This window comes from Plectropomus leopardus, chromosome 21 (assembly GCF_026936395.1).
Source record: "Plectropomus leopardus strain MGB_pleo_1.0 chromosome 21, ASM2693639v1, whole genome shotgun sequence".
In the NCBI taxonomy this organism is placed as follows: Eukaryota; Metazoa; Chordata; class Actinopteri; order Perciformes; family Serranidae; genus Plectropomus; species Plectropomus leopardus.
Genome location: NC_142196.1, coordinates 2434401 through 2578579, shown reverse-complemented (window position 1 = coordinate 2578579; position 144179 = coordinate 2434401).

The window sequence follows — 144179 nt, the reverse complement described above, 5'->3', positions numbered from 1 at the left end:
CTTGTTAAAGGCAGTCACATAGACAGAGACAAGGTGAGGTATTGATGAGTAAAGGGCACAGGGACACTTTGTGACTCTGAATGCTATTTACGTATATTCAAGCGGACGAGGAGTGTGTGTGTGTGTGTGTGTGTGCGTGTGTGTGTATGGTGTGTGTGCGTGCTCTCCTGTTTTTAACTCCACAAAATTTACAGTTTTAATGCTGTGAGACAAGCAGAAGAAATTATATGTTAATTAAGTAACAATACCTAAACTATTGATAGAATTATTTAGACTGTCACAAATTGATAAAAAATACTGTAAAATTCCAACAGTATATATACATATATATATGTGTGTGTGTGTTTGTGTGTATATATATATATATATATATGTATTTATATATATATATATATATATATATATAAACATTACATCTTGATGTTTTGGAGCCAAAATTACTGCTTTTAAAATACATCCATATTTAACAGTTACGTAGTTATTTCAAAATACAGTCAAATACTTTACAAAATCATGCTTTTGGATCCGATATTACACTGTAAACCTCAAATTCTACTTTAGAAAATGGTACTGACACTGCAAAATGATGGTAGGATGCTGGAAACTACAGCTGCACGTAGTTTACCAGAATTGTACAGGAAAATTTGTGAAAAATTATCCTCTTCTCATTCCGAATTCAAAAATAGACACTTTTGGCGTAAGTGCACAAATCCAAAAGGCAAATTTCGTGTGCACATAAAATGCCGCTGGACGGTGTCTGCTGAGAATGCAGTCGAACAGAACCAGTTGTGTTGTTATTATAGACCTGCAGATGGCCAGCTTGCACCAGCCAGGTCCACGAAATACATGCAGGGGCAGCATCACTTAAGAACACAGCCAGAAGGAATTTGTCTCATGTGTATAGCAAGACAGCATCTGAAATGCTACCAGTAAAGATGTAATATAGTGTGAACAGGTGCCACCAAATTAGCCAAGACTGAAATCCCATAGGTCACAACTTTAAAAAACAGTTGCTATCTGAGTCTAAACTGACCAGTTGGCGAGGGGTGGACTGGCTTCTGAGGGTTGGGCTGCATCACAGAGCTGCTATAAAGTGTATGGAAAGGTGAAATATTTGTGTCAGTTAGTAAGCACAGAGGGAGCACCACAACCAAGAGACAACTGATGGCATCAATTGACTACGTTTTAGTATCCTTGTTCCTTGAACTCCAAGGCATTGTCAGTGAAGAAGTGCAAACACGATTGTCTTCCAAAAAACTGTTTTTGTATTACGTACAATTGGTTTGTATTTTTATACAAAGCTTATAAGTTGTACTTTTTACCAAGAATGTACAGAATTCAACAAAAGAGCTATATTTCAGTTGACTCTGCAAAAAGTAATGAAGCAGCCTGAGGCATTGTATCGCAGTGAAATCGATAAATTGATTTTATTCTTAAAATGTAATGAAGGAAAAAATAATCAAAGTAACCAAATAAACTAACCAGACATGCTGTCAAATGCAAGACAAAAGGTTAAACCAATAATATGAATATGAAATCAGTCCTCCACAGTGGGACAACAGCAGCAACAAAAGGCAGAAGTGATTCGACGGAAGAATCGACACAACCTGCTCAGCCTTTATCTGGTGCGACCCATGGAGACTGAGGTAGTGGTGGGGTCTGCTGATTTTGCTCCATCAGAAGACAAGGCATCTTGATCTTCACCATAAGAGCACTGAGGTATCTTCCCATCATAAGACAAGGCACCTTGATCTTCGTCATAAGAGCACTGAGGTATCTTCCCATCATCAGACAAGGCACCTTGATCTTCGTCATTAGAGCAGTGAGATATCTCTCCATCAGAAGACAAGGCACCTTGATCTTTGTCATAGGAGCAGGTCATTTGTCATTTGAGGAACATTCCTTCACAAGTTGCTGATTGTTTTTTTCCCATGTTTGTAAAAAAAATAAATCCAATTTTCTTTGAGTTCAAAGTTTAAATACACTTAAAAGGCATCTGAAAGTAGAACAAGAAAACTGATGTTCATCCTGGTTTCAAAGAGTTAGTGAATGTTATCAGGTTAATCATATCTAGATTAAATCTAGATATGACAGACATTTTATTCCAAAGTGTAAAGGGTGTCACTGATTGGTTCTCCTGATCGATCACAATGCAGTAGCTTCTTTTTGGCATTAAAACAACCAACAAATAGAAACATTCACACAATTACGACATGACTTTAGATCTATCTTATTCCCAATATGTTCCTTTCAGAAAATGGTTTCACACTCTCCTTCTGCTATGGAGAGTATCACCATGCACCAGTGCTGTATATAACTTATTGCTTCATGTTGCCTCACACACAACATCTCCATCAAATATAGCAGCAGCAGAGCAAAGAAGAAGAAGAAGGCATACTTTATTAATTCAGCAAGAGGAAATGGATTTTTCCCAACTCTTGTTATTTATATCCACACATATACACAAGAGCTACACTATGCATAGTGTATGGAGAGATGTCAAAACGAGGAGGCTGTCTCACAGGAAGGCATCCTCAGCAGTTCAATTTAGTGCCTTGCTCAAGGACACCACATTAGGCGAACTGGAAGCTCACAAGCTGCTAGTCCACACTGACTACTTGGCTGAGGATATTTAATATTGAGAAAAGAGAAAAATCAAAGAGAAAATTCAAAGTACACACCAAATACATTTTTTCCAAAAACGGTTTCTGCCACTGAAGGTAGTTCTCATCACCCTGATGTTTGCTCAAGTGTTTGTTTTCATGATAAGTTTGGTTTTAATGAGTTATTAAATTATACAAAAGAGGGCTTTTCCGCCATGATTGACAGCCGTGACAGCCAATCTGCGGCTCGCAATTTATGGAGCTGCTCGCAACTGGTTGGATGGGTGTTTTGGTGGGAACTCCCCTACCACGGATATCGCTACTGCATGAATTCAGGCTTTCAATGACATCACCCTTGCAAGATGGTAACGCCCGTATCTCACATAACCTCACTTCAGCATAGTAAGTGGTAAGTGGGGGCATGTCATCAATCTGTATATACAGTCTATGGTTGGGTCGACCCGCTGCCCCTCCTGCCTACCCTGTAGGAGCCTTTGTGCTCCTTATATTATGCCAGTATCATATAATATAAGCATTATTACCAGCAGCGTTTCAACCAGACGCCATCTGTGGGTTTATCACGAGAACACAGCAGGTGCCCAACTTTCCACTTGCGTACGATAACACCCCTAAACAGTTCTATCCGGCTATGTTCTCACCTGATGCCATCCATCTGTGTTTCATGTGTACACGAATGGTATATTTGACGTTGCAATCTTACGCCAAAAACAATGGTTCAGAATACGTTAAGAACAAGAACAGGATGAATTTTCAGACTGATGCCTCCAACATTACGTCCACATGTAGAGCTGGTCTGGAGGCAGGATGGTTTCCTAGCATTTATCAATTTGATAAACTTAAAATTGAGCTCAGGTTGTTTTGAAGTAAAAACTGTTTAACAAGAACTTATTGTACCTATCAAAAACATTTCCAAACTTAGGAGCTTCCTGTCCCAGTCTGACTCAGAAAAACTGGTCCATGCATTTATTTTCAGCAGATTAGATTATTGTAATGTCCTCTTTGCTGGTCTTCCCAAAAAGACAGTGGGTAGGCTCCAGATCATTCAAAATGCAGCAGCCAGAGTGCTAACTGGGACTAGAAAAGTGGAACACATTACACCTGTAATGAAAACACTCTACTGGCTGCCGGTACAGTACTGCTGATCTACAAGGCCTTAAATGGTATGGCTCCCCAATATATTACCGACCTTATCACTACTTATAGCCCAACCAGATCCCTCAGATCATCAAACATGGGTCACCTAAATTTACCCAGGATAAAACCAAATCATTTAGTCACTATGGTGCTGTTCTGTCGAACAAACTGCCTTACAACCTAAGATCTTCAGCAACTGTATACTCCTTTAAAAGCAATCTCAAAACATTGCTCTTTTCTCAGGCTTATGTTAATTAGTCCGTGTGCGCGCACGTGTGTGTGTGTGTGTGCGTGCGTGCGTGTGTGTGTGTATGTGTTTGCCTTTGTGTGTGCCTGTTGTCAACTGTTATGGCTAACGACATTCTGTGTACAGTATGTGTGCGCATTACATGGTTTGTTGAGAGGCTATTTTATTTATGCTTTTTATCACATCGTATAATGTTTTCTGTTTTTCTGTAAAGCACATTGGGTTTACCTATGTATGAAGTGTGCATGTGTGCAGCAGTTACCTATAAATACCTCTCAGCTGTCATGGCATCACGGAAATGGATCATCTGCAGTTGGCCGGTGTGTAATTTCTTTCATTACTGTCTCATCTGATCTTAGTAACTGGCCTTACTTAATCTCCCTATGGGGTCATGACGATTAGATCATACACAGTCTCAATAAAAGCACTAAGGTCAGGAAGCAAAATACTACTGGGCTTGAACTGATTTTTATCACTGCTCTACTAATTACTTTGCAGGAGCAAAGTACTCTTAGATTTTTATATTTTCATTTGGAATGTAAGAATGAAATGGGAGCAGAGGAGGCCACTTTTGGAAAAAAAATTAAGTAAATATTGCGATTTGTCTTGATAATGCAGGATCTTTAGGGGATAACGTTTTATTGTCAGTGCAACAGCACTTTCTTGTTGGTAATTAAAGTGACTGTGGAGCAGAGTACGGTGGCTCGAAAAGCTGCATGACTTCTCTTCATCCTCAGAGATTGTTCATACAAACATGAAATGCTAATTAGCTTAAACATAAAAGTATGTGTCGATAATTAGGGCAATGGGAGGAATGCTAATTAGCGGACCGGGAAGTGACAAAGCTATGGTGACAGAGGTTGCTCTGCTGCCTCTACACTGCATCATGGACCTGCCTTCACTTTATGAAAATATTAATACTTTTGTACAAGAGGCGCTGATTTGTTGAGACCTCAGTAATGATGGATTAATATGTGCTGATGCTGGGTTAACACTCTCCACACTTGAACATGAATCGTGGTGGCAATGATTTCAGTTCATGCACAGAAATGCATGCCAATAATTTATTGCTGGTTAGAGTATATATCCGTATGTGTGTGTCTAAACAAACGTAATATGAATTACAAATGAAACACAATTAGAAAAATCAAATTGACATTAGAAATATAATGACACAGCAAAATGCCCCCACACTCTAAAGGAACATCTACAAATTACAACTCTCAATTTAGCTTATTGGCCTCTGCCTTTATGCTGTTAAGAGGGCCGACAGCAAGTTGTGAATGGTCCCTAAATGCGTGAGGCACAGAGCTCACTGTGCTCCTCCAAACAAACAAAGAAAATGATGACGAAGGCACAGTATAATGGCTAATTAACATAAACAGTGCATAAGGGAATGCTACTACTAAGAACAGCCGACAACAGCTTCGACAACAGTCCACCACAACATCTGCACGTCAGCCAACAACAGAAACGGGAGCTATGACCATAATTAAGTTTTTTTTTTTTGATGGCTATGCAACGAAACACTAAAATGAGCATTACAGTGAGTCAGTACTTACATTCTCAAGGACACACAGGATATGAACCAAGAGAGAACAAAGTGAAACAGAGTCCGAAATGTTGCTGTGAGGAGAGACTTCTCTGCTCAGGCCACATGCCTTCTTACTGTTGCAGTCTGTGGAAAGGAGACTTGTGATTGGCGATGTCCGCTGTGGACAGGGCTTCACACTAGGCAGGTGGGGCTGACCTTCTGAACAGCTGCCTCCAATTTTGTGGAGCAAAATTAAAGAAATTTAAGGTGGGCCGGGAATGTCTTGTGGAAGTGCTGGGAGTCTGATGAGTCGAGCAACCCGCCATGTGTACATCCTTTCTCTGACTTGGATTTGGGCGGTCTGTACTCTGCCATCTGCACTGGAAATGACTGCTGTAACACTTCCAACTTGCCAGAGGGCACGTGGAAGCTGCGGGTCAACAATAAGAATGATTATTTGGAGGGGGGACAGATAGTTCCTGATGAAGTGGATCCAGAACTGCCAAAGCTTGGCAATACCTCCATCTGCGCCAGCTGAGGAGCTCTATGTCTGAGCAGTTGACCTGCGATGTTGATGTGTCAGGCCACCCCATCAACAGCATATTAGGAGTGACTGCATTTGGATCTGCGACATATGATGAGGTGTAACCCAGGGGTTTGGAGTTGATGATGTTCTCCACTTCAACGAGGACTGTTCTCAAGACCTCTGTGATGGTCTGTGATCCCAGCATAGTGTGCAGAGCGGATTTGATGGAGCAGATCTCCTAAGAGTCACCAAAGTGTGACTCTTAGGAGATCTCCCCCCCTCCCATGGATCAACTCAGCCTCTTGGTCATACTCAGGAGCCAAGGTAAGTAATCTACTACTTGTCGGGATGGGCTTCTGGGATGACAAGAAGGTAAACTAAAGTCTCTCTGTACTTTTCTGAAGAGGACCTGTTTGGCTTGCTTGTAGTTTCTGCTTGGACTGAAGCTTCTAGAAGCTCATTGAAGTTGGTGAAGGCACTGGCATCAGGCAGACATGGGCCAGGAGTCACAGACAGATGGCCACAGAAGTTGACTTTCCACAGTTCGACTAGGTCGTCAGATGAGGAGATGTCTGGAAATGTAGGCCAAGATGATTCATCTCGCCACAAGAATGAAGGTCTGTGGCTCCAACAGTTATGACCAAGGAGTTGTAACAGAAACAGCTCTCGGGTTATGTCATCAACAGGAAGGTCACTTGAGTTGACATATCGCCAGGGGCTACCCTCTGTCAGCTCCTGAATTTCTGTGACTCTGGCACCAACAAATTCCTTATAGAGGCAACATAGTGACAGCAGCCAGTTCAGGACTGTTGTGGAGTCAGTCCACCAGTATGTGATGTTGACAATGTGAAGGGTGAGCTCCTTCTTTAGGACAGCTGTGAGCTGGGCACCAATGTGAGCAGCACAGAGTTCCAGCCTTGGGATAGATTGCTGACGGACCGGAGCAACTCGTGATCTTGCTACAAGGAATGCCACTTGGATTCCACCTGCCTGGTCCACTGTACGAAGGTAGGCTACAGACCCATATGCTTTCTCCGACACATCTGAAAAGATGTGAATGCTTTGAGTGCAGGCTGAGGACTCTGGATAAACATAACATCGAGGGAAAGAAATGGCAGGACGTTGTTATAGTTCATTTTCCCAGGCATGCCACAGCTGGAGAATGGTAGCTGTGGGTCATCCCAGTCCCTTTTCTTACTCCATAGATGCTACACCAGTTTTTGGCTCTGGTAGTGTAGGGGATGAGCAGGCCAAGCGGGTCATACTGTCTGGCTAGGACCCGATAGACACTACACATAGTGGTCTCGGGATGCTCTGTGTGACGGAGCTGATAGGTGATGGTGTTGGACGTGCAGTGCCACAACCGCCCCAGAGTGAGCTCCATTGGATCAGCTGCGTTCAGTGATAACCACAGTTCACTGCTCTCCGAACTGGATTCTGATGGCAAGTGACTTATGATGTCTGGAGCATCGGTAGCCTACTGGCGAAAGTCAAATCCATCTGAGAGAAGGAGCTGCTGGAGTTTGTTGACAAGTTGTTTGGCTTCTGATATGGAGGTATAGCTCTAAAGGAGGTTGTCAACATAGAAGCAGTTCACTACTGAGTGGTGGGTGTCTTTGCCTGGGTTACTGTGATCCAGGATGTGCCTTTGCAGAGCAACGATGTCACAACACAGACTGCAGAACCTGCCATTCATAAGTGCCGGGTGACTTGCTGTGATCCATGTCTCTCCAGAGAAATCAGAGTAAGGGTTTGTCCTCAGGCAGGAGGTGGACCTGGTGAAACATCCCCTTTATGTCACTGCTCACCACAATGGGATACTCCCTGAAACAGAGCAGTATTGAATTGAACACGCCAATTGAACACGATGTGGTCTTTGCCGTTATGCTGCACCATATGATGAGGTATGTACCAGGAGTTGAAACTAGCTTGCGATTCAGCAGGGATGAGTTTTTTGATGTAGCCAGCATCCAGCAACTTCTTGATCTCGTTGTAGATATCTGCACTAGCAGGGTCCTTGGAAAGACATTTTTCAGTCCCACGCAGGTGACCCAGCACTGACTCCTTCAGCAAATGGAGAGGAAGGCCATCTTCCTTCCATAGCAGGGGTGTCGCATACCTTTGAACACCATGCACTCTGATGGTCATCTCTTACAACATCCTGGCTGCTGCTGTGCCCTGCTTCGGCTGAGTGATGAGTTCATTTCAATAAGGCAGGACATCCATCTGCCATACTTTTGACACATGATTGAGAAGCTCAGCAGATGGTGTCAGGGTGTTGGTGAGCAGGCACTGAAGAATGGAGGACTGGTGCAGAAGGACTTTGGCAGGGCCATGAAGGGTCAAACCAAGCTGCGTCTTGAGTGCTTCTGGCCCACCTGAGGGTCCTAAGTGCACAGGCTCAGTGGGCGTAACCAAATGAGGATAGTCAGAACCAATAAGTAGCAGCGGTTGTGCGTAACAGAAGGAGTGAAGGGGCAGACCTCTGAGGTGACGATAAGTCTTCTGAAGGCCTTCAACAAGATGAGAAAATTTGGAGAGACCAAGCTCTGTTGCTGTGAATGCTCTATGAATCCTGAAACATTTCTGTGGGTGAATGGCACAGAACACAGAAAAAGAGACTGATCTTCCTGCCACGGTCGTGATATCTCAGATGGTTCTGAGTGCCAATTTCTCGCACTGTCCCTGGAGTCCAAGCTCTTGGGCAGCACTGTGGAGGAGGATCATTCTCTCTGACGTGTCGTCCAAGATGGCATAATTCTCAATCCTCTTCTTCCCATTGTAGAACCATCGTGCATCGTGCCACTTAGTGATCTCTCCCACACCTCCAACACCACTTTCCTGTCTGGTCCAGGCTACTTTCTGCTCTTTTGTGAGTTGCCTGAATTCTGAGCCCTGGTTGAAGTATTGCTGAAGGTTGTTGCAAAAGGAGCAATATTTCTTAGGGTTCTCTGTTTTATTGACTTTGGACTGTGCTTCCTTAGAGGGCTCCGGTTCCTTTGCGGTGGACTTCTACTTGACCTTGACATCTTTCCGACGGTTGGACCGTTCCTCTTGCTTTAAACGGGAGTGATAGGTCTGTATGTCATCATCTTGAATACGGCTTTGGTACTCCAACCACTCAGAAAAGTTGAGCAAGGTTGGTATAGGTGTGCAAAGGGGGTTGATGAAATGCTTGAATTGTGCTCTCAGGTCACGTGCCCTACATTTTTAATGAACAGTTTCATAATTACTGTACAGTTACAGAGGTTAGGTTTGGGCAATAAACATCACTACTGTTAGGTTTAGGAAAATAAACATGGCGAGGACTTAAAATGACTCAAAGTTCACACAGTTTCACACAGTTTCAAATATATGTCTCAAGAGAAAAGTACAGATTTTTGTGACCCGTCCACCAACCTTACCTGCCTCTTTACAAGACCGCTCAGGATTGCTTCCTTATTTACAACCATCAGTTCATTGGTCCCAGCCTTTCAAAACACAAAAGTACAAAAAGATTGTGAAAGCTGTCTGAAAAAAACACACCTCCAAGCACCTCTACAGCTCCCTGTGACAGCAGCTGCTTAATTCATAAGAGATGAACCTGGAACTTTTATAAATGGAAATGGGAGAGGAGCTCAGAATCAGAGCCAAACTGTTTAATCTCATTTGGTAGAATTCTGTGTTCTCTCGCTTAATTGCTGGTCTTGGAGGTAAACATTTGACAATGGAGTCCTTCATAACTCACCCACCCACACAGCCCATGGATCTAACTTACTAATATCTAGTTATCAGATAAAATTCCACTCAGAAGTTCTCTTTTTGTAAAATTGTCTCTTCCCGTAACTCTTTCATCATCACTGCAGAACATCTTCAAAATTGATGTCCCTCAAGCAATCTTGTTCAAAGAGAGAAAAGGAACATATACTGTAACTAAGGAAGAGAGACAGACCATCTTTATACAGCAAGTCTATTAAAAACATGTCAATCAAATCTGATGGATAACCTGGTGACATGCAGGGTGATGCTCAGCAGTGTGTGTGTGCACTGCTTGGAAATAAAGTTGTCAGTCAACAAGATTACAAAGACCTCTGTAATATTGTGGCAGACGGCTGTAGCATGTGTGTGTGCAGGAGATATAGGAGATATGCAGGGTGATGCCCCTGTAATGTTTCTGTGGATATTCTCCACTGTTATTGATGCTGGCTGCACAGTGACCCTTCTTTATTACTGCCTGACTCCCGGCCCATACAACTCCTTCTTCTATCTTTTTTCTCTTGCTCTTATTATCTGTTTCAGTCTCTTCCTGTCTCCATCCTTCTCCTGTCCTCTTCTTTCTCTCCTGTGTGTTTCTCTCCCCAAAGATGGCTCCCCTTAAAATGACCATGAGATTGTCCCGAGCGCTTCCCAAGGACTGAAGGTAAGAATGTTTGAAAAATGAGGTGCTGGACAAAGGAGAGCTGCGGGGGTCCATTTCAACACGCCGGCTGGCTCTGCTATTTGGACCGGGAGCTTTGCAGGAGAACAGGGGCAATGTGGAGAATAGGACAGGCGAAGGCAATAAACACTTTGTGAAATTGATGTGGAAGTAGGAAATTTAGGAAGCGCTGCAAGGGCAAACAGTATTGTATAATGTATTTGCTGACTTACCATGTATTGCTCGGCTTGCCGGGGATGATAAAATGAAATGCTTTGGTGTTCCTTTCTACTTCTGATTTCTTTCTTTCTTTTTTTCCATTTGGCCATAAGCCATTCGTGGCCAGTTTGGTATGTAACAGCTGTTTTTTTGTTGTTTACCTGTTTGTCAGAGATAAGTTGCTATGTTTGATGAGGCACATGAGTGTTTTGCAGGAAAATGAGATGTAGCACATCGAATGATGGCGGTAAATATGTTCCCTGCTCCTGTCTCTCTAATTACAGGCCAGGTACAGAGCGGTGTCAGTCAGGGAGGCAGATGATTTAGGGGTTGTAACTCTCACTGAAAACCTCTTTCCCACTTCTCAATCCTCTTCTGTCTTTCTCTGAAGCCTGGCCCCAAAATATTTCATAAAATGACTGCATTGTCATAACATGGTGATTGATTGCTGATACACAATATTATTATTGGATAATTTTTTACCATAAAATGACTTGTTTCGCCAATTTCTTGTCTTTAACCTTTGAAACCTGAGTGAATTGTTCTTTCAAGAACATGGGAAAGAAGAAATGACCCAAAAGATAAGAAATAAATTAGTAAAAAGTACAAGAAAGTTGTGAAAATTAGTTTTTTTAAAGAAAAAAAAAAGTGTGGAAACCTGGAAAAGTGCTTAAAATATTTAATAATTTTGTAACATAATGTCATATTTAATCATGGCAATTAGCTATGAATATAGTTTTTTTCTTAGCCTTTTCCCTAGACATTTTCCCCAATTTTTTTATGTGATTTAATAAATCTACTTATTTCTTGCAATTTGTGGAACATTTCTTTCCAAGTTCCTCATCTCTTCGTTTCTTATGTTTATGGAAATAATCACACCAGTCTGCTCGAGGTTTAAAGATTTAAATACTTGTGACAGTAAAGTCAGCACAAGAAAAGCAGCACAAGAAAACTGATGTTGATCTGGGTTTCAAAGGGTTAACCACACATTGTTATGATATGCAAAATGAATTCTAATTTACAGCAAATAGACACAGTTAGAGCCTGTGTCCACATAACTTTTTTTTATTTTAATCCCCAGTCTCTTTTTAAATAGTTCCAATTGAGGAGGACACAGTGTGTGCAGCCACATGAAGTTGCACCAGGAAAAAGATAAACACCCAAACACTGTAAAACATAAAGGCCACAGCTACCGTGACATCACACACTGGTTTATGGGCTGTTAGTTTGAAGTCTCGTGTTGGCATTTTGTCCTCCAACATTGGAGCTGTGGAGGAGTGAGAGATGGATCTGACTCATGGTCTGTAGTGATGTCTCACAGACAGCCTGTCACTCAAAGCAGCACCGCCCTTAAATATGCATAACTTGGGCCTTATGTTGCATTCATGTGATGTTGGAAAGTTGCAGTTTCCGAGGTGGGAAGTCGTTCCTCTGACTTTGTTGTGTTTATGAGCTTTGAGGTCATAAAGTGGTGACAACATGGAAGCTGCTAAGATGATATGCTGCATTTTAATGCTAAGAGTGTTTAAACAAGACGTTCAGTACAGTTTATTTTTATATATATTATATTATATTTATTATATTTTTTATATTTTATGTTATTATTTTATATAATATATTTGAATATATATTTTTATATCTTATCTAGGGGTGGCATGGTGGCGTCGTGGTTAGCACTGTTGCTTCATAGCAAGAGGGTCCTTGGTTCGATCGTGGGTTGGAACGGGGTTCGGTCCGTGGGCGGGGGCCCTTCTGTGCGGAGTTTACATGTACTCCCTGTGCCTGCATGGTTTCTCTCTGGGGTCTCTGGCTTCCTCCCACATTCTAAAGACATGCAGGTCAGCTCAGGTTGACTGGCGACTCTAAATTGCCCTTAGGTGTGACTGTGAGCGTGTATGGTTGTCTGCCTATATGTGTCGACTCTGCAATAGTCTGGCAACCTGTCCAGAGTTTACCCTGCCTTCCGCCCGATTACAGCTGGGATTGGCTCCAGCACCCCCCACCCCCTGCGACCCTTGCAAGGACAAGCAGTTACGGACAATGAATAAATTGCTATCTTATCTAGGTCACTCTTGATATTTAATACATAAAATATTTAAAATTCATACCATTGGGGCGTCCAGTGGCTTAGTGGATTGAGCAGGCGCCCCATGTATAATGGCACTGCTGTGCCGCAGCGGTCGCGGGTTCGAGTCCGGCTTGCGGCCCCTTGCTGCATGTCGTCCCCTCTCTCTCCCCCTTTCGCACTGCTGATCTGTCTTATCTAATAAAGGCAAAAATGCCAAAAAATAATCTTTAAAAAAAAAATTCATACCATTGACCAAACATTGACTTTTGCCCACCATGTGTATTAATTTTAAGACATCAAGTTGGCAACTCGTGTGATAACATAACATTATGGTATGCTTAATAGTTAAAAAGTTTGCTTGCTTGCTGCAGCTAATAGATGCATATACTAAAAGTAAATGATAGCTACTGAGAACAAAATATCAAAATGTCTAATAATTTTCTGTTAATCATTGACACTGTTTCCATGCTTTCCACCATTTCTGCTTCCCTGAAATGCCAAGCAAACATCACAACTCGATAACTTGAGTATCATCAAAATGTCCCAATTTTCTAATTGTAATAGGCCTCAGCAATACATTGCTGACCTTTAGTGCCACTGTTGTGTTACGGACTGTTTCCCCTCGATATGTGTTACAACTACCTGAACCTGATCCAATACCTCGCAGGGACTATACTTTACTTATCAGGGGTCTTCACCATGACTCTACCTGAAGCTACTAATGTTGTTGTTGGGTTTTTTTTCCCATCCAATCACCCTCCCTCCACAATAGCCCATTACATTAACAGGTGGGAAACACTATTTGGTGGAAGAACACATGTCGACGCAAAATCTGTAGATGTGTTTTATCCGACGTTCGCAAAGCAACACATAAAATAAGCACAACAGAAACATGTTAAACTCTATATCTTTATATGTTAGAAATAAACAAGTTTGCTGACTTTACATATCTCTAAAATTGTAGCCAGTTTCCTACCTGGAAGTGACTTTTGTTGCTAGCATGATGTCACTGCGATTCAGCCTATACAGTCTCATAAGTGATGGATTTTATCATTTTCATGTAGGTTCTGGCCGTTGTACCCCTGCGTCAATAATCTTTTTATTCTTTATCCTGAATTGTGAAGCACTTTTAGAGTCTGTGTCATTTGAGCTCTGTAGATGAATCATTGATCATCCCTCTGAGTGGTTTACAGATACATGCGATGAATTAGCGGGATGGGCACTTTAAATAGCCACAGCCATGTATAATTATAGCTGATGAAACACAATCATCTTTGCTGTCTTCTTATTGACAGCTCTGATGAGTGCTGGAGTAGGCAGAAGTATCAATATGCAAACAGATGTTTAACAGTGTTTTTTTATATCCATTTAGTGGTCTGAGCAACACCGCATGTGTGCAATGGTGGGTAACATAATCAAATCCATGTCAAAATAAATAAATAGATAAATAAATAAAACAAGTAAGAATGATCAAAGTAAAAAAGCTTTTTTTTCACAAACAACATAACCAGTAACTGCAACGTGTCATGTAATGCAGAGCAGGTGGACCCAAATAAACGAGACAGTTGGCAAGAAGAACTCAAAAAGAGCATGCTTTATTCTGAGGACTCAGTAACTCAACATTACACAAACAAATCAAGTCCAGGTGAGGGGAATAAGCTGATGAGGCAGAAGAGCAGGCAGAGAGCTGATTGGCTGGGAGCCACTGAGGAGCAGGATGGACTAATGAGGCTGATGCAGGACAGGTGTCAGAAAACAGGCAGGAAACAGAGAAAGGCGGGAAGTGACATGCAACTTGACACATGAGGAGATAACCTACAGAATAAATCAGAAAACACACTGATTAATACACGAAACAAGGAAAAACAGAAACAAAAAAACAAAAACAGAATGACAACAGAATATAGACAAAAATCCAGGATCACATAACAGCAGAGAATAGAGTACACTATTTCCCTCTGGTATTTAGTGGAATAGAAAAAAATATAACATGGAACTACTTCGGAGGGCCTCAATTTAGTACTCAACTTCAGAACATGAGTAAATGTGTTAAGTTACTTTTCAGCACTGCATGTGGGAGACTGGATAGACACCCAGTCTCATGGGACAATCCTGTGTTGTCCTATGATATTTCCTTGTGGTGAAGGAAAATCACACTTCCAGCATTTCAGAGCACCATTCAAAGTGTTAATCTGGGCAGTAAATTATGATTTCCTAAAAAAGTGTATTTGGTGGTGACAGGGTTTTTAATTTTACCAGTTTTTATTAGTGATTATTAATGATATATTGAATTTCATGATTTAAAAAAAAGGCAAAAAATATTACTCAATACCAGGGATACTCAACTTGCTTTGCTTGAGGGCCCCTTCTGCAAAATGACATGAGGGCAGTGGCCAGTCGCAGCAGCCCAATACATGAGTGCTTCTCAGATTTTAGGAAATTTTTAGGATTTAAGAACATTTGTAGGATTTTAGGACATTTTCAGGATTTTAGTATGTTTCTCAGATTTCAAGATATTTCCTAAGTAGGACATTTCCAGGATTTTAGGACTTTTCTAGGATTTTTGGGGCATTTCTTGTGTTTTGCTACATTTCTTGGATTGTAGGACAGTTTTCTGATTTTAGGACATTTCTAGGATGTTTTTCAGTTTTCATGATCTGAAAAGCACGTTGTATTTTGATGATGTTTTATGCACTTTGGTGGGTGGGGGGGGTTTGGCCTGCAGGCTTCAAGTTAAGTATCACTGCTCTACACCTTCTTGGGACTGTGACAAAATCTGCAACAATATGACAAAGTTAATTCATCTTGTTGTTTTCTCTCCTTGTTGAAAATTGTCAGGTCCCAACATTAATCCTTGCCCGGGGTCAGTAAACTCTGTGTTCAGGCAGGTGGAATGCCACATGCAGTTCTCTCATTGGGCAAAAAAGAAGTGACTTTCAATGTAACGTTATCTGCAAATGAACTGCATATTGTATCACGAAAGCAGACCATCTCTATCTGAGCTGTGTGCATGAGGCTCACCACCAAGGATTGAACAGGACTGTTTTATTGAAAATCTGCTGCTTACATTAAATATATCTGGAATATTGCATGTGAAAGACTTACTATATTACACAGACACTAACATTATCTGCTCTGCCTTTCCAGCGCAGAGTGCAATCATAATCTGACCATATGAAAATGTGAAGGAAAAATAAATCAATACATAAAAAAAAACTAGATATAAAAAATGTATGAAACAAGGCTCAGACCCAAATTTCTTCTTTTTTTGAAATGTCATGTCTTGGACTATTTATTGTTATAATTTACCATGACTTTTGTAAAAACCTTATTTTTTAAATATAAGCTTTATCATTTTTGATCATTATTATCATTTACGATCAAAACATAATAAATTAGTCTGTCAGCTGAAATACTGGAATTAACTCCTGACATTCTTGAATAGCTACCACTTTGACAAAAATTGCTCTCAAGATGATCCCCCAGAATAAGTTGCCATGGACTGTGGAGAGGAGAGTGTTTCATCAGAGCGGTAACACTCACTGCACTCGTTCCCTTCACTGGTAAACACCGTAAGTGTGCATATGGGGAGCTAAAGGATCTGAGAGGGGGAGCAATGAGGAGTCACGATTGAGAGAAAAAGCTTCTCAATCTCTCCACCTGGGACAGTAATTCCCTATGAGTGTGTGTGTGTGTGTGTGTGTGTGTGTGTGTGTATGTGTGTGTGTGATGTGAGCGAGGCAGCTGGGCAGCCAGGCGACAGAAAGACAGAACAGAGCCGGAGTGTGTTGCCATGAAAGAGAAGGCACATGGGTCATTTTGATGGTTATTTCTGAATATCTCCATAAGGCATGTGTCAGATGGACTATTAGGCCAGAGCATATGCGCAAACATGCATCCACGCACACATACACATGCACATACACACACATCAATGTCCTCATGCTCACACGCACACACACGTGGGATGTGTAAATGGCCCATGCTATGGGGTTCTGTCCTATGGGGTCTTCTTAAGTGGGTGATTATGTGTAAATGGTCATGTAATGACGTGTTGCCTTTCGCTAATGTCCCCATCAAATGTTCATGGCTTCGACAGAGCCGTGTCCCCAAAGACACCATAATGGACACTCTAAGCTCATATCGGTCCTTGGAAACAGAAGGGTAATGTGGATGAGCAGCAGTAGGAGGTGAGTCATCAAGCTTGGTAAGCAATCATCTCTGGTATGCCTGAATCATCCGGGGGATTGAAAATTGAATGGAGGTGCTGTCTGTAGTCCAGTTTTGGACCAGTTTCACTGACCATCATCAAGTTTGTTGAGGTTCGACTTAACAGCTATTTCCAGGCGGCACTTTTGGTCACGTGGTGAAAAAACTCTGATGAAGACCATATTATGTGGTCTAAAGCCGCCTTCCCCATAAGAAAGGTTAGTAAGTGGATCTTAAGTGAGATTATTTGATAAATTATTCTATTCAGAAGGTCAAGAATACCTTTTCATGCATATCTCTCTTAAACTGTTTAATCTAATGCAAAATTCAGAGGGTATTCAGTAGTGCTGGGTGTCATTTAAAAGTATGATACACGTACCAGCACCAATAGAGTACTTCATTGTTATACCTATAAAGTGAGTGTAGTGGCAGATGTATTGTAAAGCATTTAGTGCTAATGCAGAAAGTTATGTGTCCTTTATGCAGTGCATGCCTGAGCAGCACGGGACGGCTACTATGTGATGGCTACTTCACTGCGGCTTGCACTCTTGTGGTGTACACCGACAGCATTGTTGCAGCACTGCCTGCTGCTGTAATTACTGTATTTCCATAATTAAAAGCAGATATTCCACTCAATTATGAAGCTTGCTGACCTCTCAATAACATGTTTCTTCACATATTTCACAATTGAAAAGCCTTGTGTCAACAACTGAAGGGATTTTGTCGACAGAAACATCGTCAGCTTTTATTTTGAAATGGAAACAGAGCATGATTGAGTGTTTTTCTCCATGGCTTTAAAAGATGAAGACATTAAAACTGTGGTAACAGGTGATATAATGTGAAGGTGATTATCAAAAGACCATTTTCACTTTCTATTTTTGCAGAAAAACTCATGCGTCACACTGACAAAATCGTCAAGACCTCTTTCTCTCTGATGGGCCACAGCTGAGCAGCAGCTGTGCCATGTATGAGCAAGCGCTGCTCATGCCAGCAGTGTTGCTGCACTAAACTGTTATTACATGCACTGAAGTGAAAAACAACAGGTTCCGTGACATTGGTCACGCAGGCAGTGCGGCCCAGGCATTGAGCTGCTCATGTTTTAGGGGGAATGGGTTATGTAGCATACGTCAGACTTTCATACAGAATTTCAGAATTAAAGCTATATTTTTTAATTGTAACCACAATCTTTCCCTTATCTTAACCACATGTTTAACTATATTACCTCTGATCTTTGTGCTATAACCACATTATTACCCTAACCTTATATATATATTTGCAGTAGTGTCAATGCACATACATTGTATAAAAAAGGTTCAAATCAACACACTGCTGAGTATAACCCGGATTTTGCAGAATTTTCAAAAACAATGTTCTTGTCTTTTTGTCAAAATTAGCTTATCTAGACCCAATGGTCAAATCTTCAAATGTCACTAAAAATGCTGATTGTTTTTAGATATCCTATTAACTACATTACCAGAGAGACAGATACAATTAACTTACTCTCATAAGTAAGATGTAGTGTTGAGTGATAAATTAGATCATCCTATAGGAAAACGGTAAAATCTAAAAGGCCCTTTACACACCTGAACCTCAGTGTCTTGCATATAATGCTATTGCTCCAGGATTTAGAGGTCCCTCTGTACACTCTGGCTGCTCCTAAATGTAAAGTGTCAATGAGAATTAGACAGTGAAGACCAGGGGATGACAAGTACATGACTCCGTTTCTTAATATGACTGAAATAACCAGCACGTCAATTGTCTCATATTCCATGTTGAAAAGACAAGAGAGGCAAGGTTTGACTATTTTTGTATTCATGAAAAATGTGCCTTTAGCATGTTCACAAATTCACACCCTGACAGTCTGTTCATGCATCTGTTGAGACCGAAACCACTCACCTAATCAGCCTGCTGGCAGTTACTTTTAAACATGCTGAATTATTCACAGCCTGCAGACCGGATGGGGCCTTTCCTGTGTGGAGTTTGCATGTTCTCCGCATGGGTCCCCCTCTCATTGTCCAAAAACATGCTGGTTAGCTTGGCGACTCCAAATTGTCTGTAGGTGTGTGTGTGAATGACTGTCTGTCTCTATGTGTCAGCCCTGTGATGGCCTGGCGATCTGTGCAGAGTGTATTCCCGCTCTCGCCCAAAGTCAGCCGGGACTGACAGCAGCAACCATTGAGGATAAGTGGCCACAGTAAATGTATGGATAGATGCATTATTCAGTCATATAGGAAAGAGATATATGTTAACATGATACATACAGCTAGAAGCAAAGCAGTCAGGTGTGTGTATAAAATAGTTGAGTATAAAAGTTTATGCAAGTTAAGAAGGTTCCAAGTGCAAAGGGTTTTTTGAAGACTAACATTTTAATATAAAGTAATGACAGGTGGCCACAAAAATGATTAACATCATAAAAAAGGCTAAAAAAACAAAAAAAGATTCAGTGGTTATCTACTCCCTGTCATGCTGATGGAAAGTCGGGTGAAGTTTTATTGTCCATAAAACACTGCTGGAGGTTCAAAGGCTTTGCACTCAACTCCCAAACAGTTGAAGCAAATGGTAACCAGGATTCAAACATAAAAAAAAAATAATAAAAGCAAAAAATCAATTTACAAGTAGCAGTGTAATACAGTGCATGACACAGTTGGATTTCTGCGTAGGAATACCAAAGTTATACAGTTGAGAAAATATAGTGGCAGTAAGATAAAACATTGAAAACACTCTGAATGTGTATCTAAGTGTCCACTTAGACTGATACTGATTTTTGTTTTAGGTAGGCCTCTTTTAAATTGACTGCATTTTGCTTTCACCCACCTTCATGGCCTTGCAATGCTAAGCTTTGGAGTGCAAGTCCTGTGTGTTTTTGCAAATGGACTGAGCTGACCGCCAGCCACTGTATGTAATACACTCACTATAGATAACTATCTGCCACTTTAATAAAAAATAAATTAAAAAGGGAATGTTTTACACAGATACATTCAGCATTAACCTTTTTGTAACTTCATTCATTAAAACAAAGTTCAGTATGTTGTTTAAAAATGGCAATCTGGGCTGCATTAAATATTTCTCAGAATCTTATTAGTGTATAAATGTGTTGAAAATTAAACATTTTAAGAAAATCTAGCCTCAAAGGTTATTTAACCCCTTGATACCCAAGCAAATTGGCTTCATTTCTATCCAAAAGAGGAAAAGGGCAATGAGTAACTTAAAAAGAAATAGCCCAAAAAATGGCAAGAAATTAGACTAAAAGTTACAAGAAAATCACCTAAAAATAACAAAGAAAAAACTATGAAAAAAAGTTTAAAAAAATAAATACAACAAAACACTAAAAAGACCTTGGCATCATGATAACACCTTGATATGTGAATCTGTATTAACCATTTGAAACCTGAGCAAATCTTTTTCAAAAACATGGAAAGAAGGCAATGAGCAGCTTAACAAGAAATGACCCTAAAATTAGCAAGAAATTTGTTAAAAAGTTACCTGAATATAGCCAAAAAAACAGAGAAGTACCACATCAAAACCTGCCAAATTTAAATAGATATACTAAATATTAATAGCAATAATAATTTTTCTTTAACACAGTTTTTAACATATAGTTTAACATTTAATTATAATTAAAATGTTTGTTTTCTCTATATTTTTCTCAAGTTATTTGATAGTTTTGTCATGATTTTCTCTCTCTGTCCTTTTATAAATTCTTTAATTCCAATTAATTTGAATTTTTGGCACTTTTTGCCCCCTCCCCCTTTTTTTCTGTTGTTGTCTTTTTTAAATGCAATTTCAGTGACATTTCATGACAAATTGCAGATTGCCTTTTTATAAGAATTTTTTTATTTAAAAAAATAAATAAAATGAAGTTGTTTATGTTTCAAAGCAAGAAAACTGATGTCAATCTGGGTTTTAAATGGTTACAGACTGCTCAAGATACAGGCAAACAAATAGTTCAGAGATCAGTAGTGAAAAAGAAAAAGTGGTACAGCTTGTTTCGTGTTGATCCTTTAGAACCCAATGTCATTGACAGTGCGAGGAGCCTCCAGGCCAGCCGACGCCATCGACCCCACCCCTCGCTCAGTGTCGTGCCGGCTGCCGATGCCATTTTAACTGTCACACTTGGAAAGGTCAACTTTACCTCTCTTGGGCTGCACACGCTCACTGGGCTGAGCTTTAATTACGAACAGTCACACGTGCACACACTCAGAAATATTAGCATGCTCTGCGCCCTCTCTCTTGTTCTCTCTCCCACTCAGAGCCACACACTGAGCGGCGGCGGCTCCCCTTTACACCATCCACAACACCACTGATTGCTGCTAACTCATTAAAACAAATTGAGCTCTTTGCAAAGAACATGTTGAGCTGCCTTCATCTCATCCCTCTGCCACATATAGCAGTCTCTACACTCACTGACATCCAGCCTGACGTCACGCCACTTTACTTCAAAGTACATGCTCAGTGAGGAACAAATGTTTTTCTACCCGGAGATGCAGAGACGGAGGAAACCTGACTGGAAACGCACAGTTGGATGGTGAGCTAATGTGTTGCATGGACAGATACACGCGTGGCAATATTATTTCATATTGAGGAAATGTGTATTTTTAGCAGGTTCTGTCCTTTACAAAAACTACTTATAAAAGGATGCAGATAAAATTACTTGAAATTTAGCATGCACTTTTGGCAACAATCACAAAACGGTAATAAATAAATAAATACATAAATAAACAAAAAGTTTATAATAATAATAATGTTTTTAGTTTTCTGGATATAGATATATTTATTTATAATGTGAGGTAGTTTTTTGTCAAACCTAATTTGGTTTAATTCCTCATTTCTCAGGTCTGCTTTTTATGTCACCTTTGGCATGTTTCAGTCTTAGTGGTTTAAGTCCTGGCAGCATTTCTTTTTTTGATTGTTTATTTGTTTGTTTGTTTGTTTTTTAAAATGAAGAGAAACATCTTGCACTTTTAGTACAGTCATTACGATAAACCACACATTTCACATTACACAAAGTCATTTTATCTGTTGTAAATAGAAACATATTGATTAGAGCAGCTTTAACCCCTATGGAACTGAATCCTTGAATTATTGCATCCTTGAGTCCTTTGAGTGTGTTTATTTGAATAGTTTACTTAAGTACTGAAGTAGAATATATTTTTAGTGTGAGTTAGAGCAGCTTTAAGTAAAGGTTTTTTACAGAGGTTAATGCTTTATATTATGTCTATTTAAAAAAAAAAAAAAAAACTTTGGTCAACCTGACTGCTCCGAGTATAGCACTGTATGCTCACTCACTACTTTTACAAACATGATACAGTCACGGGTTAACTTAGGTCTTCCTACACTAACTAAAGCCAGACTAATGGTACCGGTCCTCAGAGGCAGGTGTTGAAACTAAAAAATATCAACCAGGCAGCAGCCAAGAAAACACCTGCGGTCACTAAAATACCTCTTCACTGATGCACAGCCTCCACCATTTCTCTCACTGGATGTCTGAAGGTATAAGATGATGGTCCAACTCTGCATTTATTCATAAGAACTTTAAGTTTACAGGCAGAGATCGAGGTAATTATTCTCTTTCTTTTCAGCAGAAAACTCTTCACTTTAGCATTATCAGTCTCAAATGAGATAATCCTATGATGCGAAATAAATCAGCAATATACTTTCGGCGAAGAGGCTTTTCACTTTAAGTGAGCGCTGCACTCATGAATATGTATAATGATGTTGTGTCACGTTTCATTTACACTTCATCACAATTTCCCTCAAAATGTGATTTTTTTTGGCTTTTCAAACACTGTCAAATGAATGACAAAAGCCGGTGTGCTCTAACAAGGCTAACCTTGTGCTCATTCTTAGAAGTCTTCTCTTCCTGAAGGTATTCAGGGACTTGGCCTCCGTCTCTCTGGGGCTTCATTATCAGGCGTGACTTTTGTGCTTGTTGAGGAGCTTCGACTGTGATGTGCAGCAATATTCAAATTGTAATAAGGTGTTTTTGAATTTAAATTCCCCCCATCTGTCTCTCTCTTCATCTTCTATCAGCGTTCATTTTTTCCAGCCAGTTGCTCAGTCGTCCTGCTGTCTCCTGGGCTCAGGTGTACTTACCATCAGCAGCACCTGGTCATCTTTAATTACGACCCCGGCTCTGATCAGCTGCTAATGGGGCTGGATGAGGAGGAGAAAGAGGGATCTCTGGAGAGAAGTGCTCCTCTTCTATCTGCTCCTCCCAGTGACAATGAAGCGCTTATAGTGATGACAGTTACAATGATTTATATGGATCAAAAAGTGCAGGAAAGAATCATTATTAGCTTAAAGTAATCAAGGAATCTGCTGACGGTCAGTACATTTCTATACACAGTTAAGTGAGCTATGGTTACCCAGCTAGCAGGGAACATTCCCACAACACTGATTAACGTTATCTACAAGTTGCAACAACATTTTAAAGGAAACATTCTATTCTAATGTTCAAAGAAGGTTTTAAGGATGTTCCTGTAAGGCTAAATGCTGACTAAGATGTAACACTACAACTGCAACATTCTGAGGATGTTTTGGTGATGTTGAGAGGTGTCAGATCATAGAATGTTCTTTTATAAATGTTTCCACAATGTTACATTAGAACCAAGGAATAACGTTTTCAAAACAACATTCAGAAACTGTCATTAAGGACTGAGTTCAGGATCTTAAAAAAAAAAAAAATCAGAATGTTATGTAATGTGATATAATAACAGTATTTTTGTTTTCTTTTTTAACATAAAGAAAACTTGCCGCTGAAATTGTAACTAAAACATTCAGTGGTTACACGGCACCATTCTCACAACATTTTTAGAACCAAAAATTGCTAGCTGGTTATAGCTTGGTTAGACCATTAAGTTGGACTACTGTCCTTGTCCCAGTATACAAGCACAAGGAGAGAATCCATTTATTGATGGAGGTTCGTCTGACTCTGTGAAAACATGAAAAACTTTTCTGCACTGTACATTTTGTGTGTACTCTACACTTTTACTTTTGACCTCAGTCTTGTTTCGTTTTCTCCCCTTCTTCTTCTTCTGTTGTTTTGCCTGGCTTTCTTCTACGAATTTTTGCTGTCCACTTCCGGGTTAAAGTGCAGTGCAGCTTATTGTCTTTCAATTCACTTCAAATACGTGCTACACTCTGACAGAAACTTGATTTCAAACCGCTGGGAAGAATCTAGAAATAGCACTAGAACAATACACGTAATTTATCATTTATACTTGCACAAAAAATAAAAAAATAACAGTTTATGAACTTGGGTCCTCACAGCTGATGACCTTGCTGACAACCTGATCAAATATCATCTTGCAGGTACCAGATGTGCTGCTGTTTTCACCACGAGTTTATTTCTGTTTTTGTTGTCTCTCTCTTAACTTCCAGCTTCCACTGCTTCATCTACCTTGTTCTTCTCATCTCTCTTAATCGTCCTGCTTCATCCTTTACTCTTTCACTTTGTATTCATTTCTCCTTTTCATCCTCTCTCCTTTACTGTCTTCCCCTCTGATCATCTGGCACAACAACACTTGGCACATGGCTTCTCTGTCTCTCTGTCTCTTTCCTTTAAATGCATATATGCATCAACACATTTTTCCAAAGTGTAGCTATTAAGACCCCCCAACAACATAAAGTAACCAATGTAAACCCTCCTTTGATTACAGTTTCTCTGTCCACACACACAACCACACACACACACACACACACACACACACACACACACACACACACACACACACACACACACGGATGTTCCTTTATCTGGTGCCCTGCGATCAGCTGTGTGAAGAAGGCCCAAATCTTTGATCTGTCTTTATTGTGTGATAAATCAGCTCAGCACATAAGCATGCTGGGAACACAGACAGAGTGTTGGTAGGTATATGTGTGTGTGTGTGTGTGTGTGTGTGTGTGATCTTGTGCATCAAGCTCTATTTTTGGGTTTCCTATCATTACCCATTGCCACCTGTATAGACATCATAATTCCATGATGCCATCTTTGCACCAACTCAACAAAGTAACTTGTGTTTTGGATAGACTGATGCTGTGCCCATTTAAAACATGCGGTAGAACTTGTTTTGCTATTTGTTAAAAAAATAACTATGGTGTTCAATGTTTAGATACAAAAATACTAAACACTATTAGTAGTATTCTATAATTAGTACTCTTAGTATCTAAACTTATTGTACATCAAAATAACCACAGAGAAAAAGACTGTAGCACTACATTTACCTGACAGATAAATGTTTTAACTCACAAAGTAAAACAATTTACTAATAGTTGCATCATTATTATTAACATTACATACAAATGACAAGCTCTGTCTTGAACAAGCTGTAGGTAAATTTAAGCTCATTTTGTGGATAATAGGCTTACCTCTCCTAACGGCAGACTTCTGACTTGAACTTTCGCTGTGTGCTGTGAAGAGCTTTACTTAAAAAAAAATAAAATAATAAAAAATAAAGTTTTGAGTAGGTTGCTGGATAACAGGGAGGCACGGAGTGATAGGTCTTAGCATTTATAAATAATTCCGTCCAACTATAACTGAAACTGAAACAGTCTGTAGAAATCTGAAGAAGTCCCTTTCCACTGCTGAACATGTGACTGTTTGTTAATTGAGGCACTTTGGAGCTGTGAGGAAAAGCTCTGCTCTGTGTCTCTCTCAATGCTGTCAGACAATCAGCTGTGTGATCATATCAACAATGCTCATTTTGTGGCGTGGCGTGCAACATGTCATCATCTTTTACCCATGTGGAGCATCTTAACCGCTCTGTAACATGTTTACAACAGCCAAGATATTTAATGAGATGATGTTCAAAGTATATTTGCCATTATTGTTCTGTAAGCACAAAGTACATCTACTCATCAACAACTGAGTCATGGCACTCAGTCGTTGAGCTCAGATCACATATTTCATCCTCTTTGCTGTAGCAGCATATATCATCGGCAATGTGCAGAAACCATTGCATATTACAGACTCTCAAAGTTGAAAGCAAAGATATGCTGAGGGGTGCAATGGAATAGGAAAGAAGGCTGTACAAAAGTCAAGCAGTGTAAACTGTTAAGAATTGTGTGGACCAAAATGGAGTTGACATTAAGAACACTGGCTGCTGTAAGAACACTTCTTGTGCTAAATTACATTTGCTCTCTGCAGATGGTTTTAAAGCCGCTCTATGCGAACGAGCTGAACTCACCAAACCAACATCAGTTTACAGTCTTGCTTACTTTTGTTGTTTTAGTAATGTTTTTTTATTTTTTATTTTTTTTGTTTTCACCTTTTTTTAGGGTCTTTTTTTTAACAGTTGTACTTCTGGAGAAGGCAAGGTGCTTTATTAACTCATTGAGTGCCAGCGCTGTTATATAATGGAAAGTTTCTTGTGCCAGCTTTTCTGGCCATTTAGAGTCATTTTTCAAGACCCACAGAATATTTTGTACAAAGACTCTGAAAACACTGAATAGTGCAAATGAAAGAAGAAACTCTTTTTTTTGCCATGGACAAAAAAAAACAAACTTTAAAAGCTGTACCAGAAGAAGTATTTAATCAGTATGAAGAGGGTAATCACATAAAACTAGTCCATCTCTACAGTACAATACAATACTTTCAATGTCTAGATCCACTCCAGGCAGCAGAAGAGGATTAATTAATGTGGATTCTTCTTATGCACTGTATCTGCAGTATAGCTCCTTGTCCTCTCATCCAGTGATCCACGATAGATGCACACAACTAAAACATGTTGAATTTTGCACTTTGCACATAGATAAGGCACTGCGCACCATGCACTTTATACCATACAGTCTGCATTGCTACTGTTAGTGCACCCACTTCCTGTCACAAGTAATTCAAATATCTCTTTCAAAACATTTTAAGAGATGAATAAGCAGTGCAGCAACATAGTCTTAGTTTATATTTGATAATCTCTGCCCAATTTCCCAGTTTTACCTGAGTTTGGGAGAGAAAGAGAGAGAGGGAGAGAGAAGGAGGAGTGGGTGTGTCTCTTGATCTGATTCTACACTCTTTGTGTCTTTGTGTCGGTGGTGGCTGCATGGTTGGTAGATAATATGAAAATGCCAAAGTACAGTCTGTACTTCGAGCAACAGCCCAAGAGCCAATGCTGAAGTTTACAACAGCTTATCTGCACATACTACCCATATTGTTTTAATACAACTCTGGTTAAAAAGTGGCAAAGTATCCCTTTAAGGCTGGAACTGATTTTTTTTTCAAAGTTTGAATCAACAAGGAATACAATTGATCAGATTGAACTGGCTCTTATATATTGTGGCCTGATTCTTGTGTAACATGCACCAGGCATTGTGCACTGTTCAGCCAGAGTCCAGTTTTTCAACTGATGGACTGAGAGCTTCTCCTGACTTTGCTCTCTGAAGTTATCTAGTACCAGTTTACCTCAGTAAACTCAGTAGGCATATCTTGAGCCACTTTCTGGCACAAATAAAACTTTTAGAAATAATTGCTGCACATTTCCTCCCATTGAAAACAATTTCTCAGTCTGAAACACAGCCAGGATTTGCTGGCAAGGTTTCAGCATCAACCAACACAGACTAGAAAAAAAAACGGGGTCGGTCATCTTTTCAAAATATTTTCAAAACAAGTGCATGAAATTTTCTATTATAATCTAAGACAAAAACCTCCTATTGTTATTTTTGGTTTCATTGATTGGAGCATGTGTTTACAATGGGCACATGAACTCTGATAATACTTATATTTGAGTGTGCATATATCTGTGCAGGGTTTAACTGTTATACAAGTGTGTATTGGGGTGCGTGTGTGTTGGTTGTGTTAGCATGTCACTCTGGCAGCGTGCCGGGGATGAGCTGCCACCTGTGTGAGTTTCCTAGCCATATGGGTTTTGGTGTAGCTCGATGATTGGGCCAGCGAGTGCAGGTTAAGAAGAGTTGCAGTGAAAGCCAGAGATTAATTGGAAGCGAATAGTGTGTGAGCCATCTGCTCAATCTGTCTGTCTGTAACCACCATCCCCGCCCCCTTTGTCACTTTGCCGCCGAAGAAAAGAGGAGCAGACAATGCAGATGGTCCTACGAAATGGATTTGCATTGTTCCATAATAGATTTGAAGCTTTGACCTTTTTCGCTCTGACAGAAGTGAGAGCTGACTGGGAGGCAGCACAGTGTTTCAGTGGTTCAACTTTCTCCGTGTCTCTAAGGTATAATTTACTGCTACGGAAAACAATAAAGTCCAAAAACACAGACCTAGAGAAGAGTGTGCCATTTACTGAGACCCTGCAGAGTTCACGTGTCCAAAGTCTGCTCAGCGTTGTCAAGTGAGAAATGTTCTGACAGAAAGTGACTTGTTAAATTCACTCAAATAAAAAATAAAGCATACCCTTTTGTATCTAGAAATTAAAAACATGAAAGTACACAAGTGATGCATTCTAAACCAGTCTGGTGATATTCCATTTTATCTTGTGGTCAACAAATCCCAGGAGAAATATCATGTGTATATCCAAAGCCTGTCATAAAGTACAAATTCCTGCATGAAAAATAAAAATTCCCTTTGTTTTTATCAATCTAAACTCGCAACACTTACTGGGCTATCACATTTGACAGTGGCAGTCAGGTTACTTTGCAGATTTACATAAAAAATACATGATCAACTTTGAAGATGTGATACGTACATTATTAGAGGAAGAGTAGAAAGTACAATATTTGAAAGTATGAAAGGTAAAAAAATGAAAAAGTCAAGTAAATAACAACAGCACTACCCAAAAACTGCACCTATACAGTACCTGAATAAATGTACTTTGGGTGGCTGTGGTCCAGGAGGTAGTGCGGGTTGTCCACCAATCTGAACAATGGCAGTTTAATCCCTTGGTCCTTCAGTCTACATGTCAAAGTGTCCTTGGGCAAGACGCTGAATTCCAAATGGCTCTTGATGGCTGTGCAATCAGTGTGTGTGTGTGTGTGTGAAGGTTTAAAGATTTAGTATCTCAAAATAATGACTTTATATAGAAAAATAATGAAATACTTGAAATTTGAAATAATGACTTAGTATTTTTTTGGGGATGCATAGTCATTATTTTGAGTAGTATCTAAAAAAAGAATGACTTAGTATCTCAAAATAATTACTATGTATTTGAAAAAAATGACTGTCTCAAAAATAATAACAATAAGAAAATAACCCTGTCCAACAGTTTATTTATTGTTGTTGTTAAACATTTTATTTTCTATGGTTATGATTGCACTCATGACTTGGGTATTTGGCCTGTAAGTAGAATCCTGTGTGTTGCTGTTCTTGCTCGGGTTGACCATCTGTTAATCTTTCACCACTGACATGTTGATGAGCATTGTTGATGTTTTAATGCTGCTGCTGATTGTGTTTGTCCTGTTTTATGTGACTGGTTGAAACTGAATTGCCGTTCTGGGATAAATCAAGCTGTCTGCAGCTGAATCTGTATCTAATGACTAAGTAGCTCAAAATAATAACTTATTTTTCAAAACGATGACTATCTCAATATAATGACTTAGTGTCTTATTATAATGACTATTTCAAAATAAATGCCTCAAAAAATGAAAAATTTATTCTTCAAAATAACGACTAAGTATCTCAAAGTAATGACTAGCTATCTCATTATCTGACTTAGTATTTCAAAATAATGAATACGTATTTCAAATGACTATCTTAAAAAAGACTTACTATGTCATAATAATGCTTATATCAAAATAATACTCACCAAGTATTTCATAATGACAGAAAACTTGAAATATTGACATTATATCTTAAAATAGTCCACATCATAATATTGAGAACATTTATTATTGTGAAAAACTCATCATTTAGAAACTAAGTCAATTCGAAATTATAGGTCATAGCAGGTGGCACCTTGTACCGTAGCCTTGGGCATCATTGAATACATGTGTGCATGGGTGAATATGACATGTAGTGTCAAGGTGCTATAAGTAGTAGGAAAACAAGAAAAAAAAGATGCACATCCCTTTACCATTTCTGTCACTGTACATCTCTGCCTTCACCCCAATCATGGAAATGAAAGTGAAGGAAATTCAGTTCTTTTTGAGTGAACTGACCCTTTAAAATCAGTGGGTAGGAACTTTGCAGATCAATTGAGGACACCTGGGTACTCATGGTCATAGTAGCATGTTTTTGTTTAATTATTATTATGAAGAATGTCCACTTTCCATGTAATATTATCCTGTCCTGTTAGCCTCCTACTGGTCCTCATTCATTTGCTGTATCTTTGTACCCTCACTGCACCTCTGTTCTTATATCTGTTTGTATGTCTCCGTTCAGTTCAGAGCTCCTTTATAGCATGAAAAGTGGTAAAGTTCCTTCAGTAAAGGTAAAACTTTCTCCAGGGAAACTAATTCTTGTGCAACAGATGGAGGCAGTGGTGTGGGTGTTACTTACAAAAAAAGATTTATTGGTGAAGCAAAAATAGTAATTTTAATATTTCAGGCAGCAGTCAAGAAAATGGCAAACAATCCAACAGTGTCATATTCTAACTAGTGTACTAAGCAAAACATATCAAGGCAGCACGTTATAAAAGAGTGATCCGTAGATGGATGGATGGATGGATGGATGGAGTCAATGGTGGGAGCAGACAACTGGTAGATCTTTGAAATAATGGCATGGGTGCTGACAGCTGATGAGAATCTGATAAAGGCAAACAGTGGGCAAAGTGTGTGGCCACCAGCACTGTGATGTTTTTTTTTTCTTTTTCATTCAATCATTCTCTTTTTTTCTGCCTGTGGGTCTTGGTTGAAAGTGAAGCAAAGAAGGGGTGTCAGATCGGCAGGCGCTGTACCTCGCTGTTGTGGTGAAACAAGGTGAGTCTGAAGACGAAACTCTCAACTTAGATGTGATGAGTGTTTAAACCCTCACAGTGTCATGAGATTTGACTCAGACCAGCTCTTGTTGGCTGGGTTTATTAGTTAAGAGAAGGTGGACTGTTGATTTGTCACGTCAAAAGCAAACAGTGAAGATGTTCTCATGAATGCTTCCCTTTAGAGGTATTTTAAGATTGTGCACAGATGTTCGGGCAGATGTTTCTGAGTGTTTGTGGGTGACAAAACAATGCAAAACCTCTTGTAAAGTGGGAGCAGCATCTCAGGGAGAAATTTCAGTTCTGGTACTGATCTTCATATGGCTGGTGCAGACCAACAAACCTCCACAATTGTGCATTTGCATTTGGTGCAAAAACCTGACACATGGCCATCGTCACACATGTTCTTAGAAAACTCCCAAAGAGCTCTTAAATTAGCCTAAAAAGCAAGAAGCCCAAATTTAGAATTGATTTAGAAAATTTTCAGAGCAACTCTGAGCAGAACAACTGAATGCTGCTCTTTGTGATTAAGTTACAAGGTACATTTAATAAATTCAAATTTGTCCCTTCATTCTGCTACATATTTTGGAGTCAAAGGAGGGGGTTAGGAGATTAAAGCATTCGACGTGCTTGTCTTCAGTGACAACAATAGTGATATGACTCCTGTCATCTCCTTGAGCTGGTTTAATGTAGTCAGACATGAGGACTGTTGCATGGCTTAATAAAACTCATGGACAATCAAGCACACAGAGAACTTTGCAATACCAGTGATCAAAGCCTATCACATACCTTTTCAGGATGTTCCTAAAAAACAGACCCCAACAACACCCAACATTCAGACATATCCCACAAATTTTGAAAGGCTACCATCAAATGACTAATGTGCTGACGGAAGTAAACAAGGAAGCAATCCAGAGGAATCCGGACTTTCCTCCGGTACTTCCCGTGTTTGGAACATGTGAACTTTGAGACATTTCAAGATACACCCTCACCATGCTTCTTCTCCTGAATCAAAGTACTGAACCTCCTCGACCAAAGTAACTCATTGCCTAAACCTAACTGAATATAAACTGTGTAACTCTACGTTAAGGACGTAACATCATTTATGGGGTGATAATTTGAAGGATATCATATGAACTGTTGTGTGCACATTTTATAGGATATGATACAGAAAGTTCTATGAGGACACATTGACTTTTTAGCCTGTCCTGTGCCTCCCCTGCAGCTTCCATGAAATGTTTGTAGAATTAAACCTTCAACCTGCAATAATTTGGTGCAACAGTTTCATCTCTCACACAGAAAATCGTTGTCACCCATCCCGAAAGTTCAGGGTCATTCATAAGCCACTGAAGCCCTTCAAACTGGTAATGCCGCAGCTTCATCTTTCCTTGTGTCAGTGTGCGACTTTGTTCCCCTCCTCTCTGCTGTCTCCTTGAGCCTCTCATCTCTCTTTTAATTGTCCTCCCCTTTAAGCAATCATTGTGTTGTAAAGGGGCAGAGATGACACATTCTTCTTTCTTCGGCATAAATTAAAAAACCTGCCTGTCTTTTTTTCCCCCTGCAGGAACAGGATTTCAGTGGAATTATTCATAAAGATTGATTTTTCACTGGGAAGTCAAAGGCTGAAAAGAAAAAGCACGTGTTTCTGCTAATCTGTTTCTGACAATTTGATATCTGTGCTACACAATCTTACATCTCAGTTCCACCTGGAAAGCGCTTCAGAAGGATTTCTGTGACCTTAATACGCATTAATGCCGAGGTCATAATGAATCACTGACAAACTTGACTTACTTTAGAATTTAACTTGTTGAATTCAGTTGAAAAGGTATTGACAGAAGAGAGGAAACATTTTATAAACCACCCATATGCATCGTACTTCCATTATTTCTTTCTGCCTTTCAGGTATCGCCTCTGTCAAGAATCTGCTCTGCTCTGTTACATGACACCTGGGAAGGTTACCCACAGACACTTTTAAGCGCTTCATACTATAACGGCATGTTAACATGTTTTTCCAAAACTCGGTACAGAAACAGAAAACATTGACTCGCACCATCAATATCACTCATTTTCCACAACTCTAACAGGACTACTTGGTTAAAGTTAGGGAAAGATCATGGTCATGGTTGGAAAAAAGTCTTCTTGGGTAATCTACACAAAAATGAAACAAGTGCATGGGGCTGACGTCACCCCCACCCCATCCATTTGAGACCCCAGGTTAAGGTGAATGATTTCTAATGCATATTGGGAATTATACTTATAGATGAATATGGTGTTTAGACAATGTTACATGTATTGCCTATTGGTTCTGTTCTGTCAGTGACCTGGACTATTAGAAATATTTTGACTCTAGTTAATATTGCACTTCACTGTAATCATTATATACATCAATAATGAGGTAGATGAATAATATTCAGAGACATTGTGTTGAAGATTTATATTTAGAAAAACAAAAATTGCTCCACATTGTTTGGCTTCAGTCGGCTTCTGCGCTTCTGTACTACCTCACCTTTGACCTAGGTCTCTTAATCCCTCAACCCTCCATATTCTATATACTATATTCTATATATCCATAATAATGTATATCTATCTATCTATCTATCTATCTATCTATCTATCTATCCATCCATCTTCATTGCAGGGCAGACCCAAAAAAAAGGTTGTCTGTAAAACAAGGCTCTTAGAACTTTGATAAAGTTTCTCTGGTCTCAAAACGCTTACTGTGTGTGAGCTGGCTGCCTTAGTAATGTACATATATGGATTATATTCTTAGGGATGATTAGCTTGTTACACAATAAAAACAATTATACATAATATTAATAAGGAAAGTGGACTGTGTGTTATAGTGTAACTAACCAGATGTGTCTCCACTGTGACTGTGGTGCCACTGATCCACCTCCTTTGGTTAGTTCTCAGTATGTAAAGCACAAAGAGAACACAGTAAAGCTCTGTCACCCCCACAGCAGGTCAGGGACCTCCTGTGGCTTCAGCTCAGCTCTGCTCCATGGAAGCAGCCCAGTTATGTCTTGATAGCTTCAGACTGGAGCCCAGTGTTTCCAGTGTTCCCACTTCCAGTTCTGTGTGTTTTGGCATGGTCGGAATAATGCATATTTATCATGCTGGAGTAGAATGTGTGTGTTTGTGTTTTTGGGTCTGTGTCAGAGTGTGCTCACTGGGCGTGACTAGTGTGTGTGTGTGAGTGAGTGTGTGTGTGTGTGCGTGTGCATGCCAAGCAGTGTTTAATGAGAGGCTGAATCACAAAGTATCAACATGAGCTCTGTTTTCCATAGTGCCAGAAGTAGCCTTTTCCAAGCACACACACGCATGAATGCACACACAGTCGCACACACGCACAAACAGACACACACACAGACAGACACACACACACACACACATAAGGGTGGGTGGGGCTGATTGCTGTTCATAATGGCAATGTGTTGGACTCCCTAAAGTTAGCGGGTGGGTGTTCAGGAGTTTGTGATGCCTAACCCAGGAGAAGAGCTCTAATCCGACCTCTCAGGAGCAAACACACACACACACACACACACACACACACACACACACACACACACACGCACACAGTAGTTTTACCTCAAACACATTTACAACATACACCATGAAAGTTAAAGGACAGGATTAAATGACTTCACATTGTCATCCACACAAACACACACACACAAACACACACACACACACACACACACACACACACACACACACACAATCCCACACTTTACTCCACCCCCTCCTCCACCTGTTTAAGTGGCTCCTAACATGATGAATGGATTCTGATTCATAATATCTCACTGCCCACCAACCACTAACACCAGCTGACTGTCTCTGTCTGCCTGTCTCTGTAACACACCCACAGTCACAAAGACCACTCTCACTGCGTGCGTCCATCCATGCGTCCATCTGTGCGTGTGGTTACAGAAGGCTAACACACCAGGCCAGACACCACTTACCCCTACCTGTCATCTTCAAACACTGATGAATGGACCCAGCTACCAGCTGACAAGCACAAACACAAACACAAACATACACACACACACATTTTAAATTTCAAAAGAACACACCTCAACACACAAAATTCAATAAATTCAAAAGTGGAATCTGACCAAAACATCTGCATGTATTGGCATTAGCACAATTGTCAATAATAAGAGGTTGTAGAACAAAAATAACAAAGATATGATTGCATTTAGTTAACTTGAGATAAAAGCTCAATCAAATCTCTCATATGCAATTTTGAGCCACTGTTGGTGTAGCATCACAGCTTAAGCTGAGTTAGAAAACTGTTATAATGCTGTTACAATAATGTTTTAAAGAAAACATTTTAATCTAATGTTCTAATCCAATGTTTAAGGATGTGAATCATTCCAAATAATGTTCCTCTATAGTTAAATGCTGACAAAGATGTAATGTTACAACTGCAACACTCAAAGAATGTTATGGTGGTGTTGAGAGGTGACAGATTATTTAAAGTTCTTTTACAAAATTCCCACAATGTTACTTGAGAACAAAGGAAGAAAATTTGAAGAGCAACATTAAGAACATGTTATGGAGGATGAAAAGGTAATAAATTGTAATATTTTTAAAAAAAGTATTTAAAAAAAATGTTTATGGAGAATATTTTCCTAACTTTAAGAAGAACTTTCTGGGAACTAAAGAAAACTTGCCGCTGGAAAAGTTACCAAAATATTGCACTAGTTGCAGAGTACCATTCTCAGAACGTTTTTTAGAACCAATAATTGCACTATGTCACCTTCAGTACAAAAATGCATGGTGACGCCAGAGGAATGAATGATAAATCCATCATAATACCTTTGCATTCAGCTGATAACAACGAGTACATTTCAGAAACTCAATAATGAATATAGTTCAAATAATTTATGGGGTGTTTATTGACTTACAAAGCCTTTTAGCTTAGACTGTATGGATTTAAGTGATATGACATATTTAAAAATGTGGTGTAAGGGTTTTTGTGTTCTCGACCCAAAATGGCTGAGACAGACATGGGAGACACCAGAGTTTTAATTAAGAATGAATTCACAAAAAAATAAATAAATAAAAATGGTGGTACTGGCGAGGATTTCTGGAAGATGTTGGCAACTGAACAGGTGAGTCTCCAGGTGAAACACACAAAAAAAATCACTGAGGCACAAGGAAAACAACGGCCGGCAAAGCAGTTATGCACACTCTGAAAAAACTAATACAAAAAAAACAAAAACACTGATTCAAGAATGTTGTGAACTCTGAATTCAAGGAACAAGTGCTGAAAAACACTTGCTACAAACAAGCAGCAAAACAATGGAAACACTGAAAGGAACACTGAGAATCACTATGGAATGACATGGAATGATCTGGCAGAGGAGAGGAGTGAAGAGCAGCTTTTATGGAGGAGTTGATTGCTGAAGATTCAGAGCAGGTGTGTCTCAATGCCAGCTCAGGACAGAGAGGGAGGCAGCCACGCCTCCTGCCACACACTGCAGGGAGTGAAACACAACAGGGAGGGGAAGGGAAAGAGAACACACACAGCAAAAAAACAAACACAAAAACCCTAACCATAACAGAATATATGTGTGTGTGTGTATATATATATATATATATATATATATATATATATATATATATATATATATATATATATAGAGAGAGAGAGAGAGAGAGATACATACATACGTATGTATGTATGTATGTATGTATGTGTGTGTTTAAACTTTTGTCAATATGGGCATGCTGCACACAAGCTTGTTACTAACTTGGTAAGATTCTCTTTAATTTTACATTACCAGTGAGCACCAAATAATATCTGATAATTATCATAATTGTATATTGAATTATTAGATTTTCAGTATTTATTTCAGTTAATTTCTCACATTGTATTTTTTATTTCTATTTTTTAACTTTTTAAAAAAATTTTATGGGGGCCTTTCTGGACACTCAAGGTCACCTTACATCATAAAAAACAAACACAGAGTTTAAGAAACAAATAAGAATAACAGTAAAATACAATTTAAAAAGATTTAAGAGAAAAAAAAGAAAGAGAGGAAAATGGACAGTGGTGGTGGTCAGATGGAGTACGCTAGTCTCAACAGATGAGTTTTGAGTTTGGATTTAAAATGTGGGAGTGAGTCAGTATTACGGAGGTCAGGTGGGAGAGAGTTCCAGAGCTGGGGAGCAGAGTGGTTGAATGCTCTGCTCCCCATGGTAACAAGGCGAGCAGGGGGGACAGTGAGATGGATAGAGGAGGAGGATCTGAGGGTATGGACGGGTGTGGCAATATGGAGGAGGTCAGAGAGATATGGAGGGGCGAGGTTGTTTATGGCTTTAAAGGTGAGGAGAAGTATTTTGTAGTTGATACTGTGTGTGATGAGGAGCCAGTGGAGCTGTTGTAGAATGAGTGTGATGTGGTGGATGGAGGGTGTGTGTGTGATGATACAGGCGGCTGAATTACAAAATAGTTGTAATTTATGGAGAGTTTTGTGTGAGATGCCAAACAGAAGAGAGTTGCAATAGTCTAAACAGGAGGTGACAAGGCTGTAGACAAGAATGGCAGTGGTGTGCGGAGTGAGGAAAGGACGGAGACGGTTAATATTACGTAAGTGGAAATAGGCGTACCGGGTGACATGGTTAATATGGGAGGTGAGGGAGAGGGTGCTGTTGAGGAGGACACCCAGACTCTTTACCTGAAGGGAGGGGGAGATGGACGAGTTATCGATGGGGATAGAGAAGTTATGGAGTTTGTTTAATGTAGATTTTGTGCCAATTAAAAGAAGTTCTGTCTTATTGCTGTTTAATTTGAGGAAGTTTGAAGTTAACCAGGATTTTATTTCTAGGAGGCAATTGGGAAGGAATGAGGGTGGAGGTGAGGAATCGAGTTTTGATGAGAGGTAGAGCAAGTAGTCATCCACGTAGCAGTGAAAGTGAATATGATGCTTACGGAAAATATGACCAAGTGTAAATGATGAACAGCAGGGGCCCCAGGTCAGAGCCCTGGGGCACACCTGCGGTGATGGGGACTTGATGGGAACTGAATGATTTTTACTGAATGAACTGCGGCCTGAAAGGTATGAATGAAACCAGTTGAGAAGTGTGTTGGTGATACCAATGGAAGAAAGTCTATTCAGAAGAATGACGTGTGAAATAGTGTCGAAGGCCACACTCAGATCAAGCAGGAGTAGAATGAATAGTGAACCAAAGTCAGCAGCAAGGAAGAGGTCATTTGTGATTTTAAGAAGTGCCGTTTCAGTGCTATGCAGGGGATGGAAACCAGACTGGAATTGTTCATATAGATTATTGCAAGATAGATGGGTATGGAGTTGAGCAACAACTGTTTTTCTAAGAATTTTGGAGATGAATGGAAGATTTGAAATGGGATGAAAATTATTGAGGTTGTTGGGGTCTGAACCAGGTTTCTTGAGTCTTGGAGTTACAGCAGATGGAGGGAAGAAGGAACAATTCCAGTGGTAAGGGAGGAGTGAATGATGTATGTAATGAGAGGGGAGTAGTAGATGGATTTATGGTTGAATATAGTTTGAATACATGTCTTTGTGCACAGTGTGACCAGTTTTCCTGTAGAGTCTTTCAAGTTGATATCCGTTTGCTTTTAACTGTCTGTTGTTTCAGTCAAACACAAAAAGTCAAGCTTATGGTCAATGAGGAGATCCTGCACAAGTGACCCTTACTCGTGAGTGAGCGAATGTTGAGGAGACCGAAGTTGACAGTAGTGCTGCTGAGTTTGACAGCCATGTTAGCTGACCTAGCTAGGCGGGCTAACACACTGTGATCAGCGCGGTGACCAGTGTTCCTCGGTGGACGTCGAGCAGTAGACCAGAATGACTTGATGGAGTTGGATTTGTCGTGTTGGAAGTTCTGACAGGAGACGTGGTGGATGTATTTCCAACGAGGCAGGTGTAGGATGTCTGGGTGCAGGAGCAGAGCTGGTGGTGGTGGCTTGTGCAGAAGGAAGCGGAGCTTATGAAGCTCAGCAGCTGAGTACTGGAGCAGTGCTGTTGATAGATGATGGACAAAAGACAGGACAGTTCAGGTGAGCACAAGCCACACATAGTTAATCCACATGGTTGTCAAAAGCTGTGACAACGGCAGAGGCAACAGGTAGGCTAATCTTGGCCCAAACACACACAGACATGGATGTCAGTTCATATGGTTCCACACACAGACAACAAAACGCGCCAGTTTTCTTTTTTTTTTTTTGTTGTTTTTTGTTTGTTCATGTTTTTCAGCAAATTTTGATGTAATTTCTTGTACTTTTCACAGATTTCTTGTTAACTTTTGGGTCATTTCTTTTGTTGCTCACTACCTTCCCATGTTTGAAATAAAATAAAGCTACTTTGATTTCCATCTTTGCTGAGCAAGGTTTTTGTGAAAGGAATGAAGTCTGTCCCATATAGTCGCCTGTCCCAAATACAAACCTTTTGAGTTCACTGATTTAAGCAAATTATAACCCCGGCTATTTATTGAAGTTTTACGGTATACACCTTGATCATAAAACCAAAACAAAAGATGAAAAAAAAACCCCACTATTCCAGGCTTCAAAGTTGTAACAAATGCTTTAACCTCATCCTTTACTGCTATGATATAAGCGCAGCATTTTCACCGAAGCAATTGAGCAAATCCTCTAAATCCATATGACAGGACTTTGGTCACTTTGGTCAGACATCCAAAATATAAAATACAAAAAAATATTGGAATGCTATATACTTTACTGTAGCTGCAGTCAAGGAGGAACAACCTCAGAATGCCATCAGCAAACTGTCCAACTCCCCCTTACTGTCTCACTGTGAGCACGCACTAACTCAGATAGAAAACAGAGCCTCATGAATATTCACTCAGCTGCATCCCTGTTCCTGAGGGCGTATATATGTGTGTTTTTAGAGAGGATGCAATGGTGTGTGAATACGTTAGTCAGCAAGACAGACCTACTGTATATGCTCCTGTCAGGACAGAAAAGGGAGGTTGAGAACCCATTTGTCAAACATGAGATTGGTCCCCAGATGTCCTAGCAGACCCCCAGACCCCCACATAACAGGAAAACACTGATGTGAATATATGCAATTGCTCATAAATACAGATGAACACACACACACATCACAGTGTATCAGGACAAGGTTCAGCTTAGCTCCTGGTCTGTGAGAATCATCATCAAAATCCATCATCTCCACATGCAGGGCAGCAGAGCGAGAGGGACTAGCTGACGGCCAATCTGTGTGTGTGTGCGCGTGTGTCTGTATGTGTGTGAATAGGAAGGTCTTTTCTCTGGTATTTCCTGAGGTGAAAGTGCCAATCTGCTGCAATGCTGCTGCAGGTCCATCATTTGGTTTTATGGTATCGAGGTTCTGTGTGTGTGTGAGAGAGAGAGAGAAGAGAACATCTACAACAGCAGCTTGAAGCAACAAATAAGAAGATGTGGATTGTTTTCAGAGTCCCTCAGTGTATGGGTTGGTATTTAAATTGAACTGCAAATACTGGTGAGGTGAATCACATTCTAATGACAGGGAATTAAATGTAATTTCAGTAAAATTATATCACTCATCATAAAGCCAAAAGTGTCATGAGTAAATCCACAGATGATTTAGTGTAGGAAACATGATGGAACTTTTGTGTATTTCTCTTGTGTGTACGTGTACATACTGGGTCATTCTATGAAATACATTATATGCAAAACAAAACAAAAGACCACCTCAATAATGCAAATGACTTCAAGGCAACACACAAAACTAATGCAACAAATGGCTGAGGTTGCTTGGCAACAGCGGCTAATTAACCATTCCATGTACTCCATCTGCAGTGTGTACAGTGTTCCTTTAAATGGCTGAAGCCTCAATGTGTAGATCTAATCACAATGTCTATTCACAATAACTTCCAGGTAGAAAAACCTTGACACATACATTAAAATCAAACAGCACTGAGCAAATGATACCTCAAACGATTAAGATCAATACTTTCTTTAGAATATTTTCACCATGTTACCTTGCCGTCAGACAACCTTTTCTAACTGGGGGATCTAAAGCCAATATTAAAGAAATAAATAAGAACATGTCTGGAGTTCGCCAAAAGGCATGTGGAAGAACTTTCAAACATATGGAAGAAGGCACTAGGTTTTCAACATGAGCCCAAATTGTCCCTATGGGCCCTGAGGAGCCCAATGGTCTGGGCCAGATTTGGGCCAAATGTTTGCACTGATTAAAGAAGGGAGAGGTTAGTCAAAAACCCCAAAACTTTCAAGACACACTGTTTTACAAAGTCTAAAAAGCCTTTAATAAATGGGCTTGACGCCTCTGCATTTCAGCTTACAGAGCATGCCCTAAATGTAGAAGCGCGTAGCCGTCAAGCCCATTTACTAAAGGCTTTAACTTTTGTGAAACAGTGTGTCCTGGGATTTTTTGGTTTTGTCCTTGAATCCAAATAGTACCTGTTTATGAAACCTACACAGGGAAGAATCCCTGCTCAGGCAAACTTTTTAAGAAATGTGCGCTGATTGAATGGGTCAGGTGGGGCTCGGCCTGTGGGGAAAAAAAAATAGGAAGAAAAACAAAATCTTTTTTTAAAAATCAATAAATAATAATAGAAAGTGTGCTTAATTTATATAATCTAACATTATCAACATATATTATAGATATTATTTATTTATTGATTGACTCCCGTTTTTGCTGTAACTTGGTGGCTTTTGACCAATGACCAGCCTAGTGAAACAACAGAGGAGGCGGGGCTAAGGAGCCGTCAGTATTCTGCAGGCAGAGAGAGGAGCAGAGGGAGCAACCCGACTCCGTGCCAGGCTCTCCGGAGCAGGTAGCTTCTGTGGCGGGGAAATACAATGTGGAGAGTCACTGATCCACCGAACTGGTACATTTCGCTGCATGGTTTGTGATGCCATACAGGCGGTGTGTCCAGGGCGTTAGAAGCTGACGTGCTTTCTGAGGGGGTCTGGCTTGGTCAGGCTCAGGCTCAGTATTATAAGTGATGATCTCAGACGGGGCAGGTTCAGGCCTCAACTCAAACAGGTTGGTTTGGTTAGGGTTGTAATTTTTTCAGCTCATTGAGAACTCAAACTCTGGTCATATGAGACTGCAGCTCAAATTGCTCCTGTGGTCAGATACTCGTCTCCGTTGTATGCTTTCCTTTCCTTTGCTCTCTTGGTTTTTTCTCCAATTGATGCCGTTCTTGCCAGGTCTGTGAGTTCTGGTTGCCGGCCCTCAGTTGGCAGGCTTGTTGTGGTTTGCTGTTGTGTGTTGCTGTGTTTTTTACAGTTCAGTGGTACTCTGTCCAGAACTACTCTCCCTGACCTGTTCAGAGAGCTCCTTGGTCTTCATGGTGCTGCTTGCTTGGCGGAAAGAACAGGTGCATATATACTAAGGCCATGTGACTCTTAAGATTGCTCACAGGTGGACTTAATTTAACTAATTAACTGACCTCTAAAGGTTATTGATAGCAGCAGGTCTTATTTAGGGGTGTCACAGTAGTTCTGTTGGGTACCAGCACACATTAGAGTAGAAGGAAATGAGGTTGTAGATAAACTAGTGAAAAGTGCATTAAATGATAATCATATTTTGGAGATTAGTTTTGGGAAAATAGCAAAATCCCTAATTCAGCAGGAAATACTATAATCAGACAAATAATATAATCAGACAGCGGATCTGGAATAAAGACAATATAGTGAGAGGGTTTAGATGCAAATGTAGAAAGGAGGAAGTGGTCCTCTGTAGGTCAAGATTATGGCATTCAAAGGACAGATTACTGCAAAACATGTAGGTCTGTCTGCAGGGAAACCGTGGAGCATGTACTGATAGAATGTAGGAAGTTCAGAACAGAGAAGCAAAGTGCAGGATAGGGTGGGAGAGTTTAGAAGAGAGTTGGGTGTCAAAGGGCTGTTACAGAGAAGAGACAAACCAGGTTCCAGGTTCAAAAGACATTAATTCAATATTTATTTGAAACAAGTTTAATATCCAGAATATATCTCCCCAAAAGTCATGATGGTACACACTCTGGTACAGAAGGTGGCAGCATGCACCCTTAATGTTGGTTTGTAACCTTAAAGTAAAAGAAGAAAAAAACCTTTGTATATTTTTAATATTGATATTTTTTATAACAATAATGATAAAATAAAATAAAATAAAATAAAATAAAATAAAATATGTAACAAAATAAGAAAAAAAGACACCAAGGAGGTGAATTCTTTATCAAGGCACTGCTCTTTTTCCATTCTGGCCATTTTCCCTCTGACCATTTACAGATCACAAATCACTGGCTAAATTTGTTTGGGTCTTTTTAATCATCTTCTGTAAACTCTGGAGCAGTGATCGTCATCTGGCGGCCCACAGGCCACACACAGCCAGCCGTCCAGAGCTTCCCATCTGGCCCACAGAATATTAATGAATTCAGAAAATCTGAGGAGTAAAAAGGAGTATCTCAGTCACAAAGATGAGCTTGCTTTGCTAGTTGTGCACTGAACAGCAGCACAGAGGAGAAACAAAGTCTTTAAGTCTCTTTTATTAAATGGAATGTATCATGCAAGAACAGGGACAAACTCATAGCTGGCATTTATTTTTAAATGTTTCAGATTTCAAATTGAGACTTCAAATTAATTATCCCCATTGTTTTGTCCATTACATATTCAAGATTAACTTCTTTCCATTCCAAAGGTGCTATACCTAAAGTTTTTAGTGGAAAGTGGCATTGGACTCTGGGGGGCCCGGGGACAAAGAGTCCAGTCAAGCCTCCCCACTCCTTTTGTTTTTGTTTGTTTGTTCTGCTCAAAATCTGCTCAGAGAGGTGCATCTGGAAGTTGAAAATGATTCAACTTTTGTAAATGTTCTATAACAGCTGATTGTCAATAGCACCACAGTTCTCTACAATAAAGCACTCACCAGGCCTTTGAAACTTCTTGCCTCTTTGCTTGTTGTAAAGTGCATTCACTGCAAACAGGTTCACCAGGTTCACACTTATGTTAGACAAAGACTGTACGCCTCTCTCTGTCTTTGTGTGAGCTGGTCATGTTTCACGGCCTGTCTAAGAATATATTTTTGTTTTCTTATGTTTAGGCTTTTAATGATTTACTGGCATCTGCAGAGTTTTAAATCTGTATGTCCACAACTCTCCACAGGACTCTCAGAATTCGTAAAAGTTTAATGTATTCACTATAATGATATTTTTGTTTTTTAGTTGATATTGATATAGTTTGAAAACACATGAAAAGGCATATAGTAGAAGCCGCTTAGAGGCATTTTAAACTTTTAAAATGCATTCAGTTTTACTTCCTGCTGATGGTGTAGTGCAATTTTTCCACAAGGAGCTTCTATAGGTAGCACTGTGTGTGTTTTTGGCTGTTTTTTTATTTTAAATATTAATATTTTGAAAGAGCTATTTCTCATGTTCGAGTTTGAGTTCATTTATTCATGCTCACAGTTAAAAAACTGGATAAAAACAGAATTTACAAAGTGCATTATGTAAAAAAAAACCACACACACGCAGAAGACACAGTTAAAAATTACAATTAAAACAATGGCATGGGTATATATTGTACTGACCGTCTTGTGCAGAGTTGAAGAGTCTTATTGCAGTGGGGAGGGTTGCTGTCCTTACTATGTAGGAGTTCAGTGTAGGTGTTGCTGTTCTGTGCCACTGGTTGATTTTCTCAGGTTTCTTTTTGTAGAAGTAGGTTAAGGAGAGGGTGTAGTGTGTCAGTCATCTCTTTGATGAGCTGAATGGCTGCCTGTTCTCTCCTGCTCTGGAGGCAGGGGAGTTGTGGCTAGGGGAACCGGCCCCTGGAGATTATTTTGAGGGCCCTTTTTTGGACCCTTTTCGCTGTGCTTCCTGCTTCTTGTTGCATCCTACCAGGAGGACACTCCCATACTTATGGCCTGACCAAGGCGTTGTAGATGGAAACGGAGTCCTCACAGGGTGGGCCATGTCTGGCCAGGAAGTGCAGGAGTTTTGATGCTTTCCGCACTGCCTCCTCCTCCTCAGAGTCCAGGTGGAAACCCTGATATTTGGTAGTGGTGACGACAGGGACTTCTTGTCCTCCCAGGAAGAGAGGGGCAGGTTGGGGTGGATTTCTGGCGAAACAGATTCTCAGCTCCACAGATTTTTTTTCCATTTAACAGCTTATTTAATTAACAGTTACTGGATGTAGCCCACTTGACTATCTGCTCAGCCTCCATCGCCATGGATGTGTCCCTGTGGATGTCAGTTAAGGGTATGGCCCAAGACAGCCCCACATCGTCAGCATAACCCGTGTCCAGTGTCCTTGAACATGGTCTTTCGTGTGGACATGGGGAGCCCACACCTCCTTGTGGCACTCTGGGTGAGACCTCTGACCTGACTGGCTGTAGGTGTTGCTGGCTGCGACCCTCTGCTTTCTTCCAGTGGTGTAGCTGTGTAGCCAGGAAACAAGTCAGGGGCACAGCTCTATGTCGTAGGTGTTGCAGCAGCTTGGCATGGTCGACTCTGTCAAAGGCCTTGGGCTTGTCAGCCAGCAACAACCTCACCTCATGGTTTGCTGCTTGGTGTCAGTAGCTGTTAGCCAAGAGTGTGTAGCTTTCACTAGGGCAGTGGTAGTGCTGGATTTAGGGGTAAGCATACTGTTTTTTGCATTCATAAATGACTATTAGCATGAGTTTGCTCATGATGGATTTTTCCTGTATTTTCCCAAGGCATGATGTTAGTGAGATGGGACTCCAGTCACTTGGGGTACTGAGATTTGGGACTTTGGTTATTGGACATACATTGGATGACTTCCATGCTGTGGGAACACCTCTGTATGAGTAGGCGATGTTAATGATGTGCGGGAGGACGAAAGCAAGGTCTTCAGTATGCCCCTTAAGCTGATACTGTCAAGTCCTCGGGCCTTTAGTGGGTTGAGCCTAGTCAGGGCTTGCTTCATCTGGCAATGCTGTACAGGTCTTCCTCTGCAATGGAGAAGCAAAGTAGCTGTTGAGGACGTCCGTTACCTTGTCATGCTCAACTCTATCAAATTGTATTTAATTATGCAAACCTATGAGAGTAAAAGTTGTATTTTTGGAGATATTATCATACTGTTGGTGATGGCTCTGTTTTGTTCTGATGCTATTCAAAGATCTGACACCTGCCTGCTCTCGTTCCCGGCTCAAAAACGCTCAGCCCCCGGCAAACACAGCTGTCAGCAGCGTGGCACAAAGGTCCACTTACTACAAAAATCCCTGTTAACATATACAGCAACGTCCGCTGTAAAGGCTTTTAGCATCCTTGGTGGTGGTTGTTAGTTGTTAGTAAAGTAGCTTTGTAGCCACTGCAATGTTGCCAGGTTGGTTCAATCTCATTTTTGAACATAATCCTGTCATGGTCCTGGGTTTTTGTTTGCAGTTTTGGTCTGTAGCCAGCTATCTTGAGGACTTTGTTTTTAAGGGTTTTCTGAATGTTTTTTCTTGTTTCATGTTTTTCATTCATGGTTAGTCTTGTCCTGTTGTATTTTAGATGTTCACTCCTCATGCATCATGACTGATTTTACTTCCTGTCCTTGTGTTTTCCGCTAAGCCTGCAAGAACAGCGGCGGGCTTTTAAGCCAGTTTCACAAAGTGGCATGAAGTGGTATTACATCAGCCGGATCCATCACATGATGCCAGAGGGACCAGAAAGAATTTTTCCCATTGACTTACATTGAGAAAGAGACATCTGTAAATCAGAAGACACATTTCAACATGTCTCATCCCAACTTGTCACATGGCTCCGCTCTGTCAGTGACCTTCCACATCTACTTATGATATTTTAGGCATCATGTTTGTACACTGAAAGCACTTACAGAACCGTGTTTTTTAAAAAGTTTCAGAGTGAGAATGGGCTGCAAATGTTTATGAGCATCAAAACCCCCTGCAAAATGACTTGTTTAACTATCAGGATTTGATTTGTCCGGGCCAATCATATTTAGAATGTCTGAAAGAGCTGCAAGATTAAATTGTATCCCCCTTTAAGTAAGCAGAGCACTAAACCTGGAGTTAGCCACTCATCCAGTGGATGTTAGCTACTGAAGAATCCTCGGCTGCACAGAATGCCCAGTGCAATATGTAGACGTCTAAGTCTAATGCAAAGTGGCACCATGTGGCGTCTTGGGTTGAGAGCAGATGCAGCGGCAAAAGCAGCCGCTACACAGAATCAAACTGTACAATGTCTTGCTGTCATTGACTCACCACTGACACCCACAGCTGATTTACAGGAACTACAGATGAGAGCCACTCAGGAAGAGAGACTTGCTTGGAAGAAAGCAGGCTGTTCTTTTTCTAACAAAGTGTGGTATGGTCCAAATGGAAGACCATGCTTGCCCAAATAATTATTTGGGCAAGCATGATCACACGGGAGAGACCATGTGTCAAAAGGGGGAATGATGAGTGAAATTCAAAGGTATTGGTTCACAAAGGGTTTCTTTAACTTCTCCCAAAAAATGTGTCAAAGTTGTGTGATCTGTGCCACTAAAAATGCAGGAAGGTATCCAAACACCGCAAAGTGCTCACCCACCATCACAAAAACCATTTGACCACTTACAAATGGATTTCATTGAGCTGACACCTAGCGAGGGAAAGAAACACTGTTTGGTTCTTGTTGACATGTTTTCAAAGTGGGTTGAGGCTTTCCCCACCTCTAAACAAGATGCAGCAGCAGTAGCAAAAGCTTTAATCAGAGAAATAATTCCCAGATGGGGAATTCCAGGTAAGAGCTCATCTGACAATGGTACACCTTTTGTAAGCACAGCCTTGAAGAGCTTGGGTGAGTATTTTGGCAATGAGATGAGACAACATTGTGCCTACCACCCAGCCAGTGAGGGGGCAGTTGAAAGGGAAAATGGTACACTGAAAAGCAAGTTGGCTAAATGTTGTGAGGAAACTGGTTCGACTTGGACAAAAGCACTGCCGATTGTTTTGATGCACATGAGAGCTTGGGTCAGAAGCAGAATCGGCCTTAGCCCATTCGAGATCTTCTTTGCACGGCAAATGAATACAGGGATTGGACCTGTTAAAAGACAACTACCCCATACCAGAAATGCTGTGTATTGTGCAAACCTGTCCTCTGCGGCTTTTGGCAGGGCAGCTTTTGCCTGTTTGTGGATCTCAAAAAGCACAGAACGAAAACTGCACGACCTGGAATCAGGCGATTTGGTCGTGGTAAAGGATCTAAGGAGGAAGAGTTGGAAAGCACGCAGGTGGAACGGACCCTTCCAGATCCTTCTCACCACAGAGACAGCAGTGAACATTGCAGAAAGGGCAACCTGGATACACACCAGTCACTGCAAATTAGTTCCTGAGCCCACCAAGGACATCCCATTAAGTGTGCATTAGCATCAGTAGGTGAGCCAACGCTTTCCCCCACCTTGTGTTTCTGAGGAAGAGAGGGGTGTGGGTAATGCTAGGACCACACAGGAAGAGGCAGCACACTGAATACAGGGGTAGGCTGAGATGATCCTGCTGATACAATGACGCCAACGACCATGCAGTGGTGCTGGAGGGGTGGCACTTGCAGAGGAGTTTACAGCATGCTCCTGCTCACTGCCATCATCGTCCTGCTACTGCTCTGGCAACAAGACACACCTCTGCCAGATAAACCACAAGGTCATAGGAACTCAAGCAACAGCTGCAGAGCATCCAACAACAGAATGAGGAGAGAACTGCTGCCTGAGTTTACTCGCACCTCATTGAAGCCTGAGGAAAAATTTCTGGTACACTGTAGTACTATCCACGACCAGAAGGATTACAAATCACAGCTGCTATGTCTGCACACAACTTCCCCATGGGGTGGGGGCCGTAGGACGCCATGACCACTGAATATTTCTGAGACCCGAGGCATTATGGTGGCCTTCACCCTGGGGATTTCCCTACAGAACAGAACTGTGACAGACATGACTGAGAATATCAACATGTGCAACATCAGCATAATGGATTACAGGGGTTCAACTGCTAGATTCTGGAACATGACACAGGTGACACAACTGGGAGTTCACTAATCTGTCATGACAACAAACCCCACCCAACAATGAGGAACTATCTGAAATATGGCCCTACGAAATAGGTTGGCGATGGATATGATGTTTGCCATATTATTGGAATTGATTGCTGCACCTATATTCCAGATATTGTGGACAATATGACTCATGTTGTCTCACACCTCAATGATCTGTTGCATGAGGAAAAAACCAAATACTCTAGTCAGATCTTCTGTAGGGAAATTCAGCATTAAGTCTGAAGATCATTTCTCCCATGAGCCTCTTGACTGGGCTCCGCCCTATGCTGACCTCAATAGTATCAATAATGCCATTTAATCTAGAGATTATGTTAGTTTTCTTTGATCAGTTGGAAAAAAAGGAATACAACTTATGTATTAGTAGTTTTAATCATCAGCCTTGATTTTTTTTACAGTTATGATTGTTAATTGATTTTGCATTGTTCACATTTTGCATAGATGATTCTGCATTTTTTCTATTTATTTGTCTCTCAAATGATTAATGTTAAAATTATGAGCATAGAATGCTCAAATGGGGGAATGTAATGGGAGTTCCCATTTCTCATCATCATCATCTCTCTCTATTTATCATATCATAACGAGTAGCACTCTCTGTTTGATCATATTGTTACTATCTTGTGACGAACCACTGTGTTTTGATCTTTTGGTGTAAATCCTTGTTCTCTCTGTACTGTGCATGATGACGTATATAGTGTGTGATAAACCATGTCATTGTTTGTCTTTATCCTGTTTGAAGGACAGAGTGTAACCAAGTCAAGATAATCTGGGCCCTCCTTTTGCATCGTCTCATGCTGGAGAGAGAAGGCATCCATTTACAAATGCTTAAATTAAACTATCAGATTGACAACTGTTGGCTCAGTGTTGTACTTAACAATAAATTTCCAGAACAAGAGCATGGTGGGTGTACTGCATTTGAGTCCTCTTTTGAAGCCTGGAATGTGACAGTGCAGGCTAATGAAAGTGCTGATAGTGTCTAGACAGTTAATATGACTGTGACATCCTCAATACATCCCAAAGCCATGCTTTTGGGTGGAAAATTGTCAAATCTGGTAACATATCTTGGGCATAAAGGTTTTTTTTGCCTCAGATCCATTATTTTAGTTGTGTCAACCAATCATTTTGCCAGATGAAGACCCTATTGGGTTGAAACATTATAAAAATTGTAATCAATTAAATATTGGGAGATGTTTTTCAGTGTGCGGACATTTGTAACCAATATGAACATATTAGACACAAACCGCTGTCAGGCAGAGAACTGTATGCCCTTCGTCACACAGACAAGACTGTAGTAGCACATTTCATTAGTTATCCCATGTTTGTGATAATATGCAAGAGTAACAACAGAAATATATACAAAAAACTCACAACATAACAATAACAAAGACAATTTACATTCCAATATGTATTTAAAAATTCCTAGCCCCTAGAATGGACCACACACCACTGCTTCCTGCAGTTCATATTTGAAGTGTAATTCTATTTCCTCCTCATAGCTTCAATACTAATTCAATTCAAACTCACAAACTGACCTGGAAAGCATGAATGAGTTATTGAAAAGTCATTTGGAGCTGGACATATCCCTGATGTGTGTGCATGTGCAGATATTTCATCTGACTGCTGGAGGTGGAAAGAGACCTTTTCCTCAAAACATGCCATCTGACCTGAACATCACGGCGGACACACACCCACACAGACTCATGAACACACAAAGTCACATCTCTCCAAGAAGACCCAAACAAGCAAGACATGAGTTAACCTTCATATCTCCGCTGGAAATGTTGCTCTATCTGCCAGGAACTGAACAAACCCATCTTCAGCAAATAGACTGCAGCGGGCTGTGGGCTTATCAGGAGCAGCTGGACACTTCGCCCGGGGCTCAGGGATAGCTCTCTCTCTTTTGACCTGTGACCCTTCACTATATGAATATTACACACACACACACACACACGCACACGCACACGCACACACACACACACACACACACCTACACACACACACATGCACATACACCAATGGAACACGGCCAAAATGTCAATAGGCAGCATGGACAGCCTGCAGATATCACTCCCACAGCTTCTTTCTCTCTCCTACACCTTCCCCTCATTTATCTGCAAATAAACCAAATAAAAACATAAAGTACAGAGAGATAGGCAAGCTAGAATAACATTATTTTTACACACTTTTTTATATTAGTTGCCCTCAGTTGTACTGAGTGCATTTGCAGCCTTCAGATGAACTGTAAAAATCCACTTTGAATTTCTCTGTTCAGCTCTGAATCAGCCATGTGATGAATCAGTCGCAGCTGAAAGTAAATAACCTTAAAACACCTCTGAGTCTTTCTTACAGTAATACTATATTCACATGTGTGCCCTTGGTTGACAGACCAATTGGTGGCTGTAATCACTCCACATGTCTACATAGAGAGCTATAAAGCCAGTACTCTCAATTAGACAGCTCGAGTGGGTATCTCACAAGGTTATAGTCTCACTGGTATGAAATTCCTTCTGTGTTCCAACAGACACTCTGCCTCATGCAAGAATCATTTAATTGAAAAAGATTATTTCTTCTGTGGCACATGTGAAGGAGAATTTGTGGCATTCACCAATTTTCCCAAACCAAATACAGTTTTGCAATCTTTTCGAGTCAGTGCAAAGCGGGATGAGAGTCAGCAATCTCAAAGTTTGAGGCCATGGTTATCTGCTGGAATATGGTGGCTTGTCCTCTGGTTTGGGAGAGAGTTACTGCCCCAAGCAAAATAATTCAAGTATCTCGGGGTGTTGTTCACGAGTGAGGATAAAATGGAGCGCAAGATGCACAGGTGATTTGGTGTGCTGGACTTTTGTGGTGTTGAGGGAGCTGAACCAAAAGGCAACATTTTCAATTTACTGGTCAATCTATGACCGAGCCCTAACCTATGGTCACGAGCTTTGGGCAGTGGCCGAAAGAATCAGATTTCGTACACAAGCAACTGAAATGAGAGTCCTCTGTAGGGTGTCTGGGCTCAGCCTTAGAAATAGGGTGAGGAGCTCAGACATCAGAGGGCATCTTGAAGTACAGCTGCTGCTCCTTTGTGTCGAAAGGGGCCAGTTGAGGTGGTAGAAGGCCGCAGGGCCAAACCAGATCACACTACTGTTGCTGCACTTTTGTCCTCTTTATGAATTGTTGTATTTTTTGTTTCCCCCTCTTTCTTTCTTTCCTAATATTTCTATTCTGTTACCTGCCAAGGGATGTAAATTAGAAGTTCTGCTAATTCTGACATATTTTTTTTGTATTTTATACTAATGTTTAATACTATGCCGTGTCCCTTTTATATAAATATTAAATGAATAAATAAATAAATAAATAAATAAATGATACAGTTCATCTGGGCTGGGAATGCCTCGGGGTCCTCAAGGAGGAGCTAGAAGGTGTTACTTTGGAGAGGGATGTCTGGAGTGCTTTTCTCAGCCTGCTGCCACTGAGACCTGGCCCTGGATAAGTGGACGACAATGGATGGATGGATGGATCTTTTTGCTAAATTTATTGCCACCTCTTACCTACCACTTTCGTGCGATATAAACATTGATGAATTCAGCTTTCCACGATGGCACAAGTTCCTCTCCAGCGAAGCCAGCTGACTTTCAGTTGGATTCATGCACACATTAATGGGAATTTTTACCCCAGGATTGCTCAAGATTTTTTAATTTCCTTGGATTAAATGAATCAAATTCAGATTAAAGAGTAATTACATAGTATTTATGATGCTCAGGAAATATATATTTACCATTTTACAGTGAATGCTTTTATGTTGACCGGTTTGGGGCAGTGTGTCTCATAATTTGCCAGAAAATGCCCTTAACTATAATCCAACAAGCGATTATGTTTCCCTCAAAAAGTATTTGGCAAAACATATTAACAGGATATAATCATAATTTCTAAAAGAGTTGGATCAGGACATCCCTATGTTTGACAGAGCTCCAACAACACGTGACAACAGTTACTTTAATCAGAGGCTCTGGCTGAGGGCTCTGCTGGGCCAGTGCCCAGTATGCTTATCCAGTAATTCATCTATGACTGCCCAATGATTTATGTGAATCTGAATGGAATATAACAAATGCACCATAATAATAATAATAATAATAATAATAATAATAATAATAATAATAATAATAATAATAATAATAATAATAATAATAATAATAACTTTATAGCATCTTTAAAAAACAGTTACACAGTTTAGGCAAAGCAGAAGCAACAAGGGTTTCTTACAGAGGCAACATAACGGTAAGAGCCAAACGATAATACTGAATTAAGATCAGACAAAAATTAAACAAGAGAGAAAAAATTACAAAACAAAAAACAACAACATCAACCCCAACCAATGAGAGTAAATACAACTCAAAGAACATTAGCAGTAAACACAGAAATAAGAGTACTAATAATACAATTAAACATGATGGAGACAGATTAAAAGAATTAAAAGATACATTAAAAGACAAACCAAAATGGATGACTTGAAATAGACAAATGAATCAGGGTTGTTTGTGTAGCACCTTAACAGGCAAATCTTACAGGGCATCAATTACAGCATCCTGCTCAGTGGCCCTTGGCTTCTGTTACTGATGCCCAAGTCTTATACACTGTATATATATATATATATATATATATATATATATATATATATATATATATATACCTGACTTTCACCCAGGAGACAAACACACACCTGACTTTCACTCAGGAGACAAATACACACCTGACTTCCACTCAGAAGACAAATACACACTAGAATTTCACCAAGGAGACAAACACACACTGGACTTTCACAAAGGAGACAAACACACACTGGACTTTCACCTAGAAGTCAAACACTCCAGACTTTTACTGAGGAGAAAAACACACTAGACTTTCACCTAGGAGAGCGGTGTTCTTCTCCTGTGTGAAAATAAAAAGTCAGCAATTTTAATAGTATTAATGGCATACGTCACTAGACAGAGTTTACACGTGACATGGCCATCAAGTAACATACTTGATAAGTTACAGTGAGAAATGTAGTTATTTTTACTGTAATCATGATTGTTTTTGAAAACATAACAAAGTATGTTAGTAGCCTGAACTTTAAGTCATTTTGGTGGCGAAACCTATTTTTCCTGTGAAAATGGCAGTTCTCTTTAAAATAACACTGTAGCGTAACGGGCAGAAATTGACATAGAAACGTCAAAAAATGTCCCAAACTGATGTCAGAGAGATTTCAAGAGTGTCATAGCTTAAAGCGTAGAGCATTGATCAAGCTTGTTCTGTTACTGTTGGAATGCATTGGCTTTCCAGTGACATGGAGAATCGGAATATCTGAGTCTCTGAATGCTGATGTGAACAGTATTTTTGTGGTGTTTACCACTTGATAACTCAGGTGAACAGTCTGTCTCACCATATTTACCATCTGACCATTGAAGTGAATCATATTTCTTGTCATATTTACCTGAGGTGAAAAATATTTTCTTGCAGGCTAGTGTATTTTGGCTGAGAGTTATTTTCATGCTGGTATGTTGTATCTTGTCTGTCTTTCCCATTTGACGATAATGATGGTTAGGCGGAGGGAGAGAGGAAGCGTGGGGAGAAAGAAAACAGAAAAGGAAGGAGAGGAGGAAGTGAAAACGTGTTTCAAGTGAAATAACCAGAGGTCCCCGTGCATGCTTGTTAGTGCGGTAATAGAAGAATCTAGCAAATGAAACAGCAACACTGAAGAAGAACCTCTACGAAGCAGGAGTCTAATATGAAGGCTGTGGTGTTGTGTGTGTGTGTGTGTGTGTGTGTGCGTGTGTGTGTGTGTGTGTGTGTGTGTGTGTGTGTGTAGGGCTTACACTGTCCAGCTTCCTGATTAAATGATCTTAGCATGGACTGTGTTAGTCCTCAAACAGAGACCTCTGTGGTGCTTCACTGGAGACCCATAGACAAGCACACACACACACACACACACACAGACAATATTTCAGGTTTAGCTGAGGGTGGTGCTGTGTGGAAGTAGGCGGGAGAAGAGAGCGTGAATTTATTAAGCCCACACCAACCATTCAACGTACGCCAGCAACAAGCAATGAATCTCCAACAAGAAATAAATAACTGCTGTGTCTTTGAGTCTCAGGAAGAAATATAAGAGGCGGGGGTGGATGTAGGCACCAACGAGACAGGGGGGAAGGCAAGGCTTTGGGCAAGACGCTGCAGTAATTCTTCGGAGGCAGCTTGTTTGTTTGGGAGGATATGCGGTGCATCTCCACCGTGATGATAATTCACACGTGCAATCACACAGAAATGAAGGTAAGGGCCAGTAAAGGACAGATGTACAAATAGAACTGGTTAATTCATTCATTGGATTTTAAAATGGTGTGCTCTTGTAGATATCGAGTCCTTCCAGTCCAACATTGGGATTTATTTTTTCTGTCTGAGTTCTGTTTTACTGCGGACTACTTTCACACTAAAAACTAAATTGCTCAGTATCTCACAGTGACATTAGGTAATAAACATGCCTAAAAATAGTTTAATGGGGGAAATAATCAATAATAAACAATATGTTTAGGTTGTTCTTATGAAAAGCTTGAATCAGTTTCTTAAAACAATATCTGTAAAAGCCAAGGATGGCTAGGAGCAGATGGCACAGGTGTGGGCTTCACACATCATCAGGCCATCAAAGAACAGCAACATCCCAAGCGGCAGCCTCTTCTTTGCACTAATGGACCAACACAACTAACACAGTACAAAAGTATTTCAGAATGGGATCAAAAGAGACACTTTCAGGTAAACAGGAACTTAATGTAAACAACTTTGTTAGAATTTATTATTATTTTATACCAGTCAAGTATTTGAAATCCTACCAAAGGAGTTTTTAATTGATTAAGAGGCTATTTATTTGAGCTGCAATTTGTTGCTTTTTTAGCAAGCAAAGCAAGCAAGCAAAACTTAATTTATATTTACATTTAATTCCAGATGGAAGCCTAATGTGTTGCACAAAGTGCGAGGTACAAGTTGCAGACACATAATGAAGCTCGGTGAATCAGCTGACTATAAAAGTAAATCATATCCATTGAAAATAAAATTAAAAAGCTCATAAAATATTAGTGATGAAGAATAAACCAATAAAATATACAAAGACATGTTAGTCTTAACTGATAAAAATGTCTTTATTTTTTTTTTTTAGATTTTTTTTTTTACATTTTTGCCTTTATTAGATAAGAGTGATAGCGCAAAAGGGGGAGAAACAGAGGAGACTACATGCGGCAAAGGGCCACTCACTGAAAATCAAACTTGTGGCTGCTGCGGCAAGGACACTGCCTTCATACATGGGGCACTTGCTATTTCCACTTAGCCACCGGATGCTCCCCCATAGATAATGTTGAAATGAAATATTAATACTAAAAAGAAAAGAAATGATACTAAAAGTAGACAATGAAAACAGGATAATCCATATTTAAAGATAAAATAAAATAAGAAAATAGACCAATGAAAGATGATAACACAAGAGTAAAACCAACAAAATAAAATAAAATATTAGATAAACTAGTAAACCAGTCAAGTAAAAGCCAGTAAAAACATACCAAAGTAATAATAGCATAAACTAAATTAAAATAAAACAAAACAAAACAAAACAAAATAGTCGAACCAGACTTCTGGAATGTACTGCTAAAAAGTAATATCTTTGACTTAACTCAAAAAAATGGGGCAAGATTGGGTGACTTCTAATGTCATCAGGTGCAGCAACTTTCCTGGTCCTGAAGTGTTCAAAGCAAGCCTCACCGTCTTTCTCCGTGGTCCTGAAGTGATCAAACCCAGCCTCACCGTCTCTCTCCGTGGTCCTGAAGTGATCAAACCCAGCCTCACCATCTCTCTCCGTGGTCCTGAAGTGTTCAAAGCAAGCCTCACCGTCTCTCTCCGTGGTCCTGAAGTGATCAAACCCAGCCTCACCGTCTCTCTCCGTGGTCCTGAAGTGATCAAACCCAGCCTCACGTCTCTCTCCGTGGTCCTGAAGTGATCAAATCCAGCCTCACGTCTCTCTCCGTGGTCCTGAAGTGTTCAAAGCAAGCCTCACCATCTCTCATCGTGTTCCTGAAGTGTTCAAACCCAGCTTCACTTCTCTCTCTGTAGCCCCGAAGTGTTCAAACTCAGCCTCACTGTCTCTCACCATGGTCCTGAAACATCCTGAGAAGTTTGAACTGAGTCTCTCAGTCTGTCTTCGTGATGTATTTAAAGTCAGTCTCTCTGTCTCTGTCCATGTTACTGAAACTGTGAAACCCAGCTTCTCTTCCTCTATGGTGCACTTAAAACCATAAAACAGCATGCTGTTGACAGTGAAGTTGGGACATAGGTATGTTTCACAACACCAACATTTATTTAACAGCCAACACTCTTACAAAAAACACCAGAAACACACCACACTGGCGGACATTTGTAATAAACTGTGTGTGACACTAAGAACATTAATATAGCAGCACACCATTAGTTGCAATGTATAGACAACATGGAGTAATGGCACCCTGAGCAGAGAATGAACTCACATTGCTTGTGTGTGTGTGTGTGTGTGTGTGTGTGTGTGTGTGTGTTGCAATCTGAGCTTCTCTGTTTGTTTTATTTTTGTTTAAGTGGACAATCTGGCTGTTCACACGTGTTGTTGCATAATCGCTGCCGCTCTGCACTGAACTCATACAGATGGTTACTGCATGTAATGGCATCTAGACCCACAGTGCTGTCGTGGTATAATGCCTACCCTCCAGACCCCCCTCCCCCCATCTTGTCTGTCCTGGACCCAGGGAACCTGAGGAGTTCCCAGGACAGAAGAGATATATAATCCCTCTAGCCTGTTCTTGGTTGGCGATGAGCAGCACCTCCTAACAGCTGGACATGCCCAGAATCACCTCTAATGGGAGGCACCCAGGAGGCACCCTTCAACTGATGCCCAAACCACCTCAACTGGCCCCTTTAGACACGAAGAGCAGATCTCCCTGAATGGTTGAGTTCTGCACCCTATCTCTACCATAAACCCTGATAAAATTTCAGGAGGGTATTAAGGTATGAAAAATTAGATACTATCCAAGTTGTACTGGAGATGCAAATCCCTGCTGTGCTGTGCTAACAGGCCAAACCAAGCCAGACCATGAGTGTGGAAAAGGGATATACTATTAATACTCAGACAAAATTTTATTCTATGCAAAGCTAATGGTCATTTGAGTAATCTGAATCTACCAAGCCAATGAGCAGTGTGACAATGAAAAATAAATAAATAAATAAATAAATTGAGGTCAGGTGATTGGTACCGTCAGTTTGAATACTGCAATTGATAGTTTTACTGCAGTTATCTGCTATTGATGCTATGAAGAGAAACTTAAAACAATGTTTCGGCCTTTTAATCATCTCTTTCTGTGTGTTATGTGTTTTTAAATGATGCCACATAGTCTATTCAGATGTGGTCATCTGCTGTTAAACTGTTCTGCTTTTGGCTTAATTGTCCCAACGTGGATAAAATGAGGATAATGACTGCACTGGTGCTGAATGTTTTTTTTTGCACAGAGCTCTCTGAGTGTGGTGCCCCTCATGCTGAGTTGTGTCATTGTGTTATACTCTACACCTGGGGTGAGCAGGTCTCTGAATAGCAGTTTGATAGGCTAATTGTTTCAGCTGATGATTGATCATTTGTGTAATGATATTTCAATGCTTTATTGTTGTAAATAATGTAGGTTAGGGCAAGCTCGCTGCAGTATAACACCTCTCCTTTTCATCTGCAGAGTGAATGTGAGCAGGCAGCAGACTGGATTGTTTGAAGCTGTTTCGTTCTTGTGCCACCCTGTCTCTCTGTCCCACTATAAACCAGTCCACTCAATAACCCTGTCCCACCGTAACCAGTCCACCAAGCCCCTGTGTCTTACCATAACCAGTCCACTCAATCCCTCTGTCCCATTATAACTAGTCCACTTGGCTGAATCTCAATTACAAAAAGATACTGAGTGAACCGTTATCCTGTCTTACCGTGGATGTTTCTTCTCTGATCAATGGTCAAACAACTCTCTAAAGACTTTTCGTGTGATCTAACTAAAGATCTAACTATATATAAAGTTACATATTTATTTCCAAAATGCCAAAAAAAAAAAAAAATAGGGGAACAAAATAAAATTAGCAAGAAAAACAAAACCAGAACCACTATCAAACATATTCAGTAAAGAAACCTAAGTATTTCATGTTCAAAAAGGAGTAGGAGGAAGTGCATACTTATCCAATCCCCCTTTTCTTTCAATTTTATGAAACAAAAGTTAATTTCAAACATAACTATTCTCAGTTTTTGCCACAATATTGACCATGCACACCTTGATCTAATAAAACAAGAATTAGGACAGAAACAAAAACAGATCAGTGTGAAAAAACAGAAAAGTTACATTTGCACTGCCTGTTCAAGGCGGGAATATCATGCCTTTATGCCACCTTGCCTTTCTGCATATAACGTCTGATCGTGGAAAGAGAGAACAGAGTGGTCTTGCCTCTGAGCTGTGAATGGAGGTAGTATCAGTGCTGTAATGAGGTCTGTGTAAAATGTAAAGCCGGAAAGACGTGACCATGGGCAGCACATTGGGCATATTAACCATAACACAGGAAAAAAAGAGATGAGACATGTCAGCTAGATGATGCTTTTAATTCATTATGCTTAAAACTTGAAATGATGATTGCACAGCAGCAGGCCAAATGTCTTAATGAATGTCTTTCATAAATTATTTTCATACAATCATACCAATTAGAGAACTACATGAGGCAACAAACTTGAGCACCAAAATATTGTATGTCAAAGCTACTGCCTGAATCAGAAAAGTATAATGGTGTTGATGGTGTTGTTTGAAGCCACTTGGCTCTGTATTTTTACGTTTTTTAATCTGTGTACTTTGGACTTCTTTTTGACAGGCTTTCCCTGGGGCTGCGACTACGACAGATCGACATGATACAGGATGCCTTGGCAGGAAGCACCAAGACACTATCCAAAATGAGTAAAAAGTCGAGGAAGGTCTGCCAGAACACAAAAAAAAAAGAAAAAGAAAAGAGAGGCAGACATTGAGAGGGTGGAGGGAAATTGTCATGATAGATGAGAGCAACTTCTACAACAAAAGAAAGATATGTATGAAACAGAGCCTTCTGTTAAAGCCTCAGATGAACCCAGACACGTGTTTTCAGTCCTCAAGGTCCATCTGTTGTGCAATAATGGAGCATAGCCAGAGCTCTGCTTTACATTGCAGGAGAAAAAAGAAGATATCAGAAATCAGTGGATGATGAGACCATGTTGATTCATAGACAGTAACTTACATATTTTTACACATTATATAATAACATAATAATGTGCCGTTACATAAGGCAGGTTTCTATTAAGCCTTCAGTTTTGCAAATTGAAATTGCATATAAAAAATGTGTCTCTCATGAGGTGGTATTTCAGGTGATTTGAAAAAGCCATATTTTGCAATACCGCAATGGAAACACTGTTTAGACTTTTCTAGGTCACATGATGCTATGACTATGTGCTTGTCAGTAGGAACTGGCTCCCTCATGATGCAGCTACAAGAGGTGTTACTGCATCGTGTAGCTTTTCAGAAGTTGAGCAGATCATTTTGAAGTTTTTAATTCACAAAACTCTTTACTGCATCGTATAGCTTTTCAAAAGTTGAGCAGATCATTCCGAAGTTTTGAATCCACAGTTCCTCTGTGAAATTGTGGGCTATCTTCTTCAAGAAATCACTCATATGTGGCAGCCCCCATGTATAAGGGGCTTGCCTTTCCATTATCTCTCCATAACACGCCCACGTCACTTTCACGCAGTCATCTCACAATTGTGTTTTATCGACGTTTCGAAAATGTTACTTTTTTTGTTTTGCGTTTTTTTTGCATTTTGCACAATTCTGTCATAGAAGCCCACCTATAGTTATGTAAACATAAACACGTTAAAGACTAGTCCCTCCCTCTGCATTTAACTTTTCATCCCGAGGTGTAAGTGGAGATTTTTGTCAATTTGCATTTTCACTTCATTTTAAACTACAAGAATTAGCTATCATGTTTTTAGTGGCATCATATTTTGGACACCAGTTTGCATTTAATTGCTGAGCTTTGTATGTGTGGGTTTGCAAAATTAAACCTATGCAGTACTTTGATGTGTGGAATAATAAAGAAAAAATACAATATGCTTGGTTCTGCTGTGTCGATTTTGACCTCTGTTTAAAAAACATCCCATAATGTGTCTGACAATGTTGTAGGAGTGAAATGCGTAAACAGTGGATCTGTTTTTCTTCTCCTGTTTACACTGCATTTTATTTTACCTAATGAGCAAAACTGATGTTAGAAGAGAAATAAAAAAGAATACAAACCACAGACCGCAACAAATAAAAGGGGACAGACAGGAGGGTTTAATTAGGTAGACATCGATAGCTTCACTTGCACGATGCATGATGGGATGGATGCTGACCCCAGATTCTCAGGTCATACCTTCTAGGTAATGAACATATGTCTCTCTGAGGCATGTGTCTGTGTGTGTGTGTGAGTGCACTCAGGTATACAAATTACTGCATGTGTGCATGTGTGTGTGTGTGTGTGGGTGCACTTGGGTATACATATTACTGCATATGTGCATGTGTGTTGTGTGTTTGTGCCTTCTTGTACACTGACAGCCATTACTGCGGCCTGTGTTCTGTATTCAAAGCACATGCACAAACCACAGATCTCTGTTGCCCCGAGGTGCTGCTGGTCCAACACAAGTTTTTTTTTCCTTCCCTGTTCTATCCTTATTTTTCCTTTCAATTTATTTTTGTTGCAGGATTCAGACACAAAAGAATAAATCAGTGGGTTTTTTTGTTTTTTTCTCTCTCCCTCTTGGCTAGTGTTTTAAACATAAGCACTGCCCACGCCGGGTTGTGCTTGATGAAAACAAAATGCACATATGCATACATTTAAAAGCATCTTGATATGATAATGTTACACGTACTGTATGCATCTCATACATGGCTATTTTGATTTAATTTCAGTCTCATTATGTTCTGCTGTTCTTATTCTGTACACCCTCAAAATACTGTGATTCATTCATCTTATCATTCATTAGATTCTTTTTTTTCTTTCTTTGCTGTATCCTATTATTATTGACCCTGTGACTCAGTTTTCCCATGAGAGTCATTAAAAATTCATCTACCTACACACAAACACACACCAGCACAGGCAGCATGGCAGTGAGACACTGCTACTGGTAGTTACTGAGGATCTATACTGAGGTCTTTTGGGTCTGAAATGCCTTGCTTAATAGCAGTGCACGGTACAGTTGAGCTATTACTGTTAAAGATTCCTTTTTTTTGTTTGTGATCAATTTCTTATTGGAATTTACAGCGAAAGGTACAGGGATGTAGTTAAAAACTCAATTCACAGAGGAGAGTTAAGCTAATTTTGGTTCCACACAGACCAAGGGAAAAGTTTCATTAATAGTTCAGGACACTTCTCATCCTTTGTTTAATGAATTTGAAAAACTCCCTTCGGAAGATGACACATGGACACAGCAACAAGATACATCTTTAAGAAATCGGTCCTCTGTCATCCTACTAAAAAAATGACTTTATTACACCAATCAGTCATTAAATACTATTTATGGAGTACCTTTCAAACAAATCAAATGCAATTCAAAGTGCCTACAGCTTGAATAAACAAAAAACAACATAGAAAATTAGCAACAATGGATCTTAAAAAATAGATCTTAATAAATAGTATCAAGCATAAAATAGTGATAGTAAGACACTATACTAAATCATCATTCAGAGGTATCAATATTTCCAGATCCTCTCAGATCCACCAAGATATTAGTGGTAGCACATGCAGATGCAGTAGCCAGTTGCTCCTCAAATCCTTGCTACTTTTTTTGCAAAACTTTTCTAATTTTTCGACTCCATGGCCCCTTCTGCTGAAGCACAACTTTTCTACAATAGAGAAGCACTTATCAACATCGGAAAAAGTTGTGTGGAGTTTGGACTGAATGCAGCAGACTGCGAGAGGATCTGCACCAACGGTATATGCTGAGCGCCCAGTCAGACCAGAGGGGAGAAATGAAACTGTAAGCACTGGATGAAGAGAGGGAGGAGAGCCGGTATCAGGCCAAGGCTGAACCGACTTGGACCAAGAGCTGTTCCTCTTTCAAGCCATCTTCTGGCTAATGTCCAGTCGCAGGAGGAAAAAAGTAGATGAGATGTGATTAAGGCTCACTCAGCAACAGGAGATCAGATACTGGTCTGCACACATCTTCACAGAGACATGGTTAACCCCTAAAATCCCAGATCAAGCTGTTGCATTGGATGGACTGACCTTGTTCAGAGCCGACAGGACACAAGACTGATGATGCACATTCAAAAAATGTTCTGTAGGAATCATATGATGCCATAAGCAGCGTGCCCGAGCTTCTTATTTATTGTTTTCATTGTATGTATTCCATCTCATGGCAGAGGAAGTTCTTTTTAGTGTATGAATGTCTGTAAAGTTTTTCACTTTATGTGAAGCCAAGGACAATTCCACATGAATGGACAATAAATGTGTGTATTCTATTCTGCCTACTTTATTCTATCACTTGAAAATAGGAATCGCTGTGTTTTTGATACCTTAGATCAGCCGTTTGTGTTTACATACAGAGCTGGTCCTCTTCCACAGAGTTCGCATACTGTTCAACAGCCCAGAATGGCTCTGAAAAGGGCCTTTCACATTTTCACACTTTTACATTGGCTATCATAGTTCTCCTATGCTTGGCAAAGGAGAAAAGTTTATGTTCCACAACTTCACGGCTGGGTGCCAATATCTCCTAGTGGTTTGGGTGCTGCTTCCTGACGGTCTTAGAGCTGGTCCCATACAGGTTGGTCTTGAGACTGGCTCATGACAAATTAGGGTCAGTGTGATCCTATCCTTCAATCTCACAGACTTTGAGTTCACAATTGATAAGCAGCCATGCATGCTATTTATGTTTGTGTTGTTAAAGCTTGTTGTTGCCTGGTGCCCCCAGCTGGACCCCTACACCACATATGTAATCTAAATGAGTATGGTGGGTGTATCATGTGCACTCAGTGAAATTTTTTTACATATTCTTCACAGTAAAATGAGCCAAGGCCAGTGAGTTTCAGATTAAAAAAAATCATTATACAATTTTCATTCATTGTTTGAATATTATTTCTATGCTTCATCATATTAAACTCTCACATAGGAATACTTTTGTGGATTATTAGGGCTCGAGAACCAACCACAAGTGGCCGCGAAAGGTCTTTAGATGATACAGACAAAATTGAAGTCAATTGGATTAAATCTGTTGGAGGAATTTGTTCAAATATGACGTCTGTAAATGGCTAAGGATGTATAAAAAACCTCCAAGAGGCATTTTTGTATGTCTGGAAATAATACATATGCATACCAAATTTCATTTCTCTACATGAAAGTCAAAAGCATTCTACTTTCCAGCTGTATCATGTAAAACTTTACCTGTATGAAGTGTAATGACATGAACCACACAATTCTGCATGAGTAGACACCAATTATTGTGTGTCTTTCTATTTCTCTTTGGATTTTGTTGTAAGGACACTTCTGCTGTAATAAGGAGGGAGAAACCCTGATGAAAATGAGGATCGGGGGCCATTTGTATCTGTCCACCAAACAGCAGCCATTCCCAGCAGGCGTTGGCTGGTGCATTGGCCACGGTATCATCTGTTATCTCATCTTAACAGACAGATCTGGCAGCAGAGCAACAAGGGGAGGGAGGAGGCGGCAGTGTCCCAGCTGACCGGGACAAACACCACCCCCCTCTGAGTAGGACATGGTAGATCCGGTTTCACTGTGAGGCATTAGACCCGTTGGACAAGGCCCGGCGGGCGGTGGCACAGGGCTGTGGACTCTCACAGGGACTCACTCAGAGTAATTAACTGTGAGTGATTCATTTGGGGCTCACAACAGAGAGCTGCTGTGGAGACCTTTTAAAAAGAGCTGAAGAGGTGGGAAGGGATTATCTACACCGTCACGGGACAGAGTCATACAGGCACAGGAAATATCACGGGGGATGAATCAGCACACACACAGATGCACATGATGCATCTCAAGTTTTATCAGAAAAATGCTTCAGGAGACATTTCTACCTCTTACATGACAGATTAAATGCTGATTATTAACTCTGACTGTATTTATTTTGTATATTTAATCAGATCTATCTTTTAAGTCATTTATAAACCTTTGATGTCACACTTGTAATATGAAAACTGTGTTGGTGCTAAGCATGAACCCAAAACCACGACACCAACATAATACTAATGATATTTATTATAATTTGGACAGTTAAAACTGATGCATGCTAACATGTTTGGATAAAACTGATCCAAGAGGATGTCAAGCAACTTCCAGGTGTTGCCACACAGCCCGAGCCACACAAACTCCTGCACAACATATGAAGTCTGTGCCAAAGTGTCACAATCAGTCATACATTCAGAGAGCAGATAGGCCTACACTCTACACTCTACAAGGACTCAATTGCTTCGTGCAGTAGATGAATTTTGATGTCTGTCCGATTATTTGGTACATTTAAGTCATAGCTGAAGTCTATCTTTGTGAAAGTGGCCCCAGTCTCAGTTTCAGATTGTCCCTCTAAGCTTATCAGTAAATTGTATTGATGCCACTGTTTACATCAAATTCTGTGACCCCCACCACTAGACTAGTGCTTCTCAACTTATCAGCCTGTAGGCCAAATCTGGCCTCTGATAGGGTGCTAGGTAGCGCCCTAACCATTTCTAATTCACAATAAAAAAAACAGTGATTCACACTGGGAATTGTTTTTGTACTTTTAGAATACATAAGGTATCAGAGTGCATAAAACAGCATCAAAATAGAGCTCGTTTATCAGAAAAAGTGCCAATGGAGGGTCCCCAGCTTCCCCCAACAGAGGTCCTCGCTAAGTCCCTAATGTCCTAAAATCCTATAAATGCCGTAAAATCATAGACACATCCAAAAATCCTAGAAACGTGTATGGGGCTGTTGAGACTGGCCCCTGGCCTCCTGTCATTTTGCAAAAGTGGCCCCCAAGCCGAGAAAGTTAAGTATCCCTGTGTAGGATGCTAAAAAGGAAAGTATTTGTGTTGGGTTTCTAGAAGCTTCACAAACCCACAACTGTTCACACATACAGGCCCGCCCACCCACCCACGGGACCCCCCCCCAGCGCACACACATGCATCCAGTCTGTATCTCCTCACATAGAAACAGTTTGGATATTATCTCCTTCCGCCCTGTGCCCCTCTGTCTTTCAGCATGAGTGTGGCAGCAGTGTTTGCTATAGAAGGATTTGACCTCAGTTATACAGGGTCGGGAGTAAACAAACAGAATCCAAGAGAAATTGGAATTAATAATGTACACTCTAATATGTTTACTCGACTCAGATGATGGCTTCAATAAAATATGAAGAGCACAGTTCTCCATCAGGGTATATCAGTCTTGTGAAAGACATAAAATCCCTCTCTCTCCTCTCCTTTGCAGCCAAATACATCACTGGCAGGAAACTATGGAGGCTCTGCTCTCAAATAGAAGAAGGGAGCTGAGGTCACACCATCTATCACTTGTATTTGGGAAAGGTTTCACCTTTAGATGGCGTTGGGGGAAAAAAAGGACACAGCCAATGGATGTGACTCCAGTGGCAAATAAACAATGGAAATGAAATGGGATCTGCCATTGTTCCAGAGAAAGAGAAGTGGAGAACCTGACTGAAGCTCTGGCTACTTTTAATGATCTACTGTAAAGATGGCAGCAGGGGCCTCGGAACCTGGTGGCAGCCATCCCAGGATCCTTAGGCAAATATCTGATTCATAGTCACGGGGGTGATGATATAAAATAACTGCACATGGTATATATATATATATATATATATATATATATATATATATATATATATATATATATATATATATATATATATATATATATATATATATATATATATGCTATATGAAAAACTAAACATCGTCTCATAAAACAGGTTGTATGATAGCCTACAAAAATGCATGCACACACAAACAGCATGACATTATATGATATCATGACAATTATTGCCAAAAGAATGACATTACATCTGTGATGTACGGTTATGGTCAGGTTTAGGCCAGTGAAGTCATTGTAGTAAGGTTTAGGCAAAGGAACATAGTGAGGATGAACCTTAATATGACTCAAAAGATGGGTTTCCATTACAAATTTGCCTATTTTCGTGGTTTGAAATGAAGTGCAAATGCAAATGAATAATAATGTCACTTAAACCCCTGAGTGAAAATGTAAAGACACTGGAAGGGATCAGTCTTGTTATGTCTTTATGTGCATGTAACTGTAGGCAGGTTTATATCACAGATTTGTGCAAAACTTGAGTGATATTTTTGAAATAATTATAAATAAATATAATGCAATTGCGAGACGACTGCGTTTCCACTGAGTGCTGTGTTCATCACATGTAAGGTAAGGTAAAATAAGGTAATGAAATGATGACAAAAAGGACAGAAACCCTGGCTTTCTGCTGACACACACACACACACACACACACACACACATGCAAACACACAGGATTACGGTAACAGCATTCTCCCATAGCCATTTCGGGGAAATACTGGCACAATTACTGTGAAATACCATGCTTGCAAGGCATATAAGGTAAAGTCACGATGTGATGAGGCAGAGGACAGAGGCCTTCACTTTATGCTGCTGAAAAAATTAATGATTTAGCCATTAAGGTTCTCATTTTAGACCTATTTCAATAGAAACATGCAAATGTAAGATAAGATATATTTTTGTGAAGATTTATTTATTTTTGGTAGATAACCTGATTCTATTCTCTGATTTATTTTGACTAATAAGTTAATTTCATGAATGGGTAATGTATAGATTATAATGTATGCTCCTCTTTAAGTTCAAATTAGGAACTACATAATGTGATGCACCTTCCCTTTAAGGTTAAGCATGGTTTAGATTGTGGAGTGAAGTGATGTGAAGTGATCAATCACTTTGCTGTGAATTCAGTTGAGTTGTTGTCCTACTGATGAAGCGGACATTAAAGTAATAGAGAAACTGAAAGTATTTAAAACTTTGAAACCTGATCAATGGGTTCTTTCAAATACTTTCTTTGTTTTTCTTCTTTTTTTTCTTGTTGGTTTATTTCAAAAAAGATGAGAGAAAAGTATTTGAAAATTGTTTTTTATGGAAAATATCCAGGAAACTTTAATTTTTAACAATTATTATTATAATTATATAATTAAAATTATTTAATTTTTTAGCACTTTTTTAGGATATTTCCTTGTTCTTGTTATTCCAGGTTCTATGCTATTTTTTTGTATCCTTTTACTAATTTCTAGCTATTTTGGGGTAATTTTTTTGTGAAGCTAAAAAAGAAATCAAGCTCATTTGATCAGTTTTCAGAGGGTTAAGTAATGCAACTTAAGGCTGGATGGCGGCAGCCTTACACAAATGATCTCTTGCATTTGTCCGTGGGCATCAGTTTTTAAAGGTCAGTAATGTCAGTGTTGAAACAAGTTTTTATTCCGTGCCCTGAATTGTTTTTAAGAGAACAGATAAATGAGGACTGTGATGCCGTCACACGTTACTAAGCTTCTTTTCTGACCTGAAATGATCTTCAAAACTACAGGCGGTATGAGTAATATCAAATAATGGGAAGTTGAATAAAAAATCCAATAGATCCGTCTGCCTGGAGTGTCCCTATAACATGCTAAAAATAAAAACTGAACCCTCGTCTTTGCCTACATTCTTAAAGGTGGGAGGTTTAGGTTGTTCTTTCTGTTGTGTGTGTTCATGTCAGTTATTAATCAGTGTACCAGCACCTCCACCAGTGCGTTTCCAACACCCACATATGTCATTACTTTGTGAGTAATGGACTCTCTGTTTGTTGCCAGGACAAACTTGTTGTTCAGGCCTAAGATTGTTAACGTATGGGGGAGGCTGCAGTCAGCTACTTTCTCATCCAGTGTGTGGTAGAAGTTAAGGAAGTGCTGTATCAACGTGGGCAGACAGCTTTCCAATAAGCAGCCAACCCTAAAATGTTGCCACACTGTTGGCTTGATGCTCCCTGAGAAACTGAGGGGGGAGAGGAAGGGGAGGTGGTTGAAGAAGAGATTGTGGGGGGGGGGGACTCCACCTCCTCCCTTTCAATCTTTCCTTCGGTGCCTATTTGTCTCGCCTCCTCTCTGTCTCTCCTCTGTGGGCGTCTCTCCTCCCCAGACTCATCCGATCCCTTCAGCTCCAGCAGGAAATGGAGAATTTGTTTAGTAGATCTAAGTCTTGTAGCATCAGGCGGACTGCCAGGACGAAGGGACTACTTACTATCAGCAGAGTGTGTGGAAGGAGTGCTGGAGGAGGGAAGAAGAATGGGTGAGCAGAGGGGGACGGTGGCTCACACTAAACAGTTTTAAAGAAGTGGATGAATTGATAGTTACATGGCACACATGGCACACATGCCACCATGACACTCCTTTTCAGCAGTCTTTTTCTTTGACAACTTTAATCATTATTCACACTGAATGGCCGTTTTCCTTTCTCCTCCATTTTTCAGTCTGGCATTGACTTGTAGTCATTTTGTGTGTACAGGACAAGGATTATCCATGAACCATGGCCAGCAACTGACGCGCGATGTACATTATTTTCAGCGCCCACTGGTAAATCACTAGAGTGGGCTGAATAGGAGCAAAACTCCATACAGTGTTCTTTGAAAAAAGTAGTAGAAAGCCTTTAGTGTCTGTGGAGTGAGCTGTGTGACATCTGACAAATGTCCTCAACTGATGTCACTTGATTCAGTCTTGGTTTGAGCTGAAGACTAGATGTTTGAAAATGAAACAGAATCAGGTTCAGGTTCAGGTGCAGGTTACTTTATTTGTACCCGTAGGTAGATTTGTTTTGCAGTCAAGTGAGGTTACAGCGTCCATTTCAAAATGCAGGCCACTGAACAGAACAAACAGGAAACAAACAGAAAAACTAGAGGTTATTTAAAACCTCCCTGGACATAAGAGCCCATCCCCACCCTCCAACTCATCCTGTGAAAAATAAAGCAAACCTGCCATAAATGAAGGTAAAACATTAAAACATTAAAGTGCTCAAGGTTCCATCAATAAAACAGAAACAGGCATGAAAGAGTGTGAAATACCATCCATTAAAATTACATTAAAAAAAAGGTTCAAGGTTCACATGTAAGAAGAAATTTAAAAAATAGATAAATACATGTATTCTAGATAAGGCTACAACTTGTTCAGCTCTGCGATAGCAGCAGGGACAAAGCTGTTTTTATACCGCTTTGTTCTGCACCTTGGGACTAAAAACCTCCGTCCAGACGGGAGAGCCTGAAATTCACAGTGCAAAGGGTGGGAATCATCATTTAGCTATCCTCTGCAACTGCTTAGCATACAGAGATGATTAAGCTGGGGCTCACCAATTAGTTGACTTGACCATTTCACTACTTGACTAAAGGAATTTTTATCTTTCAAAGACATGTGACCAAAGCAAGACAAAATTGATTCAATAAAAGCCCTGTAGAACATAGTCATTAGCGTTCGGTCAATGTGAAAGTGTAACATTTTCCTCAGACAATACAAATGCTGATGAGCCTTTTTACACACCGCTTCACAGTTAGCCTCAAAGTTCAATTTTGAGTCAAAGATCGAACCAAGATTTTTGTATGACTGCACACACTCAATGGTCTGACCTTTGATTGAAGGTTTGTTGAGGTCTCTTCCTAAAATCTATCAGAATATCTTTTGTTTTTGATGTATTCAGCTGAAGGTACGACTCCTCACACCAAGAAACAAAATCGTCAACAATTGGGCTGTGGCTGGACTCTTTCTCATTAAGTAAACATACAATAATGTTGTCATGTTTGCTCCGACATGCATTTGTGTACAGGATGAACAGCAAGGGTGACAGCACACACCCTTGTGGAGATGCTGTGGATGTTTATTTTTGGTCCAACAAAATATTGTTCACCCTGACCCTTTATGTTCTGTCAGTTAAAAAATCAAGGATCCAGTTACTTAAATTAAATTGCTTCAACAGCCTTTTAGTCAAGATGTGGGGCTGGATGGTGTTAAAAGCAGATGAGTCCCATTATTATCCAAGTGTTTTAAAAGCAAGTTTAGCAGCGTTACCATAGCATCTTCCACTCCTCTATTAGGCCTGTAAGCAAGTTGCACTGGATCCAGGGCACCTTCTTGTGTCCCCAGGATCTCAAACCTGACCAGTTTCTCTAGGGTCTTCATTAAAACTGAGTGTAACGACTTGCCTGTCATTAAAGTCGTTTGAGAGGATGAGGTGGTGTATGTTTGTGTGACGCGCTGCTGCTGGTTCATAAGCACGCTGAGTCCAGGAAAGTTTCAATCATTTAATACCTCAAACATTGTTTCACTTGAGACACATTTTCCCTTTGTTTCATGAACTCTTTCATTTGTGGTATCAACCCTTTAATTTTATCCACAACACGTTTACGTTCATTTTGCAGGCTTTCAATTTTATTCAACAGAGCTTTTTCAGTGAGTTTCCTCTCCCTTTTCCCAGACTCCATCTCAGAGCACGAGGCACCGTCATTTGTTTGACTCATTTTTTTTTATTCAGTTTCAGCGAACTGTGACATTTAAATCCATCCACAATGCGCAATCAATCAGAGCAATTCATTTCAACGAGGCATCATCAGCGTTCCTCCTTGTAACATCATAAACTTTCGCATACACAAGCAACAAAGCACAGGCGTCATTCAGCGCACGGAGCAAACATATGCACATATTTATTCAACTGTTCCAAACGGAGACACTTCGACATTGATGCAATCCGGATTCCTTCTCCACCCACATACATGCACAGGTGAGCTTACCTGTCCTCCATGACGGATGTGATGTGGCGCTTTGTCTTTGTTTGACACCGCTGTACTTACTGAGCGTCCCGTTGATGCCTTTGCGCTGTGAGCGGTCGCTTTCTTGTTGCCTTTTTTGTTGACAAATGTAACGACTTGCCTGTCATTAAAGTCATTTGAGAGGATGAGGTCCTGTGTGTTTGTGTGACGCGCTGCTGCTGGTTCATAAGCACGCTGAGTCCAGGAAAGTTTCAATCATTTAATACCTCAAAACATCACAGCTACTTCAGCAGCTTTCAGGTTACACACGCCTAAAGGATGGTAAACGTGCACTGGCGGCGAATATGTAACAAAGCAATAAACTGAACAAAGGCGGTCAACAAAAATTGCGGCTACCTACACTCCTCTCTCTCCTCCCACGTGCAGGTAAACCAGCTCCCGATATCACCTACGGCAATCATCCCCAGTGCCCACGTGACCCAAGCCCTGTGCATCACCGTGGCAACCAGACCAATCAAATCAAGAGACAAATAATCCACCAGTGACAGAATACGGCTCCTACACTGAGGTAAGAGCAACAGGTCTAAAATCATTTAAGGACTTGGGATAGCTGGATTTAGGGACTGGGACAACAACAGCATTTTTCCATGATTGTAATTATTAAATGTTTGGGACATGTTGTGTCTGTAGGGACTTGTTGAATATAAAATGAAAGACAGGACTCAGTTCTCTAGCACACATTTTCAGTAACCGACCACAGATATTATCTGGGCCATGTTGTTTGCTGACTTTTACAGTATGAAAGGCCTTTTCATCTTCTTTCAGCTGAATATTAAAGTGCTGATCATCCTTCAGTTTGTGGCTCAGTTCATGAATGTCAGTCCGAAAATCAAAGGTATCAAAACGACAATAAAAACAGTTTAGAGCATTAGCCAAGTCAGTGTCTGTGTTAAAACCATCTAGAGGAACACGAGTGCTATGCTCTGTGCTCTGAAGCCCTGTTAAAGTTTAAATGCTTGCCCAGGCTGAGCCAAGATTATTAACAGCCATCTTGCTTTCTATGTCTGACTTGTATTTGTTTTTTGATTTAAAAAATTCTGTCTTCAACCCTTTTGTTGCTAAGAGCAAATCAGATGCTGATCCAAATTTGAAAGCCATTTTTTTCCTTTGTATACAGGATTTAACAGACGCAGAAACCCATAGTTTGTTGTTTGGGTATATCTTCACACGCTTGCAAGGAATAATAATGTCTCTGCAAAAAGCAGCGTATGAGCAAGTCACACCAGCCAATGAGTCCAAGTCATCTCCACAAGACTGAGCAAAGATATTCCAGTCAGTGCAATTAAAGCACTGCTGAAGAGAGAGAACTGCGTCCTCTGACAAGACTTTAATGTCCTTGGTCCTCGTTTTTTCCCTCTTTAAAACAGTCTTGTATGAGGGTAGCAGGTACATGCAGTTATGATCTGCAGAGCCAAGCGGAGGAAGTGGAATTGATTTATAGGCATCCTTCACTGATCCATAACAATGATCCAGTGTCTTATCACGTCTGGTAGGACAAGTGACATACTGGTGAAAGTTCTTAAGTGATTTTTTGAGACAGACATGATTAAAGAATTATAAAATTTGGCGCATCGGGTGAAACAGCCTGCCGTTGCTCTACCACATCAGAAACTGTGTTGGCGGCAGAGTCAGCATCCGCTCACGAGTGAATATAAACAGTTAGAAAAAGTTAAGGGAAGGTAAAAAGCCCATAATGATACCGATAAGAGTTTCACATGTGGCGTGCAGATGCGCTCTCTTACAGTCACAGAGCGACAGTATCGTTTATTTACATAAACGCACAACCCGCCTCCCTGAGACTTCCCCGTTACCACTGCATGACGGAAGGGAGCTCCAAAACCATCGATAGTCAGATTGATGTCCCAGTCGTGCTCACTAAGCTTCGTCTCGGTGAAAGCCATGATGCAACAGTTCATAAAATCCTTCTGGAAACGAACATTTCCCTGGAGTTCATCCACTTTGTTTCTCAGAGACTGGGCGTTCCCCATTATAACAGAGGGCAGGGAAATCCAGTTGAGCTGCTGTTTCCTCAGGCATTGTCTGAGACCACCACGTTTGCCCCACTTCCTCTCCTTGAACACTCTACCCCCACTCACTTCAGCTCTCAAGACCCACTAAGGATGCATTGGGTGCACTCACACCTGTACCTAGACCGGTCTACTTGATCTGACTGGCTAGGATGCATGTTAATGTTAAGTGTGACTGGGAGCAGACACACACACACACACACACACACACACACACACACACACACACACACACACACACACACACACACACACACACTTGATCTCCATGCCATATTCTAGCCTCCCAGTACAAAAAACTGTGGCAGCCAATGGGATAGGATTTTTTATGGACCAAACGACCAACAGCAACCTGCGCAGCTGCTTGAAAATCTTAAGAAATAATTGTATTCTGGTAATTCTCCAACCACGAACATGCTGCAGCAGACAGCGTTGTCAGCCATGAAAACAAACAGCAAAACACTACAAAATGACACAAAGATCAGCACCAATTTACAGCGCAAATTTTGCCATGATTCCATGCATTGAAAGCCCCCTTTTTAAACAAGAGAGATGTTAAGTTTGATAAATAAAGGCAGACCTCTCTAATTAATGACTCTGACTAACTGCTGATTGCATGTGTGAATCTTCACAAAGGTCACGTCTCACCTGTTTGATCCATGGCCTTTTTAACTGCCCCTGTGCTCAATCAGCAACACTAGACAGATTTATGATAATCACACTGGCTGTAATTACAAGAAGTGCAAGCCCCTGGGAAACATTAGAAACAACTATGTGCAATAAAATTCCATCATATCAAGTTAGAGGCAAAAACAGACATTGTAATGTAAAAAATAACAAAGTAGGTTTTGAAATCATAAACATGAATATCTCTGTTCAAATGAGTGTTTTATCAAATATGTGAAAATTGATGTAATAGAAAAATGGACTTTGGAAAAATGATTTTTATCCATCAGGGTGTGTAATATCAATGCCACTGATTTAAGCATTGAGAGGTAGTAACATTGATGAAACACACTGAGGTTTGATGTGAAAATGTAATGTAATTCTCAAAAACATAAAAAAAAAAAAAAAAAAAAAATGTGTGACACTGTGACACGACCTGAAAGGATTTTGATTTTGTTTTGGCATGGCAGAACTAAATGTAGCGGTGCTCAAGCTTTCATATTTTGCCCACAACATTAATTTGGCTGCACTGTGCCAGCCACCTTGCTGTGCATGTTTGAAATACCATCAGTACTGTACTGTCCTTTGTGGTCACAGAAAGAAAGGCATCGCTTTTTTATGCCTACATTTCCACAGTTCTCTCTCCCTCTCTGCTCCTGCCTCGGCTTCACGCTGTTTGCATTATCCTTTTTGAAATAACAGCAAATGGCCTGAAGAAACTGCATTTATACAAATTGCTATGTTTTTAATAATACTTTTTCTTTTTTTGTTATCCATTAATTTTTAGTTTTCCACATTACTGAGCTTTCTGGAGCACTTATGACCCCTGGATGACACACAGACCATGCCACAGTGGGTCATAGGATTTGGGCTTTTCCATCCTCTTCCAACTTAAGCCTCCTGCAGACTGTGAGATTTTAGCAAAAATGGAAATATACATGAATCAAGCCCTTGCTATGGTGGCATTTATGTGTGTTGAAAAAAGTCAGAAGTTGAGGAAAAGGAGGAGAGGATGTGGACGCGGTCGTGGCTGGGGAAAAGAGGCCAATTTAGCCAATTTTGCAACATGAGTTCAAAGTATTCATTAGCATCGATTATCAGTGTGTCATTTCATGCAGCATTTCTATTGGTTGGTTAGGTTAGATGACACATTCATTAATTTGTGGCAGTGATAACAACATCTGCCAACACATATTGATTTTCCATGTTTGGAGCTCGAGTGTTCATTAGGAGCATTGTTGTAATATATACAGCCGACTGTGTGGTCCCTCATTGTACATGCACTCTGGGCACAGATGGAACAGCAGAACACCAGCAGCAGTGAAAGTGAAACTTAACTGTTTAGTACCTCTGCACTCCAGCTCCACCAGCCAATCATGAGTTTTCTCTGAAGGCAGTCAACAGTTCAGTTTTAGAAGTTAAAAGTAAAAAGAAAGAAAGAAAGAAAGAAAAAAAATCCAATCCAAAATAAATTGGTGATCTTAGTCCTCTGTATTAGAGGTCTTCCTTGGCCTGCATAAATATTTTTTCTAAAAATGGGACCAGTCGATGTCTTATCCTGATGGAGCATGGGTCATGTTAACCATGTAAGAGCTGGTTTGAGTCTGGCAGGAGACTGGTTCCCCTTTTTATACCTCACTCCTTTATGTCTCTTGATCAGTTGAATTGCTTTCCAGCACCAAAAAAGTGTCCATGCAAGTATAAAGCACAAAAAAAAGATAGAGAGAGAAAGTTTCGACACAGTCTAGTCAGATGTTTTAGAGATGTAAATGCTTATGTCTCTCCAAGACTCATACACAATCTTCACCTGTACTGAGTGCTAACAAGTCACATAAAACAGATAAAATGTTTGACACTAGATAGATAGAATATATGCAATTCACTTCACAGTTTGCATGAATCAAAAAAACTTTACAAAACATTTTGACACACGTGACCTTGACAGACTAAATCTGACTGAAAACAATTTGGACACAGCCCATCTTAGCTCCTCAGATGGGACATGGTCCCTGTGACCCAGAGGACCCATGAGGACACACGTAGGCTTTGATGTAGTCTGCCACCCTGACTCATTCCCCACTCTGTCTTTTTTATCGGAGCAGCAACTTCACAACCTGGATTGGCTTGATTTAACAATAACCATCAAAATAAGGTTGTGTGGCCACAAAAAGAACTTAGAGAACAATATTCCCCATGTAAGCAGACTGACTTTTCAACTACTCAACATAATCCATATTAATTTTAAAAGTTAGAAAGAACACCTGCGAATAACAGATAAATACTATTCTCACCTGACTCAGTCGGCACAGAAACGTGATAATGTACCAAAATGAGCAATTTCACCAAAGCTATTTCAATTTCAATTTCCTGTGGATGTCTCCCGCTCACCTGCTTGCTTCATATTTTTACTATACTTCACTACACACAGGCACACACTCACATGCTCACACTGAGTTCATTTATAAATGTGAGGAGCAGCCCTGTGGGCACTGAGCCAGGAGCAGTGGCTGAAAAAGAGTCTTCAGTTGTTTGAGGGCTTACTTTGGGCTGTTTCTTTATACAATTGAGGACTCTGGTCTCAGTCAGCAGCATTTGGGCATGGTTTTGAATTGACACATTCAGTCACAAATGGATGCGACGTTCAGGTGCCCACATACTTTTGGCCATATCGTTTACATTTAGGGCACTCCTTAAATGTCATTGGATCTTTTCCCACAATCAGATCTTTTCTTACATATCAAAGTAATTCAGCTGATTCTTGTTTGCAGATTAGGTGTGCAGTGAGGCATAAAGTCTGACTGATGTTCCACATTATTTTTACCACATGATACGATTTAGATGCTAACACTGTGCTCGTCTTGACAATAGGTGGAAAATGAGAAAAATGGGGGTGTCTCTATCACATCTATAATGTTATATGACCGCTGATATGGTGCATCAGTAAGCATTATTTGTTTATGCATGTAGTCATAAAGTATTATGAAGGCATTATAGTTCACTATGAATGCCTTCATAATGCATCATAGATAGAGAGTGTACAGAGATTTGTCAATTTTTACTAATATTTTTGGACTGTACATCCTCACCATTTTTCTCTCTTTCCTTAACCTAATTTTAGTAACTTTAATATATAACTTTACATTAAGGATGTGCAAATTATTTTTCCTATCATGATTTCAGAGTGCATGCAGCACCAGCCTCAGGTAACCAGCTAGAAGCATTTTATGTTGTGAAAAAAGACTGTGAGCAGAATACCTGAATACTATTGCAAAATATTTAAACAGCATTTGTATAGAAATGGCTCTATCCAAAGCTGTTTGATCTGTGTAAGCAGTAAACCCCTGAAACTGGGATTACAATAAATGTCCCACATCTCAGATTTTGTACAAGTTGTAAAAAAACAATAAAAAGAGAGAAACAAGAAGAAAAAAAACACCACTCTTAGTTAAACGGACTCGTCTTTTTCAAGGTTTCTTAATATATGCTCTTCATAATACAACATTCATCACTTAAACAACTTCCCTGTGAACCTGACAAAAAGCCTTGAGGCACACTATAAATGTATCCAAACACTGAAATGAAACTGTACCCAAATCTTATTATTACCTCACTCCACACAGAGTTGGAAGCTTGACATGCAGTAAATGAATGGACATGAGATGGCTCTAACAGCTCCCTGCTGGCCATCACTCACTCGCCTTTCATCTAAGTGTTTATAAAACCAGAGGGTTTGAAGGACAGCACATCCTTTAAAATGCTCGACCCATGAGTGACATCTAGGTCCTATTTTGTCTTCCCACCGCTTATTTAGAGGCCTGATGAACGACAACAGGCGAGATGAGGAGAGAGGAGAGGACCGCTGCAATTCAGGCTCCACATTCATTGGGTTTGATGCGATATCAAGTCATCTTATTTTCAGCCGCCCTGGCCTGTGCCTGTGCAGCGGAACCACTCAGAGTAAAAGAAAAGTGGAGATCTGAAAAGTCCTTTAATAAAGTCATGAGAAGGTCTGAAGCTGCCAAATTAGATCTGTAAGGTTGGATGGAGACTGGGAGGAGGGACACAGGGAGAGAGAGACAGAGCGGGTTCTGGCTTTGCAGAGCTGATCAGGAGGCAAATTCTTAATGCAAGCCAGCAATTAGAAATCATTACAGCTGATGTGGACAATTTCTAATTTTCTGCTCTTAGTCTAATGGTTTAATTAGTGGCTAGAGCAAGCAAGCAGAAATAAGGGAGCAAGTTGCTCTAAGTTTAAGATCCTTCAAACAGGGATGAGTATCAATAATCACTTTTGTTTAAGAATAACAATCAGTCATCACCATTGATAATAATGGATGTGGAGCAAATGTTTATAAAAGGAAACCATCAAAATTATTAGCTCTTATCATCTGCATCTGCACTCAATGTAAGTAATTCTACACCCCCAGCCTTTTTCTTGCAGTGCAGTTACTAAAGCCTTTTCAGTCACCAAAAAAAGAAAAGACACCAAACTATTTATTTCTTAAGGTTTCTGTCCACATAATTCCAGATTCCATACACATATTTTGAATCCAACAAGTTGTATGTGTCTCATGTGTTTCTTTTGCATAAAGCTGGAAATTATAATTCCGACCCAAAGTCAAAGCTGGTTAGCTAAAACAATTAACATGTTTAATAAGTAGCTAACGTATAAGGCATTTTTCATTTACCAAAACCTCTATAGGGGTGATCACACGGAGAGAACTAGGAGTGCCTGTGGAGCGGGGCTGCCTGCACTTGGCCAAAAGTGACACTGACAAGTGGTGCAAATCCACACCTTGAGTGGAAAATATTTAACTTTTTAAAACCTTATATAACTTCTTTGCACACCACAAAACAGCCAGAAAAACACGTCACGCAACAGGAAGAGAGGAGTGGCTGACAGGCGAGCTTCACCATAGGAAACTTTTAGTTTTACTGGTGATGCTTCTCTAGAGATGCATCTCTGCATGATCGGCCCCTAAGTTATGCCCACATAAGTGATCCAGAAGATTGTGAAGCCAAAAAGGCACATTTTGTGTCCACATGAAACACAGCAGGACGACATCAGGCTAAAACACTAAAACACCTTAATATTAGGAGTGTGAAGAAGTTCCTACAGAGCAGGCTGTGTTTATATATATATATATATATATATATATATATATACACAAACGCGTGTGTGTGTGTGCGTGTTTAGAGAATAGTGCATATTCAGTAGTGTCTGGCTCCACAAATAGTGTGCTGGTTCCACCTCTTTAGCCATATGTATTGCACATGAATGTCCTGTCACCTTGCATGAATCTGCTGTCAGTGTCACAAATCATTATGTCACATATCCTGCCATCGCTTAAAATGACTGCACCTAAAACCACAAATCCAGCTGTGCTGACAGACATGTTTTATTGTGCTTGAAAGTGGCAGCAGTTGTCGCTGGTGTCGAGGAGGGAGAGGTCAGCGTCAATCTGTTGCCTCTTCAGATGCTGCTTTATCTGGGAATCTCATCCCAGGGCACAGCCAGACGATCGATGGCCTCAGGCTGGCCCAGGGAGGGCTTTATACAGTCTAAGTGTGTGTGTGTGTGTGTGTGTGTGTGTGTGTGTGTGTGTGTGCCAGCACAGGTTATTAGTGGGGTTAGACCAATATATGAGGCTGATATTGGCCTTTGCTTTGGTTCGTGTCTGAGAGGATGGATATGATGCCGTGTGATTGATCACATAAATTGTGATCATGACTACACTAAATTGTAAAATTGCAGAATTGATTATGACAGCACTGGCTGTCACTGAAAATGTCAACCGATTTCAATGCCATAGTATGATCAGAACACAAGTATGCATGGATATTCCTCAAAACGTCTTTTAATAACAGTTAATATTCTCCTAAAACAACGTTATAATTAAACATCAGTAGGGTCAGTAAAGCATCATGCTCTTTGTAATGACGATGTAGATGCATCATTATCAAAATTGTATATGTTTGTGTATGTACATGGGGAGTTGCACAGAGCTGGCTGATCCCCTGCGACTGCTGGATCCTGGATGACTGACAGTGAAAGCAGCCTGTAGTGCAGCACAGAGGGGTTGTTGACTTTACGAGGCCATCTGCCTTTGATTACACTTCTCAACCTACCTGCTATAATTTCCGATGGCAGGAGAAGACATAAAGCTATTGTTCTTACTGCTCACTGTCGAGGAGGCTGCTTATACTTAATGTAAAATATGGCGGGGTTTACGGCAAGGAGCAGCCTGTGTACATGTCATGTGTGTTTGCTGTAACTCTTATGTATTGTTCCGCTTCATCTTGAAAAAGCATTCAACTTTACAACTTTACAATTTCATTTAGCAGACGCTTTTATCCAAAGCGACGTACAACACAAGAATTTAGACTTAAGGAAAAAACCCTTAGTAAGTGCAAAAAGTGCTTCAGGTGTGATTGGTCACAGGTATTGCCGTCTAGTGGCAGAAGAAGTGCCACACAACCCTCAGCATCTGAGATTCAGCAATCTCAGTATCACTACTTACAATGACAATCAACATACAACATCACACAACTTTGTCAGTGCTAGATAATCATTAAGTGCTGGGTTTTGGACCATCTGACTTACTCTACCCCAAAGGGCAAAGAGGAGAAGAGTCAGGTTAAGTGCCTAGGTGTTCTCGGAACAATTGAGTTTTCAATTGTCTCTTAAAAGTAGAAAGGGACTCAGCAGAACGCACGAGTTTGGAAGTTTGTTCCACCATTTGGGAACAACAGAAGAGAAGAGTCTGGCTAGAGATTTAGCGCCGTGCTGGGCTGGAAGCACCAGGCGTCTTTCGCATGCAGAGCGTAGTGGGCAAGAAGGAGAGTAGACCTGGATCAGGGATTCCAGGTAGGCTGGAGCAGTTCTTGTGATTGTTTTGTAAGCCAAGAGAAGTGCTTTGAATTTGATTCTGGCTGCCACTGGAAGCCAGTGAAGAGAAATTAGCAGCGGGGTGACATGTGCTCTTTTGGGCTGGTTGAAGACCAGACGTGCTGCAGCATTCTGAATCATCTGAAGAGGTTTGAATGAGCATGCAGGGAGCCTGCCAGAAGAGAGTTGCAGTAGTCAATGCGTGAGATCACAAGAGCCTGAACCAGAAGCTGTGTGGCCTGTTGGGTCAGGAAGGGTCTGATCTTCCTGATGTTGTAGAGGGCATAATGACAAGACCGAGAAACTGAGGCCACATGAACCTTAAAGGTCAGCTGGTCATCAATCATGACACCCAGGTTTCTGGCTGAGTTTGTGGGCACAAGTAGGCTCGAGTCTAGTTGGACACTGATCCGAAACTGAACAGATGGACAAGCTGGAAAGACCATGAGTTCGGTCTTAGACAGATTTCGCTGAAGGTGGTGTTCCTTCATCCATGTGGAGATATCAGCCAGACACGCTGATATCCGAGCTGAGACCGTTCTGTCATCAGGTGGAAAGGAGAGGAAGAGCTGAGTGTCATCAGCATAGCAGTGGTAGGAGAAACCATGGGAGTGGATCACTGCACCGAGTGAGGTGGTGTACAGATAGAAGAGTAGGGGACCAAGCACCGACCCCTGAGGAACCCCTGTCGATAGGCCATGTGACCTAGACACCTCTCCTCGCCATGACACTCTGAAGGATCTGCCTGTGAGGTAGGACTTGAACCACAATAGGACAGAACCTGAGATGCCGAGCTCAGAGAGTGTGGAGAGGAGGATTTGATGGTTCACCGTGTCAAAGGTAGCAGACAGGTCCAGCAGCAGTAGGACAGAGGCTTGACCAGCAGCTCGAGCCAGTCTCAGTGACTCAGTGACTGACAGGAGTGCAGTCTCAGTGGAATGGTCACACCTGAAGCCAGACTGAAAGGAGTCAAGTAGGTTGTTGTTGCGCAAGTGTTCAGAGACCTGGTTAAATGATGTCATTCAATGACATCACATTTACCTAACCGTTTCAAAATCTATCTTAAGTATTTTTATTCCACTTGCTTTTTTTTAAACACTAAAGCAAGAACAGGAATGGAGTAATTCTGTTAGTTAGACAAATATATAAGTACTTGGTCACACTCATCCCTTAGAATAGAAACAAAATTGAAAAATGACAATAAAGTAATTTGTGCACCTTATTTTGAAACCTTGGCAACATTTCAACAAGATACACATTGGTTCAAAACCCTGAACATGGTTCCCAGCTGTCTTACATGTTATAATTAATAGTTGGTCCAAGCTTGTTTAGTTTGATGACAACAAATATCAGCTACTAATAACAGAACAAGAGCTCCAGGTAATCACTGGGATCTGCATCTTCCTTCCACTGATTACTTCTGTTGTGTATTGTGTAATGCATTCTTTTGATGATACATCCTTGATTTTAATGGTTCAAAACTGAGGGAAACATGGACTGGAAAGCACCAAGGTTCCAATGATTCTTAATGTAACTGGTTCATGAACCAGAGCTAATTTGGTGAAATAGACGGTATAAGTCATCTTTTCTACAGTGTAAACAATTAACTGTGTGTCTTTATAGGAGTGTTTTCTCTGATGCCACCATTTAGACACAGATTTTTTTTTTACATGCTGCTGTAAAGATATCAGATAGTAGATACTGTTTAAGGGTCTGTACACATGCTACATTTTTTGTATGCTCATTGCTATTGTTTTCAATAGAGAAAGAGAGTGTGGCTTATGAGCCAGGCTCATAAGCTACACTTATCATCCACGCTGTTGTGTTGCAACTGCTTATTTTTGTACCCCAATGGCAGCGCCTCAAGATAAACAGAGTTCAGGTTTTGGAATGTAGCAGCGCACAATGCACAACAAGTGACGAAGAAGAACCAATCACAGCCAGCAGAAATCTTTCCTTTTCTTCTGTAAATATCAGTCTGTGATAAACTTGGAGTAGAAGCTGATCATTTTAATGCAGGGATAACATGAGCTTTACATCTCACCCACTGACTATATTTTAGACCCCTCCTGTGGCTATGATTACTGTTTGCTGGACTGTATAATTTGGCCATACTTGAAGATGTTGAACTCACAGCAGACGGTTTTGATTGGTGTGGCACCACCATAAAAGGAGCCATTTCCTCTCCCTGCCATAAATCTGCACTGCTGTGAATGTAGCTGAACCTCTGAAAGGTATATCACACGATAAAGCAGAAAAAGAGGTCATCCTGAAAAGAATCTTGAAAGGAATAATATACTGACACAATCACACTGCCGTTTTATTTCGTCTATCAAAGTGAAATGGCTGCCATATTCATACAGTGCAGGGTGGGATATGGGCAGGTTAAGATTTGCAGCAGCAAGTGACAGGGGGCTTAGAAATGATGATTATTGTCAGACAGTGCTGGCAACTGTAAGTTTTTATCTTCTCACTGACAACAGTTCATTCAAGTGCTGTCATTTTACTGTCCTCTTAAGACTGTCAAATGACAGATGTGCTGTGAGGAGCTGGAGGCTTTTACACACTGTGCATTAGTGTATTGAGTAACAGACAGTGCAAGCTGCGATGCTAAAGAAGCAAATTTCTCATTTTTATGTAACAATATTGCCTCATGGTAATGACAGTAATATATCTAGCTGTCAAAGCTGATTGGTTCTTGATCAGTACTAATGTATCAACATTTAGTGAAATCTTACTGGTTATTCAATGTATTGGAAGACCCTGAGTCAATCTAAACCCTGTCTTTCAAAACAGGAGTTTATAAACTAGCTTTTAACAATAAGTATGTTTTCAAAATTATGTAAATAATCAAACGCATTTTTTAAAAAATATTTACAATACCATTATTTTGCATTTCAAGACAGTTTTGAGGTCCATATTGATAAAGCAATTCTTACCAGACAATCAGAAAAAAACAGAACCGCATGGGACAGGCATAAAGTGGGCATGTCTGCAAAGGAGAGATTATTTAAGCATCTTGATATCAGTGGTAGAGGGACCCCTGTTAAATAGCCATGCCATTTTTACATGTCACATGACATCAAGTCAGGTGGGACCACTCAAAAAACGCCTTGAAAGTGCATCTGGGAAAACAGCTGGGAGCACCTGCCAAGCGGGGTTGTGTGTGCATGGTCAAAAGTAACATTGACGAGCGGTGCTGCTCCGCATCTTGAGCTGAGAAGTTGAGCCACCTTTCACACCTGCATGATTCGCCGCTGGACAGCGTCAGCTTAGAGTGCAGCTGGACAAAATTATTCCATTTATGATACGCAAGCAGATGGCGGTATGGCACCTGCTGCATGAGCATCAGTTGAGAACATGGTGTCCACATGATACGCCACTGGACTCTGTCAGGTTAAAGGAACATGAAGGTCCCTATAGGACGGGCAGGCAGGAGGGATGGTAGATGGATCCAACAAACCATAGACCCAGTGTTTGTGTCCCATCTGGATGTTATCTTTTTTGTCTACACCTTACCATTCATGCCACCGTGTGCTTTTGTTGATGTCCCAATGATGGTTGCCATGTGCTTGTGTTGTCAATAAACATTACCACCCACAAAGTAATGCTTGTGCTATGTGCATTTGTTGACATTATGGTATCAGCATCCAGGAATATTAACAGCAGATGCAGAAGGATATCTGGAGTGTTATATGTAGATGCATATGTCCCCTGCAAAGTGGCAATATGTGAACTCTTTAGATGAGAATGTGTTGGGATATCTTACAAGAAAATGACTTTGGTAGAAGTTATAGTCACCTATTAGATTTTTATATGAGTTTTTTAACCTTGCTGCTTTCCCGCCAGTATTGAGCCAACATAAGTGGATATTTTATGCTAAAACATGAACTTTTCCAAAACATAATCATGTAGTTTTTGTGTTTTGGGGCCAAACCTAACCACACATTCAGCTCAGTATTGTTTAAACACAAAGTTTTAAATGTTACGGCTACATACGGAAAAATGTAGCACATCTGTGGTTCGCAAAAACGTACAGTGCCATCACTTTGTCTCGCAAATCGGGTTGGATAGCAGGAAAAGGTTCCGTTGAAATACATTTTTCTTAATCATTTACAAAGTTGACCATTGATTGGAGAAAATTAAAATGTGCATGTACACACACACACACACACACACACACACACACACACACACACGTCGGCATAAACCTCCCCACTTGCCCTTGCTCTCACACTTACATCCAGGCTCTAAGCAGCTGATAAGAAAGATGACCTGCAATCCACAATTTCTGTAGCCATCCGGGCCACAAGTCCTGTTGCTTCTGCATCTCTTTCTCACTGACAAACTCACACACTCACTCACACATACACACACACACACACAAACACATACAGCCTGTGGCCTCCTAATCCTGCTCAAACAATCGGAGCATCACCATGTGCTTCAGGGCTGACATTGATTCATTGACGTTTCCCCATTCAGGGGCTCTATCTGGGCAGAGTTTGAAGAATAGTGCGGGTGTTATTGGCCTGCTGGCTGGGGCCCAGGGCAAGGTAAATATCAGTGAACAGTAGTGTAATACACCAAATGGAGATAGGCCAGATAAACAAGTGGGAGGGTGGTTTTAAGCCCCTCTTGTGTCACAGACACATTAACTTTCCTGTCTGGCTGACAGGCATTGTATGTCCAGGGTATCAGCAGCTCCTCACAGAGGGCACAAAGTTTGAAATGACCAAACTTTAAAGGAATATTCTGTCCCTTCACAATTAAAGAAGTGCTTTTGTAGTCCTGGCCACGATGGCTATGGGTAAAAATGCCAAAAATATCATTAAAGATTTAGTTATCAGAATTACTCTCTAGCCTTCAAAAGCAATTGAACAACTACTAGGGTCCAGAGGGTCCAATAACTATGTCAAAAGTTTAAACAGTAAGCATAAAAGTTAAACATGTTCACATATCATCACTTTTTCAGTGGACTTTTGCGTCTATATTGTGTCTGCAGTTGATGTTCCAGGATGCCACAATCAATAAAGGGATGTCACCAAAAGCACATAGTTGGATTAGGCAACATAGGCACAGGTGGTTAGATTTAAAAAAACATCATGGTTTGGCTCTTCATTCACGCAGGAAGCGAACATCGAGCTCCTGGGTAAAAGTCTGGGGTTTGTTGGACCCATTCGCCCAGCCTGTAGGAACCCCGTGCTCTTTATATTGCATTATTCCTGGCAACATTTCAACTGACAACGCTCATTAGCATATCATTCTGCCGCGACAGTTACCATCCTAACAACCAGCGGCATATCATAACACTACAAAAGATTCCATCCGGCCACTTTACAAACTAATGCTGCAGTTAAAGGTGGCTTTTGGTGTTGGTGTCTGACACCTAAATCACTAACAAAAGTGTTGGTATTTGACAACTTCAGAATGGGATCAGGTGAAAAGTTAATTCTTCACCCTATGAATAATAGTAGACAAAATTATAAGCTAATAATTGCTTTGAGGTGTTCTAACTGGCAGAACACTAAACATAATCTGTCTGTGAACACCAAACCAAAACCATTCATTGCATCCACTGGTTTACTTATGTCACTTATTGTCACATAATACAAGGAGCTGGGAGTTCCCTGTAGGCTGGGCGGAAGGGGCATTGGACGGAACCCACAAACTGGACTTTTTCCTGGGAGCCTAGTGTTCACTTGCTGTATGAATGTACAGCCAAATGATGTTTTTTCCTGAACCTAACTTTTTCTTGTCTTGCCTAAACCTAATCACCCGTACCTTTGTTGCCAACTCCTAACCACCCAATTTTGTTGATGTCCCGGAGTTGGTTGTCAGGATGATACCTGAAGTCTAATATGTAGACATGAATTTGCATGAACAAAATTGCAATATGTGATGACTTTATATGAGAACATGTTGATAATTCCTTGCTTTTAGTGTACAACTGAAACCATAAAATACATATTTTTATCTTTAACTAAGTTTGTTGAGTGGGTTAAACCGTACAGCAAGAACACTTGAATTTGCAGGTATGCATGTAGAAAACCAAGAGATTTTTGCAGATATGTCACCTGCTCATTATCCCGAGGGATTGTTATAAAATTTTCAAAAACTACGGACAAATATCCAGGAAGCCATGTTACTATAAATATAGATTTAAAATTATCCATCCATTCATTTTTGTCCGCTTATCCAAGGCTGGGTCGCGGGGGCAACAGGCTAAGCAGAGCACTCCAGGCATCCCTCTCTCCAGCAACGCTTTCTAGTTCCTCCTGGGGGACCCCAAGGCATTCCCAGGCCAGACAAGATATGAAATCCCTCCAGTGTGTTCTGGGTCTGCCCCAGGCCTCCTACCAGTAGTACGTGCCCAGAACACCTCCAGCGGCAGATGCCCAGGAGGCATCCTGATCAGATACCCGAACCACCTCAACTGGCCTCTTTCGACGCAAAGGACCAGCGGCTCTACTCCAAGCTGTCCAAGCTCCTCATCCTATCTCTATAACTGAGCCCAACCCTCCGGAGGAAGCTTATCTCAGCCGCTTGTATCTGGGATCTCATTCTTTTGGTCACTACCCAGAGCTCATGACCATAGGTGAGGACTGGAAAATAAATGGACTGGTAAATCAAGAGCTTCGCCCTCTGGCTCAGCTCCTTCTTCACCACGACAGTCCAATGCAACTCCCGCATCACTGCGGATGCTGCACCAAAACGTCTGTCCATCTCACGCTCCGTTCTACCCTCACTTGTGAACAAGACCCTGAGAAACTTAAACTCCTTCACTTGGGGCAGCAACTCACTTCCTACCCAGAGGGAACAGTCCACCGTTTTCCGGCAGAGAATCATGGTTTCAGATTTGGAGGTGCTGACTCGCATCCCAACCACTTCACACTCTGCTGAAAACCGCCCCAGTGCATGCTAGCATGCACGGTGTGATAGAGCCAACAAAACCCCATCATCTGCAAAAAGCAGAGACGCGATTCTGATGTCCCCAAACTGCCCCCCCCCCCCCCCCCCCCCCCCCCACCCCGCCCCTGTTGCACCTTAAGATCCTGAAATCACAAACAGGATTGGAGATAAGGGACAATCGTGGCAAAGGCCTACACCAACTGGAGACGTGTTTGACTTCACTCCGAGTATGAGGACACAGCTCTCACTTTGGTTATACAGGGTCCGAATGGCTCGCAAAAGCGACCCTGGTACCCCGTACTCCCGCAATACCCCCCCACAGGACTCCCCGAGGGACACGGTCGTAGTATATAAGTCCACAAAGCACATGTAGGCCGGATGAGCAAACTCCCATGACCCCTCCAGCAGCCTCGCTAAGGTGAAGAGCTGATCCACTGTTCCACGGTCCGACATTTGCTCAGAGCCTCCTTTCCAGCAACCTGGAGTAGACTTTCACTGGGAGGCTGAGTAGTGTGGTCCCCCTTTTTGAAAATGGGAACCACTACCCCAGTCTGCCACTCCACAGGCACCGTACCCATCCTCCACGCGACACTGAACAGGGATGTCAGCCAAGACAGCCTATAATGTCCAGAGCCTTCAGCATCTCAGGGCGAATCTCGTCCACACCAAGCGCCACACCACTGCCTTGTCAGGCCCCCTATGTAAAATTATGTTACAGAAAAAAAATAAATATTAAACTTTACATATTTTTTCAATTTTCTGCAAGTCTGCAGTCTGGAAAGTCATTTTCAGTCAGGAAAATGGAGGATTTATTGTAAAATTTGTACTGGTTCTTTAAAATCAAGTGGTGAGCACTATGTTAAAACCAAGCAGCAACAGCAGCTTTTCAGTTAAAAACAAGATTTTTTATTAAAGTCTTAGGCACCGGGCACGTCAATAGCTCTTTTTTTAACCATGCAAAATAAAAAAAAGTCCTTAAAATAATCTTTAAAATGAGCCGAACAGTCTTCAACACACGACTTAAAAGTCCGGCTAAAACAAATGCACAAGGCCAAGAGTTCAGATCTAAAATGGGGGGTTAAAAAAAGGGACCCGATAATGGCCGCTTTTAGTGCCAATGCAGGAAAGAGTGTAGCAAATAAAAAAATCAGGATGTATAGTGCATGTCTCACAGCAGACATTTTCACTGTGGATGCTTGTCAAACTGCAATTCCCTAGGTCAAGACGGTTGCTACGTATTCTGCACTGATAAAGATGATACACTTGAGAGCAGAAAGTAAAGTAGAAGTTCCTCATACTGCTTAATTACAATGCCACCACAATCATCATTCTGTGACCATGCTGTTTTGCCTAAATGTTGTGGAGAACCAGAGAACAGAGAGAAGGTGTGTACATGCATGAGGAAGATGGATAGACGAAGTAAAGAGGCACAGAAAGGAGGAAAATCTGTAGTAATAGTGAGGCTTTTGACAGCTGCCAGCTCTGTGAGCAGCTTTTGTAAGGCCATGCTGGTGAAATGTGAGCAAATACAGACTTACGCTACTTGTTTGTGGCTGCTGAATAATTTAAGAGCAATTGTAGTGTAAGACATATTGGTTCATATGTCATATAATGGTCTGCGCTGTGGGCTGATGCTCTTACTGACCCCCTAAGGCCCATTTCAAGTCTCTTCCTGTGCTGGATAGGTAAAAAGGTGAACAGTGGGAACATCTTGTTGCTATTTATGTTTCTGTGATCTATGTGATGCATACAACAGCAAAATGTATGTGTTAAATTTTAACATTACCCAGCAGGCTCAGTTATCTAGGAACACATAAAAGGACTATTTGACAAATCCCTACAATATATCTGGAGCACTCACAAAGCTTACATGCACAGAATCAGCACAAGATGTTTTTTCCTCCATTGTTGGAGCAGAGCAGTTTGCAAATGCTGAAATGTCTCTCTCCCCTGCACCAGTATCTGCTTATATTTTGAGTTTGGAGATCTTTCTTCACATTTTTTCCTTCACATTCAACGCATGCCTGGGTGATGTTTCAACAATTCCCTTGCTCGACTCAGCTATAAAATGAGAGTTGTTGGTGAACGGTTAGTTTGAGGCTTGACACCTATGATTTGAATTGAATCTTAAAGGGTTTAAAAAATATGTACACCATTTTTCGCCGATTGGAGAATTAAAGTGTTGGAGCATTGCTCCAGTGAACTGCGGCAGCACTTCACCTAAAATGTTAAGTGAACAGACTATTGAACTTGCATTCATTTAGTGAGTCCCTGCACATTTGCCCCCTACTGTCTGAGAACTCAACTGAACTGAGAAATTAACGGATTGTGTTACGAGGTGATTCAGTTTAGTTCATCCGAAAGGTCTGCCTTTTGAATGAACCATTAGTGAATGACAAAACACTATTATTCGTCCATGCCCGCCCACAGAGTACTTTGTGAATCTGCTTTGTAGTCTATCATTGCAATTTACTCACTATCGTTTTAACATGGTACAAGCAAAAAAGCTACCATTGATTACTAATCTGGCCTAGTGCGGTGCTATGGAGGGACAACAATAAAAAAAAAAACATGTTAAGAAGCAAAGACGGCCCAGAGGGAAATGATCAGGCGTGAAAAGCAAGCTTAGGGAGTGGGCGCAACTTCCACCTTGTCCCTGTTTTCCAGCCTGCTTTCATTCCAAACTCATAAAATAGCACCGCTTTGAAAGTGCTTTTGGAGTAAGTTCCAGAAGGCACCTTCAATTTGCGTTCACATGATACACACAGGGGTGACGTAGTTTGAGACTGCGGGCGAACGGAAGCAGTTGTGTGCGCAAAAACACGGCTGGACAACCCAAGTGGATGCTTGTGAAAAATTTGAGAAAATTCTCTTAAGGCCATCTTCAGTTTTTGCATTCATAACAATGAGATGGATGCACGGTCACAGTGACCTTGACCTTTGAACACTAAATTCAAATCATCTCATTATATAGTCCAAGTGAATGTCCGGTCAAATTTCAAGAAAGTCCTTCAGGCTTTTCCTGAGATATATTTTTTCACAAGAATGTGATTAATGCAAGGTGATATTGACCTTTAACCACCAAAATCTAATCAGTTTGTCCTTGAATCCACTCAGACTTTTGTGCCAAATATGAGGAAATTCCCTCATGGTGGTCTTGCAATTTTATGTTAACAAGAATGACACAGAAAAAGTCACAGTAACCTTGACCTTTGAAGTGGGACTGCCAAAATTCTACTGATTTTATCATTGAGTCCAAGTGGACATTTGCATTAAATTTGAGGAAATTACCTCAAGGCGTTCTTGAGAAGTTGAGATCACAAGACTGGGCTGGAGAGGCAACCCAATAAACATTATGTCTCAGGCCTTGGCATAAAAAATAAATACATATATGTAAGACACCCTGCTACATAGATTCTTACCATGCTTTTATACTCACAGCGGGAGGAAAAGAGAATTGGGAAAGGAAATTATGTTGAAAACAAATTAAACCTGCAATTATGGAGACACTAACTCACACAAGATATTCCTAACCACGGACCCTGCCAAAATAAAATTCTGTCATTTGTGTTGAGACTCTTATTTTCACATATTAGACTTAATGGATTTATTTTTTAAGGGGATATCGGCCATCTGTAGACAGAAAAGGTGGGAGAGAGGGGGGGGGGGGTAACAAGCAGCAAATGTCAGAACAAACCTGTGCTGCTGCAAAGGGCTCAGCCTACATAGGGGGCACACTCTACCAAGTGAGCGAGAGGTTGACCCAGACATAATGTATTCTTGTTAATCAAACCTGCAACAAATCCTGATTTTATATGAAAAGGTTCAAAGGTTCAATCATGTAGAGTATCTCCTACAACTTAATTGAGATGCTGCAGTCTCTGGTGTCGATATGCTTGCTTGCAGGGAACCCTTTGCAGACATAAAGTAAACTAAAGGAAAGTACAACGTGTCTTCTAAACATAAGACTGCAGTCTGACCTTTTGCCTTCCTTTCTTTGTCCCTGTGAAGTCTCACAGACCAGCCTGGTAGGCAAACAGAAACGTGTAATTCTTAAATAAAAAACTAACTTCTCTGCACCATTTTGATGTCCTGATGTGATGTTATTTAGTGTAGCGTCAAAATCCATTAAATTGCTTCCTAATGATTTGTGCTGCTTTTGGTCACAGCAGGTAGACATAGCATGGAAGGTCAGATGTACATATAACTCCCTGCATCAGTAATAATATTGGTAGATGGTACTACAAAGCCTCACACAACCAGGGGATATAAGTATTTAACAATGTGGCACATTAAATTTAAGTTGTAGCCCCTAAAAATAGAAAAAAGTACAAAAATGTGTTTTGCCTGGAACTAAATAAAATGATATAAAACCTATAGATATTAAAGATATAAGATACCAGAAAGTTGTCATTTATTTGTGAATGAACAAAAACTTGGCAAGAAATTTCCAGATCAGAATCAGTATCAAATAACGCTTAAAGCTTGCACATTGTGAGATTTTAGCATCTTTTTCTTAAAAGTTTAGTGCAAATATAATCTGCAACATGGATCTCAGTAATCATCATTTGGGTACATCACCAAATAAATCACAAGCTACGACCTACGTCCATTGCCGTCAATACGCAAGAACAAAACGTCGCCAGCGTACATCATCCATCTACACCGGTGTAGTCGTAAAAGAGGCAATTGAGCTCTTGCTATTGTGGCATTTATGTGTGTCTGGAAAAGTTCGAGGAGGAGAATTTGAATGTGGTTGTGGCTGGTGAAAAGAGACATGCCTTTTTTGCAACTAGAGCTTTAAGTTTGTATTAGCATCAACTAGCATTTAGCACTCGCAGCATTGCGCTGATCAGTGCGTCATTTCATGCTGCATTTCTATTGGCTATATACAATAGTCACATTTTGATTTGGTTATCCTAAATTCCTGAAAATGTCATAATTCGATCACAGGCTGTCTTTGATCGCATGATCGTGACAACAGCCATCCTGTGCAATGTAGGAGCACATGACCAAAGATATCACTACGTTTCTTTCATGATGGTCATCTTTTGTCTGGGACAGCACTTTAACACAGTTTATACCAAACTTTAGGCAGAAAAATACAAAAAAATCAAAATTGTGTATTAGGCCCTTTAATGTGAACATAGTCATGGTCTTGATTACAGCCCTGCCAGAGACTGAAATAAGAAGGAAACAGCAGCCACCAGCCTAACCAGTCTTATAGCATCACAAGACTAAGACTTTCCAACAGGTTTTAGGTGTATGGTGTATTTTTAATGTTTCTAGCCCTATGAATTTAAGGTCTTTTATTCTTTCCAAACCATCCTGAATGCATGGACTTGGATCTTTTACACCACAGCTTTTTGGTTATAAGTTCCTCCTTTTTTGAGGTTTTAGGGGTTATTGAAGTAATTAATGAGACAGAAAAGAAGAACATTACATCTTTTACTGTTTATATATTTTTTCTTTTTTTTCACTGTTGCCTTTTTTTTCATGGGGAAAAACTATATCCTCTTGGTCTTGCACAGATATCCAGTGAAAACTTGTTGTATGGTTTTCTTTCATTCACAGGGGATTGTTTCTCCATCTCTCAAATCACACTGGTCCCATTCTCAGATTTCAGCTCTGCCTGATTTATCAGCAATTGACCTCGCCTCGCACTGAAGATGGGATCTGCTGCCTCCAAAAGTCTGCTTCACTCATTAAAAAATACTGAATGTATAATTAATGCACAATTATGCAAATGTTATTACATTTTCATATCCTTTTCTGAGTAGAATTAAATACATCATATTGAAACTTAAATTATTTACAAGGTGGGAGATGTAGTTTCACAGGCAGAGAGTGCCAGTAAGAAAAGGAGATGCATCAAGAGTAAGAAGGAGTGGGATGAAAATAAAGAGATGCATAAACGAAAGAGCGAGAGAGGAAAAGGTGGTTCAGCTCGTGGTGACCCTTGGCAGATTTAAATCTCACCCAAAATTGTTTCAGGCCAGCTTGAAAATCAATCTGGTATAGCATGGAATTACCAGTGTTGGACAGCGCTGCAGAGAAATTCAGATATGAATAAATATAATGAAAATTTTGCAGATACCCCAAATGTATGGAAAATTAAATTTCACACAAAATGTGAATTTTTGACTCGGTGCATGTTGTTAATTTGTCATGATGGTCTGTGTTAGGCCATTTCCATCTATTTAGCACTGGTCTCTCAAAGCCCGACTCAGCTGCCAATCACACTGATCTTATTATGGTGGTGTGCTGGTGGGTAACTTTATACTTTCCCTGCAACCACTGGAAAGTATCACGTGTCTAATTATTTCAGTCATTAAGAGAAATTTAAGCTGTCCACTTAGGAGAATGTGTTCAGTGTGTTTAACATTTCAAATAAAGGGAGACACCACAGTAGTTTTGACATCAGATGAAAGAGATAACACCATGCACACTGCAGCTTCAGTGTCAGGTGAGGGATAGCACGGTGTGCCCCAACCAGCTTTACTATCAGGGCTGAAAGAGAGGCCTGTGATTAGTTTTTTTTTTCATCCACACAGTTGTATGTGAACTAAAAAGGAATGGGCCTCACACCTTGCATTTAAATGTGTTTTGGGTGATTGGATTGCAGTTGTATAGTGCTTGACTATATGACAGTACATGCGTAAATACACTCAAAATACTCTAAGGACAGATAAAGATCTGATTGGCCAAAACCCCTCCAGTGGTTGTAAGGGGAATCATGTGTGACTGCTGCATTCTATGAGGATGCTGGCGCATGTTGCTATTAGAGAGTTGGAGAGTGGAGTTTGCTATGTAGGAGTTATAGAAAGTGTGTTTATTTTATCTAGGAAATTACAGAGAGCATGGTTTATGTTTGTGCATTTCCTAAGTGTACCAACAAGATGTTATGGATGTTGCTATAAGAGAGTTCAACTTGACCGAGACTGTTTCCAGGTCAACATCCAGGTTACTCTCAGTCACTATCATCTCTGACTCTTAGTATAACAACATGAGCATGTCAGAGAGTACAGGCACTTTTGATGGACGAAACTTTGCCATATGCAATTGCTCCACAGGATTACCTTAAAACTGTTTAAGATGTGTCGCAACTCCCAGCTCGGCTGATCTACTGGAGTGATTACAAGACCTGTGGCAAATACGAATCATTCACACATCCAAACATGTAAACATAGGGCTCACGTTAAAAAAAATATTGGAATTCCCCTTTAACTCCTGTGTTCAATTTGGTTACATTGTGTTCTGTATCACCACTGGGGGGGTGGCCAATCACATCATATGCTGCCCTTAGTGTATTTTGAGTGTATTTACGCATGTACTTTCATATAGTCAAGCACAAAACAACTTCAATCCAATCACTCAAAACACTTTTTTTTTAATCAATGTCTTTTATTGTTTTACAATTAACAGTTTACAGTTCAACAAAGGTCCAACAAAACGTAAACAGGACAATAAAACCCCTCCAACCCCAGCCCACCCTCCTTTTCCTCAAATACCAGATTTACAGTGTTAACAGTATAAAATACAAAGTTCAAAATACAAAATTCACATAGCCAGACATACAAAAAAAAAACCCAAAAAAACCAGAGGTTTACAGTACTGTATTATCTACCTCCATATCTTCAACAAACATTAAGAAAGGCTGCCAGGTATTATAACATTTTCTAGTAGACCCCCTGATTTTGTATCTGATCTCTCCAAGCTGATATGGTACATGACTCCCCTAATCCAGTGACTGTATGTTGGAGGTGTTGGGTCTTTCCATTTAAATAATATTAGTTTCCTAGCTTGCAGAGCGCAGAAAGCCAACATAGTTCTTTCCCACATCCCCAGGTGGGAACCCATTTGGGCTGCACCAAAAAGTGCAATAAATGGAGATGGCACCAGCCCTTTCCCAAAAATCTTAGAAAAGGTCTCAAAGATGGACTGCCAGAAAGTGCAAAGCTTCGGACATGTCCAGAACATATTGTAAGAGAGTGGCTGGATCCTGTCCACATCGATCACACGTGGGGTCTATGTCAGCTTTGATCTTAGAAAGTCTAACTTTAGACCAGTGCAGCCAGTGTACAGTTTTGAACTGAATAACAGCATGTCTAAGACAAATGGAGGAGGAGAAGATTCCCTGTATTACAGTATTTTGTGTCAAGTGTCGACTGTGATTGATTCATTTAAATCTGTCTCCCAGTTAATTTTGAGACGGTCCAAAGGCGTCAAGTTATGAGAATATAGTACTCTGTGTATTGTACTAATAGTCCGTTTTCTAACTAGTTTACAATCAAAAATTGAGTCTAACAGACAAGTCGGGGGACATAAGGGAAAACATTAAAAATTAGAGAATTCCAAATTCTGAAGTTGCAAGTATCGATAAAAATGGGATTTGGGAATATGATATTTTTGTACCAACGGTTCAAAGGAGGCAAAATTGTCATCAATATACAGATCAGCCAGTGAGACCATACCTCTTCTGGACCACCTATCAAAAACTTCATCTGTTAATGATGGGATAAACATATGACTTTTTGCAACTGGTGTAGCCTGAGATAGATCTGTAAATAAGGAGGATCTTCTAAACTGGTTCCAGATCTTGATCGAGTGTAAAACAACCGGGTTAGAAGTAAAGTTAGAAATGGGCTGTGTAAATGGCAAATTAGAACACAGTAAGGCTTTTAAAGAAGATGCCCTCTCCAGATGCCGCCATTCAGTGTCAGTGTCATCATTCTCATTGCCCATCCAATATAGCATTACTCTAATGTTAACGGCCCAATAGTAGTATAAGAAATTAGGGAGTGCCATCCCTCCCATTGAGCGAGGTCTCTGAAGTACCCTTCTTTTTATCTGGGGTGTTTTTTGTTCCAAATGAAACTTGATATCTGATTATGTAATGTGGTAAAAAAAAAAAAAGATTTAGTTAAAAGACCGGAAGACACTGAAATATATATAACAACTTAGTATATTCTTCTTTACTGTATTAATTCTTCCACCCAAAGAGAGAGGCTGGGGACCCCATCATTCGATATCCTGATTTAAATTCGATAACAGGGGCTGATAGTTGGCTGCATAAAGATCTTTATGTTTATCTGTGATCTATATGCCGAGGTATTCGAATTTTTTAGGCTAATTTTAAAGGGAAGTGAATTTAAGGATGTCTCACCATTACTAGTGCCAATGGGCAACAGCTCGCTTTTCTGAACATTAACCCTGTACCAACCCAAAACACATTTTAATGCAAGTTGTAAAGAGGGTCTATGAATGGGACACATTTTCTATGTGAGACCCTACCACAACCTATTGCTTCCGACAACACATCTCCCAGGCTCGAATTGAAGCCCCAACACCTCTATTATGAGAAGGTGCAGATTCTTGGAAGGATACCAGCTGACTACTAGCAGTCAAATTATATTCATGCAGGTATATACCATGGCTATTATATCCTTATACCTCTTTTACGTTTTCTCTTTTGGTTAGCAGACACTCTTTGAAACTACATTTGCCCCAATGTTCTAAGCATCAGACCCTGCTGTGTCCTTCCATTAGCAGCAGACACGTCTGCAGGCAGATTAAACAGCTCTTGTTAGACATGTTGTCTTTAAAGCCAATGAATGCAATGTGTCTTCTTCCTCAGCCCCACTGGCCTTGGAAGTATCTACCACCCATCACCATGACAACTAGGCAGCCAGAGGGTGTAACATGATCCACCAGATCCAATTAGGAGTATGGGATAGGATTAGATTTGAATAGATGTGATTGCATTAAGGATAGATTAGGTTTGTTGCGTTATTAGCTTTAGAAGGGCAGGACGACTGAGCTCCAGATAACTGGTGGGGTGGTGCTGTGCTAGCTCATCTGATCTGTTGAAAGCAGAGAAGGAAGCAATCAGATTGTTTCTTTATTCACAACAATCAAACAGCACAGGGAAGAGACCCATCTTCAATTGCCCACCCTGTCTCATACAAATGTTATATAGAAATGTTAAATTTTCAACACTGATTAAAATTCCCATTTTTATTGCTTTCAACCTCAGTCCTTGAGATGGGGTTTGGTTGCAAATGTAACAAAATCGTTCAACTGAAGTCTTAAAAAGGCTAAATAAAATAAATAAATAAATAACAGGATTTAGGTTTGTCTTTATTACACAAGACAAATGAAACCATTGGTTTGAGGGTTGGGCCAAAAAATATATCCTGAAAAATGTGGCCACATGTAACAGAAAGTAATATCAGTTGTAACTCTTAATCGGCTATGCATAGCTGGGCTCAAGCTATAACATTGTCAGCTCTACCCTCCAGACTGAAAATCAACTCAATAACTAAATAACAATAAATTGACATGAAATTTTGTACTTATATTCATGAACTGTGGTATCCACCATCTCTCCTGACCTTTCCTCCAGCACCTCAATAAGTCTGACATTTTTGGCTATTGGATGCACTACCATGAAACTGGGTAAATGTAATACTCAAGGTCCCCAGAGGATGAATCCTGACCTTAGCAGGTCAAGCTTTTCACTTATTCAGAGTAAAAGCTTCATCCCTTACTGATTAAGTTGGCACAAAATTTAGCACAGAGATTCATTTGTCCTGCACAATGATCTGAAAGACTCAAGTTGACATTTTGGTTCAGAGTGATATTGGAGGGGTTTCCATGACATTTCTTTCCAACATTCATTATTAGCATGCTAACATGCTGGCGTTAGCATTTGCAGTAGCTAAAAGTACCACTACAGCCCATTGCAAATTACACCCGGGACAGATGCAGTACTGTATCCAATCAGTATTGGATTACAGGTAAAAAAAAATGCTGTTAAACCAGGGATTCATGGTCATAGTATCAGCCAGTCAATGTCAACCATCTGCAGTTCGACAGTTGTTTTAACGTCACCATTACTTAAACCTGCAGTATAGCCATTTCTGTGATTGTTTATGTCAAGATCTTATCTTCTTCAGTCAGTCAACTACTACCACAGTAAGTATCATCTCTTTATTTTTGATGAGTGATTTTTCATGATATAATTGGCTCATTACCAGGGGAAAAGGATTATCACTTTCTCAAGATAACAGGATAATTAACCATTTATTGTAACAAAGTAAGTATGTTACCCAGTGTTTTCTTGAGGCACATGTGATAGGTGACATGGGTTACAAGAATATACCCAGAATATATGAAAGACATTCCTATATAACTGCGGTTGGAGGTTTCGAAAACAAACACACACTATTACTCCAGATTCTGGATTGCAGTGTCACTGTAGTTCTTATGAACTAACCACAAGCATTGAACAAATTTAATGACCTGTGAAGAAGGGACCCTGTATATCCTAATATCAACATTCTTCCGTCATGCCTTACAGGTAGAATCTACAGATGGCAAATTCGTCACTCTGAGATGTTTCAACACTTTCAAACCATTGCTTTGAAACATTTTGAAACGTTTCAAAACCTGCTCACTCTACATTGGCATCTGCTGGTAGAAGCTTGCATTGCACCCATTTATCGTTGTTGTTGTAAGCTCCCTTTTGCCCAGCCCAAAAGCCCACCTCAATAGGTGTCATGCAAATCCAATCAAACTGCTATTGATTTAGTTCTTGTAGGATATGGTGACTATTTCATATCATGTGACCTAATGAGCATTTTAATAGTTTTGTATGTATAAATAGCCTGGACAAAGAGAAATGTTGCAAATATTGCACTTCACTGTTATGGTAATACACATCAATAACAAGGTGGAATAAAGAATAATGTTCAGAAACATATTTTTTTCAAAGGTTTTTATTTAGAAATGGATAAGGTTATTCAAATAAAAAAATCAATATGCTTTAACTCATTGACAGATTGGAATTCATTACCTGGCCAGCTTTGGAAAATATTCTCTCACATAGCACAGATGTTGCTGGAATTGCAAGGACCACTTGCACAAGCTTGTACAACTGAGGGAAGATTCTACATTTGTTGTTCCAGTACACAGCTGGGTCCTCCGCTCTGTCTAGGTAGCTGGCTGCAAGGTAACAGTACACTTCCATGGTGGCTTCTGCAGCTGCACTGGAGCACTTCTTTGTGGAATGGCGATTTGTTCAAAGGACCGCCAGACCGTCCTAGGCTTCATCTATAAATATAGAAATATATATAATTCGTATTGTATCGTATCCACTTCTTGGAGCAGCTTCACATGAGGCCACCCTAACTGCTGCTGGACAACAGCTAGCCTCTCCTTTGTTTTGGTGCTGGACTTGAAAAGGCCCACTATTTTTCTAGCCTTAGAGCGGATAATAGCCAGCTCAGCAGTGTCCTCGATGGCTTTCTTGGTCGCCGAGGTTTGAGTGTGTGCAAAACACGACAGATGTGTGATTTGATTAGTGCAGCACTTTGAATAATTGTTGCTGCATTGTCTGTGACAGTGCACCTTATTTTGTTCTGGTGTCCCCAGTCTTCTATGATTAACTGTTTGGCTTCTTTTATGTTTTCTGAAATGTGTGATTTTTAAAACTTTGTCACAGCCAGCAGTCTGCGCTGAAGTTTGTTGTCCTTGAAAAGATGACATGTCACTCCCATGAAGGCATCCATGTTGATGGAGGACCACATGTCAGCTGTCAGGCTCACACAAGCAACATCCTTGATTTCTTCCTTAAATATTTTCTTTAGTTGCCTTATATTTTTCTTCCACCATCATCTTCAGTGTGTTCCTGCTTGGCAATGTGTAGTTTGGATCTAGCAAAAGCAAAAGCTCTGAAGCCCTCATCCTCCACCACAGAAAGTGGCTGACAGTCCTTAACCACCATGTACACCAGTGCCTCATCCAATTCAGTGTTCCTGGCTATTTATTACAAATGTAGCATGTGAATGGGCATATGTTTCAAATATTGCACAGATTAACCACACCCTTACCCTTAAACAGTTCGATTTTCGGTGTCGAATTTGCCATCTCTAGTAGAATCCATTATAGGTGGGTCTCACTTATCCACAGCTGCGAGGATGTCTGAGGTCCTTCCCTTTTGTCTGATTAGATACCTGTTTTCATTGTACATCAGTGGAAATGTTGTGTGTGACTTTCACCTGGGGGCCTGATTCCCCCTTTCTGTATAAATGTAGAGTAAACCCCTAAACAACTTCACCCAAACACATTTTTTTCCGTTTGTAGTCTTTTTCAGCACAGATGATGTCCCATATAAACACTGCTGCTTCATGTCTTGCATTCATGTTTGTTTGTTTCTCTTCATCTTCTTCTTCTCCTTTTTGACAGTTGTACATTTACTCCTGCTCTGTGAATATTTTCATGAGAGTTTGGTGTGTTCAAGAGGATAGTGTGGAGTTGTGTATATATGTCCCTTGTGCTCAGAGGAGAGGTTTTGCTAACGTCTCTCTACATCTATTGATCAAGAGATGGCCAATGCAAACAAATTGCACTATTAGTGGTACAAGGGTCTCCGACAAAGCAAAATGACAGACTGCACATCAGTTAAGCCAGTCAATCAATTCGATAGTCCAGACGTTAACCCCATCCCTTCAGTTTCCATGTCTGTGTGTCTTGCTTTATTCCCATGTCACAAGGAAACTTGTCTTGTCTTGTGTTGTCCTTTTATGCAGCTGTATCGGTGATTCAAATGAGTGGGGACTTTCACTCAATAGTGAATATTGCAGTTGCATTACAAATCTACCATCATGGAAGTTAACAGCAAAAAAAAAAAAAAACACACAAAACAACTGAAGTTAAATTCACAGCACCAAGCTGATAAGTCCAATTAAAATTTGTCAGTTTTGTTTATAAAGCTAGGTTATTTTGACAGCGAAATATTTTGTCCCAAAGGTAAGTTTTGGAATTGTAACGTAATATTAATACATTCACCACTGTTGTGTAAAAAGTTGAATTACTGACTGCAAAAATTAAGAAAATAAGTCAAGCTTAACAGTTCATTCTTGAAAATGGAAAAAGCTGTTGACAAAACAATCTCAGCTTATGGTCCATTTATAGCTTTCAACTGTATCACATGGTTTTCATCGTGCTGCAGAAAGAGTGAAAGTTGTAGCTGTTATTGTGTAGTGGATGATAAGGACAACTCTTGATAAGAAGATATTCAAATGCCTAAACAAAATGGGAACTTCTTTTTGAGATTCCTTAGATGACCCTCGGGTTCAGCTAATGGACCTAACTGCCTTGTTGAACTTACGACTCTTGTAAGCTGAACTAAATTACGACAGATTTTATTGCCCAAACAACAGTTTGAGTTACCTTATGACTCATCTGGGGCAAGGAGCTGTCAACTGAGCTCCTGCAAAGACTTGAGAAGACATCAGGAGATCCCTACACCATAGAAACTGACAATTTATGCTTTTGTTGTGCAACCAACACGACACACATCCACACATCTCCAGACTGTAAGAGATGACCAGACTGATTGATTTCTGTATTCAAAGTAAAACGTACTTTGAAATGTTGTGTGGAGAACTGGAACTTTGTTTACATGCCGATTTTGAGGCCAAACTCACAAACACAAGCTGTGCCTGTGTGTGTGTGTGTGTGTGTGTGTGTGTGTGTGTGTGTGTGTGTGTGTGTGTGTGTGTGCGCGTGTGTGTGTGTGGAAGGGCGTGACCTTTCATGACCCTCTGCTAGCAGCATGCTACACACTGAATGGAAAGACTCTTAATACAGACTTGCATTTTGATATGCATCCCCTTTATCTGTATCTTAATTTAATTGTATGAATTTTGATTTTCTAATTATAGGTGTTGTTGATAGATTTTTGGTCGTATTAAGTACTTTCACACTTTGTTATATTTTCATGCTAATACTTGTATACCTTTACTCAAATATGATCTTTAATAACCTTAAATTATATCAGAATGTTTTGACACCGTAGTGTTACACTTACTTATTTTGACACATCTTCATTATGTATGTTAAACATGGTTAATACTGTTTTACTTAGTTAATGATCTGCCAAAGAACTAGTGAACTTTATCAACTGTTAGAAAGAAATTAGATCTATAAGTGATAGAAGGGAGGAGTGTACTGCTACATGTGTTCTAAATGATGATTTAGAACCAGAGGACTTTGCACTAGATAGACTGTGAGACAAAGAGAGACTTTGAATGAAACGAAGCCTGATAAGCTGTCATTGTGATCTCATCTCAGCCACATGAGGTGTCAGAAGATGACCCAGCTGTTCATGGAGAGAGAAAGATGGAGGAAACAAACTCAAGCCGCGTTTGCAACATTCAAACCGATCGAGGCCAGCCACCGGAACCGCATGAGCATAACCGAGCTGTCTGTCCAGTGTCCTCACAAAGGTCACACTGCAACTTTCCAGAGTGAACCTTTTCCCTGGCACAGAGACTTTTGAGGACGGTGAAATGATCTTTCCTGTGCTTTTATGGGGTTGATGCTCTTAAATGATAGGGACACATAGGAAGTGTTAGAACTAGGTTAGGATCTCACATTAATGCCATTATGGATTATTCAATGATTCTTTATCTTTTCCCTCAATGTTTTATGGGATAGGTTGCCTCTCTGCTGTTGATTGATGCTTGACATTGACTTTTCTTTAATCTTAACTTTTCATCTGCTCGATCATCTTGCAGTATTTCAGTGCACCTGATCAAGTCCAGATGTCGCATCTAATTCAGTTCCTCACTGGTTTTCATCCCCTCATTTTTATTGTTGCTTCATTAATGAGTTTGTTGTTCATTTAGTCATTTTATTCACTCTTTGCTGTATTCACTGTTACATCATTTATCTATACTTATCCTTAAACTCATTCATTTGTAGTCTTTTAGAAGAAGTTTTGCTGTGTAGTGAGTAGTTTAATAAAGCTTTCATTTATAAAGACACTTGATCTTGTGATATGTGTGTGTGTAATGTCAGGTCCCTGTACACCTGGAAAAAGGACTCTGTAGCAAACTTCAGATCATGAGACTAGATTAATTTATAAGGTAAAATGGGCTATCAAACTTTCTATTTTAATGGGTGGTGCTTTGAGGTTTTAAACTTTTTAAACTTCCTGATAGCCCAAGTTGAGTCCCATTACTCCACTTCATCTTTATACTAATTCATGTTTGAGTCATAATTTTGCATTATGAGTTCTATCTACATATTTTGATATTGATTTATTAATTAATTAAAATTTTTGATTAATTGCTATTCAATTAATAAATCCCCTATTTGAACTGCTACAATTGTTATACTATATGATAACATTTGTATTGTCAATATGGTTCTTTTATCTTTCAACTGGCTTTATTTAAAAATAGCAGAGTTGATTATGAACGACCGACACATTCTCATTCTGAGTCATATTGTTACTTTGCCGTGAACTTCTGTGGGCTTTTGGTGGTAGGAGCTTACGCAGAGGGCACTGCAAAAGTGGCAGGATTTAATGACTTTGGAATGAGAATAGGCTGGTTTGGCAGTGTTCTTTGCAAAGCGCAAGTCTTCTACAATATCTGGTTTAATTACAATATTTGACAACCTTCGTTTATATCTGCATTTTTAAGCGGAGACACAAGGCCACTGTTTGCATTCATGGCACTGACGTGTCCTGTTCAGTTAAAGAAAATATAATCTGCATTACTGTTCTCCGTCCTGGATTCCATGACCAGCAAATGCTTGTACACAGTTTAAAGTTAAAATCTCAACAACTATGTTTTAAGCAAAATGGAAGTTTTTGGTCTGTTGTACCCTCAGTTTGTAAATAACATCATTCAGCTTGTTCTGCACCATCACTGCTGATTTCATTGATCCATGAGGTTTCAGACTTTAACTCATCTCAACCTGAATGTGAAAGCAGCTGCCTCTCTGTCACAGCTCCCTGCAAACATCAGCAGAGAAATGGTCCTTTACAAATCTCATCACCTCAGAGGGGATCCTGAAGCTGTCAATGTGGAAGGCAAAGTTAGTGTTCAGTGACTTCAAAAAGCCTGTATTAGACAATGGACACACAAAGGTCAGTCTGTGCTGGAATGCAGAAAGGTTTCACATTAACCTGGGGACAGAGTTATTTTTTGTGCTGCAGTTTCATTGATTCAAATGATGGAAGATGTTCAAACAATATGGTCTCTTCTCTGTATTATGTGACCCAGACTGATTCATATAACACTTTCTCACTTCAGTGAGTGCCAGGTCACTTATCTATGGAAGCTGAACACGATTCCAGAGAAGCTGGGGCTGGGGCAGCTGGGGCTTAAGCGTTAAAGCGGAGCGTCCACTTATCGAAACGTTGGAACTTTGATCTGCAGCTCCTCCAGTCTATGTCCAACTATCCTTGGGCAAGATACCAAGCTCCAAATTGCTCCTGATGGCTGTGCCATAGGTGTGTAACTGTGTATGAAATTTTAAAAACTGAGAAGCAGATGTCACCTCTTACAGTAGCCTTGGGCACCGGTGTATGAATATGTGTGTGAATGTGACTCTTTGTGGGAAAGCGTTTTGAGTAGTCAAATGCCTGCAAAAATGCTATACAAGTGCAGGTCCATTTATGTGTTATAGGACAGCTGATTTTGTCCTCTGTTCGGATGGTTAGGAGCTTCCAAATCTCATTGTTATCCCAATTTAAGAACCTTAATGGCCGTTTCTCTTCTAAGTTAGCCTCTAACTCCTGTAGTTGGTTGCAACCATAACACACCATCAAAATGTCCCAGCCATCCTGCCCATGGTCTTGTCCTGCCAGATGTCCTCTTGGTGCGGTTACTACCTCCTGTAGTGGTTTAACAGCAACTCTGTCCCACCATTGTGTGATAGTACCTTTTATACAGAACAGCAAGGTGGCATAATTGTGCTGCAGAGAGCTTCCAGTCAGTAGAATAAGGGTTTTTAAAAGCCCAACCGCTTACCAGCTAAAGTGCAGTCACCTCATAATTGGTATTGGCTGTTAATTTGGATCATGTAGCCGGTTTCACGATTGTTCAGAATCCAGTTCTTTCACTTTCCAAGACTCTCCAGGACCTTATCCTCATCATCTTGAAGTGAAGTTATTCAGGCTCAGGATATGTGCAAAATTTTTATATGAGTTAAAATTCAACTCGGAATTGAACTCAGTTTAACTCCAGTGTAGATGTCTGCTTGCCTAATACTGTGCCGCCTGGAGCACACCTCGAGCATTTGTTCTGTCATGTCTTTATATCGTGTTTATATACATTCATGCCACCTCTGAAGTTTTCCTGTTTTAATTCTGAATTTGTGAAATATGACCACTTTTGCAGTGCTTTTGATGTGAGATGGCAAAACCAAAAGCCACCTTTCATGTCTGAATGATACACAGCTTAACAGAACCATTTGTCATGTTATTAGACGCCATGTGCATTTGTTGCTTAAAAATAACCATGTGCAGCATATTGCCCATGTATATTGGTTGACATCACAGTAGCCCCATCCCAAACTGTCAACAGCAGACACAGAAGGATACCTAAAATGTAATATGTAGAAGTCCACTGCAGAGCAGTAATATGTGATGACTTGGACACATGTTGGAAGTTGACATCATGTTACATCTAAACACACATTAGTAATGTCAAAGAGCTAAAGTTAAAGATGGAGCTTCATTGGTTTTCTTTAAATAAATGTTGAGTCAAATGACTGCAGTGAAAATTTAAAAAAAACAGAGGAGGGGGAGAGAGAAGTCTGACAGAGGAAGAAGGACAGTGTAAGTAAAGCAGCAGAAAACAGCCTCACCTTGTTAATCCACAAATACAGTTGTCTGCCTGCCATGTTTTTAGTGTTTGTCAGCTGTGGATTACTGTCTCTCTGACCACAAATCTCAACAACAACATATGTACCCTGCCCCGCAGAGCTGCTGCTGCTCTGAATGCCTGCTCCACTTGTGTACTGAAGCTCCACCTTTCACCTCCCAGCCTCACATCCTCCATGATAGAGCTCATAGGCACCCATTAAGAAGACAGGGGGGCTGTAATGGTCTAATGTCCACATGAGCACACACACACCCACCCACACACACACACACACACACACACACACACACACACACACACACACACACACACACACACACATACAACCATTTACTGGCCCCAACGAGCCACTAAATGGTTCTGATGGATAGGTGTGGGAGAGCCGCCTCATTTTCTCTCCTGGACCATAAAGGACTGCTCAGCCATTTTCAGCAGCCCACTGGTCAAACAGCCATCTATCTCACCTTCACACTGCCATAAATCTGACTGCTCCTTTAGCTGCCCCCTCTCCCTCGTTCTCTCCACCACTGCTCTGCCCCTCTCCCAATCACCATCTCTCTCACTCTTTTTCTTTCTTTATGCCCCTTTTTCTTTATTTAGTCTTTCTTTTTTGTTTCTGTATATCATGTATAAGATGCTCTATATAAATCTTAAACTTGTATTAAATGCCTATAAAACAAATTCTTCATAGCCAAAAACGCTAACTTCAGTACTCTCCAAATCTGCACTTCAACCCTTTGACACCTGGAGTGGCATCACTTTTCTTGTTTTTCATTTTGACACTTTCACAAGTATTTAAACCTTCAAAATCTGAGCAAATTGCTTTTCTCTCTTTTGAAAATATGGGACAAAAGTCAATACGCAAAATCTGTATCTATAATTATCATAATTATATCGTTAAAATTATTTTACAGAAGTATTATTATTTTTAAGCAGTTTTTTTCTAATTTTCAGGCAATTTTTGTGTAAAAATTGCTCATTTTTGGGTAATTTTTTTGTAAGTTGCTCATTGTGTTTTTACCTGTGAAAGACATCAAGCCAATTTACTGAGGTCCCAAAGGTTTAAATGTTATGAATATTGAGTCCCACATTATAAATATTTAGGCATCTGGATTGATGACACATTCACTTTCAAACCACATGCCGATGCACTCACAAAAATTAAGAATGAAGCTTGGTGTGTTTTTATACAGAAACAAGTCCTGTTTTCCTTTATCTAGGAGAAAGAAAATTTCAGAGGCAATCTTTCTGTCAGTAGTAGATTATAGTGATTTATCAACATGTGGCAATGTCCAAGTTTATGCCTCTAAATGCTGTCCACCATTCAGCTCTTGGATTTAGATGGCTATGGTACCCTGTTTTCTCCATCAAAAAGTGGGTTGGCTTTCTGTTTCTATCAGAGGAGATCAGCATAAACATATTTGATGTCACTTATTGGCTAGAGAATTGGAACACATAACACACACACACACACACACACGCTGGTTAATGCTGCAAGTTCCTTGAACTTACACTGAATTTGGAAAGACTGTTTTTTCAATTCTTTGCACCGTACACATGAGAGGAATTGCAATGCACCCTGAAGCTTGATACTCTGGTTCCCATAAGTGCAGAATTCTAGTACAAATCCTGACTGATTTTAACTTTAACTGTTTTTAGGTTATATAATTGACTCATCCCAAGTTGCCAACTATCGACGATTTGGAGTGGACCTCTCTGTCTACACATTATGCTTTAGACATCCTTCTGCACCTGCTATTTACGTTCAGGGATGCTGTTACAGTGATGTCAACAAATGCACATGGTGGGATTACACTGCATGTGGTTATGCATAGACAAAAGCAGCACATGACAACCAACACCAAGACTTCAACAAATGCACGTGCTCGCCAAGACATCAACAAACACACGCGCTGATACAGATGGTCAGGATTCAAGGAAAGAGGCACGTGGTAAGGTGTAGAAAACACCATCACATTCACATGGGAATCAAACACTGGACTCCGGCATGGTAAATGCCATCCTGGCCATCTGCTGGCATATGATAACACCAAGACCAGCTCTATACAGCTGCGATCTCATCTTACGCCATCCAGCGGCATATCATGTGGACGTGAAAGGTGGCTTCTGTTGTCGGGATCTAATGCTGAAAGCACTGAAAGCAGCTATATTTGACGACTTCAGAATGAGAATGGGCTGGTAACTTGCACCAAAAGCCTGTTAAATAGCACTTCAGGTAAGAGACAAATATCTATGTATTTTGGATTTTTTGGGGGGTGAACTGTCCCTTTAAGAATTTTCTTGATGTTCATCTTACATGGCAGAATCAAGCTAAATTGACTGTTTCTTTAACAAACAACAGAGGTTACAGCTCACCTCCATGGACACACACAGCCAACAGTAAAAGAAGGCAAATAGAGCAGTTCCTGGACAGGCAGGGAGGGGAGGAAATTGCCAGTCAGATTTATAGGTATCCAGGGCATATGGCTGAATGGATACAGCACTTTATGATGTGAGGAGGAATACAAAAATGGATTCCTTTCAGACAGCCAGCGCTTTTCTCAGCTACGCCTTTATTCCCCACATATGTCACAGTGTCCACCCAGAAGGTGCAAACTGCTACAGAACAAAAAAAGAGTGAAAGCAGGAAAAATGTTTATATACCTCATTAACTGTACTCTAAGTATAAAGCAGGTTTCATTATCAAATCAAGTCAAATTTATTACATTTTAATACTTTTTTTTTAAATAATAAAAAGAAGGTGCAAACTGCTACAGTACAAAAATGAGTAAAATTAAGAACAGTCTTTCCATACCTCAATAACTGCACATTCTCTAAATACAAACCTGGTTTCATTATAACATTTTAATACATTATCATTTAAATAATAAAAATAAAAGTATATTACTATTGTTATTATTATTAGTAGTAGTAATAGTAGTAGTAGCAGTGGTACTATAAATCAATCAATAAATCTACGAGTTATAACATTTCAACCCATGCCTTCAAAAAGATGTTTATTCCTTGAGAAAGGTGAGGTTTCATATTTGATGTTTTCTTTTTTGTATATTTGATGACACCTGACAATTCAATGTGTGCTTGTCTTAGTGTTATTCATTCATAACAGAAAGTAGTTTAAATTGGATCCCACAACCAACATATCTTAACTTCACCCTTCCTGTACTGCTTACCTGGAGCACCAATATACAGCAGCATCAATAAAACACTGGTTTAATGTGAAAGATATTAAAACATGCACTGGTTTATTTGGTTACCGCAGCAGAGCATTCATTTCTGATAGTGAAGCTATGCACCGCAATTTTCATCCAGGCAAGTCGACTTACAATAGTATCATTCATTATTTCCAGGAGAGTTAATGCAGGATTGTTTGTTCATCAGGGTTCATCCTGTGACAGTTCTATTTAGCTTAATTTGTGTATGATTTACCAGTCCTGATGATTCCATAATTAAATTGTCAAAGTGACTGAAGAGACGGGCGCAAATATGGGAGATAAATAATGCACGTGGGCATATTTACCATCACCGAGTGTCTATAACATGCAGGATATGTCAAACAGACCAAAGCTCAAGGTTCATCTTACTTGTTCAATTAAATAAAAAATACAGTACAACTAAGTCTAATCAAAACGTTATGCTCTCAGACTGTGTTGGCAGGGGCATGATGGATGGCAGCACGCTGATCATTTTGTAACTTGGCCATATACAGCACTGTGAACATGTTGTTGTGAATGTGACTGACTGGAGGATGCCACCTTTTACACAGAATTGCGTTCATACTAAGTTACTTATTGTGTTGGTATCTTACACCGCAACAACACATCGTCATCTCTGCCGCTCTGTCAGTGACCTTCTGCATCTACTTATGACATTTTAGGTATCCTTCTACATCAGCTGTTTACGCTCCGGGATGCCATTTACGGTGATGTCAACACATGCACATGGTGGGATGAAGCAGCACAGTCCTTATGTTTACACAACAGCACATACTGTCATGATTGTTAGGAATTAGGCAACAAAGTCACAGGCGGTCAGGTGGGAAAAAAAGGCACATTGTAAGGTATAGAAAAAAGACACACACAGGAAGTGCAATCCAGACTCCCAATTGAAAGTCAGTTGTTTGTGGGACCCATCCACACCCCCAACCCCTTTTCCTTCAAGCGCACTTATATTAAGTGGTTACCAGCAGCGTTATTACCTGGCGCTGTCCTTCAGTATTTCATGTACAAACGATCACGTCCAAGTGATGGCGCCTGTGCTTGTTCCATGTGGATGCATGTGCGCATTGCATTTCAAGTGATATCCAGCTGTCTGTCGGCATATAACAACAATGCCACCGTTTCTTGTTTTAATCTTACATCATCCAGCTGCAATCAATTTGGACGCTGACGGTGGCTTTTGGCGTCACGCTTGTATGCTGAAAGCACTGGCAGAGTGGCATTATTTGACGAGTTTGGAAAGCGGTCACAATAGGTCATTTTATAATGTGAAGTTTGATTCCAAAACATGGTCTCACTACAATGGCTGTTTGAGGAGCACAGTATGCAGGAAGATTCAAATGTAAAAAGTGTGAGGAGAGCTGACATCAGGACAAGGCTGACCGGACTAGTTCGTCTATCAAGCTTTCTTCTGGCTAATGTCCGGTCACAAGAGAATAAAGTGGATGAGATGTGAGTGAGGCTCACTCAGCAACGGGAAATCAGATACTGCTCTGCACACATCCTCACAGAGACATGGTTAACCCCTAACATCCCGGATCAAGCTGTTGCGCTGGACAGACCTTGTTGGCAGCCAAAAGGACAGAAGACTGATGCAAATTCAAAAAATGTGCTGCTGGAATTGAATGATGCCATCAGCAGTAACATGCCCGAGCAACCGGATGGATTTTTTTTCATTTCATTTATTTTCATAGCAGCTTTTGATTTTAATCAACTCATCCATCAACTCCAAAAATGTAGCAGGATCCAGGACAAATTTAATTTTGTTTTTTATTTTTTATTTTTTAAATGACAAATAAATCTACCTTCTACCTTTTAAAATACAGTAGCCTAAAATAACACATTTGTGCTGTATGCAAAAAACTGCATGGTTTTTTGACCCAAACTGCGTGTGGCCACACTGAAGTTTCTGTCTCCTGAAGTCAGCAGGCTGGTGTGGGGGATGGTGAATGGACTCATGTCTCACGCCATTCTCCTACACATCTACTGACTTTCCCTAAGTTAACCACCTGCGCCTCATTAATTCATTCACCTGCTATGACGTATACAGGTGTGTCTACTCACTTCTCCTGTATACATCTCAGTGCTCACACGTTCGTTTTGTGCACTCAGACACTAACATTTCCAGGTTTATTGCGGAAGTTATGCTTGCCATCGACCACAAGCTCGCCCTCAATTCCTCAGACAACGAATTGTTCGATTATCTACCTGACAACCTCAGGGTATAATTCATTCCCTGGCAAACAAAGGTCTTCTCACCCTTCCTATTAACCCTCGACCCTCTCCCCATAATCCCTGATTTTCCATTTATCCAGTAAAACTACTTTCCCTCCATACATCCAGTGTGGTTTTGTTCATGAAATGTTTACTAAATTAGAAAGCCTGAGTCAGCACAGCCCGTGGTGGTGTGTCATGTGTCTCTGACTCGACTCTGAGCTCCACTGATCCACACACACAGAGCCCTCAGTATGTTGTGATGTCATCAGTCATGGACATCTCATTTCCAGTTTTTGTAGCTGCACGGTTTCTTAACATCCTGTTAGTCAGGGATACTTTTCTCTCTTATTACAACTCTAATTATGTTGTCTGGCACTCTGAGGCTGCATGTTTGCCTGTTTTCCTCCAAAAAACATGCTTTCACAGGCTTTTGGTTATGCATGACTGCAGCCTCTGGGAGTGTGAAAGTCCTCTCATCTCTCGCTCTCCCACCCAGGAAAATAAATCCTCTCCCCACAATAAGCCAGCGAGGCTGGGCTCTGACCCCGCTGGCTGTTTGTAATCAACACGGTGTGGCAGCGGAGACACAGTGAGACGCCATGAAGCCGGCGTGATGCAGCGTCACAGTGAAAGACAAACCAGCCATCCCTCCGTGTGTAATAGGTGAACGCTGGCAGCTGAATGTATGCGAAGCTGTGAGCTCTGTATAGTCAGATTCTGTAGAAGCTCAGCTATGCATTGCTGTGGATAAGAGTTAACAGCAAAATGGATTTGAGCAACTTATAAAAAAACCCAAAAGTAAAACCTCCATGTCAGTCTGAGTGGATGCCATGTTTAAAAGATTTCCCCTGCTTTACCTTACCGTCACACAGCCTTTTCCTTTGCCATTACATTCTCTCAACTATACAGCTTTCAGCATCCCAAGGCATCACATGTTGCCATTTTGCAGTGGACTTCCAAGTCTACATATCACGCTCTAGTTATCTTTTTGTATCTACCTTCTACATTCTGGGATGTTGCTACAATCATGTCAACACAAGCACATGGTGGGATGATAGTGCACATGATCATGTTTAGGCAACAAAATCACATGTCAACCAACGCCCAGATGTCAACAAAAGCATATTCTGCCACAGATGGTTAGGTTCATGGGAAGGAGGCACATGGTAAGGTGTAGTCATCATATTCAGATGGGAAGTAAACAATGTACTACCGAGACCAATTCACTGCCCCTCCCAGGGCGATCCTTATATTGCACTGTTACCGGCAGCGTTTCAACCTAATTTCATGCACATGCAAAAGGTGGATTTTGGTGTCAGGATCTTGTAAAAGCAGCAGTCTTCACACTGAGACCAGGCTGACATTCATTATGAACCATGAATTTCAGTTACAGTCTTAATCTAAAATCCTTATGATCAGTCACTTCTTGTTGAGGTACTTGAGACATCAGAGATAACAAATACCCATGAGCTCCAGTGAAGTGCTGCCTTCAGAACTTTGATTTCCCCATGTATGTCCATGTAGTTAATTTAGATGATGCTAGATGGCATCAACAAAATGAATGAGTTCCCTTTCAGTTCACAGTGTTAACACCAAACAAACTGGAACTAAAAGGAAACAACTGATCCAGATCCAAATGAACTAAAGGGAAAAACTGTCGGGTTGAAAAGTTTGCTGAATTTGTATATTCATATTTGCATTGTAATAAAATGACCATTTGTTTTAACTTAAAAAAGGTCAGTGTCTAGGCTGCCTTAAAATGTTCAGGTGACTGAACTGTTGACTTGTTGAGGTAATTTTGTAAAGATTAACTTGTCTTCTTAATTTCTGTCGACTTAAAAATTAAAGGTAGCCCGGAAACTAACATTTTTAAGTTAAAACAAATTTCTTTCAGTTTTTACATGATTGTTTGTCAGTAATAGGTTTAAAAAAATATCTGATTTGATGGTATAGGCCTTTAAGAGTTACATTTAAAGAAGAAAAACTTCTTCAAACCATTATAACATTCCATGTTTGGCTTGTGCACTCACTTAATTCAATAATGTTCAAATTATACTTTACTTTAAAAAAAAAAAAGTTTGTTATTGGTATATGTGTCTCAGAAATCACGCAGCCACTGTCCTGTTTTTTCTCTTCTTGACACCATTTAAATTAGATGTCTGAGTTCTTTACTGCTGGCAGTAAAACATGAAAACAAATGTTTGAACATTTTCAAAGAAAGTACTGCAGGTAACTGAAGGCTTTGGTTGGCAAAGCTCTCTTTCTCCACGAGGAACTGAATGATACATTTCAGCTCTTTTTTTTCACATCACTTGAGCTGCTCAGAGGCTCAGCCCAACTCCAAATCCTCATCTGTGATTTTTCCTCAGCAGGCATTTGCAATAAAATTTCCAATCTCTTTAATGTAAGCCTGCCTGGATATCCCAGCATCTGCTGAACATCTGAGATGTAAAACTCAGGGCTCAGGCTGAAGTTTGTCTGCAGCCAGCGTCATGTCGCTCACGTTTTAACCATGTGTCTTGTGTTGTTCGACAACTGTGCAGGATCACAGACAGTCCTGTATGAATGAGGCAAGAAGGAGCCAAAGTGATTACATATAATTAACAGCTCCCTCATCTGGGCCTGATTACTGACCTCACACTAACACACAGTACAGTTACTGTCACTGCCAGGTGTGGACTGTGAGTGTGTGTGTGAGTGTGTAATAATTGTGTTGACGTCATGTGTGAGCAGGTATCTGTGTGTGCGGCAGTGAGGGAGTGCAGAATTGGGTATTATGACTCCAGTTGGCAGTTTTTAAGATATATTTTGTAGTAATGTGAATTAATTTCTTTAATTCTCCATCTCCTTACACTTATATGTTTCTGTCACAAGGAGTTCAGATACAGTGTCAAATCAAATCCTCATATACATTCTGAGGAAGACCAGCCCCATTTCACTCCAAACTCGTCAAATATATCGGCTCTCTCAGTGCTTTCGGCATACAAGAGTGACGCCGCCCTCCACGTCTAACCTGAGCACGACTGATGAGAACGCAGTTGGACAGAACTGGTGGCTTTGTTATTGTATGCTGGCATACGGCTGGATGGCACTAGGCGCATCCGCATGCAACAAACACGGGTAAAGTCATGTGAGAACACAGCCAGATAGAGCTGTTTGCGTGCGCATAAAACGCTTTCATAGGAAGGTCAGGAAGGAAGGTCCTTACAGAGCGGCACCATTTAATGACTTCTTGTGAAATCTTATTTTTCCACTTGCGCTGTGTCCTAACTTCAAGCAAGCATCTGACTACGGCCCCACATTGCCTTGCATCAGATGATCTGAATCTGTGAAATATGGCACTTGTCATGGAAACAAACCACTTACTTATCAGTTGTCTACTCAGAGATATAACTACAGAAAAGATGCTTGAGTGCTTACTTCAGTATTATTTATTTTTACAACAATACTATAGTGGGTAACTTATGGTGGCCCGTTCTCACTCAGAACTTGTGAAATATGTCCACTTTGTCAGTGCTTTCAGCATATGAGCGTGACTGCAATCATCACCTTCCACGGCCAACTGGAATGCGGCTGGGCGGCGTCAGATGAGAACATGCGTGGACAGAACCAGTGGCGCTGTTAATATACACTGGTGGTTGGCTAGCTAGCAAACAGTGTGTCGACATAAAAGTGCACATGCGGCATCACTTGAGAACGCAGACGGACAGAACTGGTAACATGCCCATGAAATGCTTAAGGACAGCATCAGGTAATAACACTGCTGGTTATCACATTATATAGGGAGCATGAGTGTGCTTATAGGGAGGGCAGGAGGGGTCACACAAACAACTGACTTTCATGCAGATGTCTGGAGATCGCTTCCTGTGAGTGTGTGTTTGTTTTGTGTTTTTTTTTCTACACCTTACCATGAGCCTTTTTTGCCTAAGCCTAACCGTCTGTGACTTTGTTGCCTAGTTCCAACTATCGTGACAGTCAGGGTTGGTTGCCCTGTGCTGTGGTGTGTCATCCCACCATGTGTGCATGTTAACAACACAGTTACAGCATCCCGGAGCGTAAACAGCTCATGCAGAAGGATACCAAAACGTCATGAGTAGACGCAGAAGGTTACTGACAGAGAGGCACCGTATAACGAGTTTGGAGTGAGAATGTGTTGGACGAGTTAGGATGACAATGTGTTGGAGACAAAAGGTACTACAAAGGTGATTACCACCTTTCTCTGTCTCAGGCTCTGAGTGCATTTACAGAAAAAAAGAATGCGTCATTTGACACTAAAACATGATTGATCTGTTCTGCCAACTTCACCTTTGATGAACATTAAGAAAGCATCACAGCAAAAAGCTACACATGCTTCAGTTGAGGTGAGAGAGGAACACATTTGAAAATGACTAATTGTGTGAATGCACAAGTAAATATGACCTGCATATTTTATCAACTTATTTATTTCTGACGCGACAGCTGTTCATTCTGCAGCTCTGAAACTTTAGACTTAATGCAACAGATTTAAACATTATAATCAACAACAATTTTTAGGACCAACTGTGTCAGAAGGAGATACATAAATAATTTTAGTTTTTTGGACAAATCAATCTGAAATGAATTAGACTGATTGAATATTATCAGTGATAAATACTAACAGATTAATGTATCAGCTGTAATATACCAGCAGTGTAAAGACGAACTTTGGCAAATGAAAACTAAACATATAAACATAACTCACATTGGTAACGCTATTCTATGATTTGTATGGAGTTTTTCCATGCCACCAATTTTGTGCATTGTTGGGAAAATCTTCAGGTGCTTCATGAAACCAACCACTGGCTCTGAAGACTCAATTCATTATCTAACAGTGGCTCAGTCACAACAGCCCCATTCTGTGCCGTCAAACATCATTTAAACGCACAGACCTAACTTTCAATTCTAGTGAAGGTCCCAAAGTGTGCAAAGACATGAAATATTTCAAGCTTAATTTTGTAGAAATGTGTATAAACTGATTCACGTGAACAGTGCAGCTACAAAAGACATAAAGGCAAAGAGTGTTAGTTTTTCACTCACTGCAGAGTGCATAGCTTTGATGTAGAGCTGGAATTACACACACACACACCAGCTGTCAGACCGTGTGGGATAACATGAACTTGTCAACTTGAGGGGGGAAAGAGATTTTGATTGTTTGAAGGTTAGTTGCATTAAAGTCAAATTAAATGGTCTGACAATGATGGTGATGGTGATGGTGATGGTGATAGTGATGATGATGATGATGATGATGATGATGATGAAGATGATGATGATGATGACGAAGATGATGATGATGATGATGATGATGATGATGATGATGATTATGATGATGATGATGGTGTTAGTGTGTGTGGAAGTCAGGTCAGGTTTGGTGTGTGCAGTTCCACTTGTCACCAGCAGAGGAGGCTCTGGTTTTGTGTTCACAGCAGGAGTGGACGAGGAGTGCAGTATTTTTGTGACTGAACCTAAAACCATGCCTACGTGTACATTTTCGTGTGTATGTGTGTGTGTGTGTGTGTGAGAGAGAGAGAGAGAGAGAGAGAGGGAGGAGTGAATGCTTGGAAGCAGTCCAACACAGTAATGCCTTTACTTTGGGCCGATTCTCCCCGCAGTCCAGAGAGAGAGAGAAAGAGAGAAAGCTTTATGCTCGCTGTCAGATGGTTTCCATGACGATAATAACCATAACCAGATTTCCATTCCTGTTGGGTTCACTCCAAGTGTGTTCTGTGCGAGTACATGTGTGTGTCCAGGTTATCTTAATTAGCTGAAATGTAAAGCTGGGCATTGCAGTCTAATTAAATAGAGGCTGGAAATTAATTTGTGAGCGAAATGAAATTTTTAAAAAGCTCCATCTCTGTGGTGTTTGTGGCAAAAAAGGTGAAGTCAAAATAAGAGGGAATTACTGCAGGAATCTGATTATGGGATGGATTTAATGAATAAAAATGATGCATGCAACAACATGTATGGGCATCCGCATCACATGACTCTACAGGTGATTATTAATTGATGACACAACGCACACATGTTGCCACTGATATTTGCTGCGAGGAATGATTTCACCTTTTGAAACCTGAGCATATTGGCTGGATTTCTTCTAAAAAAATGTGGGAAGAAGGCAATGAGCAACTTAACACGAAATGGCCCAAAAATGAGCAATAAATTACTAAGGTTACAAAAATATTATCTAAAATTAACATAATAATAATATTAATAATAATATTAATAATAATAATATTAATATTAATATTAATATTAATATTAATATTAATATTAATATTAATATTAATAATAAAAACCTTACAAATAAAACAGTATCCTTCAAATTTATACATGGATACATTCCTTAAAATTTGACATTACAGAGCAGGTTTCTTTTTACTGTTTAACTCTTTGAAACCTGAGCATGTTGGTTGGATTTCTAAAAAAAAAAAAAAATAAATAAAACATGAAGAAGGCAATAAGCATGTCAGCAAGAAATAGCGCAAAAATGAACAAGAAATTAATTAAAAAAAGTTACAAGACAACTACCTAAAAATAAGCAAAAACCAAAAAGCAAACTCATGAAGCAAAAATCTGTAACATAATTTTAAGCACAGTTTTCTGGACAGTTTCCTAGCTTTTTGATAATACTGAATCATTTTCAGTCCATTATCTTGTCAATTTTCACATTTTTTTTGTGCAGTTTGTGGGGGCTTTCATGTGAAGTTACTTATTGCAACTTTTATGTTTTAAAAATAAATCAAACCAAGTTTTCTCGGGTTTCAGAGATTTAAAATGCTTGTGAAAGGTGTCTGAATGCAGCAAAACAAAATTGATGTTGATCCAAGGGTTAACAAACAACAGTGATGGAAATAACATGAACTAATATTACCACTCATTGCGAAAAAGAGAAGTAGCCAGCCTTTGGCTGTGCTTCATTGCCAATATTGTCAATATTTAACCTGACATATTAAGCAGTATAAAAATATATAGTGTCCTATTGGTTAAATGCTTTTGCAGTCACACATTATTTACCATGTTAGTCTGTGCAGGATACATACAGGCTGTAAAATGCAAAACCAAAGGAATTAAAAGGGGACATACTTGTTGTTTTCTGTCCTCCTGCTATGAGTCTTTTTGTAAAGACAAATGCTTTTTTAATGTCTGATGTTGCCAAGTCAATATCGTAATGATATGCAATATTTGAAATTTAAAATAAATTCCTAACAATTTCCAAGACATTATCTGAAATTAATGGGGTAGTAATTAGAAGGAAAATCGAGAGTGTGTTCAATTAGAACATGTCCAATTAATTAATTCCAATTAATTGCTTGTGTAACCAAGATAGTCTTTTGAATATACAAAAAAATGTGAAATGCAATTCAAGTTTCTTATCATAAATTAATCATTAATAAAAAGGTTTAAACTGAGCTTTTCTTTCAAGGAAAGTCCCGCTAATTAGAACCAAGTGACACAGTTCACTCCAGGACATGTCCGGGCAAAGTCTAAGGAAATTACGGAGGTGTAAAGTAAAATGTTAACAGAATGCTTGTAATAGATATATAAAACCAGCTGGCTTCAGTGGAAAGCAGATCTTTTGAAAGCAGCCATGTGGAAGAGCTGACATGCCAGATAACTGACCGTAGAGTCAGGACATTAGGCAGTTTACAGAGGAATTGTGGATTCAAAACTTCTGGATGATTTGCTCAACTTCTGAAGAGTTAAGCGATGCAGTAACAGCTCTTGTAGCTCCTGCTGCATCATGAAGGAGCCAGTTCCTCCTAACAAGCAAATAGCCATACCATCATGTGACATAGAAAAGCCCAAAAAAAAAAAAATTCCATCACAGTTTTGCAAAATATGGCTTTTTCAAATCACCTGAAATACCACCTTATGCATGGAAACGTTTTTTGTGATAAATGGGAGCTTTTTTGGTAACTGACATGTTTCCATTAGGTTTATTTCTATCGGTCTGTGGTTAACACAAGCCGAAGAAACTTTGTTTTGTTCTACGATATAAAGTATGTCAGTAAATACCCCACTGTAAACTTTGAAGCTTTTATGTGTCTTAAAAAAACAAGGGGCTAACTGAAACTACAGAATGTCATCACGCCAAACCATGACGAAAAAGGCTTTGCAGCTTTGTTGTGGTGGCGATGTTTAGTCGTGAATATGGTGTCTTTTGTTTATGGCCTAACCTAAATTTTTTACTTCTGCCGATGCATTTAGGTTTCAGAAATCCTAAACGTGGTGTTCATTTGTACAAAAAATTGAACAAAACATCTCAGTATTACAATGTTTGTTTATCACAGAATTTATTTTCTGCAAAGATCCAAAACCCAATGGAAAAATCCTGAAGGCTTTTTCACGAGGGAACCAGGGTGATGCTAACTTTTGCATCAGCTTGCAGAAGAATGTCATCCTTAGGGCACTCTATAGCTAGCTGTGCTAAAGTTAATGGTGGGTGAGCAGGAAGAGAGACTGGCTCTGTTCAAACACAGAGTTTGGATTAATTAAGTAGAGTCAGTGTGCCATACTGTTGTTGGAGGAGGTTTGAGTGGGTGAGACAGGTGAGAGGGACAGACCATGCACTTAACAACAGGTGAGAGAGAGCCCGGTGTGCCTCCGACTGCTTGTCAGTGGTTGTGATACTTTATAGTGTGTACAGTAAAAAAAAAACAACACATTTATGAGTACAACAATATGTGTCCAGTGTATTATATTAGTCTGTTAAATTTTTATACCTCTCATCCAACTCACCCATTCACCTGACAGTGGGTGACCAAAGCATCGATTGGTCGCTATAGAATATGGTCGAAGCTCCGGAGCCCTCAAAAGTTCATCAATCAGCCCCGCTTTTCAAACTGCTCACAAATTAGTAGGGCAGAGATTCCATTAAAGTCATCTTTTATCAGCTCACAAGATTCCTTTTGATGTTGCAATGTGATTTTGTAAATCTGTAGTTTGAAATTAGTTACTAATATCGGGGAATTAAGGAAAAAATGTACCCACAAACCTGTCGATACTTGCATTCTGTGTGAAGTTTAGTTGTGATTCATTAAACATAATGTCATGCTTAAGCTGAATACTGCAGGAGTATCTTTTGAAAAATGTTGGTGGGGCCTGTTTTGCAGGAACATGACAACAACATATATTACGACCAAAAAGCTTCATGTGAATACTGCTGTGTCAGCAAATAGCCACATTTGACTGACTGGAGTGGCAACCTCGTCTTCCTCTGTGGCTGGATGGGCCGTGAGTTAAAGATGACAGTAAGATCTGTGTGTGTGTGTGTGTGTGTGTGAGCTGGGCTAAATGTGAAAGCGGCCTGTGCAAAGTCTCACGCCGCGTAGATTAAATATCAAACGGCCAGCTCCCCCACACCCTGACTGACTGAAGCAACATATGCATCGCCCTGCGCGCCTGATAAGCAACAAGAAAAAGAAGCATCCGGATGCTGCCGTACATCAGAATGCACACTTGTGTACACACAGACACACAGACACACAGACACGCACACACACAACAAATATCCAAGCAATGTTCCCCTCAGATACACATACACACACACACACACACACACACACACACACACACAGAGGCAGGCAGGTCTTGGAGCACATCACAGGGTCAGCGGCACACATCGGCATGGATTATCACACTGTCACACTCCAACGGATAACAAGCTGCAGACAGACGTCCACTGGGGGAGGCACGGGGGGAAGGAGGAGGGAGGCAGCTAAAAAGAAGACCGGGGGGAAAGCAGGAGAGGAAGAAGACACAAACAACACACACATTGCTCCCAGTGTGTGTTGTGCAGGCAATATTCTTTGTGGTTTCCCTATCGAAACATTAGTATGCAACATCATGCCTCTTACCTTTAATGCATCTTTCATCATGCTTGTGTATCAGCTCATTGTGAGTGTGAATGGAAGTGAATCTAAAGCTTATGCTGTGGGCTGCTGATCCTGCTCAGGCTCTGCTGGATGAATATTACATGGAACATAGCTTCAGTTTTTAACAGCTAACGCCATGGGATGCATGTAATATTCAACACAGCCTGTCAAAGGGGATAAAACACACTATGCCAACCTGTATGTAGCATCTCTATTGATACTCACACACGTAAACACACGCGAACATGTGGGAATGTCCGCGCACACACAAAGCTTACAACACCCCCACCCACAGCCCCTTTTATCAGCTAAATAAGTGTGTTGCCAGATGTGGAGCTGTCTCTAATATGGAGCAGAGGGGCCACAGCAGCACCTGACAGGAATACTGCTGGAGTACAGTGTACATGCAGGATTACACTCATGTATCAGGATACTACAGTGGTTGCCTGTGGAGAACTCTTAAAGCAACAGAGCAACAGGAGAACACTGAGGATTTATCTGAGACAGGCTGAGCAGAGACAGGCCTGTTACTCTAATCCCCTCTGTTTCATAATGCTGCTTTATTGTGTTTTAGGAAAAATACATTTTTTCTTGCTCTGCTTCTATTTTCCATGTTAATGCAAAGTGAACATTTTCCGACTTTGTTTCAGATTACAGGAAAACAGCTGTATGAGGTATCTCTATTGGTCACAGTAACATTATTCACAGTAACATTGATAAAAACACAACATCAGTGTCAGAGTTGTTTTTGAATGGAGAGAGTAGTGTTGTAACACAGAAGTGTTGCAATTTGCACTGCAAGCTATGAAACTCGGCGAAGCACAACCCATTCTCATTCCCATGTCATAAAATGCTGCTGCTTGGTCAGACATTTTGGTTTTAGACACTAATGCCCAAAACCACAGGTGCCCACAGTCAGTGACACCAAAAGCCACTTTTTGTGGCAGTATGATACGCCACTGGGTGTCAACAACACAAGAGAGAAGGCCATCTCATAGTTTGAAATTCTAATGATTAGAATTAGATCAGAAGTGTGCCAGCTTTGCCGACCTGATCTGCAGATTGACAGATGATCACATATAAAAATACAGAAAAATCCAAATTAATACCAGGTGGAAATGGGTGTAAACTTGTGGTTATTTTTTTTCCTTATGACAAAAATAAACAGACTTTCTGCTTTCAGTATCTACTATATTGTAAAACTTCCTGTTTTAGACATGTTTTTCATATTTTCATCATTCCAAAACAACAGACCACAGCTATTTCTCTCTATCCTGACTTGTCCAGATTTTTAAAAAATCTAATCAAAAGTGACCCTGCAGGTCAACCTGCAACCTCTCCATCACAACAGCAGCATTGCATTACCACTAGCCCACACACCAGCTTTCTTTTGTTCCTTTTCCTTTAATTGTTTGTCTCATTTTAAAAATGCAGTATGGAGAGAAACAGACCGGGAGAATATCTCATTCACTGTCTCTCTCCCTCTCTCTGTCGTTCTTCGTTAGCAGAGCAGATGGTGTGAGTGAGCAGGCCGGTCATTTCTAAATCAATAGCCGGGCACATGGGAGTCACTGTGTGTATTTGGAAAAAGCCCATAACACGCACACTGTAGCACGCACACACACAAAGACACATTTTCAAGTGCACACACACTGTTCATGGACACACACATGCACTAAAAAAACAAAGAAATGCAGAAATGAATACACGTGCTGCAACACACACATCCACTGGTACTGTACATGCACACAAAACACACAAGTAGTACAATATTTCTGCACGCACGCGCGCGCGCACACACACACACACACACACACACACACACACACACACACACAAATACACCGAATGGAGGGTAGAAGAAGGAGCGAGGGATGGAGATGGAGAGTAAACCAATAGCCCTGCAGCTTATTTCTGCAGACAAGCTGTTGTTTAATATGAGTGCAGCAGACGTCTGCCCCACGACAATCATTTAAACCTCCAGAGCCTGCTCGACTGGAGGAGATGCAAGTAGCTCTCTTTTTCTCCTCATATGTTACAGTGCTTTTCTTGTCCTCTTTCTCTCTCTCCATTTTTCGAACCTTCCCCTCTCTGTCTTTTTCTTTCTCTCTCGCTCTCTCTGTCTCAGTGAACAGCAGCAGAAGCCGGAGGTGGTGGAGACATATTAATGCTTCATTAAAGTCATAATCCACAACCTGTTGTTGCCAGGTTCTTGTTGTGAAGTGGTGACTGTCAGTGAGACATGAGGTAAAACAACAGACAGTGACAACACCAAAGCCTTCTGTGGTTCATTCACCGCTTCAGATGCTGCTGGTGTGTTGGCAATGTGTTGTGTTGAAGTTGCTGTTTTGCAGCGACCACAGGGAGTGCTGCTCACTCTCTTTGTTGTTTGGTTTGATTTGGATTTAAAGGAACAAAGCTGGTTGGTTTGATTTTGTGCTCTGTGGGGACAGACAAAACCACCCATGTGTCTCAGGTAGCTTGTTGGCTTTTGCACTTGCATGATGTTGAGGGTGTGTCGAGTCCTGGCATGTTCAAGTGGGTTTAACACTGTGACTGCCCTGGTATGGACTGGGAATGCTCGTAAGAGTGGTTGTTTATTCACCACCAGCCACAAGGGGCATCAAAAAGCCTTTTACAGCAGTTCCTACTTGTACAAGAGTCAAAAAGGAAAAAAAAATGTTTCATTGCAACACATTCTTATCCCAAGCTGTCACATGTTGCCACTTTGCAGTGGGCTTCTGCATTTGCATATTATGCTGAAGGTGTCCTTATGTGTCTGCTCTTTATGTTTCAGGATGCTGCTGCTGTGATGTCAACAAATGCAGGGCAGGGCTTTGTTTAGGCACCAAAAGCACATGCTTTGGATTACCCAACAGGGGCATGCATGGTTTAACACGTTCTCATCCCAAGTTGTCGCATATGGCAGGTTTGTCAGTGGACTTCTGCGTCTAAATACTAAGTTTCAGGTAACCCTCTTCATCTGCTGTTGATGTTCCAGGATGCCGTTATTTTGATGACAACAAATACACATGGTGGGATAACGCTGCAGGTGGCTATCTTTAGGCTCAACCAGCCCATATGATGTCACATTTGTATGCCGAAAGTACTGACAGAGCAGAGCTACCTTTTTGATGAGTTTGGAATGAGAGCGGTTTGAAGGAGCTGGAAAGACGCTATAGGGTAGGTCAGCCCAGTCTCACTCTGAATTTCAGCTCTGCCAGTGCTTTTGGTTTACATGTGTGATGCCAAAGCAACCTAAAGCATACAACCAGAACATGGCTGGACACACTTGGACAGAACCAGTGGCATTGTTATTATACGCTGGTCGCTGGCTGGATGGCACCAGGCATGAAAGAACTGACAGAGCACAGCTATGTGACGAGTTTGGAATGAGCGGTTTGAAGGAGCTGGAAAGTCCCTATAGGCTGGGTCAACCTATTCTCACTCCAATCTCGTCATATACATTTGCTCTGTCAGTGCTTAAGGCGTACTACTGTGATGTTAAAGGCCAACTTCCTTGTCTTACTTGAATGCAGCTAAACAGCATCAGATGAGAGAACACTTAGATATGACTGGTGGCGTTGTTATTATAGTATGCTGGATGGCTGGATGGCACTGGGCGTGTCCATTGCGCACAGGCAGCGTCACCTGAGAGGGCGGCCGTACAGAAGTGGTCACATGCATGACACGCTGAAGGACAGCATCAGGCTATAACCCTGCCACTAATCACAAATTATAAGGAGTGTGAGTGTGGGCAAGTGGATGGGGAGGTGGATTGGTCCCAGAAACAACTGACTTTTATGCTGGAATCCAGCATTTGCTTCCTGTGTGTGGATGCATCAGGTGCCGTCTGGCTATCACTCAAATGCTCAGATAATAAACAGCTTTAAGCAGCAAATTGTTTTCGTGTCACCTCGATGGGTAGCTACCATGGCAGAAACATACTGAAAATACTGTTAACAAAACAAGTATAACATTATCATACATTAAGAGATTTTCCTCTTTTCTTTACCCTGCCTCCACAGCACTAGTGACACAGGCTCTAGGTTTATCTCACCTTGATTACTGCTCAGCAGTCTGGTTTGGTGCAGTCAAAATAGATCTATCTAAGCTCCAAGTAGCTCAAAAATAAGCTGCAGGGCTCGTCCTGTCCTGTCCATTAGGTGTGAGGCAGAGTACAGAGAGAATGCAAGCCACTGTCACAAGGCTCAGAGAACAGAATAGGTTTGCATGCAATCTTATGAACTTTCTTAGGAATATAGTGTCATTGTAAACCACCAAATGGTTCTTACAAATAAATAATATGAGAGACCAGTGTAGTTGTACTACCAGGCAGGCCACTGGGATAGGACGGTGTCAGGTTGAAATACTGCCAGTAACAACATAATAGAAGGAGCACGAGGGTCTGTATGTAGACTCTTCATAACACAGTGGTTATCGATATCAGTCCTTTTTACAGCAAGGATTTAAACAAAAATTTAAATACAATGAAATTAAATTCTTAATTTTAAAAAAATCAACATCATTTTCCTACTCATGATTCACTGGGGTCTTGAACCTATAAGTTGGTCTTTAAGTGGGTAATAGAGAGCTGCACTCCAAAACCATAAATTACTGCACAATTAAAATTGCAATATTTTTCAACACAATCAATTGTCACAGTGACAAAAAAAGGGTTTAAAATACCCATAATTATTCTTTGAATGTCTCCATGTCACCTGTCTTTACTCTCACAGACAGAAATTAAACAGTGTACTGGTTGCCACTGGGGAAGTGGCACAATTGGTGAGTAAAGCATGTGAAAATGAGCTGAAACCCAGAGGAGCCTCTGTGGAGCGACAGCAGAGTTATCAGACCACCTCTGAGTGAGCTCAATACACGCAGCATTTGGGGCTGAAATTAAAACCGTGGTTGAGGAGGAGAATCACTGACATGATCAGCCAGCTGGATTCAAATTAGGAAATAGTAATTACAAATAATTAATCTTCAGTAATCCCATCTGAATGGAGCTTTGGTTTACTTTAACCAACCACTCACAGTATTGCACCATAAATCTCCAGCTTAACATTTTGTCTGTCAGTGAATCTTAAAAATACTTGGGAAAATTAGAGTTTCAATAACAGACCAGGACTAATAAAATAATGGTGGGTAAATAATAAAATGATTATTAGTAAAGTACTGACATTTTGTCATGTAACCTTGGCGTCTCGTAGAGACGCACAATATCCTTTAAGCTTTTGTATGTGACACACAGCTGCCTCTTTGGTGAAACACATTGCAACACATAGTTAGCACTACTTTGTAAGGTTTAGCAAAAACATTATGTTTTAGGTTAAAGTAAGTAAATAACATGACATAAATGTGATGCAAGAACTTAACATACCTACAAGTAATGTAACAATACATTATTTCACAGGTGACAAGAACAGTTTTTTGTCTGTTTGACTCACCAGCCTCAACTTTCATCCACACTTTGAGTTATTTCTCTTTGTACTATGTCAGTTGCTCTCAGTATCACATATTGCCATAGATTTGTAATTTAAAGTATTAATGATGACAATATTGATATTGTACTTGTGTGCCATATGGCAGAATCAGCCTTCATGGTGCTGGTGCTGATGCTGCATTATAGTGACTGTCATGACCTGTTGATGGTGATTCTGATAATGAGAATGGTCTGAACAATCAAAGATTAAAAAGCCATTTGGTTAACTTCTGCCTGAAACATACACCAAATGACCACAACATTAAAATCACTGTCAGGTAAAGTAAATGACATCGCCCATCTTGTTAAAATGCAATGTCCTGTTGAGGAATCTTGGGTCCTCGCATTTATGTGGATGGCACTTGACAATTACCACATACCAAAACACAACGTGCCAAGCCAAAGTCCAAAGATGTGAATGTCACATCCAAAGGAATCAAGTCATCAACCTGACCTAATCCCCAGATACCAGTTCGATCAAGCATCTATTGGGTGTGCAAGAACAAGTCAGATTCATTGAGGCCATACCTCGCAACCCACATGACTCAAAAGAACCGCTGCCAAAGCTGTGGATTGGAATCTGGGGAATTCTGGAGGGCAGGTTAATGTCTTGAGCTTTTTTTCATATTCCTTTGGCTATTCCTGAACTGTTTTTGCTCAGTGGCACGGTACAATGTCCTGCTAAGGGGGGTGTATTTAGTTTGCATCATAGTTTGGGTGGTTGGTGCATATCAAGTGGCATCAGATAAATGCTTGGACCCAAGGTTTCCAAGCAGAGTATTGCATTGTAACAAGATGATCAATGCAATTTAGTTCACCTGTCAGTGGCTGTAATGTTAGGGCTCATCAGTATAGCACATATTCACCCAAATAAAACACCAGCTCTATGTAGAGAGTCATAAAGACAAGCAAAAGCTGTCTGATAAATGCAGGCTGTGCTCTGTGCAACTTAATTGGGAGGATATGAGAGAGTGATGAGTAGAGGAAAAACTAACCAAGGCGATTCATCCTTTAGTTTATAAAGATCTTCTCCCTGAAGGCGTGAGATTATAATTCGAGGTCAGTGACACTGATTTCTGTATGTGTCTATAGCTATGTTTGTTGTGGTGTCGTCTGATACTTTGCTCATGTAGAAGATGTGTTTTCATTGGCTTTATAGCACTGCCTATTGTCCTTAGCTCCCTTTGATTTGTTTAAAGATATTCTGACCAATACCAAGACAAATGCATTTGGATTGACTGATTTAGATGAGTTTTTCAACAGTCTGTCATGAGGGGCTAACAAGTGTGTTGCTTTGTTTTCAGGGATTTAATATATTATATAGGGATGGGAATCACCAGAGGCCCCACAATATGATATAATCACGACACTTATGTCACAATACAATATTATTGCGATTTTAAATATATACATATTTTGCATTTTATTACAATTTTTTAACTGCTAATTTAGGAAAAACGTTGTAACCATCTGTTTTAATCTAATAAGACTTTTATGTTTTTTTTATCTTAGCTCGGTCATTTTTATTTCAACAAAATGTGTGTAGTGGACTGAAAAAGCGATTGATTTTAATACTCTGCTAGGCTTCCAAAAGTTTTATTTGAATTTGCAGTATTCATTTAATCATATCATATAGTTTGTGTGTAAACTTTGAATTTACTAAGTAATCAGTAACTACAACTTCACATAAAGTGGACTAGAGGAGAATTCATACCTTGGAGTTGTATTTGGTTTTTTTTTCACCACGTCTGATTGTAAAACACTGATCAATCCAGTACATTTACACTGAAACCGCATCTGACCAAATACTTTGGATTAGTCAGTTAATTTAATATCTTCCCCATGTATCGATCCAAGTCGTGATGAAAGCGAGCTAAGCCGCATCTATTAGAAACACCCTTTGACTCATCATCCTCTAATAGAGCCACCAAATATATTTACACCTCCACCCTCCCTCAGGTGAGTGTAGACAGAGGTGAAAACTGTGCAGCCTTAATGCTCACCTTTGACAGCAAATCAACACCTCTGTGCAGTTCCGCATCTCCCAGTAGCCGGATAATGGGATTTCTCTCCATAACCACATCATTTAGGAGAACTCTATTCCTCTGCTGCAGCCTGGATCACACGGCAAACCTCTGTCTTCTCACAGGGCTGTGACCAAAGTGTTAGAACTCTGAGGATGCAACACTAATGTGCATATAATATAATGTCTGAATATAGAACAAATAGAACAAAAGGTTAGGAGAAAAGAGTTAGTTGAGACCAAAGTCTGGGTCTGCAACACGATAAAGAAAAATGAACCACTGAAATAAGGTCATTATAACATGGCCACACACCCTGATTAAAGCAAGAGTGCTGAAATATAAATGTCAGGTTACCACTTTTAAACGTGAGATTTTAATCATTATAAATAGTCCCATAAACACAGTCAGTGTATTTTCATGCACAGTTAAGTGGAGCTACGGTATAGTTTGATTAGTCCATTTAATTGGACTACTGTCCTTGTTCCAGTATACCAGCACCGGGGGAGGGAATCTATTTATTGATGGAAGTATGTCCAACTCCAATGTGAAAAGATAGAGGTCTGCACACCGGGGAGCTCCCCTTAAAGGATTTTATTCTGCGAAAAAGACGTTTCGAGCCAAAATGCTCTTCCTCAGACTTAACTTTTTTGAATCTCTTTTTATGAATCTCTTAGTATGCCTAACTCCACCACAGTATGTGGTGTCCCCTTTCAGCTAGCTGCTACTGGACCTTTTTAAAATTAACCTAATATGTCACATACCAAACAAGTTATCAAGCAACAAACGGGTTGCATGTTGAACGGTGACAACATGAATAACTTTTTGGCACTGTAAATGTTGTACATACTCTACACTTTACTTGGTATCTTCATCTTGTTTTGTTTTCTTCCCTTCGTCTTCTTTTATTTTGCCTGGCTTTGAATTTATGCTGTTCCACTTGGGGGTCAAAGCCAGAGCATGTGCCAATTCAGGTACCATCTTGGAAAAAGTGCTAATGTCTCGATTGGAATACTTCAGAATTGTGCTTCGGCGGCTTTGACCACAGCGTTGCTGCATATAATCCCTTCTCTCTCCCCCTTTCACTTTAATTCAATTCAGTTCAATTTTATTTATAAAGCCCATTATCACAAATCACAATTTAGCTTAACAGCATAAAACATCCCTGTGTCCTTAGACCCTCACATTGACTAAGGAAAACTCCCCCCAAAAACCCTATAATGGGGGGAAAAAAAAATAGAAGAAACCTCAGCATGAGCAATCTTAAAAGAGCTTACTTGTCAAAAAAAAAAAGCCACAAAAAAAATCTTTAAAAAAAAATAAGCATAATTTCTAGAAGAGACGCTTCCCTTAGCAGGACTAGACAATGCATTGTAATCCCAAATCCTCACATATTGCCACTTTGTCAGTGGACTTTTGCATGTGCATATCCTTCTGCATCTGCTGTTGACATTCCAGGATGCTGTGACTGATTCCAGAATATCAACAAAAGCACGTAGCTAGGTTTAGACAACAAAAGCACATGGTCAGGATTAGGCAACAAAAGCAAGTGGTTTGGTCTAGACAAAAGAAGCACAATGATGGCTAAGGCAACAAAAGCACATGGTCAGATTCAATTTAGGAAACAAAAGCACATGGTCGGGATAAGCCAACAAAAGCACAGCTGGTTGTATCAAGGAACAAACAAACAAAAAAAAATCATGCTTTTGCTCTACATTCATAAGGGAAGTGAACAACAGACTCCTGGGTGAAAGTCCTGTGGTTAGGTGGTCCCATCTTCTGCCCCTCCCGCCTCCACTATAAGGGCTTTGCAGCTCCTGATATATTGCCGTCACCGGCATCGCTTAAACCTGATGCCTGCAGAGGCATATCATACAGCCTGCAATGTATCATAACACCATAAAAGGTTCCACCCGGCCACATTACAAACTGATGCTGCTGTGATGGCTGTGTATCACATCACATCAAAAGGTGGCTTTTGGCATGGCGCTGAAAAAAAACGAGGTATTTGACAACTTGAAATGAAATTTGACAACTTGGAATGAAAATGGGCACGACAAGCAGGTTATAAAAACAATGATGTTTTGATCACCAAAAAACAAAGTTCCATTCCTCAACACTGTATTGAGTTAGAAGTATACATAGACCACATATACAAGTGGACATGTAACCAAAACTATCCATATTACTACATTCCAGATAAAAATGAAATAATTTGTTTCTGTTGGTTATTTGGGTGAACTTACCTTTTAACACGTTTCATTAGTGCTCATCACCAGTGTTTGCGTTCAGTCTGATGTGAATGAAATCATAAAGTGCACTGCTTTCCTCACCTGATATTATTTCATTTTTCTTTGCTGTCATTTCTCTCTGCATGTTCCTCTATGTTTCTTTAACACATGCATCACTCTGATTCTTCTGTTGTAGCTGCTGCACTGAAGAATTGCAGAATAAAGCAAAGATGAGTTTACTATTGCCGGAGGCGATGTGTGTCTTTATGTGTGAGTCTGCGTGTGTGTTTAGATAAGGGTGAATGTGCATGGGTGAATGATTCTGTGTGTGTGTGTGTGTGTGTGTGTGTGTGTGTGTGCGTGCGTGCGTGCGTGCGTGCGTGCGTGCGTGCATGTGTGTGTGTTTCGGGTCGTCTGAATGGTGGATGTGCACGAGGGAATGATTGTGCGCGTATGTATGTGTGAGCATGTGAGTGTTCATCTCCGAGAGATAACAGCTGTGCTGCCGGGAGAGAGAGAGAGAGAGAGAGAGAGGGAGGAGAGAGATGACTCCCACAGGTGCCTCTGGGTGCCTAATAGTCTGAGAGATTCTGTCACAAAATATTGCCTCCACTGTTCTGCAGGGGAGCTTTAGGGAGATTGCGCGGGTGGAGAAAGATGAGGTGGGGCGAGAACGAGGTTTGAGCCTCCCTCTTTCTTTGTGGCTCCCAGTCTCCTCCTGGACCAATGAGGAGCTGAGGCTGTGGAGAGCTTAACATCCCGTGTAAGGCTCTGTGTAATAAGACTGACTCCCTGCTGGCGCACCATGCCTTGCTTAGGGGCACTTTAAGGCGTTGTACACAAACTGTCTCCCCCTGCTGCTGGCTGGCTGCCACCATTAGGCCGAGCATTCTTTCATTTATCTTTGCTGCAAATTAATGTTTAAAAGACATGTTCCTCTTTTCTATCATGCAAAGAAAATGATGAGTTTTTATAGTACTGATCTCTGAGATTCCTTTTATTTGAGATGTTTCCTTGATCATTGCTGCTAAGCTGCCATTGCTACAGTGTTTCTGTGTATTGTTTCAGGACACGTTGTAATCAAACAGTTTAGACATTTAAGCTTGTGTTTCTGTAGGCCACACTACTCTCCTTGTTAATCAGCCAGCATACTGATGCTAACTACCCAATACAAGAGCTGGGCCAAATATTCATACTGATTGTTGGCCTGCACGGTAATGTCATGCTAACTTTTAGCAGCATGGCAGCATTGCTCCAGGGCAGAGATACTCAACTTGCTTTTTTGGAGGCCACTTTTGCCAAATGACAAGAGGCCAGGGGCCAGTCACAGCAACCCCATCTATGTTTCTAGGATTTCAAGACATTTCTAAGATTTTAGCATGTTTCTATGATTTTAGGACTTTTTATGTTTTTTTGCATGATTCTAAGATTTTAAGGCATTATTATGATTTTAGCATGTTTCTAGGATTTTATGACATTTCTAGGAGTTTAGCACATTTCTAGGAATTTTAGGACATTTGGATTTTAGCACGTTTCTAGGAATTTTAGGACATTTAATCCAACCATTTTCACAGTAAAAATGGTTGGGGGGTCAGATTTGGTCTGCGTGCCGTAAATTGAGTATAACTGCTTAAAGATAAACAAAGTAAATCGTCAGTCAGTTACCTTTGTCCAATTTAGCACCATAATGACTTCAGAATGTTATATTGTCTTATACTTCAGTTCATGACCAAATACAGATTTTTTGCATGCTAGCAGGCTAAACTAATGGTAAACGTAGCAAACATTATACTAAGCATCATATGTAAGCATACTTATTGTAAACATGTTAGCTCATAAGCCTTGTAATCCTGTCAGTTTTTTCAACATGTGCACTGTAATTTAGTCCTCTTCTTACATTCTGCTGCTGCTTTATAATTGCCCAGGTCTCCACACGGCCGTGGTAATCCATGGTTTCTGGGATTTGAATGATTTAACTGTAGTTTCAGGTATTGTGAATTTACTGATGTCATCAGTGATGTCGACAGTTGTGTCCTGAAATGTGCTTTAGACTCTGACGGGCTCCATCTCTTGTGTCACTCTGGGCATGTGTCGTAGTTTTTTTACATATCTTGACCAGGAGGCCGCATGGTTGCTCCTTCTAAACATGGGCGACTCTGTCCTGCAGCTGCCTATAAACAGTGTACTGCAGTGATCAAGAGCAGGAAATCTCCCACACCCTGCTGCTTCAGAGATGGCTCAAGGAAAAGATCAGAATGATAAGAATGGAGAGAAAACAGAATGACATTAAAGCATTCGATAGGTATTTTAACAGGTGGGGTCCATTCATTGAATAAATCAAAGATAATTAATCATTCACCTTCGTGGCAACAAGAAAGTAATGCGTGGCCACGAGATAATTATTGTAGTCACTTCCATGAAGTGCCTGAGTGTGCTGTTAAATAAACAATAAATAATAAAATTGTGAGGGGTCATTTTTTTCATTAATTAAAAACAAAAAAATCATTTAACCATGCAAGTGAATTTATGCACATTCTCCTTCAACATGTGCAGGGGGAGGCATTGCAAACAACTGTCTGAAGCTTTACAAATCTCTCTCTCTCTCCTCCACTCCATGTTTCAGTACCCCGGACAGCTCCATACTGCGTTCTTTCATTTAGCATTTCCATTAGTGACACATCTGGCTTCCCGTAGACATGAGCTCCAAGCATTATTATTGACTCTACATTCACCATGGAAATAACAACAAAGGTTTATGCTCTTGAATATAAAATATTGATGCTGTTTATTTATTCATAATTAATAAACAGCTTTAATCTTAAACTGACAGCTCCATAAACAACCATCCCACTACTGAAGTTGAATTATCTTATGGCCATGACTGAATTATCTTGCTTAGCAATTTTCTTTTCTTTTTTTTTTTTTTTTTAATATTATGTCACCAGAGGGGCTCCATAGTGTTGTCATGCAGATTTGAGCACATTCAAAATGTTTTGCAGACCAATCAGATTGCTTGGTCATAACTACTTGCTGTATAATGCCCCTGTATTAATATGAAGAGACAATCCATGCTGAATTATACTCCAGCCCTATCCATAATGTGTTTTGCTGCAATTGAGTCGATTGCTGCCAAACTCCTGTGCTTGCCCTCCTATAGAGCAGACCCTCCACACTGTGCTGAGATGGAGTTCAGTGTGGGTAATGAAAAGCTCTGGACTGCTGCTGACTTCCACCTGCATCCAGCGTGGCAGCATCAACCATTCCTGTCCCTTCCTCTGTCTCTCTCTCTCTCCCTCCCTCCAGCCCTGAGATGGATCAATGAGTGCAAATGAGACGGACAACAGCAATTTCCTTCTATCTAGCCTGGATAGCATGTATCAGTCACCTAACAGACAGCACACTTCATATCTCGTCACATTGCATCCACAGCGTGGCCCGCTTATGCCCAGTAAGCTGACCTGATCAGAGTGAGTTTCCACCCACTAATGGACACTGTTAGAGAATACTGCACATCTATGTTCACCGCTGTAAAATATTCATCAGCTGGATTGTCCTCTAAAGCCTTAAATCAACTGTAGAGCTGATGCCAGAAAAGTCTCAAACCGCTTTGGTTAGAAAAGTGGTTCAGTTTAGAACTACAATGGCTCAATATCCGACTCATTTGTTGAAAGAGGAAAACTGCAAATCATAGTGAAGAAAAATTTGCGGTGGGGTCTTTGTAAACATCAAACTGAACTGCTCACTTCTAAGTCTCTCTCTTTTTATACTAACACTGATACTTATATGTCAGTAGTTTTGGAGGGATTTGTATTGGAAACAATAATAAAACAAAACTTGTTCCACTTTTTTCGATATTTCTGCCATAACTATTACATTTCTGAATAATGAAAGCTACCACTTTCTACTAAAGGCGCACCTAATTTTCCATAGACATGACTTGTTATTACAACAAGCATTACTGTGCCTGGAAAATAATAGTTTTTGTTGTTTTTTGTTGGGTTTTTCTTTCCCCTGTAACTTTACATTTATATTTTGTTTTCTATTTGACTTCAGTCTTTAACAGAAAGGCTATTATTAATACTGGAGGTGAGGCATTTAAAAGATGTATATCTAATGAAAAACTCTATTGGGTCAAATTATGAGAAATAGGATTATGTGTTTTGGGGGTTTGACTCATGCTAGATAAAAAAAAAAGCCAGTAATTGTTGGCCTCTGCTACTTCAGTGTTCACCATTCTTCTTAAGTGCTTTATTCTCAAGTTCTTTATACATTTGTCTCTTACAAGTTCCTCACCTTTAGGTGCAATACTACACTGCTTCAGTACGTGTGTAAGGCACCCTTTATACAAGGTTTGTAAGTTCCATTTATAGATTTGGCTGTGTTATCATCTGCATGTGGACTGGGAAGGTGGCTTTTGGCGTCACACTCGTACACCAAAAGCACTGACAGAGTGCTTATTTAACAGGTTCAGAATGAGAACAGGTTGTTAATAATGCCGCTGGAAAAAAAAGTAATGTGAGTGTGCTTATAGGGTGGGTGGGTGTGCGGGGAAGTGGATCCTGTAAACGACCGACTTTCACATGGGAGTCCAGAGTTCACTTCCTATGTGGATATAAGTTTGTTTTTTGTTTTTTTCCTCCACACCTTACCATGTGCCTCTTTTGCCTAAACCTTACCACCTGTGACTTTTTTGCCTAATTCCAATCATTGTGTTGGTCCTTGCTGTTTTCTGTTGTGCAAACGTAAGGTCTGCTCTGTGTCATCCCACCATGTGCATTTGTTGACATCACAGTAACTGCATCCTGGAGCTAAGCTGACACATAAGGATACTTAAAACATCATAGGTAGAAGTCACTGACAGAGTGGCACCATGTGGCAAACTGGGATGGAAATGTGTTGGACATAACCAATCTTCAATCTGGCTGATCTTACCTTTTGGAACATTTTACAGCACAGCAGTATTTTTCTTTTTCTTTTTGTTTCTGTGTTCTATTCTTCATGAATATGAAGAATTCAGTAAAGCAGCATTATCTATTTGTCGAAAAGATTTTTGCAGTGATCATACAGGACAAGACAAGAAGAGGCTGCAATGACTCGCAGCAGTACTTTCCCCCAGATAGAGTCCTCCAGCTTTGTTAAAGTCACATCTGAACCTTCCTCCCAGTGCCTGCAGGGGATGTTAACAGTTGCCAGGATGAATGCATAGTAAGTAGCAGCAAAGGAGAAGACCCTGGAGCTGTGTGTGCCATAGAAAATGCATGAATTCAGAAATTCGTATTCATCTCTGGTAAATGTTATGTTAAAGACCCACTCCCTGATTTTATTTATGATGCCCCTCAATCCCCAGATGTCCTCCCAGCTCACTGTTGACATTTCCAAAGTGTGAGTTCTGAGAGAGCGAGCCAAAGGTGTGTTCAGGTAGAGCACAGTGTGAATTCTTATTGTCATTCTGTACTCACGTATGTAACCCGTGGAGGTTTTAGTTTTTAATCAGTGCAGCCAAAAGACAATTATACAAACCAGCTCCTGTCTTGAAACAAAATGTTCATTCACATTAAAACATTTCTTTTTAGACATTTTCTGGGAAGGGAAAAAGAATGACGAGCAACAAAGGTCCCTGCTACTCCAACTAGGGACATTGCAGTTCGCTCCACAGGATTTAAACATCTTTGCCCCAAGCCTAACCACATCTGTTTGGTCTTTTATCTGTATTCCAGCTTTCCTTTTTTTCTTTATGTAACGCTGGACCTACATGTAAAGGTCTGTGGTATAACTGCAGGGTGTTATGGGTAACTGTAGGTAATAGAGGGTCACAACATGCTCACACTCAAGATGTCAACATTTTGCATGAAAAAAGCTGACTGGTTCATTTACCTTTCTCTAGTTCAAGACAAACATGATCAAATTACATCTAAAATTTCAGAGAAAACAGCCCTGCAAACATTCAGACTGTTCTCACTCCACAACCCTAACTTGCCTTGTTCTACGGGCTACTTTGTTCTTTTCTTCCGCCAGCGTGTTGGTCACAAAATCACAGCCTTATCAAAATCAACATCTTCTCACTCCAAATACGTCAGGTAGTGCCGCTCTTCCAGCGTATGAGCATGACGCCAAAAGCCACCTTCTGCATCTTACCAGGACATGACTGAACAGTCAGGTGAGAATGCACTGGGACAGAACCAGTGTTGTTGTTATACGCCGGCAAATGGCCAGACGGGACAGAGTGTGTCCACATGCAACATGCATGGGCGGCGTGAAACACTGGAGGGCAGCATCAGATAATAACGCTGCCGGTAAGCACGTAATATAAGAAGCAGGAGTGCACTCATAGGGCAACTGACTTTCATGAGTCCAGAGTTCTCTTTACGTGTAGATGTGTGTGGGTTTTTTTCCTACACCTTACCATGTGCCTCTTTTGCCTAAACCTAACCTCACCCAACCTTTGCTGTTAACTCCTAACCATAGTGACAGTCCGTGCTGTGTAAACACAAGGATCATGCTGCGTCATCTCGTCATGTGCATTTGTTTTGTTGTGCATTCTACAGCACAAACAGCTGACACAGAAGCATATTCAAAATGCCATAAGTAGATGCGGAAGGTCACTGACTGAGCTGCTCCATGTGACGAACTGGGATGAGAACATATTGGCCTGTTCCACCAGTAGAGAACAGAGACTGAGCTCTGGTGGTGCATGCTGTGCACTACAGACAAGAAGAGCGCCTTTATTTATGACACTATTCAAAAAGTATGTTTTTCAATTCCCCCTGCTATACTGTGATAGCGCTCCAGTTTAAATGTTACCATGTTACCACATGATCTCATATCAGCTACTGTTCTTTGACTTCGACTGTTGGTGCAGTGTGTCTTGTTTCACAATTTCAAATTATCAGCAGTGAGAAGGAGGGACATGTTGGGACTGGTAGGTTCCCACCATGGCAATTTTGTCTGTCATGATATCAACTGGGAATAAATGTGTGTGCATGTGACGTGTTTTGGCTTGATCCCAGTGTTTCTGCACCTAAGCTGCTGACAGACTAGTGTGCTAGCTTTCAACATTGTTACATTTGCCAAAAAGACAATTCCACATTTTATTCAGATAGGGAAAGCCTCAAAACTTTCTCACAAACACAACATAGAAAATATTGCTAAAAACAGTTGAGGATGGCAGACGTCCCAGATCTGGCTCCCGACCAAATGTGAAGAACATGATCTTTGCACTGAGAACTCCATCCGCCAAATATCAGCCAAATCTGTTCAGAACTTCTTGAGATATCTCGCTAATAAACACACAGACAGACAAACAGACAGACAGACAAAACACAAGTCCTTCCAATTTCCGTGGTTGATTGAAAAAAAATGCATTCTGTAAACTGCAGAACGTTCTTTGTGTCAGAGACAGCAAACCAACTGGACTGGATCTGAGTTTGAACAAAAGGTGAATTACTGCAGACCGCTATATCACTGAGGTCGACTGGCTGTTCTCCTCCTCCCAGCAACAGAAACAGCTTTCAGCGGCAGAGTGAGTAGAGACCAGTCTGTCTATATGTATATATGACAGATCACAGGCATTGGCTAAATAGGAAACAGAAGGCTCCATTTGGGGTTCACCCAAAGGTCTGCCGCATCCCGCTGCCACTGCCATGCATTTATTCTAAAATGGCTGCCGGTTATTTGTGCATTACAGGCCTACTTTGAGCGATACCATTCTCAGTTTAATGTGGGAGAGGCGGGAGGCGGCGAACCATCCGTCATAAGCTCCTAAAAGTCACAGAGTGAGAAATGACAGAGTGCTCCCAGAACATTGTTCAAACCCCCAAAAAGGCCAACCCCTCCATAACTGCTCTATAAAAAAAAAACAGTGAGGCTGGTAACCCGTCTGTCTTTCTCTGCCTCTCTCTCTGTGACAGGAATTAGATGGGAAGATAAACAGCGCACAGAGGAGAGCTGACATTTCAGAAAACGTAGAAAATTGTAAAAAGAAGGGCACTGAGCCCCCTGTAAAAGGCCACTCAGTTAAACTAAGCATTTGTTTATTCGGCTGGATGAAACCCTATTTGTATTCCCTTCAGAAGCTACAGTGAAAGCGGATGGAGGTCAGCAGCGGAGACGCGGTACTGTTTAAAAACACTGGCAGGGAATTAATAACATCTCTGAGGCGCAAACAGCTCTGGTACACTTCCAGTAAAGAGAGGCTCCCTGGACTCCATATGAAGCTGCCTCTCCTCTGCTGTCTAAGCAAACACTATACTGTATGAGATGTATTCCTGGAATACTAAGACCATAGGCAACGATAATCCCTCAGGTATTAAACTTTTTCCTGAATGAAAGAGGTATGATGGTATAGAGCTGGATCAGGTTACAGTGGGTTCTGATCACATGAGCCTCTAGAAAAAAAGAAAAAAATATAAAGTCTCGACACTCAACAGTTAATATATTCAAATGTTTGAGTCAAGCTTGGAAAAAAAAATATGGGTAAAGAATTTGGATGCCCTAGATATATATGTGGGATAAGTTTTGATCAACCTAAATGGTTATACTTATCTGTAAATGTTTTTCTATCTTTTCTTTTTATGACTGTAACAATAATGCTGAGGCATAATCACTATAGATTTTGTGGGTGTTCAAGAATGCAACAGCCTGCATATATCCATCATATTATCATGAAGACATAATGGGCTGTGTTAGGACCCACAGGAAACCAGAAACATTTGGTAATGCCGCAACTCAGATACTGGAAGGGTAGGCAATAAGCACGCAGTGCCAGCCTGATCTTATTCCAAACACATAAAGTAGTGCTGACTTTGACAATGCCAAAAGACACCTTTTGCATGCACATGAAATGCCACTGAACAATGTCACATGAGAACGTGGCTGAACAGAGCTGATTGCAGTGCTAATAAAAGCTTCCCGGATGGCAGGACAGTACCTGCCACGTCTGCATGAAATGTGGCAGCTGCCATCCAATTGAAACACTGCTGGTAACAACGTAACATAAAAGCATGAGAATGCCTGTAGGACAGGTGGGAGGAACAACAAACCCTGGACCCCTGGACTTTCATGTTGAAGTCCAGTGTTTACTTCATGCAACATGTGAAAAAGTGCAAAGCAGCAACATGTGACATGTTGGGATGAGAACATGTTGACAGAACAGTTCCATTCTCCACCAAAATCTCTCCACAAAGTCTTGGCAGGCTGAACTCAACTAGAAGGCCGGTGAGTGGAAACACACACAGTTCAGTTCAACTACAGGCAACGGCAGCATGTAGGAGCAGACAAGAGACATGGAGGCAGAAGATCCAAAACCAAATAAATACCAAGTCCAGGCAGATGAACCAGTGAGGGACAGGCAGAGAAAAGGTTGCAACCAGGTGGGGGATCAAGAACCCAGCAGGCAAGTACTCACAAGATGCACACACAAGGGCAAGTTTTGTAACATGGTCAAAGTCTCTGGAGCACAGGAAACCACAGGTAAGCAGACTGGATTACTCAGTAGTGTCATCAGCCACTGGCAAACAGGAGCCAAACAGGAACAAGGGACACAGAAAAAGTTATCGAGGTCAGAGACAGAAAGTTAGTGCATTCGAAGCAGGCAGATCAGAGGCAAGCAGGGTTTGCAAGGGGAATCTGTCCAGAATAAAGTCTTGCATGAGTCGTGAAGAACGATCTGACTGAAAGCGACTGAAACTGGGGTATTCAAGCTGGCTGTGGCTGTGTAATGAGGAACAGGTGTACTGAGTTGCCTTGATGAGGTGGGCGTAGCTAGTGCTGAAAAGCGGGAAAACCATGGTGAATCGAAAATTATTAACTGAGACCTGGGTCACATAGAAAAGAGCAGGTGACGGAATGCAGAACAGTACAGTGCAGTGGTATGCTCAGATTAGGGCAGCACAGTAAATTGAATATTAATCACTATCACATTTTTGACTTCACACATTTAAATGAACACACAGTCATGTGTGTTTCAATCATTTTCTTTACTAGTCACACTTGTCATCATTTCCTTCTAAACACTTGTAGGCAGCGGATAAAGACTCTCAACAATTGTCACTGTCTTTCCAACAGCCAACAGAATATGAGTGTGTTGGGTTGTGTTCAGGATCTGGAACCAGTTAACACCATCTCTGCACAGACCAATGAGGTTTAGTTTAGTTGAGTAATAAACAGTCAGGTGAGACAGGGAGGACAGCCAATAAGGCTCCTCCGTCTGCCAGCTGATTAGGTGTTGCTGCCTCATTAATCACAAACAACAGCTTTGGCACATAGTAATTAATTAATCTATTTTAATCAAATCAAAACAAGATGGTCCTATTGTTCGTAGAGGAGTGTGGCTGCTGGTGATGAGAGAAATTACAGGGCTTCGGTGTGAGGCCTGTCTTGAAAAGCTGTAATTGAGATATTGGCGGCGCCTGACCGAACCAGATGGGTTGAAAGAAGAAAGAGATGACTGCCGTCAAACCGAGCTGGCTGACTGACTTCTTCATTAACACAGGTCCACTAACGGAGGAAGGCCCGAGTGACAATGTTCACCAGAGGCTACTAATGCACACTAATCAAGCTCACATGGTTCTGCTGGCATCATGGGAAGTTTTTAATCCCAGCATTTTTCGTATTTTAGGTTCATCCGGTGAAAATGACTTGGCAGCTCCCAAAATAAACCAGGGTTTTCAGAGTGTCTGGAGTCCAACATAGTACAGCATCACTCCTGACAAACACCAGATAGTCTTCATCAGGCACTGTGTGTGTGTGTGTGTGTGTGTGTGTGTGTGTGTGTGTGTGTGTGTCATATAGTATGTTTTATGGAAAAAAATCTGTCCTCAGCTTTTAGTTTTCACCAGTGGGAGTAATATGTTTCCCTCCCTTCCAATACAACCTTTATCTTCCTCTTAAAATTGCACATAAACAGCGCTCTCTGAAAAGCAGTGGAAATTTCTCTCAATATGCAAAACTGTGTTCACAGGCCCCTTTATGCCTGCCCTGTGATGTATTTTTGAGATATGCAAATATGACATTTCTCTTCTGTGATTGCTCTTCAATCCCTGCTCTCCCTCCCTTTCTCTTTCTCTTTCTCTCTCAGTCACTGAGAGGGGAGACATCACCTCTTCAGCTGTTCCAAACATTACAGCCGATTGCAGCATCTGTTTGGTACGCCAAAAAAAAGAAATTTACTGTCACTGTCCCTTTTTCATTTGCTTACGTCTCTGTTTTCCATTTTCGTCGAGAAAGAAAAAAAAACACATACACACATTTTTTTAAAAGTTGTTTGGTTTCAAACAGGGGTGGTGGTGATGCAGCAAAAGCTGATCACCTTCATTCTACACAGCACAGAAGGAACGTCTCTGTAAGCTGCTGTCCTTCTGCTCTCCCTGCCTGAGCGAATGCAGTACGGCGTGATTTCATCTCTACTTATTATATTTGTCACTTGGGCCAAAGCACCACAGCAGCGCAGCACAGCAAAATCCAACACATGAAACTCACACAGATACTGAAACAACTTGTTGTTTAACTTGTTAATAACTGTTGGGTAACATAAGCTGTGTGATGCTTACAGTTAGCCCTGTCACAGAGCTCCCAGTCCTACAGAGAGAGGGGCTGAGCACATCAATGTACTGCACTCAGTTTAGCAAAATGACATTTACCCTGGTAAATAGTGAAATGTGCAGTAAAGGTTCAAGGATTTGACAAAATTGTAAGGTTGTGCAAAAACTGGAGAGACTGGCCTGTTTGATCGTGGATGAGGTTGAGCCACACACGCAGGCATGCAGCTAAAGTCACAGAAACTGTGGCAATGCAGAACCTTCCTGCAGGGGCATTTGGCGTTGTGGTTGTGTTCATTCGTAATGTGGAATATAACTAATATGATACAATCAGAAAATGACATTTTATTTCTATGATTACTTGCTTTGTTTTTGTTAATGCTGCACTTATGTCACATGAGAAATGCAAGTACACAAGTTCATGATAGACTGTTGTAAATTATCTGACCATATGTTGAAAACAGCATTGAATTCAGTAACATTCTGTTAAAGTAGCATTGACTTCTGAGTTTATTTATTTGACTTGACGCTAAAAACTCCTTATATAACATCAGCTGCCCTGATGCCAAAGACACATTGCTTGTGTGAGCAGCGTGTTTCTTTATTTCGGTAACTGTGTTAACGGATTACAGTGGCCACACTGCTATGTCTTCATCTTACAGACATGAAGAAATACACTTGTGACAATGTTTCTGTTGAAAAAACCCCTTC